This window comes from Phasianus colchicus, chromosome 8 (assembly GCF_987193195.1).
Source record: "Phasianus colchicus chromosome 8, bPhaCol1.hap1.1, whole genome shotgun sequence".
Classification (NCBI taxonomy): Eukaryota; Metazoa; Chordata; class Aves; order Galliformes; family Phasianidae; genus Phasianus; species Phasianus colchicus.
The window spans coordinates 20,859,943-21,004,121 of NC_143443.1; the positions used below are offsets into that span (position 1 = coordinate 20,859,943).

General features: G+C 37.1%; 4 protein-coding genes across 14 annotated transcripts; 2 read left to right on the forward strand and 2 right to left on the reverse strand.

Annotated features, from left to right (window-relative positions):
- The first annotated feature begins 3,106 nt into the window (after nt 1-3,106).
- On the forward strand, nt 3,107-8,297 carry RBP4 (retinol binding protein 4). 2 transcript variants are annotated; one of them, XM_090145228.1, is made up of 6 exons: nt 3,107-3,264; nt 3,433-3,559; nt 4,173-4,309; nt 4,465-4,571; nt 5,970-6,182; nt 8,141-8,285. In XM_090145228.1, exons 2-6 carry the CDS (start codon nt 3,440-3,442, stop codon nt 8,152-8,154), a joined length of 591 nt encoding a protein of 196 aa, XP_090001354.1. In that variant the 5' UTR covers nt 3,107-3,264; nt 3,433-3,439; the 3' UTR covers nt 8,155-8,285. The 2 variants fall into 2 exon arrangements, with proteins under 2 accessions (XP_090001354.1, XP_090001355.1); XM_090145229.1 differs by having other exon boundaries at nt 3,162-3,315; nt 8,141-8,297.
- A 1,051-nt stretch (nt 8,298-9,348) lies between these two features.
- Nucleotides 9,349-14,571, reverse strand: FFAR4 (free fatty acid receptor 4). Its single transcript, XM_031597272.2, has 3 exons — nt 14,010-14,571; nt 13,465-13,593; nt 9,349-9,753 (listed from the first exon to the last, which is right to left on the reverse strand). Exons 1-3 carry the CDS (start codon nt 14,538-14,540, stop codon nt 9,349-9,351), a joined length of 1,065 nt encoding a protein of 354 aa, XP_031453132.2. The 5' UTR covers nt 14,541-14,571.
- A 4,707-nt stretch (nt 14,572-19,278) lies between these two features.
- CEP55 (centrosomal protein 55) lies at nt 19,279-36,067 on the reverse strand. 3 transcript variants are annotated; one of them, XM_090145235.1, is made up of 8 exons: nt 35,530-36,067; nt 33,765-34,049; nt 31,083-31,148; nt 30,446-30,587; nt 28,195-28,508; nt 26,397-26,468; nt 25,514-25,639; nt 19,279-23,494 (listed from the first exon to the last, which is right to left on the reverse strand). In XM_090145235.1, exons 1-8 carry the CDS (start codon nt 35,710-35,712, stop codon nt 23,291-23,293), a joined length of 1,392 nt encoding a protein of 463 aa, XP_090001361.1. In that variant the 5' UTR covers nt 35,713-36,067; the 3' UTR covers nt 19,279-23,290. The 3 variants fall into 3 exon arrangements, with proteins under 3 accessions (XP_090001361.1, XP_090001360.1, XP_031453608.2); XM_090145234.1 differs by having other exon boundaries at nt 19,279-23,512; XM_031597748.2 differs by having other exon boundaries at nt 19,332-23,497; nt 35,530-36,065.
- A 366-nt stretch (nt 36,068-36,433) lies between these two features.
- On the forward strand, nt 36,434-105,305 carry MYOF (myoferlin). Of its 8 annotated transcripts, none has more exons than XM_031597739.2 (55): nt 36,434-36,492; nt 37,890-38,159; nt 43,665-43,720; nt 44,614-44,705; nt 55,685-55,793; nt 56,971-57,055; nt 59,149-59,312; nt 59,836-59,964; nt 61,039-61,101; nt 61,186-61,236; nt 62,689-62,719; nt 63,148-63,263; nt 64,527-64,653; nt 65,403-65,506; nt 66,427-66,495; nt 66,601-66,644; nt 67,484-67,566; nt 69,721-69,759; nt 70,916-71,040; nt 71,491-71,607; nt 73,552-73,729; nt 74,532-74,656; nt 75,132-75,238; nt 77,308-77,500; nt 78,501-78,656; nt 79,053-79,184; nt 80,512-80,675; nt 82,042-82,156; nt 82,286-82,391; nt 84,668-84,810; nt 84,944-85,117; nt 86,141-86,252; nt 87,773-87,850; nt 89,592-89,773; nt 89,865-90,023; nt 90,202-90,300; nt 90,607-90,768; nt 91,285-91,450; nt 92,051-92,127; nt 95,726-95,737; nt 96,952-97,050; nt 97,632-97,757; nt 98,211-98,366; nt 98,478-98,569; nt 99,227-99,397; nt 99,911-100,059; nt 100,285-100,424; nt 100,954-101,042; nt 101,125-101,220; nt 101,815-101,956; nt 102,206-102,305; nt 102,753-102,946; nt 103,616-103,725; nt 104,064-104,211; nt 104,658-105,305. In XM_031597739.2, exons 2-55 carry the CDS (start codon nt 38,072-38,074, stop codon nt 104,691-104,693), a joined length of 6,180 nt encoding a protein of 2,059 aa, XP_031453599.2. In that variant the 5' UTR covers nt 36,434-36,492; nt 37,890-38,071; the 3' UTR covers nt 104,694-105,305. The 8 variants fall into 8 exon arrangements, with proteins under 8 accessions (XP_031453599.2, XP_031453605.2, XP_090001359.1 ...); XM_090145233.1 differs by lacking the exon at nt 36,434-36,492 and adding an exon at nt 93,554-93,610 and having other exon boundaries at nt 37,290-38,159; nt 59,152-59,312; XM_031597741.2 differs by lacking the exon at nt 36,434-36,492 and having other exon boundaries at nt 37,291-38,159; nt 59,152-59,312.
- The last annotated feature ends 38,874 nt before the right edge of the window (nt 105,306-144,179 follow it).

Genomic DNA, 144,179 nt, shown 5'->3' on the forward strand with positions numbered 1-144,179 from the left:
ATGTAAAAAAAATACTTCAGCTGCAAAATCACTGTCACAAGCTAACCCCTTTGTTGGCCTCTTGGAAAATTCAAAGGTAGGAGGTTTCTTTCCTCTTCAATTAAATACAGTTCCAGTAAGTACACACCTGATTTTAAAAATCTTCCTATAATATTCAAAATATGCTGTCAGTTTCAAACATCAGAATGGGAAGTCATATATGAAGTTTATCAAGCCAGGCAGCTTACCACAAGCTTTTTTAAAGTATGCTTTACATTTGAGGTTATTCTCATATTTATGTGTTGCTGATATTTTAATTTTTAAAATTTAATTGTCTCTGCTTTCCCAAAACCTAGCAATCATTTGATGTCACTGATTTGATCTATGCACGTTGATTTCAGAATCAACTGAAATTCTTGCCCAAATTCTGTTCCTTTCTGTTTACATGAGAAGTACAAATCTGCAAGACCTGTATCCAGCTTCCATAGATGTGCATGAGGATCACTTGCTGGCATCATTTCTAAACCAAACTCATTTCCCAAGTTGATCCAAATGATTATTAACCAAGGCAAGGTTTACGCTGTTTACATAGTTGTGCTGGCATAGCTACCTCTGTTAGGACTGAGAAAAAATTCACCCTTGAATTGCCATAATGATGGTAGTCTGCAAGCAACCTTGCATCCTTCCAGCATTACACTGTTGATTGGTGTGTAATTGACTTAGCAGAGGAGCCTTATTGCCTACAACTTTTGTCTCATTGAACCAACTAAGTGCTTTAGCTGTAGCTGCAGAAAGACTTCATTAATGTAAACAGTGTCTCAACTGGGCAGAGATGGAAGTATAGCTAAGTTATAATTACAATTACGAGATGAGCTGCCAAATACTGCAGAGGTCATTGGAGGTACACAAATTAAAAAAAAAAATGCTGTGCCATGCCTAACAAATTACTATGCTTCTGATTTACTTTTGTTGAAGACCTCAGACTAATTTAAGAGAATGTGATGTTTCTCACTCACATGAACTGATCTTATTAAAAATTATTGGCAGAAGTTAATTTTTATTTTGGTGAAATTTGGGTTGGTGTCCTGTCTGTTGCAGACAGCATGCAGTAAGTATCATAAGACAAGTGACCTAGATTTTTCAGAGGCAGCCAAATTTCTTCCAATTTTAATTCTTTTGGATATGGGACAATAGAGTCCTTTGAAAACATTTACCATAGATTTTTCATGACTAATGCTGTTATTGACAAAGGTTTTTGGGTACAGATATGATCCTGAAGGAAGCTTTTTGGAAATATAAAGCTGTATACAGGTTTTTGAAGAGAACAAAATTATGAGAAATAAGAACATTTCCCAAATTGGCAGAGAATTAAGAAAGAATTTTTGCTTTGGTTTGAAAGAAAATTTAAATGTGATCAGCTTTTTTTTTTTTTTTTTTTTTTTTTACTATCAGTTGTGGGACACTGAAAAGAAGAAAATCTATATTGATTTTGATCTTGTAAATAGGATTAATACATATATTAAAGTTACAGTATGTTTTGTGAAAGCTTTGTAAAAATCTCTCTATATAAATGGCATCACCATTGCTAGATGCTGCGGTGAAGTTTTGGAAGCTGCTTTCAAGCTATAGGTTTCTGTTTCTTCTCAGTCTGTGTGGGAAGTAGCAAACTTGAAATCTCAGTTTAAAAATGGAAATATTGGCCTTTTGAAAGACTACTCTTGAAAGTTTTAAGACAATATCAATTGACTTTTCCTGGTTTCCTGTGTTAAATCTGGTCTTTAGTCCAAAAAGAAGTTTAATATTATATATAATAAAGAGTCCGTCAATATTTAGGGAATCAATGGCTTCAAAGTAGTTTTAGAGCAGCTGAAGACATTTGATATTTGAGGAAGTGAACAGAAATACATTGCTATCTGTGCAACAAGATTCCAATACAAAGCAGAAAAGAAAGAATAACAGATAAACCAAGCGGTCTGTGTCACTGTTTTCATTACACGTGAAAAAAATTGTAAAGGGAAGTTACAGTAAAAATTTTGATATTTTTTGAATATGCAAGACAAATACAAGCTTAAAGAGCATTTTTGGGAAATATCATGCTGAATAAACTGCTTTATTTCTGTATAGAAGCTACTACTGAAATATTTGTATGTTTCGTTGATGTCTCCATATTTGAAATATACTTTTGCTTAATTCTTAAAATAATGAACACAGATCCTCAACTAGTAGAATTCTGCCTTTATTCTTTCAAAACTGGAGGTGAAATAAGTAGGTAATGAGTTCTCTTGGTAACGATAATTCCTCTCCTGCTGTGGTTACATATCTAGAAAATAATTAACAGGTTTTCTCTAATGCTTCCTAAAGATGTTGAAACTATAGTACAAATATTGACTGAGAGGCAGCAAAATCTGCTTGGACTGGAGAAAAAAAATAATGGTTTATATAACTGAGTTTGTCAAAAAAAAAAACAAAATAGAAATTCTGGAAGCTCTGATTTACAGTTGTTGTCAAGGGGGCCAAATGTGGTGTGTACATCCATTCACATATTTGCAGAACACACACGTCCCATCACCTTCAAGTGATAAAAGTGTTCTGGTTTCCAGACATTTTGCAGGGCCCAAGCTCCTGTGTGGAAGAGCTGGGCATGAGGTGGCTTTGGATTGTCCGTTGGGTTACATGAGGGAACCCCTCGTGGGGATCTGAAGTGACTCTGGAATGAGCAGGATTTCAAAGATGTTAGCAGAAACTTGCAAATATGATGTTTTCCTATGTTTATCAGTGAAAGAGAGGAAAGGAATTTGGGGAGGAGGTAGAGGAAACAAGCCTGCATCTTGTGACTGGGTTGAGCATATTGGGTAAGAAGGACTTTGGACAGCAGTGTGTACAATAGCAGAGAAGGTGGAGGCAACTGGCTCTCCCACTGTGAGAAGATGGGGTGGTTCTCCTTCCCTTTGTCCTCGACATATATGTGCACACCCCTACCCCCACAGTGAGAGCTCTGCCTTTTGAGTTAGGTCAAACCAGAGCTGCTTTTGATCCTAGAGGTGCTTGGCTAAAGATAAGGGTCAAAGACCACTGGAGCCCATGGATGTTATGCAAGGGGCTATTGTGAATGGGGCCCAGACTGCAGCCTTCATCAGCCTGCCTCCCTGCTCCCCCTCCAATGCTGGCTTTATTCCTCAGGGGTTGCGAAAGCCTCAGGACTACATAAAGCATTCCCTGTCTGAACATCCTGGCCACTGCCACCAAGACAGAGCTTTCCTGAGGCTGCCGGGAGCAGTACTGTCTGTAAGGGATCTGCTGGAGTGGGCTGGGGGCAACTGGGCACCTTTCTTGCAGGTGCATCAGGAAAGCTGCACAATGCCCTGGGGACTTGTTGGGGCAGCTCTCCTCCCTTCCCCGAGTGTCTGATGGAAGCCATTTCTGATGTTGTTTCTCTCTTTGCTGTTGCTGCAGGGACAGGATGGCCTACACAAGAAGATCTCTGCTGCTGCTGGCATTGGCCTTTCTGGGCAGCAGCATGGCAGAGAGGGACTGCCGTGTGAGCAGCTTCAAAGTCAAGGAGAACTTCGACAAGAACAGGGTAAATCTTTCTCTTCAGAATCTTTCATATCTTGTCTAGCAGTCCTTCCTGGGCTACAAAATCTGGCATTGTGTGTTTGTTTTCACTCTGACTGCAATCTTTAAAAGAGTGGAAGTGTGTATTGATGCCTGTACCTTCACAGTACTGGATCCTGATACAACTGATACAGGAATACTGCAAAAACTGAAATTAGCAGACTGCTTTCAACTTTTATGATCTAAATAGAAAAGGAGTGTAGTGACTGAATGTTTTTTTCTGCAAAAAATGGGTGATGTTTTCAGAATAACTATAAAGGAAGATGTATTCATATGTAGATCTGTCAAGATCTGCCAGTAGCAATCTTCCTTCCACTGATTTTTTTCTCAATACAAGAAAACTGCAAACAGAAAAAAGTTGCCAGGAAAAACAGTCAGTTCTTTCTTCTGTTTGCCCTAGAACATACTGGTGGTCTTACGCTGTTGGTACAACTAGATTTATTTTATAGATAAACTTCAAGGCATGGTGTCAAAGATCTATGTTTCATCCCCTCTGTCATCCTACCCCAGTTTGCAGTGTCTGTTTCTAATATTTTCCATACTTCTAGGTCTAACTGCAGGTTTTCTTTTCCTTGCAGTACAGTGGCACCTGGTACGCCATGGCAAAAAAAGATCCTGAGGGGCTGTTTCTGCAGGACAATGTGGTTGCCCAGTTCACTGTAGATGAGAATGGACAGATGAGTGCCACTGCAAAGGGCAGAGTCAGACTCTTCAAGTAAGCTATTTGCAATCATCCTCTTGTTCTATTTCATTACCCTTCTGCTTTGCTTGATCTTAATCAAATCCAGCCTGCTATCCTTGTGCTAGTCACAGTCTCACCAAGTCTGCTGTCAGCTTTGAACATGATATTTTCTTTCTCCCTGGCTACAGTAACTGGGATGTCTGTGCTGATATGATTGGCTCTTTCACTGATACAGAGGATCCTGCCAAGTTCAAGATGAAGTACTGGGGTGTTGCCTCTTTTCTGCAGAAAGGAAGTGAGTAATTAACTCTAGAAGATGTGGAGCTAATTGGGAGCCTGATTATGCTGTATGTTGATGCTGGCGAAAAGTGCAGTGTTGGATTTCTTGAACCCTTAAACCGTGCAATAACTATAATATAGCGAAGTCTTAATGTGAACAAGGTGATCACTATTTTTTGATGAGACATCTGGCTGGTTCTCTTTAAGCGAGAGAAGACCAGGCCTTTGTATATCTTCATATTTATTTTGATTGTTACCCAACTATATAATCTAAAGTGACTATTCAGAAGAAATAAAAGGTAAATGTAGTATTTTTGTACTATTTTATGCCTTATTTTATTTCAGAATTCATTTACTGGATGCTCCTGCTCTCTATGAAAAGCCTAATGTCAGACTTGGTCTAGTAGGGAAGAGGATTTTATGACTATTCTTTTGCATAATCTAATATCTGCAAATGCAGAGATTTATCTCTTTTTACAAATATCATACAGTAAATATATATTCATATTTTCCTGTCATCTTTCGCACTCTATGCAAAATTAGTTTCTTGATGAAGTAGACATTCAGTTACTTGTAGCTCAAGACATTTCTATGGATTGTTTCCAAGAGCAGCAGATGGAATTTGGAAGTGATTGAAGCTCCATTCTCTCCAAAAACTCAGTTAAAAAGAATGCTTTTGTTGCCAATTGCTCTTGAATTGTTGCTGAATTGCCTCAAAGCATGCTGATGAATCACGTTTTCATGGATACTTCAGATTGCTGACTGACCTCGGGCACTATGTTCTTAAAAACTGTGGGCCCCACCCACAGGAGAAATGGGGAAAAGAACTGCATTCAAATGGCAATTGTATTAATCTTTCACCTTAAATATATAATTTAAGTTGTATTCCTGGGAGGGAATATTTATGACTATTTTGGAGCACAACTAGCATAATAAAGAGCACTTTTTTCTTTTTATTTTAATTAACTATTTTGATCATACCTTTTTTTGGGAAGGGGGGGGGAGGATGTTAAAATAACTGTAATATTCATGGTAGTTTATATATGGTTCTGTTTTTGTGTTTGGTGCCTCATTTTATAATAATTTTCAGGCATAGATTTACAGGATGTTTACTACCTTTTTATCATGCTGCTCTTGTTCTGTGTTAGAGGAAAAGCAGTAGTTCCAACCCTTCCTTCTTCTCTTCATCATAGCCCCTAACACATATGCTTATTTTTAAGACAAACAAACTTTCCCTCAGAACATAGAATCAAATACTGGACATAGATATAAACTAACAGCTAATTTGCTACCATTCATACCAATATTCATTGTAATTTCTTTTGTTATTGTATTAAAGTTATGGAATTATGACAGCGATCTATATTTTATTTGTGTCTCTGTAACTCCCTTGCTTTGCTATGATTTCTTCCAGATGATGATCACTGGGTAGTGGACACAGATTACGATACATATGCTCTTCATTATTCCTGCCGTGAGCTAAATGAAGATGGCACTTGTGCTGATAGCTATTCCTTTGTGTTTTCCCGGGACCCCAAGGGATTGCCTCCAGAGGCACAGAAAATTGTTAGACAAAGGCAGATAGACCTCTGCTTGGACAGAAAATACAGAGTTATCGTTCATAATGGTAAGAATATATATATTTTTAATAATTTTATTTCAGAACTTAGTATGGGGAGTCTCTTTAAATAGCAAATGCATTAAGTTTTATACTTAGTGGCTTTAACATTGTCATTTGAAAACTGGAGCTATAAGTGCATTTCAATTTTTACTTCCCTTATCTGAAGAAGAGCCAAGGTGTATAGCTTTTTATGTGGCATGTCATATCAGCTGAAGCAATAATTAAAGGAAGCTGTAAAACAATTAAATCAGTGTGGTATGATTAAACATAGTAACTTCTTAGTTACTGTAAAGACAAATTTTATCTCTTTAATCAGAATTCTTACCTTCCTTGAAAGTAGTTGATGAAGGAAATAGAGTATTTAAGGCAAAGAAAATAGCATTGTTCCTCCATTCCTACCTTTGCATTCTGGAAGGCAGGGTATCTGCAGAAGATTTACTGGTGAATCAGCTGGATTCCCAACATAGTGCCATGGACAAAAGGATTCTTGAATGCATAAGTCATGGATGTCAAATATGGGTTTACAGACTCATATGAGGCATATGTGCTTGGCATAGGTCTGCTTGATATGTCATGTTTAATGATATTGATAACTAGGAAGGGTATGAGAATGAATTAGAAATTTCAAAGAGCAAAGAAAGTGATTGAAAGTTTGTTAAATGTGTCCAGCAGTGAGTGATTGAAAGAGCTTCATCTTTTTCTCATCAGAAAGAGTTTAAAGACTGACCTGAGCAGTCTGTGCTTACCCACACAAGCAATATGAACTGAATAGTAAAGGACTTGCAAGCACAGGAATAATAAAATAAAATGGATGGAACTTTAAACTGGATACATTCAGAGCAGAAATAAATAGCCATTTGTTTAACTCCAAAGTTCATTAACCTTTGGAACTGTTTACCAAGAGCCATTGTATGGTCATCATCACTGAAATCTGAAAATCAAGATAAAAGGCTTGTCTAAATAATGTGCTGGAATAAACTGAGATTGACTGAAGGAACTTTTGTGTATTAGAAAGAAAGACAGAACAGGTGAACACAGTCAGCTCTTGTCTCTATTACCTGCTCATCTGATCTGAAACAGAGAGAAATATATTGCCATGTAGTAAAGTGTCCTGATAACAAGGTGCATGAAAGTTCTACTGAGCTTGGTGGTGTTCAGTATCCTCATTAGTGATCCAGAAAAATCATAATATCATAGAACAGTTTGGGTTGGAAGGGACCAATAAAATTATGTAGTTCCAATCTCTCTGCTATAGGCAGGGACAAGGACACCTCCCACCAGAAAAGTGCCTGACAACAATAAAAATGAAATTTTTGTCTTAATGAGAATTTGGAAGCAACATAAAAGTATTTAAGACTGTCAAATTTAAGAGAAATCAAAGAGGCAGATTAAACAATATTTTGTACCTACTTGATAATGAAGCTTCACAGGAAAAATATAACCACTCAGATGCTCTTGAATTCTAACCTGTATGTTCAGGAAAGACATCTGTATGATGCATCAGACAACATAATTGAAGTGCTGCTGCATTTGCTGCAGCAGTCAGAAAGCTAATGGTGTGTTTTATTGCATAAAGTGTAGGATACTTTCTTATTTTTTCTCTGCCTTTCAAATGACACATGTCAAGAGTTAAAATTTCTGAAGATTAAAAATAATAATAATAATAATAATAATAAGGAGATTCCTAGGGGTGTTAAGGAGGTTTTTGTATGAAATCAAAGATAAAGTGTAGCTATTCAGCTGCTATGCTGTGACTTTGAGAGATGTGTGTTATAGAGGCACCTTGCATATCTGCCAAACTCAAAAAAGTACTACTCCACTGTAACGTCAGTATGTTAGGCTAGTCCGAGTACTGGTCTGGTTCAGGATTGTTTGGTGGAAATTTGTGTATTTCAGTTTTGCCTAACGTGGATGAGAAACACTTCATTTTATTTTATTTATTTATTTTTTTGTGTGTGTTTCAGGATTTTGCTCTTAAGGACATCCATAAGTATGGAAGGAAACCATGTAATAGCACCATGGATGTAGAGTTAATACATTGATCAGGTGCTCTTTTAAAAAGATTTTTGATGGCTTCATTTAGATTTAAAATATATTTATCTGAACTGCATAGCTCATTTTGTTAATAAACCAATAAAACGTTTTAATAAACTTGGATTACAGGGGATGCAAATTGTCTGTATGCACATCTGTACATATGTAGGCATTGGTTTTAATAACAAATTGTTGCTATAATGCACTATTTTAAATTGCTGACAACAATTAAGAATTTATTCTTTTTTGTTATTGGGTTCAATTTCTGACTAACAGTGTTTTAATTAAAAATCAAAATATTTGTATTTGCTTCTAAAACTTTTACTTTCTTTTCAAGTACAATGTCATTTTTTTTCCCCAGGAAATACTGAAAATCTTTTCCAGTGGCATTTTAGAAACGAGAAAAGAATTCCAATAACAGTATATATCACTGCTTACTTTTATGACTACAGAAGTCATAAAAAATGCATCTTTTTAAAATAACTATTTTTCACATGACATGTAAACATTTATTTATTCTTTATTTATAAATTAGTAGGCATTATATCCATATATTTAATTTAAGGTAGAACCACAACAATAATTCACATGTTGATAATAAAGCTTTATAATCTCATTTGCTAAAACCCTTGTGTACGTAGACAGTTATCTAACTGTAAAATCAGGTGTTTTTTTTTTTTTTCTGGTAGTCTACAAGAGCAGAAAACTTCTGAAGATGTACATTTTCACTGTAAAGTTGATCTCAGTAAAAATAAAGAGTAAAGACAGAACAGATCTGCTCTTGATATAGATTCACTATGACTTTATTAAAATTAATAACACTTTTGCCAACTGGAAATGTACTCCCATCAAATTTAATTCTACTAAGTACTTACTTTTACTATTTTACATTCACCAAGTTCACTGCCATATTTCATTTTCTTCCAGTACAAGCGGAGAGTTCAATCCATTGGATTAAATTGTGCAGATCTTACTGAGGCAAAGCAGTGAAGTCAAGAGGATGTTACTTTCTGGAATGCTTTTTTTTTTTTTCTTTTTGCCTCCTCTAGCATATAATACTATAGCATGATAACCTGGTCAAACTGGGATAGTATAGATACTGACATCCAAAATGAGTCACTGTTCAGACCTTAAATAATTATCTGGTAATGACAGATAAATGAGGTTTTTCACGTTTACTTCTTGCAGAGGTTTCCGAACCAGCCCTGGTCCTTACAGGGTTCCCTGTACAACAGAGGAGAATTTCCTGACATTTACGTCTGAAATGGGCAACATTATATAAAACTGGGTTGACAGCAGAGTTGGCAAATGTGAATAGCACTATCCAGAAGAAAACTGATGGCAGAATACTTAAATCTTGTTTGTAGTTCTGGACTAAAATTAAAAAAATAGTTATGATAATTGGGCTCCACATGATGAAGAAGGAGATCATCAACACAATGAGGGCTCGAAATAGTTTGTAGTCTTGCTGGGAAACACGAATCTGATGGTTTTCTGAGTAGGCCAATCCAGCATTTAAACTTCTTCTTGATGCTTTTGTAATCTGCAGTAAAAGAGAAGAAAGTAACTTTCACTGAAACCTATAGAAAAATTCTTAATACATTTTTACAGGTGCCAAAATAGATCTTGGTACATGATATTTCTATGTTTAAAAGTGACTACAAAAAAGACATTGCAGAATTCCATGTTTACTTTTTGTTAATGGTTCCATTTCAACATTTTTATTTTACTAGCAAGGTTTTCTTCCTCTCAGCTGTGAATTCACATCAGTATTATTGAAGCTGGGAGTTCTCTGCTTGGCTCTTCACAAGCCATAAAATTTCAGCATAAAATAGAGCCTTAATTACTCATGAAATCCCATTAACTTCAATTTATGACTTCATTTGCTCTATCTAAATAAACCCATTGATCTTTCCATAAATGCAAACTGGAACATAGTTAGCAATCCTGTTGATGCACAACGAAAAGAATCTAATTGTATGATTGCTATGCTGGTATTATAAGGTAGGTATTAGAAGGAGCATGAATCACAAATCATAGTATATATTAAATTTGAATGGGATTTTAAGTTTTGTCAAAACTCTTAGTTTTTCAGTCATTAATCAGAATTGTATTCTATGAATTACTCTGAATTCCTGCAACTGCTTTCATCACTATGAAAGTCTCTCTGTGTCTTGTAAACTTACTAGCTGATGTAATAGACCAGAGTATGGCTAGTTTGGGGAATATACTATTCATGGGTGCATCTCATCTGTCATTAGGTAGAATGTTGAATCTTGAGGGCTTGCAGAAAACTTTAAATCCAGGACTCCGATCTCAGTGTTTTCACTGATGTTTGCACAGCAGATTTAAAGTCTGGTAGATTTGTGTATCTGTTGCAAACTAAATAAAATTGAAATATTTAGAAAAATATGCTAAATAACTGAGGTGCCCTTTTACACTCTGCATGGGTAAAGAAGGGGTGTTTTCAAAAAGTTGGATTAATTTGGTGTTTAAGTAGGAATTCAAAAGCATGAGAACCTTCTTTCTGCTTGTATGTGTGATATATCCCTTTACCAGTAACTTAAATGCTAACACTTAATAGTTCCCTTGTTTAGTTAAAGATGATAATAGTTACAGACTTTGAGTAAATTGGTAGTCTTTCCACAGTTTTCTGGCATTCTCACAGAGACTGATGGCCTAGAATAAGTATTCTTTAAGAATCTAGACTTCTGGCAAAGTTATCAACAGAAAGTAGGTGTATAGATCAAAACCTGTGATAGAAAAATGGGCTTCTCAGTAGTTGTTAAGCCTGAGAAGGAGACAGTCTCATGAGCTGTTCCTGTAGGCAGAGGATTCTGATGTTTTAAATATGTAAAACTATTGCAGCTTGATCATATCCTGCAGTATCTACTTGAAATCCAGAAATCAGGCTAACTCTGAAGGATTCAATACAAGAGTTATTCCCTGAGCAAACATTGTCTGCCTTAGTAAGGACATGCTTTGTGTAAAATACAAAGAACCGATACTCACTTTGACTATAAGAGTGCAGACTTTTAAACATTTATCCAGAAAGTGGAAAGAAACAAGTAGAATGTCCTCCTTGGCTTCCAGTTTTCAAAACAACTAAAGCATGTCTTCAACCAGCAGGCCTTGTATCTGTCCTATGAAAGTACCCCTGTTTCCTAATGGAGCTGCACAGGCTAGAACTAAGAATGCAAGAATCACTAGGACTGCATTTTAATGAAATGTTCAGTTGAAATGGGCTGATAGTGATAAGTTTTGGATCCCTTTCTGGTGTGCCTAGCATAATGAATCTTGATAACTACAGTGGGCACCTGGACCATGCTCTGAAGACCAGAAACTTAAAGGTCACGTATATATAAATAATATCCTCCCAACATTCATTTCTTTACTGGTTCTTGCCTCTTCTCCAAATCCACATGGGTTGAGTCTTGCCTGAGAGAGGAAACACTGCAAAAACATTTCAGTTAACAAATTGTGCCTTCTAATTTGTGGAAGTATTGCAAAAAATTAATACTCGGATTCCGATTAAATTTAGGTACCTTTGGAGAGTACATTTCTCATCAAATTAGAGGTCTTATCTTTGTAGTGAATCATCATCATTGGTGCTGTCTTATCTGAATACAATAACGCTTTGAAGCGCTTCCAGTAACTTAGCATCGTACTGTATGCAGTTATTATAGAGTGTTCTCACAAAGTTAGAGTGAATCTGTTCTTGGGAATAATTCAGGGATTAAGATATTCTCCAGCTGAGTTCTGGTTGCTTCCTGAAAAGCTGTGTGAGAGAGAAGATCCAATTATAACATATGGAAACCTGCTATAGGCCTCATTCCTTTTTCAGTTCAGGAGGAACGGTAACACAGTTTAGCATCTGTGTTATCGAGTTGGAAAAGAAATGCGAGCATAGCAGCATGGGACTGATTTGTAATCCAGTATCCTGAATACATTTTTGGGCTTCTAGGTCCCTATATACCACTGTGTTTTCTAAATCTACCAGCTGTAAGCTGAAGTCTGTAAGAACAAGCAGAACACCATTCCTGTTCTGGTCTCTGACCCGGGACTGTGGCATTTCTTGGTATGCAGTTTTTTTTGCAATTCTTTCAGCAGGCTCAAAATCCCCACTGAGTTACTGTATGCTCTTCACCTACAGCTAGTATGGGGGTGCACAAGGCAAGTACTTTCCTTCATTAGAATATGTTTACCTGATGCATTTACCTCAAGATTGTTACGAGGTTAGGCATAGGGAAACAAAGAGATTATGATTTTGACTATGAGCCCGATCAATAGCAGTACATGCAGAGCCTGGAGCGTAGGTCATAGGTTCATGGTAACATCTACATCTAGCTCTGCCTCATTTACTCACAGCCCCTAGTGCTCACCACTTCACCAATTAATTCCTTGCTCAATAATCTGTGTATTTTACAGTTTCTTTCAAATGCTTAAAATGTTCCTTATAAATAATACGAGTTTAGTTGCATATAGAGGAATCAATAATGTTGTTACTAAAAAAAAAAAAACAGGCATTCCAGCACTTAGTTTCAAGTTTTCTAATTCCTTTCCCACTTAGCATTTTGAAGAAGAAGGGGTATGAATAAAGGTTTTTTAAGGAATTTAGGTATGTAGAATATACACTGTGATGCCTGGTGTCTTGGCCTTACATTTCAACACCTAGTCAGAAAGAGCATGGAGGCAGAGTACTTAGTTTACAGTCTTTGTCTGCAAGGTCAGAAGCTGTGGAGAAGGAAGAGTACTCTAATAAAACCTGTCAGCTACAAACATACGCAGAAAGCAGAAAATCGGTAGATCTAAAATGGGAAGAATTTTTGTTTCTCGTCCTGCCTTTCTTTGCTTTCCTACAACTCTCTTGTGAGTCCCTATGGTTTAAGCTTAAGGAATGCAAGATCCAGTTTTATATAATTTCTGATATAAAGTCTTTAAGCATTTAAAAGTTTGACAGTCTTTAAATATGAATAACACGTAAATGGATACAAGTATTAAATACTATATACGAGTGAAGGACAAACTTTATATTGACGTTATATTGGTCTTCTGGTAATATGATGTTCAAGTATGTCCCTAGTTGAAAAGTACAGACTGTTACTTACAGGTTGAAATACTTTATTTTTATCACGTGCTCTTCTATCTGAGCAACTAATGCACATATTCTTTAGGTGTATTTATATACAGTGATAATACATTGATGCCTAATGAATTACTGTTTATTTGTTCTATAGCAAAATTTAAAAAATACCTGTAAGATTTTGGAATAACTGATGACAATGATTAATCCTGGTATTAAAAAGACAACAACAGCATAGGTCACATCCCAGACTATTTCTCCCGCATGGCTGGGCCAATCCAAGGTACAAATATGAATCTCCTGTTTACAAAGGAAAAAGAAGAAAATGAACATTCCACAGTTATTTTTCCTATTATGTTCTATTTATCTCTCTGTGTGCCCAAGGAAAAATTGCCTGCAGCCTAAAGTGAATTTGTGAAAACTTCCCATTCAAGCAAAGCCGTCAATTAATGTATTACTTTATATTTTTAAAAGCCCACAAATGTACAAATAGATAAGTTAGACGAATTGTCCACAATCTAACTACAACTGTAAATTCCATATCATATGCTAACAGCAACTTTAAGATAGAAACATACAGACTTAATAACGTATTTGAGTGTCATATTGGATATACTTTTGCACGCATTTCAAAATACCAGAATGAAAAACCTATGCATGGCCACTTTGTACAGAGGCAAGCACATGCTGGATGACCATTCAGCTTTCACCCTTACCTCACCAGTGACACTGGGCACCTGCACCACAGTGAAGAAGCAGCAGAGCGGCAAGGTGACAATAGCGGCGAAGCCCCAGATGCAGAGGACAGCAGCCAGCAGCTTGCGGCGGCGGAAGGCAGTGTGGTGCAGCCGAGCGATGCTGATGACCCTCTCCAGGCTGACGGCCGAGAGAGAGACAATGACAACAGTGCCACTGAGGGTCATCACATAGAAGAGCATGTGGCAGATGATGTCGCCCAGCACCCAGGTCTCGGTCCAGCGCACGATGCCAATGAACGGGATGGCGGTGATAAAGAGCAGGTCAGCACAGAAGAGATTGAGGACGAGGTAGTTGGCAGCACACAGCCGCTGCTGCCGCCACACCAGCAGGCAGATGCCCCAGATGTTGCCCACTAAGGCCAGCAGGAAGACGGAGCCCAGCGCAGCCAACTCGCCGACACGCAGGGCCGTCACGTTGCCACCCCTGAAGTCTGAGAAGAATGGGAAGTAAGTCTTGTTCTCCCCTGGTGTGCACTCAGCCCCGACCATGAGGGTGGCTGGTGAGCATCAGAGCGCTGCTGCAGGCAGCGGCATCATCCCTAGGGGAAGGGCTGCACTGCCAACCACCACGGTGGCACCTGGGGTGCTCTGACACAGGGCGGGGGGCTGGCTGCCATCCCCCTCCTCTTCTTCCTTCTGTCTGTGCCACTGAGGGCTCGGCTGTGCCAGCCGTACAGTTTATGGCCCTCATACTGCAGTGCAACAAGGAAGTGGGAGGGTAAACACAGCACAGCTCACACAAAGGTGAGGCCGCGTGCGTGGGGAGGCAGCGACAGGCTGGGTGTGAGTAGGGCCTCCTGACACCTCCCCAGGGAGGGCGTGGTGCTGAGCGGTGGCACCTCCATGCCAAGGGGACCTGGGCCTGGCCACTTCCCTCCTGACAGCCCTGCTTTCAGACAGGACCTTTAGGTGCCAAGTGAGCTGGGGAAGCCTTGCAGGCTGCTCCAAGATGCTCCCTTCTGCTGAAAGCACATGCACAAAAACACAGGGTGAAACAGGAGCCCCAGGAGGGGCTTTCAAGGAGGAATGGCTGTGCAAGCTTGTCTTGGGAGGCAGGAAAACAAGCTCTGTCCTAAGGTAAAAGAAGAGGGATTTACTGATTTCCTAGTGTCTTGGCAGGGACCTTTGAAATCTGGTCTTGTGCGCTGCTTGTATTAACTGTAGTCCCATGTGGAGGGGAGATGTCACAATACTGGTTTTTGGAATTCTTACACTAGGTTGAGCTAGAGTCCTACCTGTTGTCCATGTTATGAGTTCTGGCAGAAGAAAACTTGTTAATCTAGACATAAGTAGAAAATACCATCTTTTCTCAGAATGTTAACTTTTGAGAGCAGATGCTCAAATGCTAGAGGTGGCGTTCCTGCTTACACTCTGGGCTGGGAGTGAAGCATATAAATAGTCAAAATCAAGCAGATAATGCCTCGTAAAAGAAGATAAAATGTTTTCAGGAACTGTGTAAACAGTTGTATAACTTCAGACAGCTCTAGATGAGTGTTTTATTCAGTGCCAATGCAAGTGCTTAGTGTTTCTGTTACAGACTTTGGCATATGGAGCTACACCTTTTGATTTTCCTATCAACTGTTATTCTAAGTGAAAGTTGTTCCAAGCTGATGTATCAGCACAGCTTCGTAAGGAGACATTGCTTTTGCAGTGTTCTGGATGTGATCTCTGCAATGAACCTGTTACTTAATGGTATTAATGGGGATTCCAGAACCCTGGCCACAATTTATACTGGTTCTGCTATGGGCTGATCCTGTAAAATACATAGTGAATCTTTAAAAACAGCAAATATCTTCCTCAACCTCACAGGCCTGGGACTTTATACAAGCTGACAAGCTAGTTCCAAAGTTGTGGGCGAATGGCAATAGCGGTGATGTGGCCAGTTCTGAATAGGGACTGGGATGTGAGAAAGAGCCATTCTTTAGAAGCTTGTGCCTGTGCAAAAACTTGGAAGACATTAAAGGAATATGTAGTGAGCAGCTGACAAACAGTAGCACAGATTAATGAAAATCATGAGTAAAATCTTCAGCCCCTTTGGTATCATTGAAAAATTAAATCAGAACCTGATCCTATCAATTCAGGGTAAAATGAACACATTTGAAACAGAATGGGGGAAAGAAAATAGGGAGCAAAACATCCAAAGCAGCATTATTGAAGACGTTAAGATGTGCTCCATCAGAAAGGAAAAGAATGCCATAAGTGAACCAAAGGTTTGAAAATGGATGATGCTGAGAATTATCAGGACATATCCTTTATCTTTAGAAAGGGTTACCTTTAGCTTTGGTCCTTAGATGTGAACAAGAGCTCTCTTTGGAATAAACCAGTTGTTACTCAGGAGTACCAAAGCAAAATGCTACTTTCAGAATGCCATCAGTGAATGAGTTTCACACTGCTGTCTGCACAAAACACTGTACAAGATACAAGGGGACTGCAGAGGTGTATAAAAAAACCCAAGCATATTACAGCGGGGTGTTATCAAATGAATTGGAGTTTCTTGTACAAAAAAAAAAAAAAAAAAAAAAAAAAGACTGACTATTCATGGGTCTAATGGATCCATTCACCTAAAATAATACTTTTCCCTCCATGAATTACAGAACTATATTTGCCATTGGATAGCTACAATCATAGCAACCATCACAATGTGAAATCTGAGGAAGGGAGGAATCGTAACCTCAATATAGCTACTCTTGCATTACTGTAATAGGTGGGTGCTGTGTGCAGTATATAGTCCATGTATGCTTATGAACAGGAAGTGATTAGCAAAATGCTTGGAAACCTGTTACAATGTATCATTTTTTCAACCTACTTTACAGTCAGAAGAAATGAAACACAGAGACAACCCCAATCTCACAGTTCTAGACTTCATGAAAGTAGGGATCTCTGAGGAGCTAGTTAGCTAGCCTCAGGAGTTAAATGTCTTGTTTCTTTTTTTTAATTTATTTTTCTGGTCCTGATTAAGAGCTCTAGTCTCGCCTTCTCTGTGGCAAGTGCTATGTTACCTGATATCATAAGCCAAGCTCGGTTTTTCAGATTGTTCCCCTGACAACCATGAACTGTCATAACAGATGGGGGTAGTTCAGCTTATTTATTTCTTGTGCATAAGAAATACTCCCATTGAGAGGGACTTTCTGAGCTAGGTGATGCTGAAGATGGTCTTTTTTTTTTTTTCCATTTGGACGTGACCGTGGAAAGCTTTTCGCCTTAATAATGTCTTAATAATCTCTTGCATGTAAATTGTTGTTTAGGTTTTTGGGCAGTATTTCCATGCACCCATGTCACGATAAGTAAATAACATTCACTTTTGTAACAGGTGTGTTGTATATTTACTGTTTGCTGAGTGATATAAGTTCGTTGCATTAGAAATATTGACTCTGTCTTCACAATAGAAGTTTCAAGCTGGCAGGTGACTCAAGCTATGTCTCTATAATAGAGTTTCAGTGTTAAGTTTCAACACAGATTAGCTTTCTATTTTCATTTTTTTCTTTCAAGTACTGTACTTGTAGCTGTTCTGCTTCTAGACTTGAGTCGTTCTTTTTCTGTGCTTGGAAGAAGCTATGCCACTCTAATATTTGCTTTAAATACAAACCTGCTTTTAGCTATTTTGCTTTTTAGGGAGTTTTCTAACTGCTCACCCACAGTATGTTTTCACATCCGTGAGCTGAAGCATTTACACCAATGTCCAAGTGACTATTTTAAATTTGTAGTGCAAATATGAATGCCTGTGTTTGTATTCATGTAGTGGAAAGCTCACCCTCTCCAGAGTTCATGGGCAATAGCAGATGCTTTACAGATCTGTGTGATTATGTCAAGTACTGAATCTTAGTTTCTTCTGGGAAGCCTTATTTTTCTGTGGTCAGTGTCCATCAGAAAAAGGGTGGGAACTGGATCAGGTTTTTTGTCAACAGGACCACCAGAAATTTTTGTCAAGTTTTCTTATGACATGTAGTAAAGGAGGTGTTTCTCCATAAGCTAAGTGCATATGTAAGTACAGAATCCACATAAGGGTGAGTTCTTCACACAGTCGTCATCTCTGTTATGCTACACTCTAAGCAGAGCTTCACAAGGGTGACTCAGCTCCAGCTAGACTCTTCTGACTAAATGTAGTTTCCTGTAAGTTTAAGATAGTGTATTACATTTACAGATCTTGAACCTGGATTTCAGGAGTTTATCACTGAATATGGGGATCGGGATGATTCATTCTGATGTTGAAGGGCACAGAAGAATGCCCTTACTAAGGGACTGAGACCTGAGCTAGATGTAAATAGAGTATTGTAGTCTGATAGTGAAGCGCCACTGAACTTAGCAGCACTGCTCTTCTCCTGCCAGCCCTCTGATATTAATTTTCAGCTGTGCATAAAGTTACTTACATTCCTGCTGATGAGCTTTAATGCAGATCCACCAAAGAATAGACTATATTGTTCCTTTGAAGGACTTATAAACAAAAATTGTCATCAACCTGCCTTCTTCATGAGATGTATTCAGACTTTCTCTGAATACATCTGTACACTGGGTTGCACACAATGCAGAGATCATAAATGTCATCATTTTCTCTCATATCCCACAGACAGTAGTTAGAGAATGCTCTTATTTACAGACCAGCTTGCTTTCTTTCCATTATATCTTAGAAGTGACTTGTTGAGATCAGCAGAGGTTCTTCAGGTCAGAATCAGGATAAAAGCTTTAATTTGAAATTCAGGCATTTCTAAAATAATAGGCTACAGAGTAACTCCCTGCAACCAAAAAGTACTGTCCTTCTTGAAGAGGTTTGTGCTCAGCAAGCATAGATGATGAGAGAAACAGAAAAGCCATTCTTGCAACACCAGTGAGAGAAAGTACAGATAACACCTTTAAGTTATGATGTAAAACCCTCTGACTTCCCAAGTGTAATGCTAAATCATATTAATTATTTCCCCCACTGCTCATGTTTTTTGTTATCTGTGACTGGTTAGGGTCTGGTTACATTATAATTTAAAATGAGATAATTAAAGAGAAGCAACATACAGCTTCTCATAACTCATAAGCCATGTCCAGACACATGGACACCTAAATTAGGCTATATAGTTTTCCATCTAATTGAATGAGATAAAACTGACCAGATCATACTTGTTACATTAATAAAAGTTGAGCTTTTGCTAATGCATTGTGCTTGCTCACTACTTTGGAGAAGATCAGAGAAATTAGACCTGGCTGCACTTCTGTCAGGAAGCAAGCTGTATCAACTTGATGAAGTCCCAGACTTCTTTGTTTGAAGGATGTTTTGAGGCAATTTGTCTCACTCTCTCATTTTGAGACTTCTCACTCAGCTTGAAACACTTAGGCTGCCAATTGGCTAGAAGGGCAACAGAAATGAACTCAGGTCCTTGGAATGGATTAGACAATTTTATGTCACCATCCCTGTGGAGATTTTACAGCCTCAGTGAGCAGTGTTTCACTGCTCATCTATCCCAGCCACCAGAACAATTTTCCTTACGCCAGTTTCTTGAAGTACAGTACTTGAAAGTAGATGTTGTATTCCAGCTAAAACACTCATCATCACATAGAAATGCAAAAAAATGTGTAAAACATGAGTCTGTTTATTCATTATGTAGAACTGCTGTACAATATTGCAAGTAGGATAATGAATCACACTCAGTCTCTGAAACCTTCCTGAGAATTTGATAATCTGCCATACTACTGATTTTTAATGATTTTGCTTTTAGGTAGTTGATTATTCATACCTGTTATAGTTTCTATATTCATTCTGTTTCAGCTCATTAGTCTTGACAAACTGAAAATTAATGATGTCCTCTGAAGAGCTCTTAGTTCCTACCTTGGATTATCTCAGACTTCATGTATTTATACAGTGTTGGAGCATCACGTGCTTTCATCTTTGAAAATCCAAAGTAGCTTTGGAATCAGATAGATTAACCTGGAATTGCCTAATACATTCCTTACTTAACCATTTCATATTTTCCACAGGAGTTCAAGGGAAACTTAGGAGAGAAATCCAGAGAGCTACTAGCATCTGGGAACTGTGTCTGGCTCTTAAAGCCTGAGATTTTCAGGTCTCAGAGATGAGATACATCACCATCCACTTGAGGCTGCTTGTCAGAGATACTGTACATTCTGATCATGTAAGTCAGAGCAGAGATCCACCTTTAGCTGCATTTACATTCTAGTAGCTATGAATCATTAATACTTATTATAGCTTTTCAACTACTTGTGCTTCCTGTAGTATAGGCTAGAGGAAATAATTATATTTCCCTGCATTAAGAAACTAGCATTTGAGACTAAAGTCCATACTAGCACTTTTTTTTTTCCCCTGTCCACAGCACTCACTCAGTAAGGAAACTGCAAGTACATGATATGACTCCAAGTGTCAGCTCTTGACAGTCTTTTTTTTTTCCAGGAATTGAAGTTAGAGAAAATCAACCTAAATTCCTATGGCTTTTCTTCTTCCTTGTTAGGTATCATGCTTTTCTTTTATTTCGAGTCTTAAAAACCCACCTACCTTCCACACTCCTCAAACATCATAGCATGTGGATGATCTCAGGGAAGTCTTCTACTGTCCTTGTCTGGTAGATTCACAACTGCTCAACCTTGTGTTTTGTCTTGAAAATAACCCAAATGGACCTTCCCTGTGACAATGGTTCTTTTTAGTACCTGGTGACTTTCAACAAGATCATTCCTTACTGCAGGGAACAGATCTACTGGGCTACCAAATTGTCATGTTTTTCAAATTATAAGAAAGACGACTTAAAACTGCTGCAAGTAGCATTGTATGCGCTGTAGTTTGTATTATAAGATAGTGCATCTTTCTTGTATGATATAATTTATCATCTTTACAATGAAACCAACTGCTACTGTAATCTTAACTGTTCAAGCACATACAAGATGTGGAAACTAATAGGTCAACTGGCTGTTTAAAATGGAACTGCCACATTTTCATTACTTGTAATCTCTCACCTACATCTGCTTTGTTACAGAGCTAGCACAGGGGTGGCAATATTCCCCATGATCTTGTCTTGAGGACACCATACCATTCACGGTAACATTAGCTGCCAAACAGGGGCATCCAGTTCTCTAAATATTTGTGTGGTTCAGCATTATTCTTTTACAGCATAACAGGCACTATGCCCTCCTGCCATAATATATTTGCATGGTTAAAGTGGTACATCTGTAAAACAGCTGTTGGCACAGCAAATAAATGCACAAAAGATTACCAAAATCAGGAGTAAGAAATAAAGTTGCACAAGCAAATAAGAGATGAAGAGCTGACTGAATGGTTCATTGGGTACAACCTTACATTAAGTTGACGAGTAAGAGCTATCTTTAAAGTTGCTGTTACTTCATTATAAGTTGTCCTTATGTAAAAAAAGACAGACATTTGTTAGGCTCAGCATAGCTTCCAATCACACTTACCGCATCAAAAGCGCTTAATTCACTTTCTATTTACAAAGAGCCATATGTGAAAGCCAGGATTATTAATATGCTGTATTAATCCATAAGCTTTCCTAGGCTGACATCTTCCTATAATGCAGACTTCACAGAATTTTTTTCAATGTTGAAATACAGTTGTGTTAAAATTCAGTTACTTGAAATAGACATAAGAATAGACTGCTGAAACTGACAATACAAAAAGTGCTTGAGATACCAGATTTTTTTTTCTTTTTTAAATTTTTGCCTTAATTTTTAAGCTTACAGTTAAGTCCTAGCAGTAAGACAAGCACTAGGTACAAATCCACCTTTCGTAGACAAAGAAAAGAAAGCAGCAGATCTTTTACAGGACCCATTTACATTCAGGAAAAAAAACTTCAGTCTTAGAATCTTTCTTCACTTCCAGTGACCAGTGAATTTCATTTTGCTACTTTTCAAACATCAATGCTATCAAAATGCATCATTACATTCTCTTATGTTGCACTAACATAAGTGCAACATAAGTAGGTTATTATATATAGGTCTAAGCATGTTAAAATCCAGAGCAGGCGTTGGAATAAACAAAACACTTTAAAAGGTCAGGTTATCAACTTTATCTGAATCCCCTCCATTTTAATACTAAATAACTGAGCAGCTAATGAGCTGCAGTCTTTCAGTCCTCCTTGGTAGCACCAGCTTTAATGAGAAAGCATTTTAGGCTAATTTAAGAAAGTGTCAGAATTATTGCAAAGAAAACCTGCACTAGGCAAACTTATTTCATCTATAATACATAAAAGATCAGAATTTATTGCAGAAACCATGCTGAATATACAGCTGGGAATAGAGTACTAGCTGATTAATATGTTGTTAAAAGACACCTAACCTAAACTTCTAAAAAAGTAGTTCAATAAGTGATTAAGGTCATTAAGGTTGGAATGAAAAGTATGGTTACCCTGAATTTAAAAGATGTGAAATGAATTTCCAACATGACAAAAGCCTTAGGATTCTGAAGCACAGTTTGCTTGCCAAATTGTCAGAGACAAAGATTAGCCTGACAATCAGTAAAATTGAGAAGTGGTGATATAGTTGTTGTCTTTAAGTATTAGCTTTTAACAACAGTATGATGCAATATTACAATAGTAACTGGAAACAACTTTGAAAATACCCCTATATTTAAAATAATGTTTAACCATAAGAGTAGGGAGAACCTACATGGGTCAGTGTCACAAAGTGACACTGGCTAGCAATTCAAAATGGTGCACCAGGGATAGATTTACCTTACAGTCTGTATGCAGGTAATTCGCTGGTCTCAAACCATAGAACTGTAAGAGAAGTTCATTTATCTTAATTTTTGCCCTCACTTTAATCTTTCTTACAGTAACAATGACTTGGACTTTGCTACAGGCAAAATGAGGAAATGATACAGGTAAAATGAGGAAAATGCTCACAAACCTAGGTTTACAGTAGATTTTGAGAGAATTGTCCTGTAATCACAAAATAAGCACTCCATTTTCTGTCAGTTTCAGAACTGGATATGTCAAGTATTAGTCTGACACAGTAGGTGCATTTTTACTGCTCTCATTTTTAATAGTGCAAAAAAAATCAGTAGTTTACTATATGGAAATATCTGTAGAATTAGGACTATTTTCATTTGCAAGCAAAAATGCAATGACCATTTCCACAAGAGTCAAGTGGAATATTTGATGCCAAATAAATTACTGTTTTCATTGAACAGAAATATAAAGTCCTTCATATAGCCTTAAAAGAAAAGTTTTACAAAAATATTTTGCCTTTTTAAACAGTATACTGGCAGTGCATAAGGAGGAAATAAGTCCATCCAGAGCTTAAGCTGTACAGAAATCAATATGCGCTAGTAATTCTCTGTGCTGGCTTGTTGGATACTGCACTTTACATCTGGGACACTCAAGGAAACTTTCATCAAGGAGATTTGAATGTTTCCGGGAAGGACTACTATCATATGCTGCAATCTTCTCTTCAAATGCAGCTTGCAAGTCTTCTTGTGGTTCCATACGTCCAGACTCTTGGAGCTTCTGGAAAAGGAGAAGCTTTAGTGAAGAATTGAGGCATGCTTGAGTGATGTTCTGGTCACATAGATGTAGGAAAAGATATTTGATGGCACACAAACCACATGCTACATACAGCACTAAGGACAGAATTTTAAAGATGGCTAAATGCAGTTATTCTACTTGCATTAATAAGGGGCAGTATAGGCCTGTTGAATAATTTCCATATGATATTTGAATTAGATTGCAGGTAGCTTTTCTGCAGGCTACTTAACATAGACTTTCCACAACAACTCATTAATATACAGATAAGGTAGAGCACATCAATTACATTATAGCAATATTTAATGTACATTCTTTGTTTGAAGTAGCTTCTCTCCTTCATGAACCACTGAATGAGAACTTGAGTCCTGTCACTTTAAACACTGTGCAGCAGCAATCACAGATTATTTCATAAGGTATAACAAAAAAACATGGTGGAAGCTATGACAGCAAGCTTCAGACTCACACATCATTGCAAATCTGCAGCTAACTACTTGGCCATCTTACAACTGTCATACACATTCTAATTAAAAAGCCAAATTTCTGCACCCTAAATACTGAACAATGGAACATGACTTGCAGAAATGTTAGTAGCATTGTGTATTTTTGAGGGGGAAGAAGTCTGACAGAAGGGAAGAATGAGGAAATAAAGAAAACTTCAGTCTGTGTTCTTACAGCAGGACCACAAGCCTCATGAGAGTCAAACACTGAAGACTATTTTAGAAATTCCTTTGAAAGTTCTAAAAACACCATATAAGTATCAGGGAATTCAACATGATTTACAATTACACCTACACATAGGGAATTTCTTTTTGCAAGGAATCCTTATCCAACTATCTTTCTAACCATTCATAAAGTCCCCCCCCTTAATCAAATGCACCAATCCCCACTACACAAGATGCTGCCTCTGCCTAATTTCCTTCCTAAACTCTGCCTTAATTTTTCCTTCTCCACCTGACACTCTGAACAACAGTCTCTATGCATGAAGGTTTCCCTTAATGGACAATAACACCCAACAGTTATCCACTCAATTTCTCAGCACAGGGAAACTGAACACTGCAGCCCTGCAGAAGTTTCAGCTGCTCCTGCAGCTGGATTTTCTAATGGCCTCTGCTGGCAGTAGCAGCAACTATGAGACAGTGAGAAGAATTCCTCTGTTCTGCTACTTGTTAGTGCCTTCAGGGTTTATCTTTTCTGTAAGAAGCAAGGCAGCATCAAACCTGATCTAATGAAGGATGCAGGCATCTAATTTTTCTTCTGAACCTCATTTAAATAAATCCAGAACTGTAGACTCAACAATTCTATTCAGCTATCACAATTTTGCAAGACCCTTAACATAGAGTTCCAAGAACACCAACAGTCAAAATACATTTCTGCTGAAGACTGAGACAGTCCTGAATACAACAGAGCAAACAGAGTAGTGGATTGCTTGATGTTTAATCTTTCCTTTTGAATTTCTGTTGAAGCCAATGATTGAATCTAGGTGGCTTTCTTTGGGATTACATAAGTAGCAAACAGACCATGGTCCTCACACAATACTAACATCCCTTTTTATCTTAGGAGTTAAACAGATCTTTTTGAAAATGGATGAATATTAGTAATCCATCCATTCTGTGCAACAGAGATGTAGGACAGGGTCTGGAGAGAGGGATTCAGCTGTAAGGGTTGTGCCTTGTTGACTAGCAGCAAGTTTAAGTACAAGCATACTACACTTCTGGTTCTGTACAACAGACAAAACTAGAAATACAGTGTGACAAAACAATTATGTTCTCTATCAAGGAACCTGACTGTTCTGCATCTCTTCTGCAGTATCACTTCCCTGTAACAGAATTTGTATTTAACTAGCTAATATAGGGTTCTGCATCACTGGACTTGCTAACGGATGTGAGCAACTGCAGTGAATACCTGCTGACATGAACAGAAGGCTCACTACACTCCTGAGTGAGAAGTTGTTCATTTATGCAAAATTCCTGAGTTAACCTGCAAGTTATCAGTACGTACCAGAGGTTCAAGACGAGTTATTTGCTCCCTTGCCTTGAACAATTCCTTGAAGATCTTGTTTAACTGATGCTTCAAGTTCTGGCGGTCAAGCTTTTCATTCTCCAAGTCTGCAGTGCATATTTGGATCTTGCAACCCCACAAAGGGAAAAGATGTAAAAGTAGAATTATCAAGAAAGTAGTGAAAGGAAGTTTTCCCTCTGTGTATTTAAAACAAGCTTAACTTATAAATCATATCCTAAAATACATTAAAATCATTTATTGCTTTCATTTCAATAGAATTTATACGCTCAATTAATAATTAGAGAGTTAAAAGTTACTTCAGTTAGAGGATATTTCAGCTTTCCCACGCTCCTGAACTGAAGATTTTCTGGAAAAGCATATAGTGAAGTTTCACCCAGAAACACCAGTTTCTACTCCATGATCTTTGTTGCAGCAATTTGAAAGGAAACTATAGGCAACACTAATCCAGAGCTTAGCAAACATACAACATTTTTCTTCCAAGGATTTAAGTTAGATCTCTAAAAACTTCCTTGAGAAAAAACAGAGAGCAGATGACAATGCAGTTATTTGTATGTTACAAGTTTCAATGAGCTGACTGGTTTTAAGATGTTTCCCAGACCTAATTTGAGGCTGTACAGTATTCATTTGATTGTGATTGTGCAGAAAGTAGCATTAGTTGCAGCCTCTTACATATTTCCTCTGGAAAACAAGAATTTTTAGAAGCATAGAGGGATCACCCAGAGTTGTCTATTACTATCTATTATTACTTTAATATACTACTTACTCTTAAATTTGAAGTATATTATGCACAAAGACTTTCTAGAACAATTTAAGTATCAAATTCTTGAAAAATGAAGTCACATCTGAACACATAATTGCATACCTGTTGTTCCAACAAAGCTATCCTAGCATGTTCCTCCTGCTGCTTGAGCAATGATTTACGAAGAAGCTGTACCTACAAGGCAGAAAAACAAGCAATTTCCATGTACAGTAAGTTTAAGAAAAAGTTCAAGGTGGAATGGAACTAAACTTCTGTGTTCCAATGCCAGCAGAAAACATATGCTTATTTTACAGCAGCCACACAGGATTCAAATACCTCTCCTTCCCTGGGGAAAACCCCAGGAAAGTGTTACTACAGTCCAGAGTAAGGAAGAATGTAGATTGGTATTTTACTGAGTAAAAAAAAAATAAAAACCAGTTGAGCTTTCCCAGGTGATTGGCTGAACAGAAAAATACATGTATAAAAAAAGCTTATGTTCAACTAACATGACACTATTGTTTTTAATAAGCAGTTTAGCTTACTTTAAATAGAACTGAAAAGTTAGAAAATACTCAACTATAAGGCATTAACTAAATGCATTTATAAGATATCCTCCATTAACAGGACATATCAAACTTTTAAAGTGAGTGCTTTTGTTCTGCTGAAAAAATATAAAATAAGTTTATTATTAACCAGTGATAACCACTAGCTTGTATCTAAAGAGCTAGTCTGATGTTCTAGTTTTAGCCTAAATCAATGCCTACTGAATTATATCTTACTTCAGATTTCAGCTCTATTGACCACCAAGTACAAAGTGTATCTTATTTGTATGACCTGAGTACAGTCCATAAAGAACTACCTACCACATTCTCTTCATCTAAGAGATGGCCATGATCTCACATCGAGAAGAAGAAAGTTTTGTTAGCACCATAATGCTGACAGGAATACTGTGTTTTAATTTACCACTGTAGTTGTCCACATAGGGAGTCCTTGTGACAACTCCAAACAAAATGTAAGCACTAAATTATTTTTAACATTAAAATACAGCATAAGTGTGTTTTCTCAACTCTGCTCAGCCAGATAGGTAGTGAAAAGTAATTAGGCTCAAGAAAAATGAAGAATCACATAATGACTTAAATAATGTTGTTCATAAGTTACTCTTTGGGAAACAGGCAAGCCCTGCAAACAGTTATAAAATGACAGAAAAGCAGCAGGTGAGGCAACAGTGAAAGCCATGCATAAGGAACTGCTTGCCTCACAGGCAACTTTCTGGGCCCTGTAATGAGTTGCAGAACTCTTGTCATTGGTTTCTACCATAGTTGTTTCAAAGACAGTGATAGTTGACGTTCCATTGCATCCCTTATCTACACGTTGCTTTTCAGTAGTGAGATGCACTTGATAATGTTTTATCTGTGGCATAATACAGAAAACAAAGGATGGGAAAAAAAGGTAAAAAAAACTGGTGTAGGCTGCAACAGTCAGTTGGAGACACTATCCAGGGAGATGTGTCTGTTTATCCAGTAAGTGTTAGACTGCAGCTGATAGTAAATACCAGTGATATTCCACTTTGGACCATACAATAGAATAACATGCATTAAACTTGACTTTTTACCTCTTCCATTCTCATTCACCAATACTCTTGAGGATGAAGCCAGATTAAAATCTATGATGCATTCTCCTGTTCCATTTTTTGCCCCGCAATAGTACTAAAATAAGCAAACTCATGTTTAAATGAGTGAGCTTCACAAAACCAGATTGCTAAACCAGTACGAAAGGATTCAGTTTTAACAACAAGGAGTATGTGAGTATAGGTGAACATAAGTAGCTGTTATCAGACCAAGTGACAGTCTGTTCTGATGAAGCATGGCTTTCCAGCTCTCTTGATTCTTTACTAATGATCTTCAGTTTTTAATCTGCTTACCTGAGATAATAGATCTTCAGACTTTTTCTTTTCTTCTCTTAGCTGTACTTTAATACTTTCATTTTCTTGTTTTAGTATCTGTATTTTCTCTCCTTTAATTCTGTTTTCATTTTCTTGATCTTCCATTTCAGCAATGTGTTGCGACTGCAGTAAGGCATTTAAGCTCATTATTTCTTGTCGTCTTTGTTCATACTTCTTTTTGAACTCATTAAGTTCACATTTCAACTGGGTTACAGTGCATCTTTCAGCTTCAAGATCACTCTTTGCATTTTCTAAGAGCTGATCGTAATGTTTTTGCTTTTCTTGTAGATGACCTTAATGAGACAGATAAGGAGAGAGCATCATAGAGAAACACTTCAGAAGCAGAGCACCAAAACTCTTGATAGCATTTTGAAGAATACTGATGTAAATTGACATTTTAGCCTGTTACACAGGCTAGATCACCAAACTGAGTTAAAACAGCTTTATAAACTTCTAAAGCACAAAACCTTCTCCAAGGATAGTTACTGGAGAACAGCAACTTGGCTTCCATGTAGTGCTACAGCCACTTCTTTCAATAACTGTTATAGCAATGTTACAGCATTTGTCCTGACTACACGAGCTGCATGGTCCCTTTAATAGTTCTTATGCAGCCTCAAGCATTATACTGAAACATTAGAATGGAGATCAAAAGACATTAGAATCTTGTGTTTAGATTTAGGCTCCTTAGTCAAGGTTCCATCATTACTCTCTCCCTAGAGACACCCTGGGGGTCTTATAAGTTCTGCTCTATCACCACACAGAAATGGAAAATCTGTTGTCTTAAATTGTACATAATCTTCTACAGTGCATTTAAAGGAAACTGAAGTAGGTCTTTTGATCAAGAACGCCTGTTTCTTGGCTAATGACCTTTACTTAAATCACTGTTCAAGTAGTTTATGCTTGTTGACCCAAGAAAAACTTATTAACTAGAAAAAAGTACTCCATAGAAATTCAGAATATAAAGTATGCCCAGAAGCAGAATAAGGAATGCTGTCATTCACAGTCCCTTGTCATTTCTGGTACTCAAGTTCTTGTCTTGTGTACTTCTCCTGTTGAAGAACATGAGGGAAGCCTTCAAAGTGTAACTTACTAAGGAAAGTTTCTTCCTTCAATGTTCAACACTCCCCACCCTAAGTCTAAGCCTTAAATTTATTAGCAACACTCCTTTGCAGGGCAGTGAGCTCTTCAGAGAGATGTCAACATTGTCCTTGGAAAAAACAGTCTCAATCTGTATAGCTAGTTTTTTTAAGCTTTGATTTCTACTGCTGTCTATTTGCTTGAAGAGGAACACTCACCCCCTTACTCTGTTTCTTGGCTGCTTTGATGACAAAGCTTTGACTATAGTAACTCTGATTACTTCATCTGGTGAGCTACTACAGGCTGCCCTCCCTCCAATACACTATTCATAGACTCTTAAAGAAAGATTAAAAAATAACATTTCAGTTTTCTGTAAGATTACCACCAGCAACATAGAAACAAAGCCACTGCACATTAATTATGAAGTGGTAATTACCCATAGAACTATCCTCACCTGGAGGTAATAACATGCCTATTTCATAAGTTTACCTTGCAGATCAGCTGCAGTATGAAACTGATAATTTGACATGAAAAGGAAGCCAACCCATTCTGGCTCTTCTGTTCAAGATTTTAACTTTATCCTACAAGATGGTCAAGCATGACTCAAGGCGATCTGAATACATGCTACAGAGAAGGTGCTTACTGAGGAACTCCACAACATGGAAGTAAGCTAGAGGTAGCCAGATCCACTATTGCAAAACATTTTGGACAAGTGTCAAAACCTATCACAGATGCCAAATGATCTGTTCAGATGAATAAAGAACATGTCAGGCTTGAGTCATTTTTATAATATTTATTTTGAAAGGAACAGACTGATACACACCTAGCCAGTAAATTCTCAATGCTTCCTTTATGGAGCCTAAGAGTGTACTTTGAAGGATGGGAGATATGCATATATTTGCCTCGACACTTTTTGCAAACAGAAAGGTGGCCAATAAACTGTCAGAGCTTTTAAAAATGTTTAGCGAAGTAGATAGGAACAAGAGGAATTGATCAAGTAATGCAACTAAAGAAAACAGGAAACAAAGAAATTCAAAAGTTTTACAAATAAAGCAAAATATTATGAAGAAAGTCATGATTACTGCTATTATCATAGCAAATGTATTTTACAGATATTATGGTTTGGGCATTCATGGAAAAAAAAAATCAATACCTTCTGCATTAGATTCTTTGGGTTGTTGTTGACTAACAATTTCTGACCTCTGTTCAAGTTCCAGGATCCTTCCCAGCAGTCCCCTGACATATGCTTCACGTTGCTGGTCATACAGTAACCACTGCTGGTTTTTCTCAAGAGCCTTTGTGGAAAAAAAAATAAAAAAGCCTCTAGTTTCTTCACCAGATTTGAAAGTATTATTTGCCTTGTTTATTAATGAATGAGAAAAACTACATTTTACATTTTAAGAAAAGCAACTTTTCAGTTTCCCTGCAAACCGCATTAATCTTTCCTACATAATTAATAAAACCCTTCTTGGTGTTACTGAGCATAAGTTAAAAAAAAGCAGCAATATTAAATTCTGATTGGCTTGTTTACTGGAAAAGGGAAATCACTGAAAAATTTGATGAGTCATGCCTGAGATAATGAAATTAACCTTTCATTTTGTCAAATACAGTGGACTAAGCTAACACTACAAACTTGTAGTCAGATGTCAGATAGCTTCTTAGCTTTATCTGATAGCATCCTCTATCATACCCTCCAAGATCCCATTCTACCCAAAAACATATATGGTGATAGTCTACATTCTTATACATGACACATGATTTTACATGGACTGTTGTACAGGAGAACTTACATCTTTTAGCTGTTTTTCAACTTCACTAAGATTAGTTGAAGATCCAGGGCTGTTTATTACAGTTTCCTACAGACAAGGAGCAATCAGTTAGCATTCTTTAAAATAGAAGAGTATATCTAGTTCTGTATAATTATTAATCTCAGGGTTAGCGTAAGAGTAGTTTAAAATTTAAGATGCATTTATCTGACACTTGAATTAAAAAAAGAAATCTATGTTCTATTTTTAGAAGGAATTACATGGGAAAACATTACATAGATTTTTAAAAATCTCCTGCAAAATATAGAACATCTCAATTTAGTTCACTGAATAACAGTTCCATTAAAACATTTCATAAAAACAACACTTTTGGTTGAACTCATCTTGACAGACCTGAAGGGTAACAGAAAAGCTTCTGAAGAATTCAAGCATCTACAGTTTTTATTTAAAAGAGAAAATGTAAGTTTTTTTTATTTTCATATCATCATGATACCAGTTTGACAATAAAACAGAGCTGTAGGAGTTGTTGGGGGAAGCCAGAGAACTTAAACTTCTTTGAGATAACCATAGGATTATAAACACTTGGAAAAGGATGCCTGTTCAGAACCATAAGGACATACGAGTTTTCCAAGGCCTGATCCACAATAGAGCACTTGAAGTGTGAGTTTCACAGTTCTTTAGTCCCACTTAGAACTGAAAATCTGTTAAACATTTAAACTTCATTCATAATGTTTTTTATTCACTGTACAACAGAAAGCTTTTCAAAGTAGTGTAGATAAGAGAACTTGTAAGGACGTAAATGGAGATTAGAAAAACATACTTGGAGTTAAAGTATTCCTGTTTTTGCAGAATGTGATTTAGAACAAGTTTCATGGCTGAAAAACACAAGAGACTTTAAAGTTGGACACAGTTATTAAAGCTCAGTTCTTTCTAATAGGATTTAGATTCACCACAGCTGTTCAGATTCTTATTTCTGTAAATATAAAAGTTGTGCATCAGTGAAAACTGCACCACTTCAAGTTGTCATACAGCTGTTCATTCCACTTCAGAGTACACCTGCTGCTTGTGCATCACCTAGCAGTTTTAAGAAACACCGCTCAATTTGTTCTCAAGTTACCCAAAACATTCAGCAAGAAAGTCTAAAAGCATTGTTGTCCTCCACTAATATATCAGTAAAAATTTAGAAGTGCTGATTTTAAACAAGAAAATCTGGCAATCAGAATTTATAACAGTCCAGAATGCCTTCCCTCAGGCTTCTTTTATTACCAGTTGCAAGCAAGTTATTCTAAAATAAGAGTGTAATTTCCAGTATTACAAAAAAACCTGCTGAACACTTACCTCACTGCTGAGGTAAGTAGTAATTACTCTTTAATCCTCCTATTCTGTACCTGAGATTGAAAGATACACTTCCTGCTTAAAACTCCTTAACTAAGAACTGAAGACTCAGTACAGAAAGGAAGTGGTGGTCATCAGCCTTCAAAAATCAAGGATTCTGCAAGCTACAGGATACTTTTTTTTTTAAGTGACCTATTATCTTAGTATACCACTAAACCTTTCTGCAGAGTCAGAATATTATGTATATTAGAATATTATGTGTTCTGTCACTGAACTGTAACTTTGTGCTGCCTGTAGCATACTATGCTAGATGCAATAAGTCCACACAAAGCAACTTATTGTTCAGAGTTGCAGTTCTGCTATTGCTGTGCTACAAATTCCTGTAGTGATTACTAGACAAATAAATCCATTGACAGGGACAGCATAAAAACCATGCTGAATGAATGCAAGTTTAAAATTTTCTCTAACACTTTTCAGTGCTTTGAAATTAGACATAACACTAGATGTAATACATTCGTATCCCACTGAATAGTGTAGTATTATAATTGAATATGAACAGATTAAATAAACCACCAACTTAACATATTTGATAAAAGCTGAATTTCTAGAAATTGCTCAGCTTCATTATATAGCTTGGAGAACTAGCACCATCTACAGGTTGCAAACTTGAAAGAGACTTGAAAGGAGCTGCTTTCAAGTACTGAATCCCATGTGCCCCCTACTGAGACAACACTGAATTTTCCATAGAGCATTATAATAGGTGAAAAAGCAACCGAAGCTAACAGAATGCATTTATAAAAGTAACAAAATGCCTGACACCACAGCTATTAACGAGCTTAAATGAAAAAATTACTCTATCTTCTGTTACACTGAAGTATTTATAATGCATTATGCCATGTTAACCAAGGAATAAAGGAAGATTTGAAAAATTAGAGAGGAGAAAGGTATTCTCTCCATTTACCCTTGGTTAAGTAGGTGAGGAGTTTAGCATTCCTTTCAGGCCCCACGTCTATTGCTGCTGCCTTCCCACTCTGCTTACTCACTGAGCATACAAATCCATGAAGGCTATACTGTCTGCTAAAGCAATAGCAGGTATGGTACGGGCTGACCATCAGTCACACCTGCCTGCACAAGAGCAGGAAAAGAGGTCCTGGCAGCAAAGAATTCTTCCCCACCATGCTACCAGAAGTTGTACTTCCTGACTGTTTTAGTGTTCAGTCTGGATGCCACCTGCTGTGTTGTGTGCTGAAATCTTATTATTATGAAGACTTGTGAGATTAAAAATTGCATTTTATAACAGACAAAGGTGCTCAGTGGATGAAAATTCCAAGTCTAACCTGTAGACAATTACTGTATTTCTTTAGCACTTACCTGGGATGCCTGAGAACTACCAGTTCTGTTTTCAATCTCAGAACATTTTGCAGTAATAGTGGATAAATTACATTTTAATTGGTTCATTTCTTCAGACAGAGAACTAAGTAATTGTTCTCTCCTTTCTGCTTCCTTCGTTTTTTCTTCTAGTTGACTATGTAATAAGGAGACTTCACTGTTCTTGTTTTTGGACTTAAGTCTGTCTCTTAGGTTTTGGATTTCTTTGTCCTTCTCTCCAAGAAGATGGTTGTATTTTTCTTTTTCTTTTTCAAGACAAAGAATTTTCTGAATGAAACAAAGAATTGGCACAAATAAGTAAAAATCTGTATATAAAGCAATAACGCTAGCAAATGCACAGCAGTTTAAGATACTCACTTTGAAGTGTTCTCTTCACCTTTAGTTACCTGAGAACATTACTGTTTTAGTAAAACAGACAATGCTACAGCAATCACCTGAAATATTTCAAATGACTGTAAGAACAGTCTACAGCAGATGAAACAAGAAAATAATGCAGAGAGCTACATTTCACACACTTGGTAAGCAGCTTTGCTTATGAATACAAATCACTATGGTATATGAGCCTTAGAGCATAAGCATTGTAAGTACTCTAGAACATTTTCAGTTCTGAAAGAGAAGTTAATACTTCTTTTAGCATCAGTAAGACATTTAGCAGTTTTTGAGGAGCAGTTGAACTTTTTGTTTAAGTTAAGTAGCAATTACTCAAGCTACAGAAGAGTCTAACAGAGCTTTCAGGAGAAAAATCCTGTTTTTTTCGTAAGTATCTAGCATTTTAGTTTAAATGCTATTAAAGGACGTTTTGCTTTTCCCCCCCCCACAGTGACTTTTAGGTAGGCTTCCAGCACAGTGAATTCTTGAATAACATTGGAATTTTGAGATACATCAGAGCTAAACTTCACAGAATCACAGAAATTGTTACAACAGCAAGTAACTCCCCACAAGAAATATCAAAACTGAAATCCTACAAGTGGCTATCAAGTCATTTGCAAGTGGCAGAGAAACTTGAAGCATTCACATTTTATAAGACCCCAGTTAGGGAGTGGTTTATGACCACAGTGACCACACCCAACACTCACTGAAGCTAGAACATTGATGCCTAATGGTATATACCTAAGCACACCTGTAACTGTCCACGTAATTGTCCTGTAAACTAATAGCCAGCTATTAAGTAACTAACATTCAGCAAACAGCATACTCCACCACACACAAGAAATACACAATAGGAATTCACCATGGCAATAAGCCATGACTGGTACTTAGACTAGCATCAGAACTGCCACTACAGCACAGACACAGCAAAACCATTATGAAGCCCAGACATACTGTGCCTGGTCTGTTAAGTATATCCCTTGAGAGAGCCCACTTAGTTCCCCGGTGTTTTTGGAAAGCCTAACAGCATCACACATCGAACATAACTTCTTTTTCTGCAGCCACAGGTTTACCTTTAACAGACTACAAGGCCCGGAAGTTACAATATTTTAGTTTTTGCCCTGAAATGGGCATAAAATAACAACACGAGGAATTAGTTAGTTTTATTTACCCATGGATGAGAAGGTGCTTGGCAGCCTCGCTCATGCAAAGGACCCGATGCATTCGGGTCAGCTGGACATACCAGGACAGGACCGAACAGACTCAGCACTGCTCCGGCCTCGAGCCTTCGTATTTAACAGCCTTACCAAGCAACTTCACCTGCTCATTTATCACGGGAAATAATTGAGGACAGAAGCGTCACAGCGCATCCCCTCACCTCCAGCAGCCGGCTCCGCTCGGGATCCTCTGCGCGGCCCTTCCCTTTGGTGATTTCCTCCAGGGATTTCCTCAGGGCTGCGTTCTCCTGCTTGTACTTCTCGAGATCGCTCTCTGGCCTGGAGCTACCGGACTTTAAGCCCCATTTGCCAATAATGACGCCCTTGGTCGTCTTGGAATTCATTTTCCAGCGCCCACGCAGACAAACGCGCAGAAACGCCTTTTTCCCTAGCAGGACAGGGCCTCTCCCGCAACTCTAAGGGAGCTCAGACGACATAGGCTCTCAGCTCCCCCAGCACCCCACACCCGGCAGCGCGCACCGTTCCCCTGCGGCAGAACTAGGCGGCCCGCAAACCCGGGCGGCACAGGGCAGCAGCCGCCCCGCTCAGTCCCTACTTCGCTTCCGGGAGTTTGAATGCCGCGGCTGCACCATCGTCACTTCCGCCCTCACCGCCTGCAAGTGAAGCGAGAGCTACGGCGTCCCCCGAGGGTTAAAATAGAGCGGGGGTTGACCAGCGCTTCTCCGGTGGCGGGGCGAGGGGGCGGGGCTGAGGCGCACGTGCTGCCCTGGGCCAGGTGGCCGTTAACGGCTGGTGATGCGCTGCTGGGGGCTTGAGAGGAGGCTCCCCATTGGCTGCCGCGGCGGTGGCAGAGCTGCCTGGCCAATACGGCGGGGCCTTCCTTCTGCTCACCTCGTTGTGTTGCCCCAGCCCTCGCGCTCACACCTGGCCACAGCGAGGCGAGGCTTCATTTGGCTGTACCAGCACACCTGGAGCTGAGCCGAATGGGGCACGCTGCTGGTTGTTTCTCTTGTATACGGTCATAATTAATTTTTGCTTAACGGGATTTTTTAGTTTGCAATTAGAAGGTGGTTTTACAACGTGGGCTGGTGACAGGTGTGCATTCCACGTGTTGTTTGTTAAGCGTGGCTGTCCTGCTCCGTGTGAGGCATTCAGACAGGAAGGTAAGTGGCAGCCAGGGGAGCTAAAAGGTTTAGAGTAGTGCTTATCTGAGTCGTTTGAGTCCAGTCAAGGCTATAGCTGTTCTGTTCTCATCACCTCCCCTGAACGTTCTGTGTTGGATTGCTTCTTTTCCCTTGGATTCCTCTGCGCTACCTAAAATCTAGCCATCTTCTCTCTGTAAGCGCCTGAAAAGAAGCTGTGGTGGAGGCAGGGTGGGTCGGTATCTTCTTCCACGTGGCAGAATAGGAGAGAAGGTAATGGCTTCAAATTGCACCAAGGATGGTTCAGGTTGGATGTTAAGAAACATTTCTCCTCAGAAATAGTGGTGATGCACTGGAACGTGCTGCTTAGGGAGGTGGTGGGGTCACTGTCCATGGAGGTGTCCAAGAAACGTGTAGGTGTGGCACTGATGGACGTGGTCAGTGGGTGCGTGGGGTTGGGGGACTGATGGTTGGACTTGGTGATCTTAGAGGTTTCCGACCTTAGTGACGCTGTGATTCTATTCTGTGATTCATCTGAAAAAGGAAGCAAGTTTCATATCAGCTTCAAAACAATAAGTTATGGGTAGTTCCTGTGGGTCCCCACATAAAAAGTCGGTTGACTTTCATGGAGAACTCATTCTGTGCTGTTTTGTTGGCTGCCCTCATCTCCACTTAAAACACAGATTTTGCAGAAGTAGCGTGAACCACTTTTTTACACCTGGCTCATAGCTGAGGAAAACCGTGGTAAAGCTGAGGATTGGGTAACTTGGAGCAAAGAGTTCTTGTTCTTGCCATGCAATTTTCAGTAAGATTTTTTTTTAGTGGAGTTTACTGCACGTGTTTGTGTTTAAAATATAGGCCTCCAATACACAGGGTTTCATTGTCTTGGTTGTTTACTGCACATATTTGCTTAATTTGTCCAGTTTTACTTATGACTTCTGGTCACGTCTTTTCGAGACACCTACTAAATACATTGCATGAAATGCAGTGAAGGCAGTAGTTTGGCACAGCCTTGGCAAAGTTCAGGAATCGTCTGCACAACGCACGCTGTGATTTTGGGTGGCCGTGTGTGGAGGCAGCAGGTGCGCTGCGTGCTGCCGGTGGGTCCCTTCCAAGCGCAGCTGTTGTGTGACCGGCGCGCGGAGGTCCCGCAGCTGGCAGCAGGGGGCGCGCGTGCGGGGCCGTGCGGCGGGACTGCGAAGTTCTAAAATGGAACGGAAAAAAGGCTACCATGAAAGCTACCAGTGCCTTGGTGTATCGAGAGACAGATGCGGTGCATCCTGAAGTTGCCTTGAATATGTTGCTCGTGCTTGCCTCGGTTACTGATGCGCACCGACAAATCTGCCTTTTCTGTCGCTGGATCTCACCGGTTAGAGCTCCTTTTGTGCAAAAACGCGGCGCTTGGTGTCAATTTACAGGCATTGAATTTGTCATAGCCTTCGGGAGCGGTTCGTCATAGACCCACCCCGAGCTCCGGCCGCGCCGTGCCATTCCCTGCCGCCTCTTCCTGCTCGCGCTGCCGCCCCGAGCTGCGCCTGGGAGCCCGCGGCTTCCTTACGTGGCTCTGCGGGCAGGCGGCGTTCAGTGACGGCTCGGAGCGATGCTTCGGGTGATCGTAGAGTCCGCGTCCAATATCCCCAAAACCAAGTTTGGGAAGCCAGATCCGATCGTTTCCGTTGTTTTTAAAGGTAAGGAAAGCTGTCATACGCAAACCTCCCTACTGAACGTTTAAGGATAGTGTCCTGTATAAGCGTTAGAAAATCTGTAAAAACACGTTTGCATTGTTACCTCTGATGTACTGTTAGGAAAAACTTTGGAGAGCCTGAAGTTACCTGCGTGGGGTTGGATTTAGGTGGAGTGCGCTGCTTTTTCCTGCACTTCTGTCATGGGATGCAGGTTAGGGGCTGTCGCAGAAGATGAGCCCTTTGCTTTAAAACCCAGCCAAATTGCAGAGATTGATTTTTAATCTTGATATCTAAAAGTACCAGCTGATCAATTGCTCCTTTGTCTTGAGTATTTTGCACAGCTGTTGCCCACTAACAATGCCACTGTTGCAGCACTGTATCTTTAGTTGTTGACTCGTTTGTTGCCATATTACCAGTATGTAAAAGAGCAGTACAATTACTGAAGATGCTAGGGTAATTTTTTTTAACAAGATGATTTGCACTTAAAATGTTTCAATTTTGAGACTATTTAATTTAAAGATGAAGGATGGATAATACAGTTTGCATGTTTAATGGCTAGATGCATCTGGGATGGAGAGAAAACTGGTATAATTAGCATTTACATATAATATATAAAAACTGTATGTTTTAGCTATTGCCATCACTTGTAATATGTAAAGTTTACTGTGTTTATTATATGTTTTGCCATGTGTTTTACCTATTGCTATCATTTCCTCTCTTGTCTAGACTAAAGGAACTTGATTGCAAATATTGATTTATCTTAAAGGTGTAGAAATTCGCAAACTATTTTGGATCTTTAGATGAAACTGTGGCAAAGTTATCTGGTTTTCTAACTGCCCTGAAATGAGAATGGTATTTCTTAAAGCGTGAAGTCATTCATCATTGAAAGGGCTTACTGCCTTCAGAAACCAAGTATGAAATCATGACATTTTGCTGGAGGCTGAAAGAGGAAGAGAGAGTGGGTACTCAGTATCTTCCAAAATAAAAAGTTTGCAGATATTTTGGAAGAAAAAGACATTATATCATTCCATTTCCTTTTTTTGCTCCTTGTTCTCAAGTTTGTCTTGGATTTTCTGTGTGTTAGGGCAAGTGGCTGAGCCTGTCAAAGGGGCTATTCATATTTTCAGCTGCTTTTTCTTCTCTTTGCTTTCTTGTCTCAATTTTGCCTTTCTGTGTTACTTCTGTATCTTCTGCCTTCTCTTCTTTTGTACCTCAAGTCTGTTTAAACCCTGCCAGTGATCTGCTGTTCTCACTATGTTGTCCAATACAATTCAGTTGTACTTAGTAAATATAATCTTCAGAATTCACTTATTTATTTATTTTTGCATTGATGTTAGTACCCTAACACAAGAATTTTATAACAAACATTAAAGGAATGAGTTTACATTTATACTTTATGTTCTGTAGTTGACATTATTGATATTCACAAACATGGTCAGTTATTGTCTTCAATTTAACCTCACAATTTTGGCATTTAATTTATCCTTATGCCTGCCACTTCTGCATTACTTAGCAGAGGTCAGCATTCTGGCTTTCTGAGCAGAGTTGTGTAAGGTGAGCAGTGTCAGGCTTGTGCTGTTGAGGAGCTCTGCTTTAGTTTGCATTTTGAAGTAGCTGGTGTTGCTGAATGTGAAGGAGTAGGGATCACATCTGAAATACCTCAAACCTCTGGCTCTTCATTGAGGTGTTTTATGCACAGCCAGTTCCCCCATGCCAGTTTCAAGTTCATGTCATTAAAATGTTGTTTTTTTCCTAAGCTTTTTTAGACTTAAGTTTTCCATAGCCTTTGCTGGTGTCAAGGTTCAGTGATTTTAAGACGACTTCTCAGTATCTCTCAGGGTTAGATCTTTACTGTGAAGAAAGGGCCATGGCCCTATAGCTACTACTATGGAAGTAACTGAGAACGCTTTGTGTTAACCTGCATACATTACTATAGTTTTATCTGTTATTCAATAGACTTCATCAGTACTTGTGTATCTAAGCTAGTTATAGACTATCTAGTGCCAGCACAATTAATAAAGTGATGCCAAGTACATATAAAGAGGAAATAAGCATCTGTTTCCATTGGATGTTTTATTTACAACAGAGGCTTTTTGTGCAAGTATTTGACTTTTTTTTGCACATTTCTATTCAGTCCAGTGGATTGGAACATTTCTTTTATTTACCTTACGATCAGCTCATTGTTCAAAGAGAGCTACGCCCTGAGAGTAAACCGGTACGGCCATCTGGAACTGGCTGCTGTTGCTGCGGAATTCTGAGTTTGTTGTCACTTTATGCAAGATAAATGATTTGTCAAATTAATGAGAAGTGTTGTCGTTTGCTGAAGTGGCAGGAAGTGATAACGATTATGTCAGTATTATTTTTTTTTTCTTGTTAAATATATCAAATTGGAAAAAAATGTGTAAGATTTGTCTTTGGAAGCAAAAACTGATGTAATTGTTTGTATGTGTAGACAGGTCTAGGACATTTAGTGCATTGTTCCCTCCTTTTGACTGTCATTCAACTTTATTTATCAAAAACCACCATGAAACAGTATTCCCTTTAACTGGGCCTGTCTGAATATGTCATCTTCCACTTGTGGTTAATATAAGAGCTTTCCAGCAGACTGCAGCCCTATTAGTTTGTATTTCAGTGTGTGAAAGAAAGGTGTATTAGAATGTAATGATTCACAAAATACATACTTTCTGTTTTGCAGTGATTAAACAACTTTCATTTTGTGGCATTTGAAGGTCTGTCTGCTTGACTGGCTCTGTTTCTACTACTGTGCAATCTTAATTCTTCATTAACAACAGTTCTGTGGGTTTAGGATTGTGTGTTAGGATTGTGTTAGCAGATAATGTTTGCTTCTGCTATTCCCCACGTGCTGAAATTGGTAAAAACACCAGTTGTTATAGGAGAGTAAGCACAAGATTTAAGCATTGGTTGTTTTGAAGCATTGTAATTGTCTTTCTAATGATGGAACAGTTGTTTAAACAGTTCATCTTTGAATGAATCTTTTGAATGCTGTCATCTCATTGACTATCACAAAGTTCTTTTTGCACTGAAATATTTTCAGTGAAGGATGAACAACTACAGCAGTAGTATAATGCCTCTCTCCAGATAAAGCAAAGAAAGATTTCTTATGTGGTATCAAGAATGGCATAGTTACTTTGTAAGGAAACAACCATATGGAGTGTCACATTCATATCCATTATTATTTCTTACTCTTATTTCTTGATAGGACCAGACTAAAAATGATGACAGGCCCCATCTTAGAATGTGATGCAAACTGTGAGCTGCATTACAGTCTTGGCTGCTCTAAGTGGGTTTGTTACCAGTAGAAAAAGACAGACTGAGAACTTAAAACTGGGCTGTCCATCCTATCCTGCTTGGCAATAACGTTTACCAAGGTAACTCTGGCGGGAAGAAGGTGTTTTTCTTACAGTTTAAAGAGAGAGGGGGGGAAAAAAAAAGCAAAACAAAAGCAGTACGTTATAAGAATGGTAATAAATAGAAAGTTTGCAAAAAAGAAGAAAGTGGAGAAGATATGTGACTGAGAAATACAAATGCTACACTCAGACTGACTAAAATTACAGCAGAACACCAGTATATGCACTGCTTCCCAGTGTTTTTCATCCAACTTTCATATAAGTGCACAACACAAGACGTTTTTTCTTAGAACAGTCTAGGATATGCATACAACTAGTGGAGAATTGTAAACCTCACTTTCTTGTTTTTATGAATAGTGATAGTCCAGTGACTAGTGATATAGTGATAGTCAGTGATAGTCCAGAGTGGGAATACTTTATTCCCTGTCAATAATTGTCTTGCCTGATGTTTGAGCCAAGGCATTCCTCACATTACAGAGTTGCATTTGAGCTTAGACAGAGATCATAGGACTTTTATTTGTTAGTTCTCTCAGGAACTGTGATTCAGCGTCTCCTTTGCAAACAGTTGCAACTGTTCCTTTTTCCACTGGCACTGAGAACATCTTTTCCCTGACTCCTGGCTCCAATTTGTAGGAGGGTTTCAAGTATCAATTCCAAGCCACAGACATTTTAGGATATCCAGTTTTCAAAATGCTTTGTCTTCTATCAGATAACTTTTTTATATTAAGTGGATTTCCCTTATTAGCATGGTATTTAGTTCCTTGTTCTGCAAAATGTGAGTCTGAAGTCATAGTAGGTTATGAATGCTCTTTCCTTTGTGGTATGATGTGAGTCAATATCCTGTATAAATTGTGGATGATTCCTGTTGCATAAATACAAGTCAGTTCTCGCAATTTACATTATGGGATGACTTTTTTTTTTCAGTACAGTACACTCATCCAACAGAAGCAGTCACTACAGGCTCCTGCTTGAATAGTGTGTATATGAATCTGCCCATGTGGCATGTCTTTGCTCTTGCTTCCCAGACCTTTACAGAGTTTTCCTGGGAAAGTACAGACATAACTTGCAAGTAGTAAGTGTTACCACCTTTACTGTACTCCTTTAACTCAAAAAGTCTGTCTGAAATGTAGGCTTCTTGAGATGGCTGAGCATCTGACAGATCAGCAGCTAGGATACTGACTGTGCTGAGATGCACCCATTTGTTAACGCTATTGTATGGCATTTCTCTTTAGAGGTCTCCTTGATTGCTGGTATTCTTCTATACTCCCAAGTGCTATGTCAAGACATCTTTTCCATCAGAGCTGTATGCCTGCTAAAACTTAAACTATTACTTGCTTTGAACCTTCTGTAACAACAGAATTGATTTCCCTTTCTTAGGGGTGAAGGGGCCTGCAGAGGGCCTCTGCAGCAGTTAGTTGTAGTATTCCTCGCCAGAGAAGGAACTTGAATTGAAACACCACAATCTAAGAAACTGACGATTCCTCTGTCATTTGTAGGTTAAGCAAGTGCAAATTTTACTATGAAGTATTTGTTAATAAAGTCATACATGTTATGTCTGAAAACACTTGATCTCTGAAAAGCTCTTTTTTTTTTTCTGGAAGGACTGTTTCCTCTTAAATGCAGGTTTACTTCTGCTAATACTTGCTCATTTAAAGCAGAAAATGCTGACAGTTTAATACCTTAAGATTTTTTTTTCAAGTGATGCTATTTCAGAATTAGACTGTTGTGTAATACAGATTTGGTATATGTGCAACCTGTTGCCTTTACTAGTAAAGTTCCCTCCCTTTGAGGTCGCCACATAGTTAGATGTCTCCAGGCTTTTTAGTCTGTGTTATTCCATCAGTACTGAACTTGTAGACAAAGGTCACAAAAGACTGAAGTACCTAAGCAATAATTTTGCTTTATGGGAATTGGTCTAGCCATGCTTAAACAAAACAAAAAACTTAAGCAACCTCTAAAATTGTCCAGGAAAGTTTTTGGTTTTTTTTAACTGAAAAATCTGCAGATCTTGGAAGGGGGCAAAAAGAATTGGAAAGTTTGGTTTAATGCTCAAGTTTTGTTTTGAGAAATGAAAGGAAAAATTTTGGTACCGGTAATACTTTAGTGAAATCAAATGATCATTCTTTATTTGTCTTTGCAGATGAAAAAAAGAAAACAAAGAAAATTGACAGTGAACTCAATCCTGTTTGGAATGAGGTAATTTTTATTTGAATTAATTCTTGATCTTTTATGATACAAAACGCTTATAAAATTTGAAAGTCAATTTCTACAGTTGTGAATATTAGAGGCTGGAGCTAATGAATGTATGTTCTTAAAAGGTGTTAGTAAACACAGGTGAATGGGTTCATCCTGTGCCACATACTATAATGCAGTAAATAATGATTTCAGGTAAATGTAAATGAGTATCTGGTGAATTTGTGGTGTGTGGTTGGTATTCTTTTCCTTTTTACTTAGGACCAAATGATATTCAGCCCTTCAGTACCTTATACGAGTGTGTAATTGGATACTTCATGATATATTAAGGAAAAAAAACACAGAATGAATTGTAAACTGAAGTTCTGTGTGGTTTATGCTATGGCTGCTATTTTGCATCTTTGGTAATACTTTTCTTGGGGAAAATATTTTCCTTTTTTTTTTTTTTTTTTTTTTTTTTTTTACAATCAGAAGTTAAAGCTAAAGATTATTCTTTGAATTTATAACATGTAAGAAAGGGAAGCTTCAAATATCAGTGTAACTTCCACAGCAACTGACTTCCTCCAGTTTTGGAGGGGAATTATACCTGATCTTATGAATAATAATAAACTACTTAGTATGGCAAAGTGGAACTGCAAAAGATAGTATCTAAAAATTAAACAATTGAGTTCTTTCTCTGTATTGTTAACAGAAAGCAGCAACTCAGTGTTCTATGAGCATGTTCCAAGATTTCAAATTTTGCTTTTGCAAATGCCAATTCATACTTGTATATCTCTAACTAAATGCAGAATTTATTTCTGACTAATTTTATTGTGTATACTGCTCTGCTGTTAATTACCTTTTATGTAACTTGTAATTTGATTTAGTTTTGTTACTACTTTTTTTTTTCCCCTCAGATTCTTGAATTTGACTTGAAAGGAATCCCTCTGGATAATTCATCTTCCCTGACGGCTGTTGTGAAGGATTTTGAAACAATTGGACAAAACAAGTATGTACTCTTTTGCAGCATTAAACACAACTTTTAACATAGAAGTTTAGGAAAAAATTAAAACTGATAGTTGCTGCAGAGAAATGATGTGTACAATTCAATGTTTTCTGATGTAATAACTACTTTTAGTCTGCAAGGCAGCATGTTTCCCATCCCTCACCATTGGATTGTTACTGTGAAGAAAGTGCCAGCTTAATTTTAGAAATTCTGAAGCTAAGTCCAAGGTGTTTAAGGTAGAATTTTGTTAAAATTCAGACCCCTGTGGTTATTACTGCCATTTGAAAAGCACAGATACCATGATTCAGTCAGTACTTCCTTGTAGTTATGGTTCTTGTGTAACTAGACTTCTGTCACTTCGGATATCTGGAGTAGGTCATTATCTTGCAGAAGTGTGCAGTGCAGTACCCAAAACTACTATACTTAATAAATTTCCAAAAATTAGCCCTGAAGAAATTGTAATGTGTTAAAAGCTCTTATCTTTAAAATCTCCCTAAGACACTGTATTTTACATCACTTACCAAAGTATTGTCTAAGAAAGGAAGCACAAGTTGTTCAATTTTCTATGTTGTTTGAAGGGATTCATCTCCTGGGAGAGTAACTTAATCATCAGGATAAATATGTCGAATAAAATTGTCTTGGGAATGAAATCCAGGTTCCTTTTCCTTTGAGTATCCTAGTAAATGGAATCTATGAACAGTCAGGTTCCTTATTCTTCTTGACTCAATCAATGTTAAGCTCTCTGTGCAGTTAATAAAAGACTTGAAAACGAGAATAACTTCCCCAAAGTCAACTTGTTAATCTCTTTTTAGTGTGAGGGTATATTCCCTTACACTGAGCGGAGCACCTAAATCTCAGCTCAGCCTGTTGGCTGAATGTTATAAACCTAAGGCTGGTGACATATATTGAAGATTGGCAACACTGTTGCTACCTTCTCTTCTGATTTTATCATAAAAAGATTTTAAAAGCAGTGAGGATTTTTGTTTTGTTGATGGCTTTGTTGTGTTTTGTGTTTTTTATTTTTAAGAAAATATTTAGTTTGATATTAAGAGAGTCTTCTGGGAAAAGTAAATCAAATAACGTTAGTGGAGGGAGTTGCATATCTGGCTTTCCATTTCTTAGGGGAACTGGGGTAATAGAAATGGAAAATCAGAAAGGCACTGAGAATTATCTTTTCCGTTGTTCATTTATCTGAAAGGGAAGCAGAGATTCCTGCTATAAGTAAAGGATTTAGTGCGTAGGTCTTCTGCACACAGATATACCCATTTTCATTATGTTGATCATGTGCAGGAATTTAAGGCTTTTTCCTTCCTGCTCTATTTCTCTTCTGGTTTGTACTGTTAGTGTATGCTGGGAGGCCTGTGAATTCTGCTCTAAAAATCTGAACTTTCCTAGTATAATATGTAGAGAGTCTATATAGTTAACATCAGCTTAAGTATTTTTCAAGCATCTAAAAATCAAATATCATGGGATCTGAGGCTGCAGATTTTTTTTTCCATTGTGAGAGTCTGAATGAGAGTTCCATTCATGCAGTTTTGTTAGGTTTTTGAGGAAGTACTCACTGCTCAGACAAAAATTCTTCATGCAGTACTAAGAAGCTTAGTTTAAGTTTTGACTAAATCAGGCTTCATTATCAACTTTAGAGAACTAAAGATAAAAAATGGGAGCAATATCTACCCATGTCTGGAAGGATATAACGTAAAATGTGAATGGATTTCCTTCAAATAAACAAACAGAAATTTGTCCAGGCTTTCTAGACATGCTGTGATTACAGCAGAAAAGTCTTGTCAGTGATGAACAGGAACTTGCATGCCACCTCCATCAGCAGAGATGACTCACTGCTGAAATGTATCACCCACTACCTCACCGTGCTTACATTCTCTGTTTGGTCTCCATAAACATTCAGGAAGCATTGATGAATGTCAGTGGTGCCATTTTTTCTGCATGCAGAAATTCAGTTCCACCCCTTTAGCTTGTACACACATCCATGTCAGACACCATTTTGTCAGACTTCCTCTCAGCTGCTATCTGTCGTGTGGCAACAACATGTAATGAAATACTGGTGGGAAGGTTGAACCTCTACTGCCATGCCACCAACATCTGCCTCTGTTCTGGGAAAACAGATTAATATAGGAGGCATTACTTTTGGAGCTGCCCTATTAAAATATATAATATAGTTAATGTATAAGAGTAACAAAACGTTTTAATTTTCAATGTTTTTTATTAAAACAAACATAATAAAAGAGCAACAAAACCAGAAAACTAGTGGGGTGTGTGGCCTTGTTTTTGTGAATGTAATGCATCAGTGTTGTTTAGTGGAAGTGGTTGCCATTCTTACTGAGCTCTCAAGGTGTTTGTCAGTGATTTATGATGAAATTTTTCCGAGTTTTCATTCTTGAAAACAGTTGTTTGCAAATGTTTGTACTGCCAAAAAGTGATGGCACGAATAAGGTGTGACTGTGAAGCAAGGGATGTTTCTCTGTGTGATGGATTATAAAAGCCGAGTAGAGAGAGACAATCGTTTTTTTTTTTTTACTTGAATATCTGATTGCAATGCTGATTACAGTGAATACAATTCATTTGAAAATTTGCAGGTCATATATTTATGTTGACTGAAAATGGAGTCACAAATATAGCAAAGAAAGTGATCTTTTTTTGGCAATTCTGATACCTATATAAGATACCTATACAATGATCTAATGAGACAAAGTATCAAAATGCATATATTATTTGCAATAACTTGAGTTACCACTGTGTGATGTTCAGTTGGCACTGAGTGATGGGGATGCCTGACTGGGCCAGGCTGGGCCACTCAGTGGGGCAGAGCCACTGCCATGATGGTGCATGGCAGGGAGCATTGCCATATGTGGCCAGTGGCTTGGATGTGCCTGTTTTAGGCAATCCACAGCAGGGATAGAAGGTATTATTTTGTGTCCAAACATGATTGTACTAAAAGCTCTGGCAAAGCCTAAGAGTTCTTTCTTAACACTCCTATCAAGATAAAACTTTTAGTCTTTTTAAGCTCCCATCGTCGTTAGGATCTTCAGCTAATCTGCTTTTTGCTGAAAAGGTAAATAGGTATATTTCGCCAAGTATCCACTCTTGAAGTCAGAGAGGAATTTTTAAAATGTGAGCAGGAAAAACAAAACAGCATGACCCTTATCCAAAATGAGATGTCGGTTCTCTACTACTTTGTATGAAGTTCCAAGATTTTTGAAAGGATCTGTTCCTTTCCTGGTCAGCCCTTTCCTTTCCATGAATGCCAAGTAGGGCTAATGCTGTTTTGAAAGGCAGTGATGATGAATTTGCGTATTTTATGGCACTATTTGCACCTATTGATAGCAATCTACTTCCACTGCAGATTTTCTTTATGCCCTTCTACCTCCTCCCAACAATTAAACTGCATTTCATATTTTTATAGTGCTTCATCAGGTCTCCCTTTAAAACTTGCTATGTGAGCAGATGCCTTCAGGTCCCTGAGATTTCTTTAGGTCAGTAAAGCAGTAAAGCATGCCTCTGACTTTAGGAAAATCCCAGAAACCACTTAATGGAGGAAAGCTTGCCAGGAATCCGAATGTTGTAATGGAATTTGTAGATTGTTACCAAAAAAGGGAAGGTACTTAACTCAAGCCCTTAAAATACTTCATTCTGTACAGGGGTTCAAACTGTAGCAAGCATGTTTTTCAAACCCTTTTTATAACTATCATCTGGGCTTGTGACTTGGGCTTGTAGAGCCTAACCACAGTTAATACAAATGCTATGCTTATGTAGTGTGTCCACTCACTTATTCTGTGTACAAATTAAAAAAAAAAAAAAAAGTAAAATTCTTTGGGAAAGTGATTTTCATGCCCAGAGCTGTGCAAGAATACATATAGTCCATGCTGAAGATGTAGCGGTGCCTGCAAAGTTGTTGTCTTTGAAAATAAATCCTGAAAACCCCCCACATATTTGCAGTATGTGATGTATTTGGCAAGGAAACAGGATAAGCAGAGTTAGAAGTAGGAATAGATGAGTAGGCATCCTGACTCCAATGTGATAATAGGAAATGTCATCTCAAAATTTCTTTTAAATACAGAAAACACTGTAACAGCAGAAGAGGCTCTATGTTAATGAATATCTAGTGACAGGAGCATATACAAGAGCGAGAGAAAGTGAGTTTCCCACATAATACTTGCACGCATGCGTATTTCTGTAGAGTTACTGATCCTATTTAGTATCATTGAGTTGGGGAAGGTTTTAGATCTGCCATGTTATTGTTTTGACATTGCTTACGCTCTTCAGAATAGTCTGATAGTTGTTTTTATCAAGGTAGTCTCAATCACAGTTTGAGTCTCTAAGAACTAATGAGACTAAAACTTATTTGAATTAAGAATACTTCAAAATTTTTCATTTTTTTAATACAAAAATCTTGTCTTTAAAGACAAGACCTAGTCAGCCAAACACAGCAGAATATTTATTGAATCAGTGCATAAATATAATACAAATTAAGTTTATTTCCAGGTTATTATCCTTGTTCATTTGTAATCATAGAATAGTTTGACTTGGAAGGGACCTTTAGGGGTCATCTAGTCCAGCTCCCTTGCAATGAACAAGGGCAACTGCAGCTAGGTAAAGAATGTAGGTTTTTTAGTTCCTAGAATAATTCAAATTTTGGTTCCCAAATGAAACCTTTTTCATGACATCTAGCTCAACTTCCACTGACTTCCAAGAAATGAGCACTTTACATTTATAATTAGGGAACTATTGAAGTCCGCAGACGGTTTGTGAAAGTCTTGTACTGCAAGGAAGTCAATTACACAATTCTGTTTTCTTTGTATATATCTGTGAAGATTTTTGTTGAAAACCCCTCCAGTTAATTTTTCTATAGATTTGTTGCTCTGTGAGGTGGATAGCCAAAGCAAGCACAAAATTGTTTTGCATGTATCTCAGGGCAGTGCAACACACAGCTGCAGCAGTGCACCGTTCTGAAAAGATGCTCAGTAGAACAGTGTGCAAATGACACTGCCTTGCGTTGTCTGCATTCTAGTTCAGGAACTGGAAAGGTCGAGTTCAATGTCTGCCTATGGTCCTTATTAACATTACTGTCATTTATAATGAAAGTAAACAAAGCAACAAATAAACATAAGTCAGGGCAAGAAAGTGAGTGCTGTAGTGTACTGCATTAATTTTTAGATGTAATATTGATGTTGCTAACTGAACTCAAACTTTTCAGACATAAAGGCTCATTATTTCGGAAAAACAGTGTTTGTCATGGACTTTTGACATTCTTTGTGACCTTTGGAATTATGTCTTGTGCTTGATGTAATGGGATTTGACTCTAAGTCAAATAAATTGTTCATTACTGGAATCTTTTCTGTAGAGGTTCATTAGTTTTTTTTGTTACTTTCCCTTGAATTCTAGATTGAGCTGGAATTTAGCTTTTGATTGTAACAAGTTAGTGTAGAGGACTGTGTTTGCTGAGAGAGCAATGAGAAGAAACTATACCACGTGTTCAGCCTTATTTTCTTTGTTCTAGAGGAACATTCTTACAGTGGTGCAGGATGAGGAGCACTGTGGATGACTCATTGCTTTGGCATGTTTCTGTAAAAACAAGCTTGAAAGAACACTTGAATGTTTTCCCTTTCTCTTTTCCTGGAGATAGAATTTACTGTTCTATTTACAAGATCACTAAACGTTTGCAGATAGATTAAATGAGTACTGTTCATGGTAAAAAGACACAGTCGTTCAAAAAGATAAATGAAGCAAACCACGCTTACATGTATGTGGACAGATCATCATAAGAATAAACCAGAAAGCACTCATGATCTCTGTTGAGCTAGATTTTCCAATGTAATGTTGTCTGAAAAAAGAACACATCTGCTTTCTATTATGTCTAGAAATATTCGTTGAAAGATTTCAAACTCTCCAAACAAATCCTTTTGCAGTTAAAAAAAAAAAAAAAAAAAAACGTTTTAAAAAAAATTGCATCAGTCATCCCTGAGAAGTTTAAAAGAAATACCATTAAGTTACAATCTTGTTTGAATGAAGTGATTTTAATTTGATTTGACGGGAAGAGCTGGGATTACATGTTTCTCTGAGTTCTTTGTGTAGTTAGCAACATAGCAACACAGAGGAGAAACAGATTGGGCACACCCTTACGGTGCAGCAAATAATTTAATCATGTTTAAGTATTTTCCATAGGTAAACAATTACTGGATTGTTTGAATCTTCCTGCAGTTGGATCCTGTAGTGTAAATTCTTTTCTACATCAAGGAGGCTGTGCATGAGTTGGCTTTTCTTTGCATACATTTCATGCAAGATCTAGGCTGGTTAAGATTCTGTTTGGGAGTTTTCTGCTTTGCACAAAATAATATCCGTGTATTGTTTCTTAAATTTTGTTCGTGAAACAACTATTATCTAATAACTAAAGAAGATAAAAGTAGTTGGTTTACTCTTAATAAACATTTTCAAACACAAGATAACTAACAGGGGATGGGTGTTGGGTCTTGTAACACAAAAGCTATAATGCAATGTATATACTAAAAGAGTGAGTGTAGAAATTATAACTCTTATGTTCGAGTTTGCTGATGAGAACAATCTGTATAAGCTCTGCCAAAGTAAACCCACAAAAATAAGGCAGAAGAATTCAAAGACTTGAATGTCAGCTGATTTAAGGTCACTTGGAACTCAGTAGAAGTAGTATTTAAGCAGATGGAGTACTTGATATGCCAAAGAATTCGGTACAGGTTGTGACCTTCAAAAAGAGAGAGAGTAATAAAATGATTGGTACTGTAAGTTAGCATTTCCTGATCCAGGAATGGGTGTGAAGTTTCACTTCTCTTGGGTATTTATTTGGGCAGCTAACAGGAAGTGCTAACCACAGCAGTAACAGATTAATTAGTGTTAGCACAAATACAACACTATTTCTAATAGTTGGGCATCAGTAGCTTAGTGATTTCATGCTGATAAACTTAAGTATTTTCATTGATTATGGATAGGAAAGTATCACAGGCCGAGTATGGTAAATTATACTTCAAGTGGTTAAAAATCTGCTTCTGAATGTGGAAGCTACATTTCTCTTTTGAGGTCTTTGTCTGTGATATACCAGAACTGCTTGTGGCAGGCCAGGTTCTTTTGTTTTTCTTCTGCAAAGCCAGAAAAGTTTGAGACGTGCCTGACAGGGCAGATTACATGTACCAGTCTTGGGGATGACTGGATAGGTACGTGTGCAGAGTTAAGAAGCAACACTTAGTTGCTAAAAGACTCCCTGTCATCTTTAAAGTCATGACTGCAGAGGGAAATTGCAGGCAATCCTGCCTCGAGGTAAAGAAGTCTAGAGAGCCCAGAGGAACAGATCAACTTCATATAGATTCATAATAGTGGTGCAGAGAACTGGGCATCTGTTAGAAGTGAGCGCAATAGTAGACCTTGCAGAGAAAGGATTAAACAGCAACAAATTGCTCAGGAACATGGTAGCACGACTTAGTTGATTGAGTCTCATATGACTTAGACCAAACATTAGAGACTAGAGAGAAACAGCTTGAGAAAGGCTTTCTCCAAGACTTGTAGTCATAAAGGTGAGACTTAGTGATGACCCTGAAGCAGTTTTTGTTACTTTCGAAAACAAAACTTCAGCCATTGAGTAGCTACATGATCAAAACGAGACTGGACTGGCAACCTGTGGTAGCTGACTCTTAGCTGGGGTTTAAACAGCTTTAGAGCAGTTCTGTCATTCTTATAGGGGAGCAGTGAAACAACTGACATCCCATGAAAAGGAGCACTTGGAAGAAGGCAAATGACTGACTTCCTAAAGTTTCTCTGAAGTTTAGAATGAGTCTAAGATACTAGAATAGTATCAGCTATTTATTAGATTTCTCAGTCTTGCTGGAATGGAAAAGATAGGAGACTGTTGTCCAACCTGTTAGAGGAGGGTGAAATAAAGGACTTCAGAGGCAACTAGAAGCAGACAGGTGGTCTGTCTAACTGACTCAGTCTGCCTGAGGTGATCAGTATATTAGAAAATATTACAACGTATTTAAAAGCGTTCATATATTGTTCATATACTTGCTTTCAATGATATTTACATCTTAGAAGCCTATGAGATAAAAAGGCATTAAGCTACACAGGGGTTTCCTGGCTTAACCACTTTGAGCTTTGCAGTCACATGGAATGAACTTCTTTGACTTATCTTTGACAGCTGAATAGTATAACTGCCTGCAGGCTGTTTGCCCTTAGTGTGGTAAAACTTGGTCAAATGCAGAGGAAGATGTCTCTCTGGTGTATAATGTCAGACTTATGTGATTTCTATGGAGCACCAATTTGGGGAATGCTAAGACATGGGGGGGGGGGGGGGGGGGAGGGGAGCCTTTATATGTTTGAGAAAGGCCATCTACTGTTGTTTCTTGTTCTCAGTATATATTACTGCCTGGTAAGATTTGCTGGATGAAATCATTGCTGAAGGCAACGTCAAATAATACTGCACTTGGAGGTATAAATAAGAGCACTGTAGTAATGCATATCTGACATTTGCAATCTGAGTTTTTCTTGTGAACTGAATGCAGTTATGTAATAACAGGGAAAATGATTCTTATGCTCCCTGAAGTTGAGAAATACATGGAATCAGAGTGTCAGCTTGTATAATCAACAAATATACAGAGTGATGTGATTAGGCTGGTATCTACAGATTGTATAGCTAGAAAGATTATCACAGTGGAGAGGGATAATCACAAAAAAATGAAAATGCTCACCCATGTCCTGGGCTCGCAGGAAAACTCCAAAGGGGGCAATCTCCAGGAAGAGATCCTTCTTCAGTGGCAGTCAGCCCTTAAATGAAGTCTAAGAGAGGTGCAGCCAGGCTCCACCCCTTCTGGTCACACAGCTGAATTGCCTTCACCTGTGCTCCCATGGCTGACTCTGTGCTTGTCTCAGGTGATCAATCAGAGGTTCAGGCCATAATTCAACTGTACCCATACACAGCTAGTGTTCACCTCTGTACAACAGTTTGTAAAAAGTGAAAATGTACCTAGGATTGATTAAATGCCCAGTGAAAATAACTTGTATTTCTATGGCTTTCAAAGAATGCTGGATCAAGGCTACACTACTGAATTGAGGTGTCTGTTTAATAAAGGGAAGAAAAGCAGGTGTCAGAAATGGAATCAGAGTTTCAATTGTGATAATTTTAAAGGCTAGAACTGCTTCACCTGTGCTGCATGACCTGCGATTTAGCTGAGAAGACAGTGTTTGAAACCTTTTAGTGAAGGAGAGGAGGCTGGAATGGAGAGTTTCTGAGAGCTGAAGTAGAGTATCCCCCATTAAAAGTAACTGAAGTGTTCAGTGAAGTGGTGGATAAAACAAAATGGCAATAGTATGAATGCAAACAGAGCAGGATGTTGGTGTTTTTTTTTTTGTTTTTTTTTTTTAAGGTGAGACAGAAAAGGAGAAAGAGATTAAGACAAGGGAGGGAAAGGTAGATTGGGAAACAAAATGTCTAGAGGGTTACAAGTTCAATGAGAAATGTCAGCAGGGAACTGGAGACAAGTTCTGCATCTCGCATGCACAGTTGTATAAATGGGAAGATGGAGGGGCTGATCTGCATAGACCCAACATAATCCTGAAAAATTATCAGAATTATTAATCCTGATTTTAATCACAAGATTAATTTATCTCAATATACTTATCAGGAACAAAAATGGAGATAGGAGTGAAAAGTTAGAAGAATGAGTCAAAACAATCAAAAAGATAATTGGGATTGGAGGTGTGAAGTGAACTGGGAAAGCAGAGTTGCTTTACAAGGTGATTCAAATGGGTTATTCTAGCAGGAAGTGCAGGGTTTTGTGCACAGCTAAACAAAAGCTGTAGTATGTAATACCTGAAATCAGTATTTGCAGGAAAGTAGTGTTTTATACCTATCCTAATTACTTAGTAACTTATATTCTTGTGACATAGCACCTGAGAATGGCTACGATAACGCTCTTGCTTCATGTCACAAATGCCTTTGAATCTTTACCCTATGCATGGAAAAACACCATAATCTAAAAAGCAACATAATCTACTCAAAGGGACAGCACTTAGATCTTTTTTTTCCCATGTCAGCAGCAAAATTGGTATCTTGTTTGAATAAGTTCTCTTACAGTATTTACAGGATGAAATTATCCTAGGGGTTTCTCACTGGCAAAAATCACACTTATTCCAGTAAGCCACTTTATAGGTGTTAACTGTTACTACATATTTTGGTAACTAAATGCAGTGCCAGACATTGTGAGACTGATTCCACACAGATAGGAACTTAGCCTAAAATAAATTTCTCAGTTTAAAAATGAATGCAATTTTCACTTTTTAATGAAGATGAGGGTTAGAAAGGCAGTTTCAAGAAGGCAGAAGCAGCTCAAGAGAGTCTGACTTGTAATTCTTGGGCATCTTCTTTTGGTAGGTATCTCTAGAGGCATATATAAACATTTAGAGAATGGAGAAGCAAACATGATAAACCTATTTGAAAACGTAGAGTATAGTAAAAAGATTATTTGTGAACAATGTAGAAAGAACATTGATTGCATTTGTTCCGTTTCATTGTTTTTATTAGAGAGGTGTGTGTCTTTTTGTCTGTTTTTGGGGGTTACAGTTGTAACATCTGTATGCAGTACTTTTTCATCTGAGAGTCTGCAAAATTACATAGGAAAAGATTAGATTGCCAGCGAGAACTGTGAGTGAAACAATTAACATGACTGATGATGGTTATACAGAATATAATAATCAAAAATGTATATATTATTTTAATTTGCTTGTTTAAGAGTATCTCTTTTGTGAAGAAAATGAGTACCTATATGCTCAGTGAAAAAGAAAATATGAATTAGCACTACTCAGTCATTAGATGACACCTGCAATGATCTTTCAGGTTTTCAAGTTACAGCTGAAATTGTTTGGTTGACAGACACAAGCTATGGATGAAAAAGAACTTGTGCTTAACAAATACTTGTATTCTAATAATGATATTTACTTCATTTCAGGTTAATTGGCAGTGCATCTGTAGCACTTAAGGATCTTGTTGGTAACCAAAGCAGATCATGCCCTTTCAAACTCATACCTCTGCTAAATGAAAGGGGACAAGAAACTGGAGTGAGTGGCTTACATTTTCTGCTTTTATTGTAGTCTTGATCAAAAATACTCCAGCAGCAAGAAGCAAATATATTTCCAAGTTATTTTTACTGTATAGATTAAGTGCTTTGCAGTTCTGTAGTGAAAGCTTTAGACAAATATAATTTAGAGCAAGATGTAATTATTCCTGCATAATCAGCCTGATTGATATCAGAGAGATTCCTTTAGGTTAGTTAAATTATTTTCTGTGCATGTGTTAGGTATTTGTATATGTGTTATAGATACAATGAGCCACAGGGTGTATTTAATACTATAGGCTGATTTTCACACAAGTATATTTTTTTCCTAAGTAACAAGTTGACTTCACTTTTTGCTGTATTCTTCCTAATGTCCACCTGTGTCATAGCAGTGATTCTAGGAAGCACATAATCATGTGAATGTTTACTTCCAGCTCAGTTCTGAAAATTACACAAGAACTTGCTTAACTTAGTTTAGCATGAGTATAAATTTAACAGAGTGATTAACCAGTGTCTGATAAGTTTCTGGAACGAAACTTACTGTTTGTGCAGACTGGCTGCTAAGGCACTTCATATTACATTCCAGCTCACGTAATAAGAGGCCTTAAAGGGTAATTTCAGTATTTCATCAGCTACAGTTTAATATCATGGTTAGTTGGTCATGGAGCCTGTTTCTTTTTTTCCTGACTCCTCATGTTACTGTGGCAACTAGGAATAACAGTGTTTTATTCAACCGTCTAAAACCACAATCAAGCACAAAAATGCAATTCTGCAATTAGAATGGAAAATGAGATGTGTTCTTACTTCCAGGATGGAAGTATGAACTGGCAATTTAAAGAGCCAGATAGGAAATGCTACTTGTTTTTCAGACTTACGTTGCTGGTCAAATAGTGTTATTTCTCTCTTTGCTTTTTAACTTTTAAATGTAGGATGTCACCTAATCTTCATCAGGAACATGAAACTAAATAAATTAATATTTGTTGAATGTGCTGGAACTGATTTTTCTAAATATTAAAAATATATATCATTTTGTAAAATAAGAAATTTTAGAGCAATAGTCTGAAATTTTATTATAAACTTATCTGTGAACATATATAGTTGTTCTAATACTGTACATGAATAATAACTCACTGCTTTAAATGAGTTGTTGTGAACATAGAAAACCATGTATTTTTCTGTAGGCAACAATAGATTTGGTAGTAGGATATGAGCCACCAGCTGGACCTGCAAATCCAAATGACCCAGGAGGGACCAATACACAAGAAGGTATTTCAATCTTTTTGCAGAAAATTATTGTTTGCTGTCTTATGTGTCATTTTAACCAGACTTTTGCTGAGAATGTTTTTGAGATCCTCCATTCCTCCATTTTTTTCAACTCATCAGAGAACTGTGAAGGAACAACTGTTTTCAGTTCACAGGTAAATAATTACACTAATAGTCAGACTGTGCATGTGCACAAATAATTAAATGTAATAAATGTTATATGCTTGAGAAGAAATATATCAGTTTGAGTATTATCTACTGATATTAAGTAACATAAGATAGGAAAAAAAATGAAGAGTCTCCTGGGGTGAAATTTTGATTCCACTGAGAGATGTGCTTGGGGAGTAGAAGGATAGGTAATGCAGACACAAAAGCTGTGTGTTAAATTACTAAAATTCAGAATAATTACGTGGAAATGTGGATTTGAAGGCTAAAAATGTTAATCGACTTGTATGAGACTATTTTGATAGTTTTTAAAATACAGAATACAGATAAATACAGTTTTTTAGATAGTATCCAGCAACTGAAAATTATTTCAGTGCTAGTTAGCAAACACCTCTTTGTACATTACTGTAAATCCCTATTTCCTATTAAATGAAATGAGTTGTGATTGCTGCAGTTCTGAATCAGAAGTTAAAAATGAAGTGTTAAATCAGGGTGTTTAATCAAGTTGCATGTTTCAACTAGGGCAGATGAATTCTTAAAGTTGTTAGGGAGATGGAGACTTTCAGTCACAAAATATATGTCAATCATGATGTTAGGCATCTCTTACAAGGATCACTGAGGAATTCATTATGCAAAGCGATCAATGTCCTGTGTTAGTAAACTAACTCATGAATTTAACAAGCGTTATGTTAATGCTAACTACCATACACAGCATGCTCTTCCTGTAAGTTTTACCATATTCATCGTCCTTCATTTAATAAAGGAAGCTAAAAACACAAGAAAATGACACTTCTGTGGTCTAGATATTTATAGATCCTGTTTCATAATACTGGAATTTCACTGTATGATTCAGTACTGTAGTGTCATGGGGCCGTAGAACCGTGTTCCACAAAGATACTGTGATTTCAGAACCCTCTTTAAAGAGGATTTTTAACAAACTTCCCCTTATTCTACAGATACATGCTGTAGAGGTGGATTCAACGTTTTATTTTAAATGGCAGTATTTCCCTTCACAAACTCATAAATGGTTTCATATTTTCAAGATGCTAACCAGTGCTATGCAGCAGTCTAGTCTTCCTGCTAGGAGAAATAGCTTCAACTGGTGGATGGCAAGCTGAACATGAGCCAGCATTCTGCATTTGTGGCCCAGAAAGCCAATTGTATCCTATGCTGCATCAAAAGAAGTATGGTGAGCAGGGTGGGGGAGGTGATTCTGCCCCTCTGCTCCACACTGGTGAGACCTCACAAGGAATAATGCACATACATGTGGAGTCATCAGTACAGGAGAGACGTGGACCTGCTGAGGTGCATCCAAAGGAGAGCCACAAAAATGATTCAAGGGATGGAAAACCTCCTCTACAAGGACAGGCTGAAAGAATTGGTGCTGTTCAGCCTGGAGAAGAGAAGGCTCTGGGGAGACCTGAGAGTGGCCTTTCAGTATCTAAAGGGAGACTAATGACAGACTCTTTAGTGGGGTCTGTTGTGATAAGGCAAAGGGAAATAGTTTCAAAGTAATAGATTTAGATTGGATGTAAGGAAGAAGTTTTTTTTTTTACGCTAAGGGTGGTGAGACACTGGTGCAGGTTGCCTAGGGACCTCCCTAGGTGATAGATGCCTCGTCCCTGGAGACATTCAAGGTCAGGCTGGACAGGGCTCTGGGCAACCTGATCTAGCTGTAAATGTCCCTGTTCATTGCAGGGAAGTTGGACTAGATGACTTTTAAGGGTCCCTTTCAACTCAAACAATTATATTATTCTAATTGTCTTAGATAATCTGAACCCCAGATAAGGACAGATCTACAGTTAGTTTGGCTAGGATGTAAATAAGATAATACAATTTCAATACTATTCATGTGCGTCAGATTCTTATTACTGAAACTTCAACAACAGTACATCAAGGTGTTTATCATCTGCACTGTTTTTTAACTGTAGCAGATGGAGAAGATGATGGAGATTATGAAGATGTTGTGGATAGTGCTGTTGCTGGCATCACACCAACAGTTCCAAGTGGCACAAGGGAATCGCAGTTAGCTAGGCGCATCACCAAAGGAAAGAAAACGCGGAGAATCCTTTCTAACAAACCACAAGATTTTCAGGTAACAGATTTAATAAATACTGCATGTTGCCTTTTTCTGACATCACTCCTTTCACATTATATTGAGTATTTTTAATGTCAGATCATTCAAAGCTAATGCGCTGTGAAGAAAATTAACCTCTACATGTAAAAACCTTTAAAAGCCTAAATTTGAATTCCAAAGAATTTTTCATATTGCTACGGAGATGTCCAGCTTTGAAGAGCTGACTGAAATATGTGAATCTTGTTTGCTATATAGTTGGAAGATACCAAGGTAAAGTATCGGCTTTAAAAATAAGTAGTGAAAGCAAGTAAAAAAATATATATATATTGAAAAACTTATCTCCAGTTTGTCCTGTAAAATTCAACTGAAGTTATATTTGCTGTCATAATTAAATTTGCTGGAGTCTGTCCATATCTACTAGCTACTTGAGGTTTGGTTAACTTTTTTTGATGGTGTATTGAGAAATTGCTGTACAATAGAAACCTTAGGGAATGAGCTAATACAAATGTTTGATTATTTATGTCTTTTTTTATTTATTCAGATTCGTGTTAGAGTCATAGAAGGTCGTCAGTTACCTGGAAATAACATAAAACCAGTCGTCAAAGTTCATGTTTGTGGTCAGACACACCGAACAAGAATCAAAAGAGGAAACAACCCTTATTTTGATGAAGTGGGTATTATAAGAGTCATGTGGAACCTATTCCTTGATGCCATTGCCATGTGATATAATAAGGGCTTTGAATAGTTGTGTGCAGACTATAAAATCACTGAAAAAAATAGAAATTACTGTAGACCTCTATGGTGTCTGCAGTTGAGCTTTCAGTGCAATGCTTTAGTTTAGTAAGACTGCCGCACAGAATCTGGAAATGCCACTGCCTCACTATATATAATCTGTAATGCACAGCTAGATTTCTCTCCAGATAGAGACTTGTACCTGAAGCATATGGAAATTACGAAATCTATTCATAATAGAATTCATAGCAGTTTAAAGGTCACAAAAGTGATTGTGTATCTGGAACAGTAAGTGTACAGATGTTTCACTCATACTGGCCAAAAAAAAAAAAAAAAGAAAAAAAGAGAGTGAGAAAATAACTTGCACCTTAATTTAATCAATTTGTCGTTAGTATGTAGAGGAGGGACCATATTTATGTATCCTTATTTCTTGTTGAATAGAGTATTAACTGAAGTATGACTGGACTCAAACATCAAACCTGGTAAAGTGCATACTGTAAATAGAGCAAGTAAGCTATACATTTATCTTCACACTGTCCAACTCTCAGATTTTTTACTGTAGCATTGAAATTCAAAGATGATAATGATTTTAATGATTTGCACCATAAACACTACACAAGACCTTCTTGACAACTATTGCAGAGGTGACTGAATCAGGATTAAATGTCCTGGAGAACAAAACTTTTACAATTGCAGAATATGTTCCCCTGAGGAGAACATGAAATGCAGAGCAAAGGCAGTGCTCAAAGTTTCCAGAACTATACCTACTGTGTTCCATATACAGTGGAAGTCTTGACTGTCTTCTGTTTTGTACTAAGTTTATTTACCATGTTCAGTTTTTAACTTTGCAGTAAATAATTATATAGTGTTTTCAATACAGAGGCAGACTGAAAATATGATAACAGGTCAGGCTTCATAAGCCTCCTAAGATCATGTTTTCAGATTTTCTTTTCAAAGGATTATATGTTTGCCATTTTGAGACAAGTTTTTTTGTTTGTTTTTACCTTAACAGATATTCTTCTACAACGTCCACATGACTCCTTTAGAGTTGCTTGATGAAACAATTAGCATTCGGGTAAGAAAAGCAGTGCGTATGGGATTCTCTGGCCGTTTCAGTGTCATAATTAGGAGCATTCCTGATTCCTGTCTGTCTTTATAGGTATATGATTCTTACTCCCTTCGAGCAGACTGTCTAATGGGTGAATTTAAGGTGGGTATGAAACACCTTCAGTATCTTGACCAAATTTAAAAAAACAAGAGAAATTATTGAAGTCTATGTTAAGCGTTTAAATTTATAGTGCTTTAGCATGGGGCCAGAGAATTACCTAGTGATGCCTTGATTGTTATGCTAGAGACTATTTGCTAACCACTAGCAATTGCTTTTCTTATTTGAGTAGATTATAGTTAAAAGAAAACTGTATCTGCTTTATATACCAAGTTCTCTCACTTGTAATCCAAGTGAAAAAAACCTATTTTCCAAAAGGTAGTAGTTCTACTCAAAAAGTAACAGGCTGATCATTTGGCTTGACAGCATAAAGGTGCAGGTTCTGAAATGGTGCAGAAAGGTGTTCATTTGATGAGAAGCTTAAGTAAAAGAGATCACAGAAAAGTCTCTTAAAGTAACTTCTCATGATAATAGTGTGATTGGTTTTATTGGTGTGTGTTACAGTTAATATTGGGAGGTAAATATCTGCCCTTTTGAAGGTATTCCTAAAGCAGTACAAAGTGTTCACATGCTAATTATAATGTTTGCTCAAATTCTCTATTATAACATTTCCAATATCAGTGTTGCTTATTTTTACTGAAAAAATTCAGTACATCTCTTGACCAGATATGTGTGGAAGAACGCTCTTTATATGAAGCATGCCACAAATCTGGGAGCATTTGCTCCTTGCTGCTTAGTTGCTTTATAATTTCTAGTGATTCTGACAGTGATGTGTTGCTCTGATTGTTCATTCGCTAAGAAAAATAAGCAGATGGCAGCTTGTACTTCGGATGCTTTCTGTTGCTGCACAAATTTCAGGAGGAATCCCTGCAGGAGAAATTCTCTCTAGAAAATTACTGTTTTCAGACCTGTGAGGAATACTGGCCCCAGTTGCCATGAGCAGACATACTTAACTTTCCTGAACATGTTTGAAATCTGATACAATTAATACAGTAGTGGTGTATGTGCAGTCTTGTCCAGGTCTCGCCTAGTGGGAGAAATATTGTTTATCTCTTATAAAAGAAAAATGAAATGATTCATTAGAAAAATGAGTTTAATTTCTGCAACTGAAGGATGAGATTTTCAGCAGGTGATAGGCTTTTCAAAATTGTTTTGTTCCTTTATGAATGTAAAATTAAGGGAAAATATGGAAATTCAAGAAAGCAGTAAGCTAGCTCCATCTTCTGTCTCAGATAAATGGAAAAACCAGAGATCCAAGGAAAACTCCCTCTGTTAGACTGTATACATCTTTTATGGTGTTTTTTTCTTGGATGCTGTATCTATTCAAAATTCCTTATTTGTCAATGTAAGGCATTTTCTCTTTTTCTTCCCAAGAATATACTATGTAAACTTTTATCCTGTTTGTCACAAACTTGTGGAAAAACTTCAGAGGAGTTTTCCCAGCCATTTTGCTTCTATCTGTTTCTTCAGATGTGACGTTTTTGTTCTTTATTGCAGATTGACATTGGATATATCTATGATGAACCTGGTAAGTAACAGTTACTTCATAACTTCTTTCCTAGTTTGAAACTTGGAATTGAAATATTTTCATTACAATTTCTTAAGTAAATTGAGACTTCTGCTTAAAGTATTAAAAAAAAAGAAAAAGAAAAAGAAAAGCCAGTATGTAATTCCTTTCAGTGCTTTCAAGATGAAGAACAAGTACCTAGAATTTGTATATTAGTTTTGGTATCAAAGACATTTTTTAAAAGTGCTTAAAGCACTGCAAAACTATTTGTTCGTTGTGTCACTGTACTAGTATGCCATTTAATTTTTTAGCAGTACTAGATGTCTTAGGCCTCAATATCTACATTCAGATGAGACAGGATAATTTTTTAAAATAGTTAGCTTTGACATTATGAATTTTGCCTTTATGAAATGGTTATTATTAGGTGGGTTTTGCCTGTTTAATTTTAGGACATGCAGTCATGAGAAAATGGCTTTTGCTGAGTGATCCTGAGGATACAAGTTCAGGAGCTAAAGGCTATATGAAAGTCAGCATGTTTGTCCTGGGAACTGGAGATGAGCCACCAGTAAGTCTGACTGACATGCTTTTTTGCTTTTCTTCTACTCTCTCCACCTCATTCATGGATATGTATTCATGTTCCTCCTCACACTTCATGGATTCTGTATAAGTCCTTCTGTGAGCAGTATGTAAAAGTAAGCAAGTACTTAGGAATTGTTTCAAGGGCATCCAGTACTAAGCGACTGTTATCCTCTCCAATTAAGCAACCTTTGGACAAACTCTGTCTATGCTGAATCAACCATTTGTAGGTATTTCTTCATGCCCTGGAAGAAGCAGAAATGTGCTATCTTGGTATTGCATGTGAGCTAATATGTAATTCTACTTAACGCTAGTAATCAGGCTGAGCAGGATATTGGTATCAGTTGAAAGACTAACTCAGGAATGTCTCAGCTATTGCATAATGTAGATGAGCCTGCAGAGAAACCTGAGTACCAGAAAGCTCCAAATACTTAACTGGTGAAAATCAGGCCCATCAATAGTTTCAGGTTAGTTAATTTGATGTATAGGAAAGAATATGATTGTTTACTACTACTAAAAAATCAGTCCTTAACAGTCTGCTGTCTCGTCAAGGTAAAAATAGACCCGCTTCCCTGTGTCACTTTTTTTTTTTTTTTTTTACCCAGAATGTTTTCTGTAGTTTCAATTCTGCTATTACCCATGCCTGAGATTTTTACATTCTGCTCCTCATTCTGCTAATTAAAGGTAATATGGTCCCCAGAATCATGGAGTATCTCCTTCTTGTTCCATGTTATAGAACCATGGAATAATTTGGGTTAGAAAGGACCTTTAAAGTTTGTGCTGTCTTAATGATTCTTGATATAACAGTGATATTTGTAGTTTTTTTATGGTGAAGTTTTGATCTCTTTATTTTTAAAACAGTAAATTCTGGTAAATTATATCAGAATTGTATATGTTAGCTGGTTGTAACATGATACTTTACCACAATATTAATCTCAAGATGAGTATGAGAATTGCATGAAGTTGGCATTTTGTGTGAGTATACCAATGATCATCAGATGATAATGGTTTTAAAAGTGTGATTGTGATAGGTTGAACAGAGATGAAAATTAAATGAAATAGTTTAAGTGAATTTTTTTTTTATTATTGATAATACAACAAAATTTTATTCTTTATAATGGAATTGACAACAGTCAATTGTTCTTCCTGAAGTGGACTGCAGGCACCAGTTTAAATAACTGTCTTAAACCTGTATGTTAAACTCCATCTTTCTTAGATACTATCTGCTGTGTACCAATATATCTTCTAACAGGTTGAAAAAAGGGAAAGAGATAATGAAAGCGATGATGTGGAGAGCAATCTGTTACTTCCAGCTGGAACTGCACTTCGATGGGTTACTTTCCTTCTCAAAATCTACAGAGCTGAGGACATTCCACAAAGTATGTAGATTCTAATTACGTGCCTACTGATGTATTTGTACATTAGAAAAATTAACACAATAGAAGTACTTATGCTAGCTGCTCAGACACACCTAACTATGTTAGCTGCACATGAACATAAAACATTGCTGCTTGAGCCAATAATTCTGTGATGGCTTAAGTAGCCTATTTCAGCCCTTTGGTAGTAATCAGTATATCTTATTAATTCTTATAATGGATAATTTAATGTTATCCACTAGATTACTGATGTTCATCTGTTGATGAGTGGGCTTCAAGAGGTGGTTCATTAGCCTTCATCCAATCACGGAAGTTAGATGCACGTAATTAACATTCAAGCACAGTTGGTCTGCAGCTATACTGAATGTTCTATGATTGGTTTTGAGTATGCAGTGCATCTGCCAATTTTATCCCTCTATAGCATGATTTTTTCCCTCTATGTGTGATAGATGGCCATGTATACAGGTACTTGAGTTTCACATTTCAAATATACAAATATGACTGTCAATTCAGGAGCACACAAGCACTCTTTATGATGTTTCAGGAATTTATATTCTTGAAATTATACCAGAGCCTAAGTTCTCTCCTTTCACCAGTAAATGTCTGCTCTTTATAACTTTGTTCATCAGATTAGACTTCACTCTACCTTCATCTATTAATTGGTTGATTTTAGTGTGAATGTTATGGCAAGTTTAAAATTGGAGAAAAACAAATGTACAGACTTCAATTTCTCTTTTGAATATTCTATCCAGTGGATGATGCTTTTGCACAGACTGTCAAGGAAATATTTGGAGGAGAAGCAGACAAAAAAAATCTGGTAGATCCGTTTGTGGAAGTTTCTTTTGCTGGAAAAAAGGTAATTAAATAAGTATCTGAGTCATTGCATTTTAATCACAGTTGTGTGAGAGAATTTATATGCCAATATATGTTTTAAGCTTGCCAAAATTATGGAAATGTAAAAGCATTGGTGCTAAAGTTCACCTAATAAAATGAGGACAGTCTACAAGGTATAGCAGAATGGGTGTAAAGCTGATGACTAATAAAAAGAATGTATGACTAAAGGCTAAGAACTGATGCATGCCAGATTGCTTATCTGCTGGTTCCTGATTGCTTTTTTGTAACTGGTTGTGCAGATTTTTCTGGACAGGTTAACAGCATTTGTACATTTGATGACTAATATGTTCCTCAGAATACCAAATTTGAGCTGAAGCCCAATTGCACAGCCTACAATCATAGCTATCAAGTCTTAAAGAGGAAAAATGTCAGTCCTTTATTATGCTATATAATCAAGTTACCACCCTCAGTAAGCCAGATCTCAGAGGAGGTTTTCAGTGGACGTAACCAACAAATAATACAGGCTCCCCCAAAAAGTATATTCTTCATCAAAATCTGCATAAAGTAAGCTGAAATTAGGTCCTTCGTCTTGTTTCTTTGCAGTTGTAAGGGATCATTATTAGTTTGCAAGCACCTTCATTATAGCTAGTGGAAACAACAAGTTTTTTTTTTCCCCTTAGGATAATTCCAGGCTCAGGTTTAAACACTATTTCAGAATTTTCTCTCCAATAGTTGTTAAGGTTGTCTATGCAGGTCAGTTTAGCATGTTTATGAATTGAAAACAACTGGTTTGTTGCAGTGTAAGAGCCTCAGTATTCATCATTAATCACTACCCCTTATCTCTCTAAGTCTAATATGATTGATCCAAAATCATAGCTAGAATATCCTTTTTTTTGGTCCATTTTATCTTTGTCCTTTCTTAATTTTATGTTTTTTTTTCAGGTTTGCACAAACATAATTGAGAAAAATGCTAATCCGGAATGGAACCAAATTATTTATCTTCAAGTCAAGGTCAGGTTTTTTTTCTTGTTTACTTAGAAAACAGACATTCTTTTGGTACCCAAAGTATTGAGGTTACAATTAATGGGTTATTTTATTATCATTGCTTTCTTTCAGTTTCCCTCAATGTGTGAGAAAATAAAGCTTGCAGTTGTTGACTGGTGAGTTATGACTTAAAGCACTGGACAACATAAATTATATTATGTGAAGTCTGGTTCTTTAGCTGTCAGATATTGTTAGTCTCAATCTATAAGAGTATTTAAAAAGATGCATAGGTATCCTTAATAATACGGTTTCTTTAGAAGAAGCCTGATTAGCATAGTGTTAGTCTTGTGCAGTGAGCAATGAACACTATTGTTACTTAGGTGATAGTGAAGAATAGTATTTGTAATACTTGTGTTTGTCTTTTTTCTTTCCTAGTTTTGTGCCCACTAACTAGTACATTTGTATTTTTAAAAATGTTTGAATTCCATTGAATTTTCAGATAAAACTTGAATGACTGATTCTGTAAATATTTGTCTTGCACATATCAATACTGTCTTCCCTATTAATCCATGGATTGTTGAATATTAGTGTTTAGGTTTAGGTGGTTCAAATCTTTGTATGCTAGAGTTGCTGTTCTATCTGTATGCCTGTTTATTCTTACTAAGCATAGTTCTGGAGAGAAAACAAAATCTCACAGGGTTTGCAAATTTCTGACTACTACAAATTTCTGACTGTATCCTGAGATACATAAATGATTATTTTCAGCAGAGCTTCTAAGTTGGTAAAATTCTACTATTTTTAAGAAGTTTTTCAGTTTTTTATGACTTCCTCATGATAAAAACATTTTTGTAACTAGTCATTACTTTCTGCTAATAATAATAATAAAAAAAAAAACATTACAGATGATACAAATGTGAGCACACTGTCTTGGAGTGCATTTTAGCCAACTGTACTTGCTTCCTTGTAGGATGGCCAATATAAAGTTTAATTAAAACCTTTCCTTTTTCTTTTTTAGGGATCGTCTTACCAAAAATGATGTAGTAGGAACAACATATTTAAGTCTCTCAAAAATTGCTTCTTCTGGAGGGGAAGTTGAAGGTAAATAATTCAGCAGTATGTAACATCACATCAAAATAGCAGTAACTCAAAATTCAGTGTTGTGTTTTAATAAATAATATTTAATAAATGTAATGGTAAATATGTGCATACAGTTAATGAGTCAATTAAATTTGTAATTTCTTTCCCAAATTCAGAAAACCACGTAATCTCACAGTGTACCATTAGTGAGATAAGCAAATTTGCTACAATATTTAAGAACAATTCAGAGTCAGTATTTCATAATCACTACTTCATTGGGTACTAGCAGACAAGATTTATTTTGCCACCTTTTAAGTCAATCTCTTCTCTTGTTGGGAAAAGAATGTAAAAACTGGAATATTCCTGAGTAGTTATCCTGCAGGAATGATCTAGAACAGCCATAGTGCTTTCAGATGCTGAGAGGAGTTTTGATCAGTCACTGCTTTAATCAGCAGCTTTATAGAAATTGGCATTGTAACTCATTGCTTAAGAGCTCCACGTGATTGTTTAGCAACCCTTATATTATATAATATATATACCCTAGTTTCACTAGGTACTATGATTGTGCATCATTAACTTGCATGCCAGTCAGTTTACATTACTGGATTTGTAACTTCATAAAAATTGAAAGGTAAAACTGACTAACTGCAAGAAATCAAATTTTGTTAGGCAGGATATGAAGCTTGTAATATACTGTGGAACCTCCTGTGTTCCAGCTTGCACCCACTGCCCCTTGTCCTACCACTGGAATCACAGAATGTCAGGAATTGGAAAGGACCTTAAAAGACCATCTAGTCCAATCCCCCTGCAAGAGCAAGAAACACCTAGATTAGGTCACATAGGAATGCGTCCAGGAGGATTTTGAGTGTCTCCAGTGGAGATCCCATTACCTCTCTGGACAGCCTGTTCCAGTGTTCACTTACCATACTGTGAAGTTTTTTCTCATATTTATGTGGAATCTCCTGTGTTCCAGCTTATTGTCTCCATTAGACAATATATTTGTAATAAAATTCTACATAATGGTATGATAAGTAGTTCTGTGCAGAGATTTTGGAGAATACTAAGTAATGCAGTTTCTGTTATCTTTCTGTTCCAATATAATACTGTGAATGTTTTACAAATAATATCTTTGTTATCTATATCTATAATCTCATCTTTTCCTAAGAGGTTTTCATACAACTAAGCCATCTCCATGACAAATGATTCTGTGTTACTTTGCCTGAAAAAATGTTTTGTCTTTTTCATGAACATAGTGTGGTATATTGGGTGTCCATACGTAATTTTAAAGCTCATGGTTAAACACGCTTGACATTTATTCATATGTTGTTCATTAACTTGTAGGATACTGAATCAAAACCATTTCCACAATAAGAATCTAAATTACTGATTTTTATTTCTTTTTTTCTTGTTCACAAAACCTGTGAGATGTGTACTTACTGTCAGAAAGCAGTCGTTTGTCCCTGAGCAAGTAACTATATCAGGAATTTATAAACAAAATGCGTGGCTCCAACCCTGTGTGATTTGAGCAGATATTGAAATATGAGATGGAATTGTATTGCTAGTCACATAACATCAAGCTTAGGGCCTGGTCCCTTTAAAAGTACTGCTTTTGAAAGTACAGCTTTACTTTCGTATGTCCCACATGCAACCAGAGCCAAAAGCAAAGGTTAGGAAGGCAATGAGAAACCCAAGACAGAAGGGCTGGGCTGTTGGGGAAATTTCAGCTCTGAAACAATCACTTGTACCAACACAAGTATGTAACTTGAACTGCTGCTGAGTCAGAGCTCACTTATGAGCCAGGAGTGCGTCATTTTGGTGCTGGGTAACATGTTACTTGGATTCTCTCTCTACTGAAGTACTGACATTGGAATAAACCATTTCTGTGTAAAATCTCAGATTATATTCCCAGGAGCTCAGTGCTGGGATTGAAGCCTGTTCTGGTTTGTAAATGACTGAGAAGCTCCTTTTCCTTTGGAATTTGTATAAGTAACACCTTTGTATTATAAGTGAAATTCTAGCCCATGTGAACTTTTGTTGTTTTTTTTTTTTCCTCAGGCCTTCAACTATATTTTTAAAGCAGCTTGCTTTTTTTTTTTTTTTTTTTTTTTTTTTTTTTTAAATGCTAGTGTCTCCTGTCTTGTAATGTCTTCAACATCTTCTCTTTTTATAATATAGAATTTTCATCTTCAGGAACTGGGTCTTCATCATATGAAGGTTTATATCTTGGTCTGTTACTGATTTTACTCCATTGCCCAAACTGCCTAAGAAAACCCATCATCTTAAATGTATATACGTATTTTAAAAGTTCTCTCAAAGACTTCACCATTGTAATTATAGATTATCATACATAGCTTACTGTATAAAACAGTTTTGGCACTGGAACTGGTTGTTTCTGTTTGGCCGATGCTTCAAGCTGTGTTTTAGAGTTCAGCATGCACTCGCTTCGACTATGAAGTGCTCTAACAGTGGATTGTAATTTTTAACTTACTCATGAGGTCAAAACTATGTTTGCAGCTGCTTAGCCCTCCAGTAGTAAATAACTGCAAAAAACAGCGCATGCTTTGCTTGTAGTTAGCCATGTATATACAGTTTGAAAAATGAAATCTGATTCTGTGACAACTTGAAGAGATGGCTCTTTCTCACCATTTTGAAAGATTTCATATAAATATTTATGTAATGAAAAATAAATATAGTTGGAGTGCAGTTGAAAGGTAACAGACACATTCCTGCACCCAAATACTTTTTACTATTTTTCTTAAACTGATAATAAGTTAAAGGCCAAAATAGCTTTTTGGAATTGCTTTTTGTAGTACGTGATCATCAGCCCTCTAAGTGTTAGTCTTTGCTTTACTGTGATGTACAATCACAGAGAAGTTACACCACAATTAAAATAGTGAGATTAATTCTGCTAAATTCTAGATTTCTGTGGTATGGTGTGCATCTTTATTGTGGCTGTTCAGCTAGAGCAGTGATGACCTCTGCATTTAAATGAACACAAATGTTGTATTTCATTTCTTTGTGGAAGAGATGTTTTTCTATTAACATGTGAGTGTATTCACATTAATGAAAATCTAGTATTTGGAGTGGGGCAGAAGTTCTGTTTATTCTGTGATTTTTTTACTGCATGAAGTAGTATACAGTAAACACGTACAATGAAAAAGGAGGTTAGGAACAAACAGTCAACAAATAACAAATATAGTTACTTTAAATTCATATTATATACCCAGATAACAGAGTGTTCTTAATTTACTAATAACTAATACCTAACTAATATCTAACATCTGTTCTGTTGAGTTTGAAAGTAATGATGATTTTTTTCTGTCTCTGAATGATAACTAACAAAGATATAATGGTGATGTTTGCTTATTAGTCAACACTGGAGAAACAGAAGTTGGCTTTTTACCAACATTTGGGCCCTGTTACTTAAATTTCTATGGAAGTCCAAGAGAATACACAGGATTCCCAGATCCATATGATGAATTAAACTTTGGAAAGGTCAGTTTCTTTCTTTCTTTCTTTCTTTTTTTTTTTTTTCTTAATAAAAGGATTAAACTCAATTAGGTGAAATCAATTTATTAACTCACTTTAAATTTTATTTTTTTCCATATTATACTCCCTTTGGTTTTTCTTTCTGATGGTAGCTTCTTATGTTTTTTAAAAATCATATTTTTGAAGGAGCAACAGAGGGTTTTAGTGATTTTTCACTACCTGTATCTCTTCGTGCACTTGTATTTCTTACCTCTTTGTTTTTATTTTTTACTTCTGTATTTATAATTAATTCCAACTGCTTTTTTTTTTTTTTTCATTTGTTCAAATATGTATATGCATGCCTCTGCAGAAGTTTTAAGAACACTTCAGTGATGCCATAAGCATGTACAGGCAAAGAAAGATTGTTACTTCAAGAGAAAAATGTAAAACTGGATTAAATATGTCATTCTGTTCTAGGGAGAAGGAGTTGCTTATAGAGGAAGAATTCTGGTTGAACTATCTACAATGCTTGAAAGCAAACCTGTTAATAAAAAGTTAGATATGATTCCTAATGATGACATACTGGTTGTTGAGGTAAGTTCTTGTTTTATTGTCACTGCTGGTAATGGAGGTCTGCCTTGTATGCTTATTTCTGGAGTGTGATCTAACGTACTAAAATTGAAACTGTTGAGTTGAATCTTAGATTCAAGAGATGCTTATTTATAACGCAGCTACAGAAACATTAGACCCAGGTGTATGCCCATCCTGCTATTGACGCTGAGCTGGGACTCTTCATGAGGGGTCTGGAGCAGAGTCCATCAGGGTTGGGGCCTTTGGCTGGAGCAGGGGATACTACGCCCTGCCCTGCACCCCCAGCTGGGAGCTGACTCATCCATCCCATGCCCTGCAGGCTTCTGGGCTGTCCTTACCAGGCACTTGGAGATCATCCTATGTCCTGCTATCCTGGTGCCTGGAGCTCCTTCCACCCCAGGAGCCTTGCAGATTGGCCAGGGGCTTCCTGAGCAGCCTGCAGGAAAACAGAAACTGGGAGCATCACCAGGAGGCACTGTCTGCCTCCTCAAGACAAGGCTGGAAACCATTCCCAACCCAGTAAGGCTTTGCCAGGCTGAAGGCAGAGGTGGGCGTTAGTGCAGAGCTGCCCTCCTTCTCTGTCCATCTTCAGTGGACAGGTTGGTTGTGCATGGAGGAGATGTGAATGCAGAGGGCTCTTGTCAGCAGCTCTTGCTCCTGCACCCAAGGGATGTCCCTGTCTGCCCCCAAATCACTAGGCCACTTTGAAGTCTGGATTTGTGCAAGGCCTTTAACGTGGTCCTGCACCACATCCTTATCTCTGAATTGGAGAAATATGGATTTGAAGGCTGAACTATTCAGTGGATAATGAATTGGTTGGATGGTTGCAGCCCAGGGGTTGGGACCAGTAGCTCCATGCCCAGGTGGAGAATAGACGTGAGTGACATCCCCCAGGTCTACATCTTGGGACTAGTGCTCTTTAACATCTTTATTGGCAGCATAGATGATGGAATCAAGTGCACCCTCAGTTTGCTGATGACACCAAGCTAAGTGATACAATACAGTTGATACAATAGAAGGAAGGGTTGCCATCCAGAGGGCCTGGACACGCTTGAGAAATGGACCTACATGAACCTAATTGCAGTTGAGTTGAGATAATCCCAGATACAGTACAGACTGGGAGAAGAACTTGCTGAGAGCAGCTGTGAGGAGAAGGACTTGGGGGTCCTCGGAGGTGAAAAGCTGGCAGTGTGTGCTTGCAGCCCGGAGGGCCAACTGCATCCTGGGTTGCATTAAAAGAGGGGTAGCAGTGAGAGGGGAGAGGATTGTCCCCTTCTCTCTGCCTTTGTGAGGCCCCATCTGGAGTAGTATGTTCAGGCCTAGGGCCCCTGGCACAAGAAGGATGCTGAGGTGTTGGAGTGAGTCCAGAATCGTGAAGATTATCAAAGGGTTGGGGTACCTGTTTTTTAAAGAAAGGTTGAGGGAGCTGAACTTGTTTAGCGTGGAGAAGAGAAAGCATTGGAGAGCCCTTAGTGCAGCGTTCTGGTGCTTAAAGGGAGCTTATAAGCAGGAGGGTGACCAGGTTTTTACACAATCTAATAGTGATAGAACAATGGGGAGATCTAGGGTAGACATTTAGCTGAAAATTATTTACTCAGAGTGGTGAGGCACTGGAACAGGTTGACGAGAAAATCCATGGATGTGTCCCATTCCGGGAGGTGTTCAAGGCCAGGTTGGATGGGGCCCTGGGTGGCAACCCTGTCCAGGGGGAATGGAGCACAATAATCTTTAGGATCCCTTCCAACATTAGCCTTTCTATGATGTTATATCATTTTTATACTCTCAAATGCAGTAACTTATGACACACATCTGTTGTTTTGGTACATCCCAGAAATAAGCAAAAAATATTAAAATTATTGTTTTCATTGAGCAAATAGTACTATTTTTTTTAATTGTGGTTCATATCTTACAAGTATTTAAACAGAACTAAAAATGTTCTTCTTGTAGAAATACCAGCGCAGACGAAAGTTTTGCTTGGCTGCTGTGTTTCATTCTGCTACCATGCTGCAAGACACTGGTGAGCCTATCCAGTTTGAAGTTAGCATCGGTAACTATGGCAATAAGTTTGATACCACCTGTAAACCTTTGGCATCGACAACTCAGTACAGTCGTGCTGTTTTTGATGGTAAGGCTGCTGCTGGTATTGGGATAAGATCATGTGAAATTGTGCTTTGAGGGTGCAGGGTATTTATAGCTTTGGAATGACAGCCCTTACTCCACTAAAAATTACTGGAAAATGAACAGAAAATAACGCATGGTTCTTCGTGGTCTTTGAAGAGTAGACTGAAAAGCCTGCAGAGGCTTTTAAAGAAATTTTTGTAGAATTCTTTTAGATCTCTGACTATATACTAAGAAAACTAGTAGGAAAAAGAAGTCACAGTGTTTTACAGGTATCTAAAAGCCAGGGATTAAGAACAGAAAACACCATCAGAACATTCTGCTTTCAAAGGTAGCAGAAACTTTTTTTAATTGAGGTCTGACAGCCTGAAAGAAGACAAGTAACGAATTTCATAGAAAAATATGTTTTGGCTATAAATTTAGTCTATTAAATGCAAACAGTAAAAGTTATTTTCTCTGTGTATTAAAAGATGAGAGAAAATGATTCTTTGAATATTTTATTTCAGAGAAATGCATTAATTCTCACAATGTTTTACATTATTAAATAATTATTTAGAACAATGAATGTTAACGGATTATTTCTTGAAAAAAAAAAATCCACTTGATTATGATACAGTTTGAAATCAAGTTTTAGCATCCAGCAGATGCTATAGACGCTGAAAAATATAAATCCTTTGATAAGTTGGGCTAGCTTGCATGTTCTTCCTAAATGATAGTTTATAAGTGAAGTGAATAGAACAACTTGTACAGTGTACAGTATGTATCCCTGCCATGAGTTCTACATCTAATGCATAGATGTCTCACACCAGGTAATTATTATTACTATCTGCCATGGGCAAACACAAAGCCAGTGGTAACACTGACTTCTTTTTGGGAGGACATAAGTCATAGATTAGACCCTGTGAATGTAATCCTGAACATGGTTGAAAGACTGGTAAGTTACTTAAGAGCTTTCTTTTTTGCTGGTCTGTCTGTTTTCTTGGATGTATAATGAAGTGACAGTTTGAGCAAATGACGGAACATAATTTTTCTCCTTCTTTCCTGTTCAAAGTTAAAGTAGAACAGTGTGATAAATGGCACTGATAATCATAGATGTGTATTCTGGCAAGGCCTAATGCTGCTTGAATCTGCAGGGAATTCACACAGGATGGAAGGGTCCTCTCCATTTGGGAGTGTGTTGAGTTTGTAAAACTGTATTTGCCTTGAAGTTAGGTGCAATGTGAAGTAATAGATACAGTGTGAAAGAACATATAAAAAGTCGTGTTACATTGGAATCAAGTTTGAATATCTTAGTCTTTTTTTTATTTGGGCTTTAAAATAAGATCAAAATAAAGTCTTGAAAGTTATATTGACTATAATACTGCAATTTAAGTTTCTAAGTGCTATTCCTTTTCTTTTAAATTCCTCAGCAATCCAACTTAACCAACTTAAAATCAGGAATGCAGGCTAAAATTTCTGAAAACAGATTAGCTGAGATGTGGTTGAAACTGATTGATGAACTTACAGATGATATAAGGTAAAATAACCTGTTTTTATCTCTTGCCTTATCATTCTAGGTCTGCTTTTAATCTTCTTTGTTGCCTTTACTGACTCAGAGAACAAATTCTAAAGACTATAAAACTTATTGCCTGTACGAACTGACTTGAAAGCTGGAATTCAGAAGTTTCTGAAAGTAGTAAAACATCACAGATATTGCCAGTGAAGTCAGCCATCTAGGTGTATTATTCTCTGTTATCTTAGCCGATGGTAATGAAACAGTATCTCTCTGGGGGATGGAGGGAGAATCTAAGGCAGAACTGCCTGATAGATGTGAACGTTGTGAATCTCTGATGTCTTTCTACCACTTTATCTTCTTAAAGCTTTTTAAGCTGTTTAGAGCTTAAGGGCTGTAAAGATAAGATTTTTGAGTGATCCTTTAGTCAACATACCTGTAATGTGGTCAGAAAATGCAATGGGAGTCATCACTTAAGGTTTAGAAGAAAAACAAATTCTAAGTAGAGAGGAAAGAATTGTATGAGAAAGAGGAATTAACAGAAGGGGATGAGGAAGGGAAATGAAAAATGAGAGAGTAATTATTATTCATTAGGGTAAATAACAGAAAATATTCAATTATAGAAGAACTAATTCATCAAGCTCTAGAACCAAAGTAGGAGTGAACAGAGGAAAAAGCAAACATGGTGAAGCTCATTTTACATTAGCAAATAATTGTATGTTAGATAACTTACCTCAAAATATAAACCTACTATTGGACAGAAGGAAGCAGAGAAAAAACTGATGTGCTTTAGGAAAGCAAAATGTGAAGGGCAAGCTATTATCACATGGAGCCATCTGGAGATTATAGAAACTTTAAGCTTTGTATTGGTGATAATAATCTATCATCTGACACATATGCATTGCTATTCAAACATATTCTATTAAATAACAGTAGCACCTAGACATACCAACCACATTAGCTTTCTGTTGTTTATAGGATACAGTGCCCTCTGAAGTTTATTTTCAGGAAACTCACAAAAACTTTGTCAAAGGCAAATAAATAAATAATATAATAAATTAATAATAATTAATAAATTTTCTTTGCCATGATAAAGTTTTAACAAATAGGAGTTTTCAGTGCACCATTTAAACCTAGAATGTGATGACTTTCTGAAAGTTTGGATATGGTACGTTTGGACCAAGGGTAAGTACTTGTACCCTGGACAGGCAGCATTTGCATTGAGATTAGTAGAAATAACTATAGTGATAGGTGCAATAGTCAGTGGTAAGGTTTTGCAGAGTCAAAGTCCTAGAAATGCATCGCTTATTATTAAAACTAGGTCAGAGAAGGGTCAATCTTTCCCAACTTTGCAGTGTCTCTGGAATTTTCTTTAAGTATCACATTAAAAAACTTCTACTGTTCTAATGAACTTTACTGAAGGAATTTAATTGTGGATCTTTGAAAAGCTGCTTTTTTTTTTTTTTTTTTTTTTTTCCAAACCCACACCTCAGAAAAGCCATTTCTTTCCTGGGCTGCTTTATTGCAGTGCTGAAGTATTGCTTACTTCCATTAAATAGTTACTCTGCCCTCTGGTGTCACAAAAGTTCTGTGTTATAGCTTTCTTTTAGAGATTTTTCCATGTATTGTTGCCAGAGAGTTAGATAGCTCTCATAGTCATAGACACAAGCTGTATTTAGATATTGAATTTCTGAGAATTTATGGCTTCAGTGAAGGAAGGGAACCTAAACTTGTCTGAAGGTGCCAGTTTTATCTTCGAGGTATACATTCTGAGACAATAATTTTCTGATCTGCATATTTTAGGGAATAGATTTTTCTTGGTTTGGTAAGCAGCAATTACATGATAGCACATGCCTCAAACTATTCTATATTGGTGCTTCTTACATAAGCACAGCATTTCTTCAACTTACTGTAAATACTTGGTCAGCTGGAAATGCCTGCAGAAATGGATGCTGCAATACTATTCTGGTTGTTTTCAGTTACTGACAGCAGTAGCACTCAGTCTTTTGCCACTGAATGCATGTACTCATTTAGTGTATGGCTAAATAAAATTCACTTAGGTTATTAATCATGATAATAATTCTATTTTTCAGTAAACCATTTCCCCTCATAGAAGGCAAATCTAATATTACAGTCCTTGACACTCAGATAGAAAAGCTGCGCTTAAGGTCCCTCAAACAGATTGGAGAAGCAGCAACAAGAATGAGGAATGAAGCTACTGATGTGAAAGCCACTTTGACAGAAATTGAGGATTGGTTGGATAAATTAATGCAACTGAGTGAAGAGGTTAGTACCACACAATATCAATGATTCAGTAAGTTTAAAAGTAGCCGTCTCAACCAAATTGGTATAATATTCACTGCTGATCAAGCAATATCTGCTCTATTTAGAAGGGTAGTTTTAGATGCCATGAAAGTGAACATATTTCTCTGTAATTAGGATTTACTTAAATAATTTCACTGAGAATGTATGTTGGGACATAACCATGTAGAATTACAGCAGGCTCTTTACCTCTTCAAAGTGGCTGTGTTTTTTTCTTTATTTTGTTCCAGATCTGCAAGTTGCTCTGCAGGTTCAAGTACTACAAGGTGTATGTAGTACTTCTGCAGGTTATAAGCCATAGTAATTAACTTATTATGGAGATTTTTGAATTTTCAACGTCTTGAGTTTTCATCTGGATTGTGGTTTTCATGACATTGTAGAAGTGTCTATTTTCTCTTTGTCACTTCTACTTTGAAATTTTTTTAAAAACATCACTTAATTTAAAAGACTTGCAGGTAGTGTACAGAAGTATGGGCAAAGCTGCAAAAAAAAAAAAAAAAAGTGGGAGGCTGTTTTTGTCTTCTGCTAAGTCTTATGAGGATTTACTCTTAACGTGCAAGCATTGCAAGCATTTCAGTGTGTGTATTTGTCGATCCAAAGCTATAGCAACTGGGATCTGTCACAGTACTGTTAACGAATTGGGATACAATGCATTTCTAGATAAAATTGTGAAAGATATAGGAACAAAATCTTTTTAACAAAATATTGTTTTCCAGCAATCTTCATGGTATTTTTAATGATTATTTCACCACTATATACTGCATTACTTGTAAGGTGAATCAATTTCCTCTCTTTAACAAAAAATTCAAGCTTATTATTGATTCTTAACTGAAAACATAAACTAGATTTATGTTGCTGTTGCCTAAGCATTGGGTCAATTTATGTTTCTGTTATCTAAGGATTAGATTCATTTAACCTTATATTAATTACCAGCTTTCACTTTCTTTGCCCTGCAAATCCACAGCCACAAAACAGTATGCCTGATGTAATCATATGGATGATCCGAGGGGAGAAAAGACTGGCTTATGCTCGTGTTCCTGCACACCAAGTGCTGTATTCCACCACAAGCCCTGAATCATCTGGTAAATACTGTGGAAAAACACAAACAATCTTCTTAAAGGTATATTTTTTTTTCTCAAAATCCTTAAACTTTAAATCCCTAAACTTTCTTAAATATGCATGACTCTCCTGACAAGAAACACTAACGTCCATGTGAACTTTAAATTACTGTCATAATTCAGAACATATTACTGGATTAAACTTGAGAGAGAATATACAGGAGCAGGAATTATACAAATGTTTTCTGTGTTTGGTTTTTACATGCCTACGGCAGGCACCATTTAAAAGAATGTCTCCTTCCTGAACTATTTTATTACCTCTTTTTGAGGAAATGCCATGCAGGAAGAAATAAATCATGTATTATTACTCATTTAACTATGTTATTGTTTAGATAGTACTGAAAGCTAAAACACCTATATAACATAACAAAGAATAACCTTATTTATGTGTGTGTCAGTACCCACAGGACAAGACGAAAGATGTCAAAATGCCTGTGGAGTTGCGAGTTAACATTTGGCTTGGACTCAGTGCAGTTGAAAAAAAGTTCAATAGCTTTGCAGAGGGAACGTTCAGTGTTTTTGCAGAAATGGTATGTCCATCATCGCTTTCTTACATTAAACTTGGATATGAACTGTATGAATTCTATGCAATTTGAGCACTTCTTTAATTGTTTTGCGTGCTTGGCAGAAAGGGAGAGTATTATTTATTATTCTGAAAAAAGTGCTGAAACAAGTAGACCACATTAAAGGCAATTAATAATCAAGTCCATTGTACCTACCAGATGAACTTCAGCAAAACAGAATCTGAACTGGCTAATCAGATGAAAATCTGGATTATTCCAGTGATTTCAAGACGCTTGTTTTAGATTTTTATCATTGTAATGAAGATTGAGTTCTAGAACATAATGTTTTGGCATACTAATATATATATTTTAATTGATGATGCATGGATACAAGCGGTTTTGCTTAATAATGGTTCTTTTGTAGGAGCAGAAAAATTGCCAAAAATTAACTGCTACAGGAAAAACTGGCCAAAACTAGTAGATTTCACTGACAAAGGACTATACTGTAACATGTGAATGGTAAAAGCAAAAAAATTGGAAGGAAAAAATACTTCTAATAGTCCCACAGCATATAATAGAGATTATTTATGATAATGATAAGCTGTAAGCATCTTCTCTCTGCCTAATTTGTATGCCTGAAGTTGCGTGTAATCCACTGTATCAGTTGAGGAAGTCGCATTTTTACAGAGGCTACCATCATCATTGCATCTATGCCTAAAATACTAAATGTAGTGTTACATTAAGTAGCTTAAAATAGGCAGTGGATTTTTCAAAGCTATTATTTGTTTAGTGTAGAGGTTTATGAGGATATGGAATATCTGTTGCTGTTCATACATCAATCCAACAATTTTATAGCAGTTAGAACAAAAAACTAGGATAATTCCATTAGCAGAAAGGGAAATACAGTATATAAGCTGTGCTGACATCAGAATTGTTTCCTGATTAGCTTCCATAAGACTAATTATTTTCAGTTTTACATGTTACAAAATAAGAGTATAAACAGGAGATGAAAAATGGAAAAGAATGAGAGGATTGTGCATTTAAGGAATGGAAGAAACTCTTGTTCAAATGATGTAAAGGTATTTTATTTAACAAACCTTTAATTTGGTGTGAACTTGACTGTACAATAAAGTGTCAATTAGCAGCAGAATCATTGCTTACATTTATAAGACAGCACAATAGGAAAAAAATTAATGATGGTAGTGGAAGGCAACATGGGAAGGAGGTATTTAATTTCAAATAAAGTAAGTAGTAGAATGCTTCAATTATAACTATTAGATAAACCTTTTTTTTTTTCCTCCGGAAATCTTTTCCTTGTTCCTAAAGCACTGTTTTATTCTTTCTTCTCAAACAGTATGAAAATCAGGCTCTTCTTTTTGGAAAGTGGGGTACCTCAGGACTTGTTGGTCGCCACAAGTTTTCTGATGTCACAGGAAAAATCAAACTGAAGAAAGAGTATTTTCTACCTCCAAAAGGCTGGGAGTGGGAAGGAGAATGGATGGTTGATCCTGAAAGAAGGTAAGATATTTCTAATTTTATTCAAGCAGGAATAAAGGAATTAACTTCCGAGTATGGAGAAAGATATTCTCTCTCTGTTTTCTTTGCTGAGAATTGACAGAGCTTTCTAATAACTCTAAAAATACTATTGCCTTTTGTTGTTATTATTTTTTGTTTATTTCGCTGTATGTTGAGAAGGTCCGTGACTCTCATTAAACAACTGTCACAGGTTATTTGTCAGAGTGACTCAAGGCAGGGGTTATTTTCAGAGTCTTGGGCTGTACTATCATATGATTCTTCCTCCCTTGACAGCTCCAGTTCATGAGGTCTCCATCCTTCCCCAGCTCCACCAGGTTCAGTCTTGCTCTGTCAGAGGTCAATTCCTAAATTGTCCCAGCTCAGCCATTTGCGTTGTCACACTTAAAATGGGACTGGGTAAATGAGCTGTTCAAAAAACAAAAAACAGCATAAAAATAAAAAGGTGTAGGGTGTGTGTGTGTGTGTGTGTGTGTTTTATGGGGTGTTGTTTTTGTTGTTGTTTTTGTTTTGTTTTATGAAAGGTTCACTCAATTTTTAATTCTTTTGTTCTTGTGGTGAGAAATCCACAGGACTGTTCCTATAGAATCACTGCGCAGGATAATATGTGCGTATGTATAATATGTGATATTTTTGAAGTCATGCATGTTTGTAGGTATAATTGGATGGATTTATTTCCATATTACTTCAATGAATAGTTTGAGATGAAGAAAAGCAATAACACGGAGATGCTTTCTCAGATAACAGGAGAGAAATCTCCAGTTAAAATGCACATTTGTTTATGCCTCGTACCTGATTTTATTGGAAAATAGTCTTTGTGGCTCGATTTGACCAGCAGATGGCACTTAAGAACATATTTTAGTGCTTTCTGACTCAATAACAAATGGAAATTGAAGCTATTTTCTCTACTTTACTGTTCTTTTATTTATTTTGCTTTCAAGTTAGAAACTTATCAACATTAATAACATTAACAACATTCCCAAATTTTCATCCATAGCTAGTTATATAAAAGTTAGAAATGCATACAGCTATCACGTGGTCTGTTTTAATTGTATGCTGTGGTTTTTTTTCCAAGAACAGTTCTCAAAGCAGCTGAATAATAATGGCAGTTGAAACAACTCCTGCTAGTCACTCGAGTAATTTAGCATTTATTTCTACTTCTAGAGGAGGTGCTGCAATGTTAGGAAGATGTTCTAGGAAAATAAAATTCTTGTACTTGAGAGCTGTGTTGTAAATTGAAGTTTACATAGATGGACAATCCTGAACTACAGCATGTATGTTGCTTCTATGTATTCTCTGGGGCCTACTTAAGTAATTTTGGCTTAATACTGTGTTTGCTTTGGATTTGCAGTTTGTTGACTGAAGCTGATGCTGGTCATACCGAGTTTACTGATGAAGTGTATGAGAATGAGAGCCGCTATCCTGGGGGAGAATGGAAAACTGCTGAAGAGAGTTTCACAGATGTGGTGAGATGTATTAATCAGTACTTTTCACTATAAAAAGCTGAGAGTTTAAGAGAAAAAGTTCCAAGATTTGCTATACAGTGTATTTTATCTACTAATACATGGAACTGCTGTGTTTTCCCTATATAAAAGAATGGAGAAAAAGCTCCACCACCACGTGAGTTCACGTGTCCTGTTGGATGGATGTGGGAAGATGATGCTTGGAAGTCAGACTTAAATCGAGCAGTGGATGAGCATGGTAAGATTTACTGTTTGTATACTATCTAATAAATATATCTGTAAAAGTCTACCAGAGAACAAATCACGTGTCTATCAAGAAGCTGTATGTTGGTCTTGAGTGCAGTTGCAGCAGGGATTTTGGAGCCAAAAGCTTTAAAAAATTAAGAAAATAAAAAGTGTCATGTGAACAATAATCTGCTAACATGAGAGGTTCCACATTATAAAGCTGGGTTGTATGAACAGTGTGTTTAGAAATAGAACCTATCCTTGTCTGAAATACATTTCCAAGACTTTTTTTTCCTACATCCAGCATTAGTGAAGTTCAGTGATCAGGATTTGGTCTGCAAGATGTAGATCAGTACTGTCAATTGTTTTAAAGAAGATGGAAGCTTAGGTTGAGATATCAAGCGTCTATAATTCTATCTTAGAGTATATGGCAAAGCCAGGGTTGAGTCTGTCTGGTATTTTAGATGGAAGCCTTCAGCCAGGGAAAGTGTCAACAAGCAAAACTCAAAAAACTCAATATGAGATGTCAATGTGCACTTGCAGCCAAGAAGGTCAACTATATCCTGGGCTGCATCAAGAAAAGCTTCACCAGCAGATTGAGGCAGAATCTCTGCTCTTGTGAGACCCTACCTGAAGTACTGTGTTCTACCTGAAGTACAGTTCTGGAGCCCCCCATACAAGAAAGACATCGAGCTGTCAGACTGGGTCTGACAGAGAAGGGCCACAAAGATTATCAGAGGGCTGGAGCACTTCCTCTGCAAGGACAGGCTGAGAGAGTTGGGGCTCTTCAGAACGGAGAAGAGAAGGCTCTGGGGGGGGACCTTATAGCAGCTTTCCAGTACCTGATGGGGGCCTATAGGAAAGCTGGGGAAGGGACTCTTTGTAAGGGCAGTGACAGGCCAAGGGGAAATTCTTTTAAATTGAAAGAGAGTAGATTTAGACTAGCTATAAGGAAGAAATTATTTACTGTGAGGATGGTGACTGGAACAGGTTGCCCAGAGAGGATGTGGATGCCCTCACTGGTGTTCAAGGCCAGGCTGGATGGGGCTTTGAGCAACTTGGTTTAGAGGGAGGTGTCCGTTCTTATAGCAGAGGGTTGGAACTAGATGAATCTTAAAAGTCCCTTCCAACTGCTTTGTGATTCTCTGAAAGCTAAGAAGTGAATCAGGAGATCTAGGAATCAAGCAAAGGAGGAGCCTGTTTGTCCTAGTCAGAGATGACACAGGGGTGTGTAGAATTCCTATATTGTTGAAAACAAAATGATTGCTTTCATATTCGTATGAATATGTGCAGGAGATGTGCCGTGCAAAACTGATCAGAATGTAAACACTATGAAACAAATTAGTTATTAGCCAGTTCCGAAATGAAGATGATTTCAGGGTCTTTCTGTGACGAGTGTAACAGTGCTAGATAGAATGTTTTCAAGTTAAATGTACTACAAATCAGGAAAATCCTAACCAAGCAGATCCATTGTTTAGAGTTGCTACAACTCTAACATGCTTGTTATTTTTACAAAATGAAAACTACTGCCATCTTGGAACTTGTGATGAAAACAACCACATAATCCAATAAATTGGATTCTACAGCAATAGGAAAAAGCAGTCAGTCCTTCATAGCAAAGTATTTAAGGGGTATTTAATAGTATGGAAAGCAAATAGTAATAAAAGCAAAAGGAAAGCCTGTAGAAGACTGTGAAGTCCAGAAGATTTGCTGAGTGGTCGTGAATTTTAATCCATTTTAAAACAGTTAAAAATTCTCAAACAGTTACTGCTTTAAACTTAAGTTAAATAAATAGCTATTTCAACAGGAAAAAGGAGATCGTATTTACTGTAGAGTACCCATAAGTGTCTTAACTGGAACCTCTGCTGGGATTCTGCAGTAACATTTTATAGGTGTTCAATCTTGGTAAAAGACAGAGTCCTAAATACCTGACGACTGAATTCTAACATGTAGATCCAAAATACAGTAACTTCTTCCTGTGCCTCAGCACCTTGTAGTAATGAATTTCTTCCTAAGGTCTAATATAAGCCTATCTTCTTTTAGTTGAAAATTATTACCCCTTATCCTACCACTGCATTCCCTGATAGCCCCACTGCTTTAAAGTCTCTGTGCCCTCCTCTACGCTGAACAACTTCAGCTCTCTCATCTTGTCTCCATAGGACGTATAAAATAGTTTCATTTGACTAAATCTTCATTCTTTGTAGTCACAATAAAAAAATATTCATGTTGTTCTTACTTGTGTCTTGCACATGTTTCTAGAAATATACCAACTATTCAATTCTGTTTTAGGATGGGAATATGGAATTACTATTCCTCCAGACACTAAACCAAAGTCATGGGTTGCTGCAGAGAAAATGTATCATACACACCGACGAAGAAGACTGGTGCGGAAGCGTAGGAGGGATTCAGCTCAGCCAGTAACAACAGGAAGGGTGAGCAGAAGAGAGATGTAATTACAGATTGTATTTCTTGCACATTGCAACAGTACCTACCAAAGCAGTTGCAGATTTTTTTTCATGACATTTATATAATGGATTGTGGATAACAGAGATTTACATCTCCTAGGGAATGTCATCGTATGAAGATCAAGAAGGATGGGAATATGCTTCCTTGATTGGTTGGAAGTTTCACTGGAAACAACGCAGTTCTGACACTTTCCGTCGAAGACGATGGAGACGAAAAATGGCTCCCTCAGAGACACATGGTGCTGCAGCTATCTTTAGACTTGAAGGTGCTTTGGTAAGGGACACAGGATCAAAAAAAGTCCTTAGGAGGTGTATCTATTAATTCTTAGTCTCTGATTCATTAAATTGTGATGTGTAAGTGAGGAACTAATACAGTTTATACTGTTAAGTCTGAAGGGGACCATTGAAGTAAGTACTTAAGTTCTTAAATAACATACTTGTTGATTCTTCAAATTATTATTGTATTATGAGATCTAGATCAAAAGGCAAAATTACTAGATAAGCCTTCTGTAAGTAAAGTAAAAAGATGACTTACAAAAGATTTTCATGCACATAATTTAGATGTGTCAATAAGAAGCAAAAGAAACTGAAATAGCTACCCTTAGTGAATATTTGCAACTATAAATAACCAAGCACAAGAAAAAAAAATACTAAGTATCTGAAAGGTCAGAATATTGTAAGTCACAGTTTATCAAAATTTAATTATTTGTCAAGTTTTCAGGTTAACACAGCTTCATAGATAAGCTCTGTTTATCAAGATACAAATTTGAGCCCGAGCAAAGCACAGTCTTGTAAGGAAGCTACTTTGTTTTTTTTTTTAAGCTGATTATTCAGAGTATAGCATTAATGTTTCCTTTTTTTTTCCTCTGTTTTCCTTTTTTTTTTTTTTCCCACCAAATATCAGTCCATGATTCACCACTTAGTTTGGTGTCACAGAGTTGAAAACTTTCTTTCTCATTGGACTGTACTTCCTGCACTATTGCTAAAATAAATCCTTAGAGTATTTCTGTGCAGAACTCTGCTGCACTAAGAGCTGAGGTAGCTAATGTATCTCCAGCAGTAAGACATTCTGGCGATGAGATGAAATGACTGGATTGATTTCTGCACTTCAGTGGCAAGATGACATGAGCTTTTCATGACTAAACATCTTTTACTGTACATTTATTTAGAAAATTAAGTTATACTTTGTCCTGGAAATGAGGCTGAAACCTGTACATTCCTGTATGTGGTATACTTTTATCAGATTGTTTCTGCATTTGTAAGCATGCAGTGATGTTTTTTCTTCACAAAATTTTAGGGAGCAGACACTAGTACCGACGATGGAGAAGGGAAGGGTTCAGACAAAACCAAGGAGTCAGCCACAAAGGTGTTTGGTGCCAATACACCACTTGTTTCCTGCTACTTTGACAGTAGGTTCCTAGCAGTTCCTTTCTTACGAATTGTCTGTTTCTCTTTGGTATCAAACAGAATTGTAATTCTTTGTATTTTACATCTGGACTTACAAACCTCCTGTGATAGTTATCCATCTGATTCTTGATTAAGCCTATTTATTCTACTAAATAAAAAATACAGTTAATCATTTCAATATTATAGTCTACAGTTCATATTAGTTTATATTTTAATATTAAAAAAAGGAATGAAGTAATTTAATATGGATAAAATAATCTCATTTTGTTTGATATCAGACATTTGTAAAATGGACAAAATTCCCAAGCTATTTATTATAAAAGCAGAATTCTAGGCTTTATTGAATGACATCTTTAGCATTAAGGTCCATTCATGAGAATGTAGGAAGCTAAACCAGCAGAGATTATGTATGTACAGTTAATTTTCTGCTGGTTTGGTTCACTTAACCAGCTCACTGCTAGGTCAGACAAATGCCTGACCCATATAAGCAGTAAGACCATGCAGGTGAGTTAGCAGAATGAACAGAACTGTAACTTTGCCAGCTTGGACTGAATTAAAAATGCCTTGGAGTTACAACAGTGGGATTCACAAAGGTGGAAACACTGAGGTGGGAGCCACCAATGTTAAAAGGAATAGAGCCCAATTCAGTGCCACTCCTAAGAATCAGCATCCTTTTTGGAGATCTGTGACTGGAAAATTTACCTTTATTTGGAACCTACAGAACTTTTCAGGTATGGAAAAATCCTACTCCCTACTGGGAATAAGTGCCCAAATCTTTCAGAAGCTGAGGAAGTAATCTTGCTGTTTCTTTCAAGTAATGACCACAATAGGAGGAAAATAGCTCCTTTTCCTGCCAGAGTTCAGAGGTTTCAACTCATTGTGGTTATGAGTGGCTCTTTTTTCTTTTTTCTTTTTTTCTTTTTTTTTTAAACAAGGTCTGGAAGTGATAGAGCTGACATCTTCAAAGAAAATGTGTAGTAACTTAGCCATATGTTGCCCTGGGTCAGGGTCTCCATCACATCCTACTTTTCAGCTACTCCATCATGTGTGCGCAGATTCATTTTGTGGTTCTTTTTTAAAATATTTTAGCCACAGAAATGAGGATGCAATTGGAATTATTATGTAGAGGTAGTTGAAAGGTCTCTCCTAGGTCTTTGCAAGATCTATAGTGAATAATTTAAGTTTAATAATACCCAGTTATTGATTCTGTTTGAAAGAGATTATCACACTGTTTTGAAAAAGAATTATTGAATAAAAGGATTTTTAGGTGATGATGATGCACTGAAAAAGCCCAAATAGAATTAGCATTCTTTTTTATTTTCATTTCTGCTTTAAGTTAAGTTGTCTTTGTGTTGGAACAAAATTTTGCAGGTTCTACTGCAAGCATGCAGAAAAGTTAATATAGTGCTTGTGCTTTTCTCAAGAAAATATTTTAAGCATCCATGTAGAATGAAAATAGCTTCATTGTAGAAAAGATGTTTGTGCAATGCATACAAATTTTTTTTTTCCCCTTTTGATACAGGGGTGTATACTTACCACCTTCGCTGTTACGTATACCAGGCAAGAAATCTCATGGCTTTAGACAAAGACAGCTTTTCAGGTATGGAAAAATCCTACTTGTGGTGTAGAAAAGTAGACTTAAAAGGAACTAGGAATTTGAATTGCCTATAGAGGATCTTAAATCTGTACGTTCTGTGTATAGTCCCAGTTACTATGCCAGGAAGGAAGTCTCAGCTTCATTATGTATGATCCAGATTTTGTTAGTACAGCCAAAAAATAAGTGCTCTGAACAAGCAGCACTTTCTGCTGTCAGTGGAATTCTCAGTGGGGAATGGGAATTGGTCTGGTCAGGTCACTTTCCTGTGACCAGTTGTTTCCCTGTGCTTTAGCTTCTCTTAACCATACATACATACTAGTCATAATAACAATACATGCAGTTCCTAAGCTGACTTACAGAAAGTTTGGGGATGAAGAAAGCTGGATGGTTGTTATGTCAGCAACTTCCTGTCAGTGTTCAATATTTTATGTTAATTAATTTCTGGGATATGAACTTGTAGAAAGCTACACTGAGTTTTACTAAGAGGCAGAGATTGTGTTTGCTTTTACAAGAATAACTTCTGCACTGTTATTTCCAGCTCTTATGATGTATTCCGGCTGTATCTAGTTAGCATCTTTGTAGTCAGACTAATTCAGTGTTCAGATTATTAAGTATTTAGTTGTTGTTAACTACAATGAAAATTCCACTGACAAGTCAGAGAGTAAATTGAAATTGGACTCTATAAGAATGACCTTACACTTTATGTAAATTCAAAGAAAGATGAAATGGGCTGCTTAGAATACATTTTTATCAAAACTGTCATTCATTGGTATTTTTTTCTCCCCTTTTTTGTTAAGTCCATTGCACCTTTTACATTAAATAAGATATACAGCTATAGATATTCTACTGCAGTTTCTTGACAGGAGGTGGTTGGGCTTTTTTTGTACAGCTGCCTATTCTGTGTTTCATCTTAAAGCAACATGTAGCATTTAAAACAATATTAAGAGACAGTAATAAGTACTTTCTGATTTATGTATGTAGAATTCAAGAGGGGTACCTCAGATGCAGTCACACATAAACCAAAACACCTATGTTTTGTTTTCCTCTGAAACTAGTTTGTAGTTATTAAGTGTTGTACAGTTCTGATCAGGTACTAAAAGCTGTTGAAGCTGACCTAAAGATAACCTTTAAAACAGCCTCAAGTCTTTAGCAATTGCAATTTGTACAGGAAATGTTAATGACCATTGTCAGATACCTTCTTTAGAGCTCTTGATTTAAAGACCTGCCAAACAGAGGGCTGCTTTAATCATACAGTTGTTTCACAAGAAGAGGTTGTTATGAATAAGATGTCTGAAATCGAAGCTTCATCTGAATAATATAGCCTGTGAAAACTTATTTGGCACAAGCCAGTTAGAATGAACTCCCTTCTATTATTTATGGACCCATATAGTTATGCATCAATGGAGATAGTGAAAAAAGCTTCTACAGATCATATTTAAGAGGAGTGTAGTATGGCCAATGTTTTATTTTAGTTTTCAAGTTTCGTTTGTGATTTTCAAGATACTGTAATCATTTTCATTTATTACTACATTATTAAAGAGTGGTATAAAGGAAGCTATTTAGAAATCAAGAGGAATTTGCTCTATTACATGTAAATGATCTGGTGTGTTGTTTTTTTTTCCCATGTAGAACAGCTTGTAGAAATAGTAATGACAGAAAAGAAGAATAATGTACTGTTTGATAAAAATTGTGCTTGTGTGCCTTATGATTTCTGAAGGTTTTTCAATCTTTCATAATATTTCAGATCCGTACGCTCATGTTTCTTTCCTCCATCAAAGCAAAACAACTGAGATCATTCATTCAACTCTAAATCCTACATGGGACCAAACTCTAATATTTAATGAAATTGAGATCTATGGGGACCCACAGACAGTAGCCCAAAATCCACCTAATGTTGTTATTGAACTGTTTGACAGTGACCAAGTGGTATGTGAAAGCTTCTTACCTTGTTTTATCATTATTTTTTCTATTATTGTTATTTGACAATAACATTAATGACATTCATTTTTTATTACAGGGTAAAGATGAATTCCTTGGAAGAAGTGTTTGTTCCCCCATGGTCAAGTTAATTCCAGAAGAAGACATCACACCAAAACTGCTCTGGTATCCTGTAACAAATCATGGCAAAGCTAGTGGAGACATTCTTTTTGCTGCAGAACTTATTTTAAGGGACAAGGCATGTATTTATTAAATGTGTGTATATGTATGTATGCATATATATATTTGTGTGCGCGTGTCATATCATATATATACTTTCATAGAAAGTCATAATGTAAATAATTATTTTAATACTTGCAAAGAATTTCATTTAAGGAAGAGGAGAGAAACCAGTATTTGTTTGTGTGTCTTAACAGAGTGGCTCCAACCTTCCAATTCTTCCATCACAAAGAGCGCCAAAGCTTTACATGGTACCTCAAGGAATCAGACCAGTAGTTCAACTCACTGCTGTTGAGGTACTGTTTATTTTTAAGCTAACTGAAAACAAATGCAGCAATCTCACCTTCCAGCTAGCAAGATTATTTATTTGCTTTGAGGAAAAAAAAAAGTGAGAAAAATCTGGGATTTTTTAAATAAGCATTTTTGGGTTTCATTTTTTGAGTCATCATTCAAAAACCTTAATGTTTTGCCAGTCATGTTGTGTTTTGTTTTTTTTTAATTGAAAAGAATTTATTTCTTCTTTCCTACTTTCTGAGTATCATGCTAAGCATATTGATCCTCTATCTTTCTGTATTTTGCTTCTATTGGATTTTATTTTACAGATTCTGGCTTGGGGGTTGCGGAACATGAAAAACTACCAACTGGCACCTGTTACATCACCGAGTCTCATAGTGGAATGTGGGGGTGAAATGGTGGAATCTGTGGTAATCAAAAACCTCAAGAAGACGCCAAATTTTCCATCTTCTGTTCTCTTCATGAAAGTTGTACGTTGCTAAAAACTATATACTACATAAGCTATCAGTAGCAAAATGAGTTGCAGCATACTTTTCAAGATCTGTTATGTAAGAATGGAAAGAAAAACATACACATCCTTTTTTGACTTAACATAAGAAAGTTACTGAGCATGAAAATTCTAGTGAAGATCATGTAATCGTGTCTGAATGTACATTGAAAAAGTAGACTGATATGCTCCAGTACAGTGTATAGATGTATGTATTTGAGAAAACATTACTTTACATATAGAAGTGTATTACTTTCCTATTGTTAGGATGGGGGCTGCATAAGATTCAAGAATATTGAAGATTTGGGGCAATTAAAAGTATTCTTAATGACTTTTATTGAATCATTCATGGTATCAGAAATTTCTGTCACTACAGTAAACTCATAAAATGTAGCAGATTAATACTAAATCAAGTAACAGCTCTAATTTAGGGGGAAATCTGTATTATTCATTTTCCTTTTGCCGGCATTATAATCAAACTCTAACATTTTGCTTTTAGCTTTTGCCAAAAGAGGAGTTATACGCTCCATCTCTTGTTATTAAAGTAATAGACCACAGACCATTTGGACGGAAGCCCATTGTGGGACAGTGTACTATTGATTTACTGGAAAGCTTTCGTTGTGACCCCTACGCTACAAAAGACGACATTGCTCCACAACTGAAAGGTAAAAAGCTGGAAAAAAAGGCAAGTTATGCTTTCCTGTGAGATGCTAGAATAACCAACCTTTGATGTTTACTGTGCATGCTGTATTGATGAACAGCCTTCTTGTTTTGCATACTTAATTGGAGATATGATCTGAAAGAAAAAAATTAAATGGTGCAATATTTTGTGGGGTATTAAAAGTGCAAAGGAGAGTCTACTGTTGGAATGGACAGGCTGCTTCCCTGAAGTTCCTTTTTAGTATTAGCTTGAATTTTAACTACCTGCATGTTACCACTGTTCTCATTAACAAAGAAACAATACAGTATTGTAGCAAAAAATGGTCTGACTGCAAAGCTGATACCTTCACCTGGATTTTTTTCCCTTTTTTTTCCTTTTAATTCTATTTTTTTTTGAGAAATATTTGTGTATACTGCACGGAAACATGATGTATATCTATTCCTAGCAAAACATGGCAATGAATTGCTTTCTCTGGAAGATCAAACTTACAGTCAATTAATTAATTTACATCTTCTGTAACTGTTTAGATTACAAACCCCATGGAAAGGTTTAGTATGGTATTTTTCCAATATAGTATTGTCTTATTAAAATCTTTGGCTTACAGTTAGTCTACTCTCTGCTGCACCTCACCGGGATACGGTAATAGAAATGGAGGACACGCAACCACTGCTAGCAGCTCAGGTAGTGTTTGAAATTTGATGCTTGACTTTCTTCTTCTTCAGAGCTGTGATTTCTGATTATCTAAGAAGCAAAACTGTCAGTAATGTAGCCGTCTGGAAAGTCAGATGGAGCAAACTTCCTTTCATACAGGAAAGCAAAGGAAATACGTTAATTATTTTATCCTCTGTTTTCATATAGTAAACATCAAACTGTATCTTCTTAGGCAAGGTAAAGTTTACCCAATAGCTTAGGAATTCATTCATTCGTTTGTTCAATGGAAAGAATATGATAGTATGATAGAACATGACCCAATCATCTACTGGTAATTTTAGAGCGGCCTTATCTCACAGCAGTTTCAAATGAAGCAAGCAGATGGTATGTGCTTTGGTGATGACAGAATCAAAACCGCTGTAGTACAGACCGACAGCTGTTCATTTTTTTTTTTTCCATAGATATGGCTTTGCCTTTCTTACTATATAGTCATCCAAAACTGATAACACTGAAACGTTTTCTATGCTAACACCTCTTTTCTTTCCTGTTCTCTTGTGCCTTCTGACTCTCCCTACGCTACTGCTCTGATCCTTTCAGGACTCCTACAGTGCAGTCTTACTTTACAGGTAAAAATAATTCAGCTTGCAGAATTTTATTCCTGGCTTGAAACTTGAGAGAAGGCAAATTCCAAACAATGTCTTTGCAAGGAAAAATTATCAGTAATTTTAGAACTTAACCTAGAAGATATTTTCACAAATTGCTGATAGAGCTTTCTTGACAAAAAATAGGCTAAGTATGCTTTAGTATGTTAATTTTGTAGGCTTTTAATCCATAACTTTGGTTTTTCAAAAATACTATTTTTTTCATTGTTACAGAGTTCCCAAAGTAAATACTACTATTTGCTATTTTAATGTCACTGACTGTATTATTCTTCCTTTATTTCTTCTTCAGCATTTTAATGAAACTTTACAACTGAGTTGTTTCATAGAACTTTTTCTTATATTATTTCCTTCCTACAAGTAAAGTGTCCTAAATATTTAATTTCTAACAGTAGAAAAATATCTGTTATTTATCTGAATTAGGCCTTGTTGTGTTCTAATATTTTCTAGATGGCACTTCTAAAGGAAGTAAAAATTAAGAAAAAAGACTTTAAAGAAAAGATCTGAACCCACTGGCAAAACTGATGTGAATAGTTTTAGCTGATTTTGTTTATGATAGGAAGTATTTTAAATGCTAGATAAGGTGAAACAATTTCTTTTGGAGTTTTGACATCACCCAAACAAAACATAGTACAAACCTGTATACAGTTATAGCATCCGTATGAGAGAAGAAATAATATTCGAAGCAATTCAGGCTCAAATAACTAAATATAACTGTAGAAGGCACAAGGGATATGCAGGCAATGTCCTAAGGACACAAAAGGCAGAAATTTCATCAATTACATTCCAATTTCCAGTGTTTAAGCAGTATGTCAACAGCACTCAGCAAAATGGCTTCTCCAACCACAGTGCATGTATGTATGTATGGAAATACTGCATGGAGATGACCAGAATGGTAGCAGAATACTAATGGGATGTGGTCTTATGGCTGAGCTTATCTTAGCAAAAGTTCCATACAGAGATCTTGGAGGAAATTATTCTTTTAAGTCAGTCTAACAAGATTAATTACAAATATTAAGGTAACTTTCTTTGGAGACTTATAAATATCCCACTATGTCTGTATTAACTACTGTTATTTAAATATTACTCTATAATTATTTATTATTTTAAATCTTTGTACTGAAAGCACCAAAATTAACAGGAATGATTCAACCACACTATTGGTGTATAAAATTTGTTCAAAAGTCTGTTTTCCAGACACTAAAATAAACGTGCAGTAAATAAAATTCTAACTCTTAACTTCTGGTAGGGATCCATTATCTCTTTTTTTCCCATAATTTTAAGATATTCAAAAGCTAATAGCTCAGTGTAGATATACTTTATGTATAACAATCCATACTGAAATCAAGGGATAGATTTAAAAACAAAAAAAAGGCAGTAACTGCTAAATGGTCTTTACCAAGTGAATATTTCACTCCAAAATCTCAAATTTATCGTATGGCATTTTACCCTGTTTTCTTGCCATTCTATGAGCACATCCTGCTTACCACTTTCAGCAATAGTGTCCAAATCCAGAGGACTCATGTTTTGATAATTTTAAAAGATTTGGATTGACTCTTTTTCCATAACCATTTCTTCACAAAGCAAAGTACATCGCTTGAAGGGACACCTGAAGGTATATATAAAAAAAAAAAAAATCAGTATTATGCTATAATTATATTTTGTGAATAGTCTCCAAATTTGGAGCAGTTGTTACATAGTTTTAAGCTACCCTTCACGTTGTAAACTAGTGTTTAAACAAAGTCAGCTTTAAATATGGCAATTTATTCAATTTTGCCTGTAAATTTTGTGAATTAATAATATGGTTTCTAAGAATAAATAACTTGAATTACCTTTAAAACAGAAATAGACAATATTTTGCAGATTTATGGGGCACATTTTTTACAGATAGACAAGACTACTAAAACATAGCTGGCCTGAAAATCCCTGAAAGATAATTATTTTCAGAATATAAATAGAGTTAAAGAATATGATATATCAGAATGATGTCCTGACCTATTGCTGCATTTGGCTTGTACTCATAAAATGCTTTGCACATTTCTTTTGCTTTGTACCAAAACGTATGAATTATGCCTTTAAATTAAGCCACAATAGACACAACATGAAAAATTGCGCTAGATAATCCTGGCTTTCAAATGGAATGCATGATGCTTGCTCTTAATGGAACATCTGATCTTGTTTGCAGTATCTCTTATTCAACAGGTGAAGCATTTTGGATTGTGCAGACTGTTATTGCACAGATAAATCTGGCACATATCCTGATTGTTACTGCATTTTACAATTCATGCTTTTTTCCAGGTTTCTGAAATTCTGTAGCCGTAAACAAATGAAAAATGGAAAGGGAAAATGCTGCTGCTGAGTTTTAGCAAATTGGTTTATAAAGAAGTCGATATCCAAAATGTGGGAAAAAAAACACTTCAATTTTATATATGCAAAATTTGTTTGGGAAAGAATCTCTTGAATAAATTCACTTGTGCAAGTGCTCTTATTTCAGATGAAATGTATTTAAATCAGATCCAGTGTACTCGCATGTGCAAGTGGAAACGCAGTGAATGTTACAACTACTGTGGAAATGAATAAATAGAAACCAGAGTTGAATGCTGCAATGATAAAGGTTTTGCTTTTTCATGTGAAGAAGAACAGGAAGCATAGGACTGTAGTGTCTCACAGCCCTTTAAACATGCAGCTTGGGATTTTTTTGTCAGTTTGCTTTTCATTTATATATTTTTTCAATCAAGTTTAACATCAAGGTCATACTGACAGCAGCAAAAAAGTTATGCATGCAGTCTGAATATTCTTTACAAGCTTTAAGGTGTTGGTATTAGTTACTTCACATGCAAAACTATACAAAAAAAAGACATGAAAACAAAGCTCTAAAAGCTTACTTAAGTCTATTAAATTCTACAAAGCATATCCTCATAATTGTTTCTATCTTTTTTTTTTTTAAATGAATTGATCCTCCTGAGCAGCTCACAGAAAAGGTAACATATACTATTCTTCAAAATCTATACATTTTTTTCTCATAAATGAGATCTCCAATTGAAAGTCAGTTTATCAGTACTGCTCTCTAAGCTTTCAGAGTACAGACGAGAACAGTAACCTCTGACAGTGTATGTTATAAAACATACCATCAACTTGTAGAATGGCAAATTCAGGGAAAATATTCAATATAGATGTAATAACCACAGGGTATTCAAAATCCCCTCAATTTAACGATTTGTACAATACTTAAGGAATCTCTTTACATCCAAATACAGAAAATATACAGTGGAAAAGTGCTACTTATGATTATGTTTTCAGGAAAAAAGTAGTTCTATTATGTTAATCCCTGGGGGAAAATATGGGGGGGGGAGAGGAGGGAGAAATCTGTTATCAGTTTTAAATAACTAAAAATAAAAACAAAACTACAGTTAATTGAATGTACATACTGTTAGCATGTAGCAGTTGCATGAGAGTTGCTGCAGTGTTGTTTAAGAGTTCATTGCTCATTTTTTTTCAGCTGCATTTGAAACCTACAGGATTCTGACACAGTGGTACAAATGATTTCCACTGCTTTTAATGGAGTGATGTATGTTTAGATTTGCAGATCTGTCTTGATGTAATTATACAGCAACAATTTGAAAAGAAATGGAAATTCCAAAAGCAAATTAGCACATTTTCCCCTCAGGATAAATGCATTAAAAATTACATAACAGGTTTGCTATAGTTTTTAGAGGAATGCAATTCCTGCAATGGACCCCAGGTATGATAGTGTTTTTCCTTAAGTCTAAGTAAGTGACTGCTCCATCTAAGTGTACATTTACTTCCTCTGATTTAAGCAGTCTAGGACATGTGCAGCACAGCCTAGATGGAAGATGGAGGAAGAGAAATAAGTACACCTCCAGAAATCAGACCTTTAAAATGGTTATCTAGATACAGCTAATTAATAATTGTTTTCTTGGACATGGCTCTCTGACTACTAATGCAGTTGCATTATAGACAAGATGTCTAACCCTGGGTAAGAGAAATTCCATTTTTCAGCCTTAGTTATATTCTAATTCTGTCTTTCATATGGAGCTTTGATATTTTTTAAATGCTAACAAGTTTTGGAGAATACGCTCTGTTAATATGCTTAACTGTTGTTTCTGCTGCACAGCATGGAATGAGAGGCTCTACCTCTCTGTAAAAAGTCTTGTCTTTTTTTTTCTTTTTAAAGGAGGAAGAAATTGTTGATTGGTGGAGCAAATTTTATGCTTCAATAGGAGAGCATGAGAAATGTGGACAGTATATTACAAAAGGATATGATATATTAAAGGTATTGCTCTAGAAAAAAGAAATGAATATTTGCCAACTTTAAAGGCCCCAAACCTGGTCAAAGCTGTATCCTTTGTTTTTTAAAACCTCCAAATTTAGCTGTACATGATTTCATGTAAAGGTCTGTTATTAATTCTTGTGGTGAACGTTTAAGAAATCTGCTGCTTCTTTACTATATAACTACACTTACTAAGAGACATATTAAGAGTTTAGTCTAACATTGAAACAGAATTTTATTCCTAAACATCCAGACTGAGAAAGTATGAACAGACAATGGGCAGTATCATTTAGCATTCCTTCATTAGAAGTTGAAACCATACCACTTTATCTAAATACACTTAATGAAGAAGGTAAAAATAAGGTGGTGAAATGCTATTTACTGTTTTTAACGAGGCTTAAATGAAGCCCAATAGCACATTCTTCAAATATTCCATTGCTTCCACTCAGAAACAAAAATAGCTCTAAATTCTTTACTTCCATAAGATATTCTAACCAACACACAATATGCTTTGCAGTGCGAACTATTGCAGCTGATGCATACAATTTCTGAACTGTGCTTTTATCCTTTCTTCTTTCTTTAAGGTGTATGACTGTGAATTGGAAAAGGTACCTGAATTTAATAACCTAACAGATTTCTGTGATACATTTAAGCTGTACAGAGGCAAAGCCGAGGACAGTGATGATCCATCAGTTGTTGGGGAATTTAAGGTAAATTTCAGATAATGGGCAAAAAACAAAGTACAAGAGACTGCATCCAGCATTTAAATTTTTATCATTTAAGTAAATCTAAATGCAAGCACTTCAGCAGTTAAATACAGAGGCATGTGTTAGGGACAACAGATGCTCTTAACTGCTCGGGCACGGTCTTTTTTTTTTTCCCCACAGAAGGAACAGCTGCACACAGCTTACATTGTATGTGATAATTGTTAATTCAAAAGAAATCTTTAATATTAATGCATTCTTCCCTGTGAAATAGAACCTTCTCAGGATGTAATTTTACTTTTGTGGTTTTACCCGAGTCAAATGACTTCTGAGTTACAACTTTGAATTTGAATTGAACTGTGATTTTCCTGTTTCTATGTAAAATCATATATATGCATAGGATAAATAGGACTGACTTTTCTACATTTATCATGACTGATTCTTTGTATTACTTTTTAGGGATCCTTTAAAATCTATGCATTACCTGATGATCCCACTACTCCAGCTCCTCCCCGCCAGTTCCGTGAGCTACCAGACAGTGGGCCTCAGGAGTGTATTGTGCGAATTTATATCGTTAGAGCTTTGCAGCTTCAACCCCAGGATAATAATGGGCTGGTGAGACTTGTTGGCTTTGGAATTTCTGTGATGTAACCCTGCTGTACTAGAGATTAAATACAGTTAAGCTTATAATAATTTCTTAACAGTATTTGTTCTTATTTTGAATAGTGCGATCCTTATATAAAAATATCCCTAAGCAAAAAAGTAATTGAAGACAGAGATAATTATGTGCCTAATACTCTCAACCCCATTTTTGGCAGGTAACAAACTTCTTTGTATTTTTAATCTTCTGTATTTTAGAATGTTTTCATGCTTTCCAATAATGTCGTACAATTAACTGTTATTATAAAGATCCAGTGTAGTATTCAGTTATAAATGGACAATTGCAACTTAAACTCCAAAAGACATTTCACTTTGAAATCAATGGGCAGCAAAGGTGTTTGGCTAGTCCATAAGTATTCTGAATTACATGGGTAAACAGCACAAACACAACGTGCATCTTAAAATTGCCCTGTCTAATGCCAAAATAAAGAAATGCAAAAAAAAAAAAAAGGAAATTTTTTAACTTTGAGAAATTTGAAAACATTTGAAACATTTATAGAAGCTCCAGCTGTGTTTGTATTTTGATTTTTAAAAAAAAGTTCTAATCATACAAAAGCTATGGATTAAACAAGCATTTTTATACTGTGGCTAACAAAGCCACAGTATCAGTATCACATTATGCAAAAAGGAATGTTGCAATATCTGTAAGACTACAAAACATAATTATTAATTAGTACAGATACCAAGCATTGTATCAGTAGTAACTGCTGCTAGAATTATCAACACCGAAAGTGTCTGTTTAATATCTTATAAAAGTCATTTCTCAAAAATACACTTTTTGAGCAATAGTGTTAACTGGACATTTTTATATTTAGAATGTATGAACTCAGCTGCTTCTTACCTCAAGAAAAAGACCTGAAAATTTCAGTCTATGACTATGACACATTGACTCGTGATGAAAAAGTAGGTGAAACCATAATTGATCTTGAGAACAGATTTCTGTCCCGTTATGGATCTCATTGTGGCATCCCACAGCAGTACTGCACGTAAGTCATACTGTCTATTGGAAAGTTGTATCTGGTAGGTCTAGTCCTCACTCTGTAACAAATAAAACAAACTGGCACTTAAAAATATATAATTTAGAGGAACAAAAACAACAGCATGACTTCTGTTGCTTGGTTGTTAAGCTCACTGTATAACCTTTAAGTAAAGCTGCAAAATCCTCAGAAGAGCCTTAACTGGAAAAAAAGTCAGTTTAGTATTCTTTTGCTGTGGTAAAACGTATGTTTTCTATACTGAGAACACACAACACGATTTTCTGACTTATTCATGGGAATTAATATGAAAGCATTGTTAAAACATTGTTTTGATATGCAAAGAAAAATGCACTCTCTCTCAAAAGGTAATTATGTCATTACCAAAATCAGTCAGCTGGTCCAGGCAGCTGCAATTCTCCCCTTTCTGGATTGGTTTAAGGCCAGTAAATACATTTTACATAATTTGCAAAGACTCTGGAGTGGTGAATAATTTTAGGATACATTTTGTTGTTCTCCTAAAAGTTCAGGTGTGAATACCTGGCGTGATCAGCTGAAACCAACCCAGTTATTGCAAAACATAGCCAGGTTTAAAGGCTATGCTCCTCCTGTCTTCTCTGAAAATGGTACAAGGATTACCTATGGGGGACGAGATTATACTTTGGAAGAAGTCGGTGAGCTTGTTCATCTATTCTATATTTCTCTCTTAAATTCACATTGGTACAAATATAAAACTCCTTCACTATTTATGGAAGATGAGGGGGAAAAAAAACATCTGACTCTAGTGTGCACAGTTTTGTGCTAAATTCTGCTTTTTTTTTTCTTTTTTTTTTTTTTTAAAGTTTCAAATGCGAATTCTGGATCATAAGCCCCTGTTCTATTTCTTTATTCTATTTCAGAAGCCAATAAAGTACTACATCAGCACCTTGGTCCAGGTGAAGAGCGGCTTGCCCTTCATATCCTCAGAACCCAGGGTTTGGTACCTGAGCATGTGGAGACGAGGACCTTATATAGCACCTTCCAGCCCAACATCCCTCAGGTACTGTAAAATGGTTTTACTTCCATTTCTTGAATGCAGAAATACTGCATTCCCATAGCAATTAGAGAAATTGAGGTTATATAAATAAGTGAGCCTGTATTTCAAATAGAGTAGAAAATCGGCAGTGGCTGCGTCACTTAAGTCTAGTGTAGAGGACCACTCCTCTACAGCAGGAAAGCCACCAGCTGCAAATAATCAGATAGAAATGACACTGCACTTACCATCTGAGAGAACAGAAAATTGTAACTACAGAATGAGAACTACTTAGGCACCCAACTGCGCTGAATTCCCTAGCAGTTCATGTCCCTACCACCTTCTGAATTTTTGGCATTGTTTATTTGAGGAAGCATAACTTGAGGCATTGTGCTTACCCCTAGCTGAAACCTGTAGAAGTTCTGACAATCTTAACATCAACAAGTCTGCTCTGTGGCTAGAAGGTGCTACTAAGCAAGTCAGTAGGCATTTCCAGGGAATTACCATGACCAACATGTACACAGCACTCCCTCATTCATCTTCTCTACTACTGCAGGGAAAGCTACAGATGTGGGTTGATGTTTTCCCCAAAAGCTTAGGACCTCCAGGCCCTCCCTTCAACATCACTCCCCGAAAAGCCAAGAAGTAAGTATCTGTATTTGCACACCATCTGTCAATCCTGACAAAGCTAACTCAATTACCTTTCTCTGAACATCTTCTCTCTTAGGTATGTCTTACGAGTGATTGTCTGGAACACCAAAGATGTCCTTCTGGATGAAAAAAGCATAACGGGGGAAGAAATGAGTGACATTTATGTGAAGGGGTAGGAGCATCCTATTACGTAACACTTACAGATGAATGATGTTCAGGATATCCTGTCCTAGAAAATGAATTTCAGAAATGATCTGGTTCAGCCAAATCGGTGTACCCTTGTACCCTCTGAAATAGTGCACAGCTCAGAAGTACCATAAGATACAGCATGACCAATTACTGTGTTATAAAAGATCCCAGAAGTGCAGCCTTTCAAAAAAATAGAACCTAGAGATGAGAAGTAACAGACAAGTAGGGAGTTAGCTTTGGTGCTACATATCCTGAAATCTTGTTACATTTCCTAGTCTTAACATAAAAAAATTCAACAGGAATCAAAAGACTATTTATCTAACAACAACTCCTTAAAAAAAAATAGTAACAAACCAATTCACCACAGAGAGAGCAATAGTCTTTGCAGATCAAAAGCTTGTTTCAGGTGTTCATATGTGCAGTAGCAGATTAAAACCAAATTGAAAGAGTGTGAAAGTCTCCATGCCTCTGTGAGCAGCTTTTCTGGATTGTTTGCAGCTACTTAGTAACATGGCTGCAGTACAAACTGCTGGTGTGGTTCCACTGCGGACACAAAGATGTCCATCTGTACTTCCAGATGGATGCCTGGTAATGAGGAAAATAAGCAGAAAACAGATGTTCACTACCGATCACTGGATGGTGAAGGAAACTTCAACTGGAGATTTGTTTTTCCTTTTGACTATCTCCCAGCGGAGCAACTCTGCATAGTTTCCAAAAAGGTAGGTATTTTTGAAGACTTCTGTGCTTAAAACCTTAAAGTACAGGTTTTAACTAGCTCTGTTGATATTGTTTGCTGTATACACAGAGGCAACTTGGCTCAGTTCCTCACAGTTTTCTCAAGTTGTTACTGCAAACATTAGATTTAAACATTAAATTAGATTCTTCCTTTTAGCCAGGAACAACATGTTGGCCACAAATGGCAGGCTCCTCTTTTTCCTTTTTTTCTTTCTTTGTTTCTGAAACATTAGGAACATTTTTGGAGTCTTGACAAGACAGAATTCAGAATCCCACCCAAACTGATCATCCAGATATGGGATAATGACAAATTCTCCCTGGATGACTATCTTGGTAAGAAAGCAAAACAATTTTAAATTCTTGTATAAGGGCTGTATGTTGAAACTCAGCTACTGTTGGCTAAATAATACATTTAACTATCACAAATTACTTGAGCATTATATTTCTGTAGTTTGTTATATTCTTTTTAAGCAGCTAGGGGAAAAAATATTAAAGATCAAGTTATCTTTCATTAAAAAAAAAAAAGAGGGTTGATACTACAGCTTGCTAAGTACATTTTATCAATACTAATGCATTCAACACCAAAAAGATAAGTGTAAACACAGCCTACTACATCAAACTTGCCTGCCTCACAACATGCTTAAACAAACAAGAACGTAACATGTATGTTGATCACTTTTTCCTAGAACATGTTTGGATATGGGAAAGATTTGTTGAACCACTTTGCTTTTTGTTGGTTGCATTATGCAGTGTCTGTGTTTTACTCTGTTTGCCTGCTAGGTTTTGTGGAACTTGATTTACATAAAACAATAATTCCAGCAAAAGTTCCAGAGAAGTGCAACATAGACATGATTCCAGAATACAAAGCAGACAGTTCTCAGAAGGCTCCCATGACTGCCTCTCTCTTTGAACAGAAATCCATGAAGGGGTGGTGGCCATGTTGTGTTGAAAAGGATGGCTCTCGCATTTTAGCGGTATGGTTATTACTTCACTTCTCTTCAAAATTACTTAAAAATGAGCTTACTTTTAATTGCAAAGGATCTTTCTGGGAAAAAATTCTAATTAACCGCTGCTATATTTGACCTCTCATAATTAAAGATATTCAAGTATATGTTTAGACCTTGGACTCAAAATGTATGAAGAATTAAACAAAATACATATTTATCATTTGCTAGAGTGTTAAGTCTTTTCAGTAAACACGCTATTTCCTTCCAGAGCTTTTGCTTTTAAAACTTGATACTGCAACTCAATAAACAAAGGGAAAAAAATCCAGAACATCTGTCAGCAACAGCAATAAAAAAACCAAGATGCTTAGTCATTAGGGAAAGATGCAGTCATTGAGTTGTTCTTGAAAGAAAAGCAGAATTGTCTTTGTTTTAGTAAACTGGAAAAAGCAATATGGAGCTTAAAATGCAACTACAAATGAATCAGCAAAAACATGCTGTTTTTGTTGATCTTTCTTCCTGATAATTTATCATTCTCAGACACTATCAGTACAGAAACTTTCAGATGGAAATGGAAAACCACCACTTCCCCAGACACACACGAAATGAGCTTGTCCATGACTACTGTGTTTAGGTACCAAACAAGTACTCTTCTTGCTCTTTCAATAAGACACTATGTTTGTCATATGTTTTCTGAAGGGTAAAGTTGAAATGACACTGGAAGTTGTCAATGAAAAAGAAGCTGAGGAGAGGCCAGCTGGTAAAGGAAGAGATGAACCCAACATGAACCCCAAACTAGATCTACCAAAGTAAGATATCTTTCTCTTACTAGCTTGAGGAACACATTTCTAGCTAGTATGATGTTCTTGACAAAATCTGCATTAACAATGAGCTATTATAGACAAACTACATCTGTCCTGTGAAGAACTGCTTCTAAAAGCCATCTGTTTCCTTCCACAAGCATAAGGATAAAATGCAAGGTTGTTTCAGGGTAATGGCACAATATTTGAGTGACACTGATTAAAAAAAAAATCTCCTTTCTTCAGCTCTAAAACTCAGACTTGACTTAACTGTGATAGTATAAATTATTTTAAGTATTTTCTGTATTTAAACTATGATTAATATTTGTTTGTTTTTCAAAATACAGCCGACCTGATACTTCCTTCCTTTGGTTTACAAACCCCTGCAAGACAATGAAATTTATTGTGTGGCGCAGGTTTAAATGGCTCTTCATAGGCCTTATCTTCCTGTTGATTATACTCTTGTTTGTAGCAGTACTCCTCTATTCATTGCCGGTAAGAATGTTTAAGTGTTACTGTTGTTCATTTGTAGGTGAGGCTAGCTTTTATGTGAGTCCTGAACAGTGTGCTCTCTTTACTTCAGATAAGAGATTCTATCGTCTCAATTCTAGCAGGGAAACAAGGATTATAAAAGTTGTAACTGTTTATAAAAGTTAACTGATTTTTAATAAGAAATAAGTATGTTAAAACTAGAGCTGAAGCAAATGACTGCTTTAGAAGTGTTAATAACCTACGCAATTATAACTTGCATCTGGATTTCATTCTACCTTACTCTGAAATATTTTATTTTCCTTAACTGAAATAAGGACATCCTGAATGCGTTCTGACACAGCTAGAATCTCAACATCTCTTTGAAAACTGCACTGAAGTATTTTATATATATATATATATATATATATATATATCATTTCACCTCGTTTCTTCCTCTTTCACTTCCACAGAACTACTTGTCAATGAAGATGGTGAAACCAATTTAAAGAAGAGGTTTTTTCCACCTCCTCTTTTTAAATAGCAATGAGGTTTTGCCTCAGGCTGCAGACCATGGATTTTGTTGGCTACTATTTTGAACTGGAAAATAGATGACAAGAATTTAACCAAGGTTATCCAAGACTCAAGGGGTCATGACTGGTATTTTAGAAATCAAACAAACAAAAGACTCACGTGTATATTTCTTGAATACAGTTATATCTACCCCGGTAAGGTTCTGACTTCCCTTGCTTTTATACCAACTAGATTTTTCATGAAAGTCACTCAGGAAACTGCCAATTCTTGCTATTTCTATTTTTCAAAAGATACATCTTTTGATAATTTCTCCCCATTGATGCACTTTGAAACTCTGCATTTTAAATTAATGAAAAATTACACCACTATTATTACATGTACCAAAGAAGTTTTACAGAGTAATTAAAGATAGGTCAGATGATTTTATAAAATGATTCAGCATCATTCTGCTTAAAATACAATGTTATCAAATCCACATTGCAATAACTATGTACATATCAGAACTGCATATATGTAGAAACAACTATATTCATATACTGTTTACTTATTGTAACTTAATAGTTAAATAAACTTATCCACAAGTAAAATGCAAGTTTCCAGATTCATCCATTGCAAAACTCCAACTGCACTAAAATCAGGTTTATAGTCTGAGATTCACCTTCATTATATGGAGGATCAAAGCAGTAGCCTCTCTATGAACATTTTCTAGTTCTTCAAACATGGGAAGTCTGCAGTAGGATCTGCACTGTGTGTGATAGTGACATACGTAACTGTATTGAGATTCCTCGTGCCTTAAAGAAAGATGGCAGTAATAATTGCAAGAATTGTAATAATTGCAAGTCTATGTAGTTAGCAGCACACAGATTTCTTTTTTTAAACAGTACTGTGAAAACTACGCACATGTCAGGCAAAATAAATGCTACTGCCTTAATTCTGTTGAACAAGCTAGAGTAAAGGCATCACGTAACTGTGATGCCCTGTTGGTTAAAGTGGAGGCACAAGTAACAGTCATCCTGTCAAAAAGATACATCCTTATTTTATGGAGAAGAAACTCTCAAGTGTCTTGATCTGTGAATGAGAGCTCAGAGCTGGAACTAATAACTACCCAGATGGATTGTCCCTAAAGTAATAATGAAATACACTTCAGAAATAATAACTGACGGTAGCATCAGCTAGTGTTTGCTCATCCACCAATAAAACCTATCTCAGTCAATGCCATAGGTATGACAGAGAAAAAAAAAAAATCACAGCAGCTTCCTTTTCATCATGGTTCAGAAAACCTTGTTGCTTGTAATGGCTGTCATAAGACAAGCATTTAACTTTAAGGAAGTATTTGGGAACAGCATTGCTCAGAACACAGTTATAAAATGGAGCAGAGATCTGAGCAAGGCTCCTCCCCTAGCATTGCAGGAGTTTGGTACTCTCTACTAGCTGCCTCTGTGCAAACAAGCCTAGGCTTGATGGTTTTGCTATAATTATGCAAATGTTACATTTTTAAGTAACTAAAAGTTGGAAAATCCATCCTGGCTCCCAGCTGACTCCGGCAACAAAGAAAGCACATGTTTACAAGCAAGTAAATGTGAGCATTATCATTTACATACAATACTAGTCACATCTGTAATCCTTGACAGAACTGCTAGGCTTGACTCCAAAATACAGCAGCTTAAAAAGGCTGTAGCAAAGATTTAGTTCTGTCTGGGTATCAACATTATGTTGTTTCTTGCCATGCCAGCCAAGACAGCTCTGTATTGCTCTGCTTGAACAGCAACTGAGGGTAACACCCTTTACATCCACAGGAAAAAAAAAAAAAAAAGTCCTTGTGATAGGAAATGGGAAATGAACTAAAACTAACCCTAGAAATTCTTCATGGGAGGAGGAATTTCTGCAAGTTTGCTTTGCCTCAAGTACTAACTTGTCAAATACAGAGACATGACTTTAACTACTCTATAAACAAGATTTTTATTTAACTGTCTTCTGTACTGCAACTAGGCATACTCCTATAGTTGATCTGTGTTTTGGCACATGAGAGTCACAGGTTGCACACTTTCCTAATGAAATTTTCCTTCAAGGCCTGGAACAGATCTGTGTCACATTTTCCACAAGCTGCACACTTCAAGTTTGCAATTTGTTAGTGCAGCTTGGGAAGTACATCCACCCAATCAAAAAAAAAAAAAAAAAAAAATCAATCCAGCCTTCAACCAGGAAGTAAAAATCAGATCACTGCAGATGCACAGTACTTTAGTTCTTCAGTAGTATGCAGAAGAACAAATAGAAATAAACTCTCTCTTTCACTTCAGCAGTTACACATCCAAAATACTGTAGTGACATGTTCAGTTCAGAGCTACTCCTGTCACAAGTCCTTAGTACACACATACATAGAGTCTTTGTTCCAAAGAAATGATTACCTGGGTCCAAAATAACTTCTTTTGGAACTTGTTTTGGAAAAATGAATTCTATTTGATGAGGCTTCCTTTGCTGCACCTGAGTGTCCTTAAGACATGAAATACAAGCTAGCTGAAAGCCTGGAAAGGCTAAAGCTGGACAGAGAGCACTTTTAACAAAAAAGGCTAAATAAAAATCAGTATATCATCACTTGGCATCAATACACCAAAATCCTAGCTCTGAAGTCACGTATATTCCAAAAGCAGCACTGCAATGATGCACTCAGCCTCCCAAGAAGTGTACAATTTCCTGTCGGATGCCCTTCAAGTGGTGGTAAATGCACTCTATAGTTTCCCAAGACCAGACTACTGGCTGTGAGAAAATTAACAGTTCCTGTAATTTACTTTACAACTCGATGCATTATATGAGGAAAAAAAAAAAATTATGATGTAGCTCAAGAAGAAATGCTTGCTCCCAAACTAGCTCAGGGTAAAATAAAGGATTAAACTCAGCAACAGCCACATGCTGTTCATGCATTTCTTCAAACAACCACAAGATGACATCCCAAGTCTCATTTGTTTGCAAAGTCCAGTGCTTGTGCTTCATCCCTACCCTAAACACAGTTCACATACGAACAATAACATTATTTAATAGTTAGGGGAAAATGCAGTCCCACCAAAGCCCATTCCTTCACAAAGAGTATTTGGTAAGCACAGCTGTCAACACCTTTGGAACATATCTGATCTACAAATACATACAGAAAGTGATTCAAAGCGACAGCTTGGTTCACACTGACTCTAGTGCTGCAGTTGTGTAAGTTTCCATTCCATGCCGAAGTGATGCCTAAGTGTCTACTGGCAACTTGAAAACAGTACCAGATAGCAAGAATGCAGCAAGAATTCAGTGCTGAATCTAACTTAGTTATCTTAGCTAGTAAATAACACAGGTGTTTTACACAACTGCTCGCTGTTAGGTATGAAGACACTGTCATACACTGTATTAGAAAGTAACTCTCTAAAAAAGGAAAACTGAAAAATTCTATAAAAATACACATGACCAAAAAAAAAAAAAAAAAAAGAAAGGCTGCTGAGTCCAAAAGTGCTCTAACCACAAAGCTACTCTTTAGAAAAGTTTCTTTTGTTACATTTACTGTGGCTGACAGATAAATTCCACTGACAAATATAGGATGAAGAATACCGCAGGGAAAATGCTTTCTTCCTTGAAGCCACGAAAGAGCTCTGAATATGCTATAATTGCTTGTGAAAGACTCCGAGGCAATTCTGTTCCTCTCCCAGCCTTAACAGTTGCCAGGACTAGCAGCAAAAAGCACCAAAGCACCAGGGCATTCAGAACACCACAGGAGGTGAACAGACCTGAACAGCAGCGGGATCATCAGCCTCCTCAAAGGGATGCACAAGTGGCAGCACAGAGGAGCAAGGCATTCACTGACTTCCTTTAGGGGAGCTACTTGTCACCAGTACGGGACAAGGATCCTCTAGCATCGTACACTTCACAGCTGAGGGCTGCAGCAACTATTCGGGATCCACAGACCAAACCTTATTTCTCCATCCTTTTCCTGCAGTAGTGCTGCTACCACAGTAGCAGTGCTGGAGGAAGTTCCCACATCTGTAAGGGCACTCACAGTAAGGTAGCAAATTTGGGTTGAACCTTTTCAGACAGAGAAATGAACTGAGAACACACAGACCTCCTCTCAGACCTTCAGAAACACTGAATTTTTGGCCACAAAGCTGAGAAGACACAGACATCCCTATAAATGAAGAGATGCAGAAGTAGCAGAGAGTAGGGAATTCATATAAACCTTAAGTGCAACTGGTGCTAGGCAGTAATGGAACTGTTAATTTGCACACAAGCACCTGAACTCCCACTGAACAGGTATGTCCTCTATGGGAGAGCTCTGTGTGAAACAGCAATTAAGAAAAAAAAAATTGCAGCCATCATCCAACAGTGAATAAACCAGTGTCACAATGTTCTATCAATCATAAGCTGGTTACGTTCAGACCTCCTATTTGATTTTGACATAGGTCTCAAAAGAGGCCCATAATAGATGAATAAAGATTCAAATGTGAACAATGAAAGCAATCAGTAAGGCTTCCTGTAGAAGAACAGATGAAGAGGTCAGCACTAGCCTGAGAAGTGACAGTAACAATATTACATCTAATGGAAGCCACAGGGAAGTAGAGATCATATAAATTAGATGCTTCTCTTCAGGGAGAATATTAAAACCACCCATATGCACACATGAAGACTTACTCTTCCCCTCAAAAACTTTAACATAAAAAAAAAAGCAAAAAACCTACTAAATATTAACAGAGACATTTTTGTTCATATTTTAGCTTACTGTTGAAACACTAGAGAATATAACTCCATAGGAACAAAGAAAAGACACAATACCTCCCTTCATTTACATATTAGGAAAACACTACAAAATAAACAAGCTCCCATATTTTACTGCATCCCACGCCCATGGCAGGAACCCCTAAGAAAGCATTCAGCTCTGCACTGTGCAGCTGGGAACAGCAATGTATACTCACAGCTGAGAAACACTTTTTGTTGCACAGTTGCCAAGCTTTCTTGACTTGTGTGTATACTCCTCCTTACTACTCAGTTATCAGATCAAATACCATGAAGAAGAAATTAAACTCTCTTAAGATCCTGAATCTGCTCCACTGGGGCTACAGCCCCACAGTACATTGGCAATGATGCTATTAGTAGCTTTAGATATTTATTCCTGTCCACTGCCCCATCCTCAGCCAACAAAATCAGACTTAGAACAAAAAGAAGCAACACTAATTTCTTACTACACCCTGTTTTGTTTTGGTTTTTTCTCCAGCGTGAAACTATTATTTGCTTCAAACCATAGTACTACAGCGTGCTGACATAAATCACAGAGAGTATATCCTACAGGGTAGAAAACAAAATATTCTGAAGTCAAGCCCTCTGTTAGCAAGCTCCGGTGCCCCAAAGCCCACTTTTGGGACAGTTGCCAGACTCTAAGGATGAGATCATATCAACCTCATAAGAAGGAGCTTCAGAATATTTTCCTCTCCCCTTCCTCCCCAAGAATAAATACCGTGAGAGGGGGAAGAAAAAAAAAAAAAAAAGAAAGAAAAAAACCACCAACAACTAAGAAGTATTTGGCCACCAGTCCACATATATACTAGAAATGGAGACAGACCTTGCAAGTATGGCAACTAAGCAGTTAAGAGAATCCCTTCAGATGCTTGACACTTATTCTAAATGTAAAAGTAGTTAGGAGCAAATCTTTACAAATCGCTATCTGGGGAGAAACGTAGCAGCAGCAAAATTCCAGACTTCCCGATACTCCTTTTCCTGATTTCAAGGGGAGAAATACTGCAGAAATATTCTGTACTTGCATCTGCTCTCTTGGATACACCAAGTTTTTATTTTAATTAACAGAGTTGACAAATATTTTCTTCAGACAACGACTGAGAACTGTTAACAGTTAATTAGCGCCTATGCTCCAGCCTTATGCCCTTACTTCCAGGGAGCAAAGACACACCGGATTCGGCATCTCCGGCAGCTCCAGCCATCAGCTCCTGCTCCACATTTCTGACACTCCGAGCTGGCACAGAAGTTACCTTCAGCTTGCTTTTTTTTCCCCCCACAGCGAAGGATTTCCCTTCCAGAGCAGGAGGCAAACAATGAAACTCCTACCGTAATCCTGCCCACATCAAGTCCACCTAGCCCAAAACGCAGGCACTCTACCACATAACCTGGGAGCCTTCCCGCAAAATCCTGAACAGTAACAGTAACTGCTACTGTTAGAAAATTAAGAGAGAAAAAAGACCGAGACAAGTATTTACACAATAAGAGAACTGAAACACCTGGTCAGAAATTCATCCCGGTGTTCTCATTCAGAGGCTTTGTTATAGGGGATCTGTTTTGGTTTCTGTCTCTGTTTCTTGCCTTAGAAAGTCCTGACAGAACGGTGATGGTCCCACTGTGCTGCGAGTTTAAACATACGCATACAAAAAATTAAAAAGCGATCGACTCTGAGAAAAGGTTTAATTGATTTACTTCAACTGCAGAAGTATACGTGCTGCGTGTGTTTTTAATTAGAAATCAGATGCCTCCACTCATCCAGCTCCGATCCATGCTGTGCCAACTTAAACCCTGCCAATGAATCTGAATAGTCAAACAAACCTCTGTCCCTCCTCAAACATCCACCATTCACATTAAATAAAGCACATAACAATAGAAGGAAAATAGACCTGAAAAGAGCTTATTTCCAAATGTAAAGGTCTAACCTGAAGTTAGCTATTTTCATGTAAATCTGAATTCTTCTTGTCCATATACATAGACCAATAATTATCTGTTCACTTAACACTCTAAGCTTCTCTTATGCGATTAACAGGGAGGAGCAAATTAAAGGAAAATGGAATGGAAATCCCCCAAAGCAATAGAAAGAGAAATGTACCTCCCCTGCTCGCAAACTAGCAGAACGGCCCGAAAGCAAACTTCTGCATTCAGGGCAACGGGAAGGAAAAATGCGTTGAAACCCCAAATTCATTTTGCACAGCAAAAGCCAGGACAGCCTGGCAAAGTCTGCGAGGCTTCTGCACTTAGCGTCAGTTTTGATTACTTATCTGCTCTTAGTCCGTTTTGGAACAGATGGGGAAACGTCTCTAATTCAGCCAGCCTTAACTTTGCAAAGATCACACGGTAGAGATGCTAACTCAGGGTCTATGTGAGAAAGTCATGTCTAAAACACCTTCCCAAAGCAATTGTTCAGCATCTGGATGTGTGCTCCATAAAATCTCAGCTATCTTCTATACATCCACTGCTGCACTCAAAAACTGAAATACCCAAATTTCACCTCTGACATACTTTGATCTGAATGTAAAGAAAATACATTATTAACTGCTGAGAAAATTTGGTGTGAAAATTTAAAAGGAAAGAAAAGAAATTGATTGCTGATCTGTGAAAATAACATACAGATCAGTTTTATCATGAATACAAGTTTCAATTTCAATTAAAACCTGCAGAAAGTTACCAGTACTGCTTCCAGTATGTAGTGCTGGAACTACACAAGCTCTTTGGATCACAGGCCAGGCTGTAACAGTAACTTGTCCCACTGTCTGCAAAAGATCAGCACACCCACACTACCTCAACTGAAAGTTAAATCTTGGTGAACTTGTTTTATTAGCCATAATCCTTCTAGAATGAAGTAACTAACTTTGACTCTGCTTAGCTGATTCAGAAATGGTCTCTCTACTGTTGGCTTCAACCAAGTAAGCTACTTCCAGTTTTGGACTTAGTAGAAATTCCTATTAATCCATATAGGCAAGGCCTGATCACGACAACCTACCAGCATAAGTGCTAGTCCTATTATTATTATTTTTAACCAGCTCATGATTACATCTAGGATAACGGCAGTAAAAATTCTGAAGAGTATGGATATAAAAAAAAAAAAAAAAATCCAAACCACACTATCACATACTACATATAATCTAGAAGGATTTAAATAGTTACTGTAATTTTTAGCAGGGAAAAAAAAAAAATTCACCAGAACCTTAGGAGAATGAGTTGAAATACTGGCCATGATACTCTGAACTTGTCGACCCCAACACTTGCTGTACCATTCCAGCCATAAGAGAAAACTGAAAGAACTTATGGATTAGCTGGCAGAAACAAAAGAATGAACTCTGATGCGGAAGCCAAGTGCTAACATGAGGACATCAGTTCCAGAGATCCTGGTGAACTGTAGTGTTTCTGAGGTTGCATTTTTCGGATGACCCATTTGTAAATTTCTTTCATCTTTGTCTCCATTAAATAAGGAAGAGAATGAATAACATGGACCAAATCAAAAGACGACACAAATTAGCAGCAAATTGAATTATGCCATAAAAGCTACTGCCTTGTAAAAATGTGGATGGATGCTTTACAGAATTTTCATAATTTATGATGCTACTAAGAAAGTATATGAGGAAAAAGGCCAATGAGTTACATTCCTAGGAGGGAAAAAAAAGCACCAGAAAATAGTGATCTGGTAAGAACAACATTTATCAGGGAACAAGGCTACTTCTGTGAGTTGCTATCTCCTTTTCCAAAACTCTGCATCACTCACTTATGACTGTAAAACAAGACAGATCACAGCATGCCAAGTTTCTCATGAAACTACCATCACTCCAGCAGGGTTACAACCAAGAAGTAACCTGTCTGTTCTCTGCATGCAGCACATTTCTCATTGCAAAGCAGGCTTGCCTGCACAGATGTCAATGCATCTTCTCAGTTACTGCTTTTGTAGTGGATAATCAGCTATTAACAATTCCCAACAGTCAGAAATCAACCCTCAAACCTGAAGTTTCACTTATGTTACTTAGTTCTTTAAGGTAAGTACATCTCTCTGGAAGATTTGTGTGACTTAAAAGATGAGTATTTTTGACAAATTCCAGAACAAAATGGTATGTCTCAAAGGAAACTTAATTCTGAGCTCGTTTGTACTCACATCTACAGAGTAACTGTCCCACTGTCAAGCATTCAAATATCTTCCATCCAAACGTTTTAACTCTTTGCTCCCAGGGCTCCACCCAGGAACACACAGTAAATCTCCACTGAGCTCAGCCTGCATACAGTAAAGAAGGTCTGAACTCTAGCCCAGAAAGCAGTGTGATATTTACTACTATTTATTATGGCACTTAAGCAAGCATTTCTCTCAGGATATAGATCACTCAGGCTGCAAATTCATAAGTTCCTACCTCCACTCAGATAACTTGGCTGCAGCCTCAGCCCTTGAGCATGTCACGCAGATTGCATGCTTTGCTGAGCTTGGAGGAACCTGGGAAACCCCTATGAACATTTGTCTACAGCGAGCAATGGTTCATCTGCTAATTTTGTTCCTTCAACACAAATGTTATCTATGATTTCTGCTATACACACAGTATCCTTCCTGCACTACTTCAGATGTTAGACAGCTAAAGCAAAAGCTAAAGCATTTTGCCATGAGGGGAAGGAAGCATCATTATTAGACTGTGTGCTCTGTTGTAAGGTAGCAGTAGGCTTGATCTAGCTGTCAGTGGAAATGGCTAAGATGCTCCTAGACAGCACTGATGAATGCTTCAATGTGTGTGTTTTAAAATAGTATATCCAGTCTAGAAAAATAGATTATCAAATGAAACAAATCCTGCTTAAAACTTCCATTATATGCATTTCAAGAGAAAGAAACTTCAATACTGTAAATATACTCCTGTTCCTGAGGTACAAACATTTTGTTCCTGGTTCTTTCAGCAACTGCAAACAAATAATTAGCCCTTCTGAACTCAGGAGCCTTGTAGCCTGTAGTTAATGCGATGTTACTAATGCATTTATAAACACCGGGCTCCAAAGCCAACACTGAGATATTCCATCACTATTTAGATCTCTCATTAACTTCACCACCCTGACCAACATGCTGTCACTGGCAGAGTGTTTGACAGTTTACATTACCTGCAGACATGCGTTCGTGTCAATTCAATTAAGAAAGATTAATTCCAGAACTGACAATGCATAAATATTTTTAAATTACACCTGGCCTTGTTGGCAGTGCTTATTCCAAAGACTGACTTCAGAAGAGAGAACATGTCCTTAGCCTCCTGGGTAGAAAGACAAACTAGGAGGAAGGTAAAAGAAAGAATTCATTATGAGTTTAGTACTCATTGAGTCCAAGTCTAGCCTTGTTTTAATCCTTTCCCTCACCACCAAAATAATTAAACAAGCTTATCTCTGTCTGTTACAGAATTAAGGGAAACAGCATAGATTCGATCCACACAGACACTGCCAGAAAATTGTCAGTGGCATCTTTATGATCATCTTTTGCTAACCTGGTTTGGGTATAAATTTGTGAGCGTTATCACTTTGGACGCACTCAGGTACTGTGATGATAAACAACATACGAGAATTTGGATTGATAACATTTGACATTTATCTTCATGAACAAAGATCTGGGTAACTCCCCACTGATCACACTTGTGATGAGTAAAGATAAATGTCACATCAGACTAAAACAGCTCATATTGTAGAGCAACACTCTTACTCTTGGCTCTGGCATGTAATAGTGATATCTCACTTCAGTGCATATGAACATGCTTTATTAGCTAAGTATTGAGCTTTGCCCACTGTTATTAACAGGTCAGGAACCAGGAGTCAGTTTTCTAAAATTCTGTTTTTCTAAAATTCAAGGTTTAATCCACCAGAACAAACCTCAATGGTTTCAGTGTAACAATTACAGAGTCATTGCCTAAAAAGAGCATTAAAAAACAACAACAACAACTCTCATCTGCTATAGCCAAAATCAGTGCCATACCCAAATAATCAAATTCTCCAAGGAAAAAGTGCAGCCCCACAGTAGTAACAGCAATATCCTGCTTTTGGGATCTGAGCCATATCTTTGTGCCAAATTATGCTGAACTATGTGGATGCATCAACTTCAATGATCCTAACCTTGGCTGATGCTAAATGAGGCTGACATATCCTCCACGCAGTAGGAGTGGGAATCTCTACTAAGACATAACTGGGAATACAAGAGGGAGCAAGCATTCAGGCAGCAATGGCAAAACCAGGGGAGACAACACATTCCCAACATTTTTAAGATGATGGCTGGTCCCGTGAACTATTTCCTCCATCCTACTGAGTGAGTTTGGTATTATGGTTAGATTTGAAAAAAGGAATTGTGGAATCCATAATCGCCTGCTAGAAACATCCCAGATTGCAATGTTCAGACAAAGCTTTTCTTATTTTCATGCACTCATTAGTAGAAAAGATTGATTAACTGGCTTGCATGATACCTTAAACTCACTGAAGGTGAGTACTTCTGTTACTTAAGCTAGCCAATATGAGGCAGCAGGAAAGAAACAAAAAAAAACCACACACACAAAAAAAACATGCTCTGCAAGACTTAGCTTTCTCTCCACATGCCTGAATCCTCCCCTGTGCAGACATGGTGTGACACAGGCTGACGCTTAGCCCACTCAGTATGGAATTACAGCCCTGAAGGACCATTAGTCATTTTATATAATGGTTATTTTTTGTAAAGATGGCGCTCTCTGAATTTGTCTGTTTTAAACTATTATTTTATTTTTAAATCGTGGATTATAATTGCAAAAGTCTTAACTGTTCATCACTACCATTATCATAAGGTATCTGAAAAATATTTCCAGATTCTCTTAACAGCTTTCAGTTCTGGTTGGAATTTTTTTTAAAGGCTGATTATTTGTAAGGCACGCTAGGAAAAACAAAATGTTTCAAAGACTAAAGATACTTCAAAGTCACACTGGGATTTAAGTCCAAAGGGATGCACCAAAAAAAAAAAAAAAAAAAAAAGCATTTAAGCCTTTCCATGCATTCAAGAACTCCCTCATTTCATTTCCCAAAACAACAAACACTGGAGAGAAAAAAACCCAACATATATGTATAAATAAATAAAACACTAGTCCATGTGGGACCACAGAAGTGGACCTTTGACTAAGTCCAAGATGCTTAGCATGTCTTTGAAAACTACTGGCGTATCACAGCTCTCTCACTCCTCAAACCAGCCTTTACCATAACATAACATACCACATCTGATCGAATCACACTATATGTCAATGCTATTTTCACCAAACTCTGTTATCCTGCCTAAAAATGGCACCCATCTGTGGGCTTGTCGCTCATGATGAACACAAATTTGATCTCGTGAAAACCAAACCTCATTAACCTAAATTCAGCAAAGTGGAGAGAACTTCTGCCAAAAAAAAAAAAAAAAAGAAAGAAAAAAAAAAAGCCGATTTATTTTGAGGTTCTTCATTTGAGCATCTATAGTCTTAATCCCATAAATGTACAAAAACAACCAAAAAAACTGGATTTCCTGAAATTTTATGAAGAAAAGTTTGAAAAGAAAAGCACTTACACCAATAAACAATGCTAAGTCATTAGAAATACGTAGATACATCAGAGAAGGAAATCCAATTAGAAGTACCCATGGAAAGGACATTTATATGTACAGTGTGAAAAGATTGCACCAAACTGCACTGAAGCCATACAGGGTAACGCTCCAGCTGCACAAATGTTACTAATCCAGGGAGGCACAGGACAAGAAAGCAGGAGACCTTTCTCTGAAAGATGTCTCAGTTCAATCACTTATTACAGAAGTTTGTATTCTTTCATTTAATCTTCTGGTTGAAAAGAACGATTACATCACATCCAGCACTAAGTGATATTTAATTTTAAATGTCTCTAACCGATTTGCAAACTAGCCAACATTGTTCTCTCCTGCCTCAGCTCTGAAGAGGTGTTTCAGATGAAATCACTTTTAAAGACACCCACTGATTAATTTTTTTTGCTTAATTTTTAGTTTTCTTTAATATAGGACTTTTTGTTACGCAAAGTTTTCCTCAAGCCAATTTCTTCTGGTGGGGACATAGTAAGCTTGCGGTACAATGGGAAACGTATTCAGGCTATTATTAGAGAGAAGTCAGAATAAATCAGTGTGAAAACCTGTACCAAAGTAACTCTTTTTTTTATATAAAAAGACATTCTCTATTTTCACTCTTTCTTCTGTTCTTGTACAGCTACTTTCAGACAGTTAACTGGCTTAGCTATACTACCTTCCTCTGGAACAGTGCCTTAGCTGGAAGAAAGCCAGCATCATTTCTTTAAGTCTCAGGAGGGTGAGGGGAACTTGGACTACAATTTCTGTCAAGGATCAACAACAAAACCAAAACTTGCAACTTTAGGTAGCTTTGGGACAGAAGTCCTCACTCACACCAAATTTGTCCTACTGCTGTGAAGTAGAATAACTGAAAAATTTCTTCTTTGATTTAAAAGCTTAAGAACTTCTTTTTAAGGACTTCTGAGACCCAAACCTTTTCCCACACAATTTCCACTTGCTCCCCACTACACAGCCTACTTTTCCATACAGAAAGTAAGTGGTTAGAGGAAAAAAAAAAAAAGGCAATGTAACTGCAGCAGCATAAAACCACATCATAGTTTTTGGATTTAAACCACTTAACTGATCTCAAATTTAGAGCTGAAATGGCTTTGCCAACCAAGCACTTTGGTTCATTTAGTAATTGTTCTCGAAGTATTAATATTGATTTCATTAACAGTTTGACAGTTTATAGAGTAGTGTGATTTTCTTGAAGTGAGGACAGCAAAGAGAAAATGAAAGACAAATCAATACAGTCATGAGATAAGCCAGGAGTAGCACTAAGAAAACACTACAGAGGTTGTAAGTTTTGGGTCTAGCTATCAGCATCTCTTGATAGACTATCTTGTTTTGAAAAATCAGACTAGAGACAAACGGTAACTAACATAACAGAAACAAAATGATTTACCATCCATCTAATCTGCAAATAATCTGTCTCATAAAATGTCTGAACTGCAAAATCAAGTGCTTACATTCTTCTCTAGCTTTTCTATAACCACAGAGGATATCAAAGTCCATTGTCTTTTATGCCAAACACCCCCAAAATGGGATGAATCACCTGTTGTGATGCAGATCACACAGTTAACATTCTTGCAAGCAAGTAAAAGATGTTCCAGGCTGCAACAACTCAGGACTAGCAAGCACAGAGTAGACCATAAGCAATAAGCACAGTGCAGGTTTCATTTTTGCTACAGGTATATCTTTCATGGCCATGATGGAGATACCCAGTGGCTCTGGCATAGTAAGATGACTGGCAGGCTAATAAGCACTTTTAACAAAAACCAACATGTCAGGAGCAATTCCCAAAAAGGTCTGGGACAACCAACCAGTTTGAAGCAGAACATTACATTTTTACAGCTGAAATAAATGTTCTACACACGTTTGAAAATTGAAGAGATCTAAGATGAAACAGAAAAACTCTTAAGAGTGGTGTAACCCTTTCTTAATCTACTGTACAAGACAAGGCACATGTGTGCAATACCTAGTAACAGAAAGCTGCAAGAAAACAGAGTAGCTATGTAAAGCAGCAGATGGGGAAAACAGCAGAAATAAATAGAAGTGTCCATCCTCCCCTTACATCTCCTTTGCTTAGTTTGTAAGTCTTCAGTGGCGCTGTTACCTTCTGAAATGTTTCTAACACGTATGAAAGCAAAAACTTTCAGATATACAAAATAAACAAATATTTCAAGAGAATCGCAGATGGTGCAGTATCAGAACAAAGAAGGCACTGGAAAGTTAATACATTTCAGGTGCCATATATTTTGGTTTTAGTCATGGAGGGGTTGTCTTGTCCTGACTCTTCTTGAAAATGAGTACAATCTACATCACTACAAGAGCAGCCTCTGCATCAGGCACCAGAAGTCCTCTCCAAGATATTTACACCCCTCTCCATTTTCCTGAATGAATCCAAGATGAAAACAGGGAAAACCAGCTTTCCTAAAACAGGGACCATGAATGACATAAAAACAGTACAGCCTGTGTAGGCTTTATCCTAGAATCAGTTTTGATACAGGCATTTATCTGTTTTCCTCTTACAAAGAATAGTAGTGGATATCTTTTTTCTGTTTACCAGTTTTTAAAGCCTCAAAAAATTATGAAGTCTCTTAAATGAAAACCAACCCTCACATTTTAAACCATTTTCTCATCTGCATGGGCTGCACCTATGCAGCATCTTCCAAGCACATATGGCCTTCATCTTTTTTTTTTTTTTTTTTTTTTAAAGTCTGCTCTAGTTTGCTTTAGAATAACCAGGTTTTGTTTCTCTCTAGATATATAGAGAAAAATAAGTTTACTACTTTGCTTGTTATGATCTTCAATTTTGCAATGCATCATTTGCTTTTTGAGTTGCAGATATTTTGCATGTTTCTAAAACATGCCTAAGCAAGAGTCACTTGTCAACAGCTGCATTAAAATATCACACTGATTAAAACAAGCAAAAAGACTGGGGTTAAAATGAAATAGACAGGAAATTAAAAATTACATCTGACACTTCATTTTTAACTCAAACCACTGCAAAGGAGAAGAAAGGTTAAAACTACAAATATTCTTATCTATAAAATTCAGAGATTGAAGAGGGAGGCAGAAAGTGATAGACTCTCTGCAGTTTGTACCCATCACACTGCCATCCTAAATAGTTTACCATCAGCCTGGTAAAGCCTGGGCAGACAAGAACAGATGCAAGACAATCCAGAATGCTCTAAGCAGCAGAAACAGCGGATCAATAGGTGACACTATTGCTATCAGGCAAGGAGAACATGTTCCTTCTTTAGTTCAGAAGCAGGCACTTAGAGCAACTGCTATGGCAGGCACAAAAATATTCCTGATCACTTAGATCTTTAATTATTTCAGGCCATCTTTAGGGTGAGCATATTGATTTCTCTGGACAGTCCTGTTCATTCTTCTAGAGCACACAGCCTCTGTTCCCTTTCTTGGAAGTGGCATGGTTCCATTTTAGGAGTGGGTGAAACAATTTCGAGTAACTTGAGAAGCTCTGTCCTAATCCATCTCTTCAATAATCTCTCAGTCTGATATATTTGATGTGCCTGTTGAAAAGTACCTTCAAAATCTGTTGCAAAGTTTCAACTGTTCTTAGAAAATACAAGAGTAGCTGACCTAAGATCTGCTCTGCCTCAAAAGATCCTGAAATTAGCTGAAGCTCTCTAAAACACCACAAAGTTGTTCTAGAGATAAAGCAGGTCACAATGAGCAATGAGCCTGTGCCCTTCCTATATCAAGAACGTCAGCACCAAGGCGGATGCTCGCTTATCAAAAGAATGTCATTGGAGTCTTAACAGTAATACTGTTAAAAAAGGAAGTCAACAATTCTATGCATTATTAATAATGAGACCCCCATGCACTTCAGGAGGAGAATAAGACATAATGAAAACTACCTATCAATGGGAGATAGTATCAGCTTTTGTGTACAGATTTTCTCAGAACAGCATTACGAATCCCCAGCAATTCCCAGCCAACAGAACAGTTTCCCCCTAGGTTTTTACTTCTGACATTTCTTAAGTTATTTCCGCAACACATTTTTAAAATCCAGAGACGTATTCCCACTGCAGAGTTTTTAAAATCCCCACACTTAAAGTTAGGCCAGATCCCAAAAGAGTGATCTGCACAGTTATACTGCAAGGAAGAATTCCAAATTACTGAACAAGTATCATTAATACTGCTATTATTTGACACATCCTGTACTTTATTGACTCAAACTTGTTACCCCAAATCTATGTAATTAAATGCATCATGGCAAACACATATTCAGAAAGAAATCCTATGGCACTCTAGTTAATACTAAAAGATCATATCTCCAAGTCTCGTTATATGGGTCATGAATAATATTGGAAAGGATTGCTGTGTCTCAAAACAAACAACAAACAAGGGAGCTACAGAAAATGGATAACAAACACAATAGACCAAAAGAGAGAAACATACATCCAAGGCACTATGTCACTGCCCTACTTCATTTATAAAAGAGAGCTGGCTAGTAATGAGCATTAATTTAGTTTACTTTTTGTAATGGTATGACATTATTCTAGATGTACATCTTCAGTCAAAATAGTAGTGTCACAGGAGCTTACTTTCATTAGTTTTACACACCCATTGTAACTACAAAACTAGCTAAAAGTAAAACCATTCATTTAGGAAAGAAATTCAAATAGGACACGATTCACCCAAAAAATAAGCGTAAAATGAACATAAACAGGCCCATTTACATCTTGACTCTCTGTAAACGTTTAAAGTGAAAAAATGTGATAATTAACGTTTCTATACTCTTATGCTTAAGGAGTCATCACAATCAGCCTTTGTTTGCTACAGAGTTGGCAGCACGGACCTGCTGCATTTGAGAAGGGAATGTTTTAGGGTCATTTAACATTATATCACTCTCCCTGATCCAAGAGCTGCTATAATTCTGCCAAAGAGTATAGAGGGTTTCCCAGTCAAGTTTCATCCTGATTTTGATTATTGTTTATCTCTAGTCCACGTCTGAATAGTTGTAGTAAAATAGAGGAAGTTTTACTCCTGAATTTGAGGTCAGCTTGTAATGAACCATGGTTTCAATCGCATGAACAGCTGCTTCTTTTATAAGCAAAAAGGGTTCACTTACAGTTCAGGGTAACACAGTAATAATTTAAGGAACAAGGAAGCTTCTATTCATTTCTTTATTTTTTATATGTTTTTGAAACATTTTGACATCTGAGTGCCTATAGTGGACTTGCTGAATAGAATGCAATATTGACACTATTCTTTGCAAAAAAAATTTGGAAAAAAATGAACGAAGTTAATTTTAAAACCAGAAATACAGTAGACCTATCAATCACCATATAAAAGACTTTTTCACTGAGAACTTCATTTTTCATAGCAAGAAAAACAATTATTGAACTTCTACAACTTTGTAACTGAAGGTAAAAGGGATACAGTAAGTCAGGTATGCTGCTTGAAAACAGGACCAAAAAATACCTGGATATGACAACAAACCTAAAGGGGAAAATATGGGGGGGGGGAAAAATCAAAACAACACCACACACACACACACACACACACACACACACACACACACACACACACACACAAAACCAATAACAACAGAACCTAACATTTCTAATGATTAACTAAGACTTCAACAGAAGAAAAAAGTTTGAGTTATTTTTATTTTGCTATTCTGGATAAGTGAGAGTCCTTTTGTATGAATTACAGGATTAACTAAATAAAATAAGACTAACTAGAAATATTATATTTCCTGACTTTTGCTCATTTGTCTAACCAAGATTTATTAATGTACTTCTAATTCAAATGTGTGTAAGAGGTGGACTAAGCACCTTTTTGGCATTTGCCATCTCGAACATATTATGGCTTCCTATTTCTTGCCAGAATTGATGTTGATGCTTTTTCGTTAATCACCGTTTGCTTTTGGCAGTGTTTAAGTCACTGGATCAGAAGCCAAGAGATCCAGGCTCTATTCCTGGCACAGCCATTAACTTGTTATATGATCCTAGGTAAACCTCTGTGGACAAAATTTGCTTATAGCAATTCTTAATCACCCAACAAGTTCCCATGGCAGCTCACTGAAGCTCACTCTTAATTTCATATTTTAGCCTTTGTTCTCTTGTATTAAGGGCTCCTCAGTAAGTCTGAGAACTTTGCTAAGCTCAGTTTCACTCTTTAGGAACACAGAGAATCCTCTTTTCACAAATTTAAGATAAGACTGCCATCTTTTCCCTTTATTTATGTTATAATAGAAGTCTTACACACTTTGGTGGATGTACCACGGGTTCTCCTTTGAGCAGGAGACAAACTCATTGGTTTTTCATCATCATAGGCTAAGCATGAACCTGCAGGTATTTACCTTTCTTTCCCAGGAATAAATGGATATCCCCATTTCCCACTGCACTTTCTTTAGAGGTGGCAGGAAAGTATTCCAATAACTGGACTACAGTGGTAACTCAGGTCTTAAGTTAAAATATAAACTGATTTCTGAACTCTTTCTTTAATGTCTTTTCCTTCAAATACTAAACTGCTTCCCCCCCCCAAAAAAAACAAACAAAAAAACCCACTTTTGATTATCTACATAATACACCTTAGGAACAAATAGGAATCAAGAACTATCATGAAAGCAAAGAGAATTTTGTAATCAATTTCCCCAGAAGATCTCTCTTGAAAATCAGAGCCACTCATTATTGTAATCCCAACTGCCCTGAAATTCTATTTATTTCTCTTCTTTTTTAGTAAATAACCACGATCAAGAATGAGTGCTGCTGGTCATAATGGTTTCACTAATGGCTTACTACAATTTAGCAGTACTGGTCTTCTTTGTTTAGTACTGTAATAAGGTGATAGCAAAGCAAATCCAAACCCAAGCATCTGAATGTTTTACTTTACCTAGCAGACAAATCTATGGCACTTTTAATTCACCTTAAGGACAACTGTCACAATGAATTCTAAAACCTGAGCCCAACTCTAGATGAGCCAATGTTTGGAGTGTGGGGCAAGTGACTTCTCTATCTCACGGGACACACTTGACTGTTCACAGGACAAGCTGATAGAGACAGACTCCCAGAAGGAAAAGAATGAGAACACGAAGTGTATGAAAGGGCACCTACCAGGTTGTGCCTTTAGTCTGCTCCTTTGGTGAACTGCTAGTTGTCTGATAAACAGGCTCTTGGCTCTTTTCTGAAGTGGCTGAGGTAGGGATGAGCTAATTCAGCACTGTATGTGATCTAATTCAGAAAATATGCAGCTACTCCACTAAAGCATACACTGTTCTCAAAAGTTATTCTACTAATGCCTATACATTTCTACCACTTTTGGAACACTATGAAATTTGTATTCTAAGACCTGTTGCTCTCTGAAAGTCCTCCTTTCCCTCTAACATTTGCTGTAATTGACCAGTGAGTTACGTTTTCATCTGGCAAGAATATCATAGTACACTAAACTCTTTCTTGTTGATTGGCCATATTTAAAGTGTCACAGAAGACTGGCAGGACACCCCTCCTGCCATACATTCAATGATGCAACACACTAGAAAGAATAAACAGCATGATGGAAGCTATTTCTGTCTCCTCTCCTACCCTAATAGTAATTATTGCAATTCAAAGATCATACACTTGGGGCACTGAATTACTGCAAGTTCCTTATTTGAAACATTCTTACACTTTCAATGAAGAAAAAAATCTTTTGGAATCTTAATGTTTCTAACACACATCCGTGCTTATGTTTGTGCCCAGTTAGATTTGTTTCTAATCTCACTTTTTCTATTATTGACGCTTCCTAAAGTAAGGATGACTTCCTGAAGCAGGAACATGATCCAGCAAAGCAATGCTGCTCTCAATGACCCTTCATTTTTGCACTATGCATTACAGTCTTTCCTTTTTGCTAAACTAAACCGAGATACTTCAGTAAGGCAGACACTCCACTCTTTAGTATGTGTGTTTTTACTTAAGATTTAGCTTTGGGATTCTTATTTTGAACACAAGAAATGGTAGTTATGCCTGTATTAATAACCTTCTGTGTCAATCCAGAGATTGTAGCACTCCTGCTACAACAGCCAGATTAAAACCTTCCAAGGAAATGCACTTTGCACTTCTGGAGCTGTAAGGTTCCAGCAAGAAGGTCGCTCGGGCCCTTCTGAAATGATAAGCCAGCTGTACTTTCATTTTCCAAAAAGAGGGCTTTCTGATGTTTTGGGCAGACATCATTAGGGTATCAAGGGATGAACTTCTGGAAAGTAACATCGATTTCTGCTGTTTTCTGGAAGAACTATGGAGCCAGTGGTTAACAGGTCTGTATGATGAGAAACAGTTCTCTGCAAAGCACAGGCTTTTGGAAGAACCATGAAAGAATTCCTAATGAAACTGCCTCATAGACACATGCATTTGAATTTAAAGATAGTCTAGCCTTTCACAATGCCTGTGTGACTTTTAATGCAACCCCTCTTTGACTGCTTTAATGTCACTGTGTTTCTGTAATACTTGCCATTACAGAATCCTTTCGTCTTCCCTCACTACATCTCATCACTGTTGGAGTCTGGGTTTTCTTATGACTTATGTATCTACTAGATTCAGAAAACACAGGCCAAAAATTGAAGTTTTACATTACAATCTCAGTGTCAAAATGAAAGAAGAGAGAAGGACAGCCTTTGCATCACTAAGCTGCTTTCCCCAGTGAACTCTGACAGATCTGCGAAAGGCTGACAGTACGCCCTGACCACAGAGACTCGCAGGCCTTTCATCCCCCTCTCCTTGCTTCAAATTGCCCATTGCACGAGCAAGGAGATGGTGAACAAACCAAATCTTTGCAGGAAAGCTACACTCATTTAAATCAGGTATTTAACATAGAACTCAGCCTAAGGAAAGCTAATATTGTGCTATTCTAGGACCACACAACTAAATAAAAATCTTAGATGTGGCTTCGTGTTTGAGCTTCAGCCAATTCAAACCTGGTTATTCACTGCTAAATTTTAGTGAGATATATACAGTAGGCTTTCAAAAAATGGTAGCAGATCAGCTCCTCTGGGCTTAGGAATTTGCAGAGGGAGATGTGTCCATAGATCTCCATACAAGTTCAGCAGTCAACAGAGAGGAACTGAATCCTTTTTCACATGTTACTGACAATCCTACTCTTGCTTTGAGCTGCTGCTCAGTTTATAGGAGAAACACTCCTAAACCACATGGAAATGGAAAAAAAGAAACAATGTATAAACTAAAAGGGTCAATATTTCCTCAGATTCAACAGTAAGATCACTGCTGAGATACCAAAGAATTGGAAGAAACATAATACTAAGAAGAATATGGATCACAAAAAAAAAAAAAAAAAAGAAAAACATTCATGGGGCACACAAGAATAAAACTCTAAGTTCTTCACTGCTAGGGTGAAAACAGAAGATGACAGAAGAGTCACTAAAACAGCAGCAGAGGCTGATCAAAGCTCATCATTGATAATGGTAATCAAATTTATCATTCAACTCAAACAGCTACTTAATTTCATTTGTTTTACAAGACTCATCTATACAACGAGTGAAAGAATATGGTAGGGTAAGCTCTTCAAGTGCTACAAATATATCTTCTGTTTTAAGAAGAGCTGATATTTTGCTGCACTAATTCATTTTCAAGAAGTGAGGCTCCTAAAACTGTATAGTTTGTTTATCTGTCATTTTCCCCTAGAATTTTTATGCCTGTTAACTAGATTAAGCAAGTTGAGAAAGCTAAGTAGTGTTCTCAAGTTCACACATAGTTTGTGAATTCAAAAGAGGAGTAAAGAGACATGCACCAGTAACACCACTGCAAGACTGTAACCTTTATTTAATAGCCACCCATCTGTGTTGCCTGCGTGTTGGCTAATTCAGACCTACAGAACAACTGGCAAATAAGTACAACTAAATCTAAGCCTACAAAGGACACACTGCTTCTTGTTGTACGGGTAGCAAAAGGGTATGAGACAGTCACAGGTGTTCTTAAATAGAGGAGCAACTGTCAGACGTGGGAACGTCTGACAAAGGAAACCATACAGCTTAAGAGAGCGTTAGGGTTTAGCTAGGAAATAGGGATACAGAACACAAATCTGTAAGAAAACAAATTACTCCTATCATTGACAGATTAATTTGTTCACTGTGGTCAAGAATATCTCAAATCACAGAAATAAGAACATGCTTCTTGTACCTGTTATTCATTAACCTCCAGCTAAAAAGGGGAGTAACAATTTACCTTACTCCCAAACAGCAATGCAAGTCCAGCAGTAAAACTTAAACTCATAAAACCAGTGCCGCAGTCAAACAGCCTGAATTTGGATAACACAGCAGCACTTGTGGATTCTCATAATGAATGGTAAACAAGAAGAAATAACTTGCTCGCATACTATTGCCATGCTCAGATACGGGGCATACAAATAATCTTTAAGTGCAAACAATGATTTATGTAACAGAGGTTTTCAGTCTATCGCTTTATTGGCCAAAAGAATTTACAAATTAGAGAAGGCTGTACTTCAGCAGCCTTAAACACACAGATGTATTTGGTATTGAATCAGTAAGGCACAGATCTTTTTTTTGAATCTGAAAGGTTCTTAAAATACTTTCCAGATATTAGAAGTTACTCGTTATTTCAAAAACTGAATGCACTAGCAAAGGCAAAAATATCACATACTTTAATAGCAAATTCTCATTTTCTTATAGACTGCAGAATATTTAATTTCCATTTCCACCTAAAAAGCAAAAGGCATAAACACAGAATCTGCAGAATTACAGAAATGTATTAAATGTTAATTTTAAAAAGTCACGCATCACCTTATTTGTACACAAGGTGAGGTAAGTTCAGGTAAGTTAAATCTTCACGTTGGTAATGACTCCTGGTATCACAGCTCATCTGACTGAGAGGAACACCTCTATAAGCAGTTATTCATCACAGTTTGCTACTTTCCTTTTTTTAGAGTTACAAAAATCAGTGTAACTGCTTTTTCACCAGTTGATACTGCTTTGTTTCACTGAGGCATTCATAATAGGTCTCTAGCTAAAACCACATCCATCACACTAACCCCAAAATAATATTACTTAATTTTTTTTTTTCTGTTAGCTACTCAATTTATTACTGGCTTTAGTTCTTCTACCTTCATTACTGTTTGCTTTTCATATTATTAGTACATTGATTTGCCATTGCTCTCAAAGTCTGTATCTGATTACAAGCTGACCAAAAAGGGAATATACTGCTGGTGGATTAGTAATACAAAGTAAAGTGGCAGAAGGCTAATACAATCAATTGGAATAAAAGACACAAGAAATCAAAACAGTTTGAAATATGTGCTTAATTAAAAGAATGATTACATTCTTACAGACCAGGCAACTTTTATAGAGGTAAAGGGTGAAAAGAATATTCCTGTCCATATATGACAAGGACTGACTAACCTAGCAGTCGTATGTGCAGATAAAGAGGGTACTTTGAAAGAACTTAGAAAGCAAGGAGATATTTCCACACAGAATAAAGGGAAAAATTATCTCTCAGTAAAAACCCCAGGGCTTTGCAATTGTACCTGCTCTGTCAGATGTGTTGGGCTTTACAAGAACACACAGACAAACACAGAGAATTTATTCATCTTGGGAGGAGGAAACCTCAGGTTCCAAAACTGTAAAGAGCATTAAATATAGTCTTGTTGGAATTCAGACTGCATCACTGCATTTTTTCTCAAAGTACAAAGCATATGTTACGATACCAAGCAGGTGATAGAATCACAGAATGGCCTGGGATGAAAAAGGACAACAATGATCATTTAGTTTCATCATGTGGTGATGCAGGTATCTGACAGAGGAGGGACAGTTTTTTAGGCCTAAGTGAACCATAGCACACTGAAAAATATTTAGACACAAAATACAATCACAAAAGAAAAACAGGAATGCTAAAATATAAGAGTGAAAGAGAAACTTTAATAATGTTCTACATGAATAGTAAGAACAAATAAAACACAGGACTTCAGTATGATGTCAAATACACATTCCTCCTGCCCACATACCAACTCATCACTTAAGATATTCTCATCACTTAGAAAGATGGAGTTGACTTAAAGAAATTGATGTTAGTATCTCAAACTTAAAGCAGAGAGTAAAATAAAATAACTACTGCAAAGAGTTTACTTCCTTCTGCTTCATAACGCTACCAGTCCCCACCCCAGTGATAGACAAGCAAATGAAACAACTTTTTGCATTAAACCACTGAAACAGCAGCTCACCAGATTCCCAAATTGAAATCCACATCAGATTTAACAGCATTTATTGCAATCTAGATTCCAGTCTCAGAGAATTAGTACCGCTAAAAACAAACCTGAAAAAGCACAACAAAACAATAATGATGTGTAATGCCAGCAACTTAAGACACAGCCAATAAAATTTCCCAAGTGTTATAGCAATTAGCTTTCTTACTGGATTAGGGATGAGTATAAACATACAATCCACTCCTGGCCCCATATAAAAATCCAGCAGCCAGATGACACCTCATTTACATGCATCTACTCAGGAGCAGTTTCCTTTACACACCTAACGCCACAGCATGTGCATGTATTTATGAGCACATACACACAATAGAATCTCCATGGAGATCCCATCAGGATTATGAAAGAAATCTAGAGGCCACACAGAAGGCCATCCATGATGAGCATTTCAAGTCTTGTTTGTTTGTTTGTTTTCCCCAGTCTATAAAAGGTGGAATCTGTAGCTAGAGACACACTAAAGTTAAACAGACATCTTGAACTACATGCTTGATAGCACAATTTTGAAATCTGCCCTTGATAGAACTATTCTCTACCAACTGCACTCAAAGATCTGCACGCTACTGTTTAGAAAAATCAAATCAGTTCTAGCTACAGCAGCAACTGCCATCAATCCATTATGTCCCTTTTCCCATTATGCATTCTAACAGTTAAAATAAAAGTATACCAGAAGCACAGGTATTCCTATACTTTGCCTTCCCATTCTGCCCAATCTTATAACACTGTTGACTATAAGCAAAAGATGACATTCTTGACTTCTGTGGATACACACACTCAGGTTATCCAGATCCAGGTTTCTGCCAACATATTTCAGAAACTATTGTGTAAATTCAAGTATTGTCCCATCTCACTGTGATCTGTTTTAGAAATACAAAATTACTAAACCAGGACTCAGCTATGACTTTCTTTAGGGTAGTCAAGTTACATAAGGAAGAATAGAGACACTTGATGTAACTAAATAGTGGTTGGCATAAATGGCAAACTTTTGTTTAAATGGGACAAATCTCATGGTCAGCATTCAGAAAAATTTAAGAGTGAGCTTAATGGGTCTCCTCCCTGAACAACTATAACTAATTGCCTCAAATTGCCCTCTGTGATAATGAAAATAAGTTAATTCTGTAATTTCAAGGATTTGAAGCAGATAAGAAGCAACACAATATTTTTATCTTTCTATCTTAATATGCATTGCAACTTGTTTAGAGGATGGCTGTTTCTTCAAGGCTGTCTCTTAAAGTTATGGCAAAACATGACAACATTCATCACTGCTACAGTCACTAGTCATGCTACTTTATTCTGCATTATTTATTGGATCACAATGATCATATCCTTCTTGTGACCTAAACCTTGAAAAATACTGCACACTGTTAAAATACTTACAGTAAAAGCATCCATCTAATCTTTCTACTCGAGCAAAACAGAATGCTCTATCAGGAATGAAAAACTGGTTTCAGTGAGGCTCACTTGACATAGGAATGAACCCACTGAGTATGGAAAGTAAAGACAAAGGGTGTTAAAATAGGAGTGAAATGTTGCAAGGAGCGTTTCCCTTAATGAATTACTGGGAGATTTGTAGCAGGCCAGCCAGGGTAAGTCTTTCAGCATGTGTATCCAGAAGTGTCATGGACTTGCTGCACTATATCGTTGCTGCCCTTTCCATGAACTGGGCAGTTTCCTTTCACCAGTTTATTTTCACTTCTATTCTGGCAGCTGTCTACAGCAGTAGACATTTATCTTAAATAATTTGCTACTTGTTGAAGAATTCATTGGGGGAGGAAGGAGAGAAATAGCCATTCTTGGTGCACCATGTTATAACTGATTCAAAAGAAAATTCAATAAAGATAAAACAAATTTCCCACAGATTTTTTTCCCATTTCAGATACCTCATACAAATAGTCACCTTCCTCCTTCCCCTCAAACAACAGAATATCAAAACTTGCTTCATTTAACTTCCCAATTACTGTAGGTAGCAAAATTTGTGGAAGTCATTTGTTTTTACTTAAATCTCCAAAGGATATTCTTTGCAGGAGAAAAAACAAAACAAAACAACAACAAAAAAAAAAAACAACCCAAAACCAAAACTCAGTGATGACCACAATAAAAGTTAAACCTACTAATTAAAGGAACTGTAATATGGGGTCAGAGTTTTTCTTTCCTTTCTAACACCACTAACTTATTGCAGCTATAAGGCAAGCCCTGATGCAAACTACCTGTTCCTGTGTTCAGCACCTAACATCAGTAGCAAGGTTTTTTGAACAAGTAGATGGGACTGTGGAAATTCAAAGAGCTAAGAGCAACATCTAATGCACAGCTTTATTTTCTGTGTCATATAAAAAATTATTTGCCCAGTTTGTAAAGTACTGTAGAGGAAAGAAGAAATGTCAATGTCAAGTGTTAATGATAATAAAGGGGCTGTAAATAAGCAGAAAGGAGAAGAGAAACAAAGAAAACACAACAAAATAAAGATAAGAGCAGTGAAACATTTTCACTCTCCTTACAGTTGTAGGAGGCTGGCAATGTATGTTGAACAGCTGATCTTACAAAGTGTTCGGTAAATTTTTATTAAATAGACGAAAAAACAATACATAAAACAGCAAAACTTTGCTTTTGCGTTGCACATAAAAAACTCAAGGGAGCAACTAGTATTCTATGCACTGCTTGTTACAAATGATTTGATGAAGGACTAGTAGCTGTTAAACTTTAATGCTTTTCCAGGCTTTATACAAATTCTGTGAAGTCAGAAGTTCATAGCAGCAGGTGAAAAACCAGGCAAGCCTCCCTCGCTCTCATTTTCTCTCATTTGAATGCAACAGTTTATGCTGCAAGTTTGCATACTGTGGTCCCACAGTAAAGTAAGCAGAACTGTAAGTTGCTACTTAGCTCAGCTTTCCAGACAGATCGAGCACTAAAACTATTCATTTCACAGTTACAGAGCTAAAAAAATCCAGTGCTTACATAACGCATTCACTATACTTACTAAGTATGTGCTGTTCCTGTTCCACTACCTCAGAAAAGTTTCAAATGCAGGAAAAACAATAGACAGCATCGGAAGATAAAATATTTTCTTTTCACCATAAAGACTGAGCAATAACAAACTGGTATTCTCTAAATTGAGATTAAGTGTTGAACCAGACATTCCCCATTTCGTAAGCACTTATGTCTAAAAAATATCCAAGAGAGATACACTTCGGAAAGTTTTACCTCCAGAGTTCAACTTTAAGTTTCAGCAGAATAAGTCCAAACAGAACCAACACCCCAACGCTCTCCCTCCCCGAATCCCCAGAGCATGCAATGCTTCCTCACCCTATGTTTATATTTCACAACAGGTGTAAGCTGGTAAACAAAATTGGTTTAAAAAAGAAAAAACAAAAGTTATGTGTACACATGATAATGGAAAGCTTGTTAGACAGGAGCTGTAGTCAGAACCTCAACTACATATTTCTGCCTCAGCCTGATATTTCAGCAGACTTAAGGATTTCAAATATGAAAGCCAGTATTTTTGAAGTTGCCCAACACTGAACCAATTGCTCTGACTACAGTTAGAAATCAACACTAGACAGATCTACTCTAGTTCTAGTCTGTTCATTGGTTGAAAAGTTCTTGAGAATATGAATTTCCATGAGCTTCAAAGAGCAGACATCTTACAAGAATTGCTAAACTTGAATTATTTCCCTTGGAAATATGGAATATGGACAGTATGTAAATGCCATCTCTTACATGCCCATTTTTTTCAAGTCTATCTTAAATTACACTGGACCTCTTTAATGATTGCTGTTAGAGATGTATTAGTTGGAGTACTAGCTGTACTCTCCTCTGTCTAGAGACTTACAAAATAAATTTAAATTTAAAATTAGAATAAAATTAAAATACAGTTGGGTAATCTGTGTATGTGGTGAAAGGGTCTTAGATCTTCTACTGAGCAGAGCACATAAAGAGTTAAACACCAGTTCAGAATCAATTCTGAGCGTCATCAAAAACATTTGACATAAGAACCGGATAACTTAAGTGATCTTAGCTGACCAAAAGCAGTGTGACAATCATATTTAGGTATTTTCAAAACCAGATGAGGTCCTGTAGTTTAAAGATCTTCCAAAAGACTACATAATAAATTATCAGGAATGCTGTTACCAGTGGCTTATAGTAATACAGATATGAAAGTCAAAGTGTTGATGAGATTTATTTTAGAATAAAAGCAAATTTAGCCCTAATCATATGAGGTAATAAAGCAGATGGAGACAGCCAGGGGTCTGCATGTTATTCAAAAGAAAACAAGATATACAATGGCAAAGTCAGGTACCTAGCAAAACCTAACTTTCAGCCAAGTTCTGCTGTTTTCCTTCACAGCTCAGCCCCATAGCCATAACAACAACATAATGGTGGCAGAGCCAACTCACCATTGGCAGCTTCACTCTATCCACGGCCGATTCCAAAAAAGCTAAGGATATACAATATTTCACATCACATTATCAACTGCCTCTAATTTTGCAGATCCTCAACTGATTAATCTGAATGCTCCCATTCCTCCTATCTGCCCCAGGGCAGTCTCCTGGACAATTTCAGTGCAATTGTACCACTGCTCCCTGAAATAAGATTAGGGAAAGAGGAATAACTTTGCCCCATCGAGACATGCAGATGACAACGCCTGGCACTATCACACTCAAGAACAAAGACTTAAGACATAGATGGGAAACCACTATTTTGCACATGTACAAGCTCAGACTGGAAACCAGGATGAAGAGCCAGAGGAAAACAAAAACAACAATAAAGCAGAAAAAGACTTCATGGGACATCAGCAAAAGGGTTTATGTCTGCAAATAACTTCTTTACTGAGTGGCAGAGGACAACCAACTATAAGTGCTGTCAGCATAAAAACTCTGCCACAAGTCTCCATGAGATGAATCCTTTGAAATTCTATCTCGTGGAATTACAATGATGTTGTGAACAAGTCATTTTTGTATTCAGTTTCCCTTTAAAAAAAAAAAAAAAGCCAACAGTAACTAAAAGTCCTTTAAAGCATAAGCAACTTAATTTCTTCTGCCTCATAACTCAAGCCTAAAGTCTTTAGATTGGAGATTCCAAATTTAGCAGACACTCTTGCACCTTAATCATACTTCATTTAAATTGAGGAGCACTCTGTCACCTTGCGGAGCTTCCCAGAAAGCAAAGTGTTTTAACTATGGTCTCTGAAGCCTAAGCATTCCAGAAGGCACCTCTGAAAAAACATGGTGTATATCACAGATAAAGAAGAGGGTTTGACCTTCAGACTTTCAACAGCAGTATGCTCAAATTAAGTGGAATAGTTACCCAACTACAATTGCATGCAGCTACAGGAGTCAGACTGCCCAAAATACGTTAAATCATGATGACAGGCCAAATACTCATAGATTTCTGCCCCTTCATGCTTACCCTGCTGTATTAGTTGGTGATAAAAAAACATTTTATCAGTACTATGAACTTAAAAAGGCACAAAAGAGACAAATTCAAAACCTAAAAAACCTGTAACATGGTTTATTTACTTACAAAAACATGTTTTCATTGTAATTTGAGTAAGGCTCAATGGCTACATTCTGGGAATTAATGATTCAAACTCTGTGTTCTTAATTCCTTTTCTTCTGTAGAGCCAAGCCTTTCAGAGATGCTGTATGGTCTAGAGATGGTCAGAGGAGAAGACAGAGCTATTAGGATACTGGGTTTTATCCAAATTCACAGCACTGATTCAGTCTGGGACGAATCACTTGACCTCCTATGCCTCAAACAGTCCAGCTGGAAAATACAGAAAGAAAAGCAGCAACCCTGAATGAGAAACAGTTATGACTAAAATCAGCTCCTGGATAAAACAAGCATCAAATAAAATGTGTTTTCCATATGGAAGTTGCTTTCCTAAAGTGGAATAAAATGTAAATGCCTGTCAATTATAATTATCTGAGAGGCAAGTGGTGAGAAAAGCAGCTCTGTGACAGACCAACAGGGAAGTCTCGGCTAGCAGTGAAGGACAGTTTTTGAGGTGTAAAGAAATGGTAGATGGAAGGTAGTCAAGCATCTGGCAGCAACAAAAGGTGAAACCATGATTTGAAGAGGTCAGAGACAACAATGTATCCGAGTCAGTAAAGGTCACTTATTCAATATTCCAGCTGTAAGATGAAAGAATGCAAGAGGAGATTTTTCAGAGCAGAGATCACAGATGCAAGAACATCTAAAAGGTAGATTGTTATTTGAAAGTGCCACTGACATGTGATGAATACATCCTCCCATGCCAAATAATTTCTCATCAACTCTTGATTTTACCTTTTCCTTCTGCCCTCTTCTCTAAGCAGTCAGACCTGATTTCCAAGGTTTTCATATTGCCTAGGAATCCAGCTTTTCACTGCATTACAATCCTAACTTTAATAACACAGCATGGCTCTAAATAATAAATCGTCTGAAAAATCCTGGTCTTCTATGATTCTTCTAAAACCCACACATCACAGACACATCAATACAAGGAGATCAAATATTCCCAAGGAAACAGTGAGCACATTGCAGGTCCTGTACTCGCACACTCTGTGACAGGTAAAAGTGCTTTTCTTCCAAAAATGATTATTGCTACTCTGCTGCCATAACAACATCCTTACAGAAATCTGAGATTGAAAAGAAAAAAAAAAAAAAACCACAGAATTTTCTATACAGAAGATGAGTCTTGAGGCTATCATATACTCCATTTATCCCGGACCACACACTAACCCACCAGCAGTAGTACAAGATTGCTCTGAGCACACCTGTGTCAGAAGCTAACCAGATCCCAACGTGAGGTAGCATAAAAATGAGATTTCCTCTGTTCTGTCTCTCCTCAGCTGTGCTTTCTGTGTGTTTTTATGACAGAAAGCCATTCCACTAAAATAGTATTTTTAAAAGAAGTATATTTCCTGTATTTACAGAACAGCTGAAGTAGCAGTGGTATTTAGGAGGCTAATCTATTCACTTTCATAGAAGACTGCACGTAAAAGAGATTATTTTTAAAGAAAAATTAATGCCTTCTAGAAGCACACAGAACACAAATAAGAAAGGAAATAAGTACAGCATCACTTGAACTTAGAACAGATCCTGATTCTCTAGAATGACCACAAACTTTCAGATTTACCAGCCACAATTTTATACTTTTAGAGAACACAAGAATTATAAAAAGGACAGATGTCTGCACAGTAATATATAGGCCGAGGAGATCATCAGTGTCACCCATGAATTGTGATCTACATGGAACAGCCATCTACAGATTGTGCAGTGAATGACTTAAATAAAGTGATTTCCTTGGACTGGACTTGGGCTTTAAAACAAACTATGGAAGTACTGCATGAACAACACTATCTTAAGTTGGAAACATAACATCAGGAAGTCCACTAATATAACTAACCAAAGAAGCAGCTCCTATGAAGATCAATAAGTTTATTCAGAACATTAAAAAAGAAACACTTGCAAAACCTGAGTTTACAGAATTTACAGCACAGGAATTTTAGCAAATGACACACAGGTGTTCTTTTGTTTCGGAAACGAATACTATCTTTCACAATACATTTGACCTATATAATAAACAATATTGAAAGTCAAAAGATACTCACTCTACATAGATTAATAAGGTGTCACTGCATAATCTTTCATTTCTGCTCAGAAGATGAAAGTGAACATTTAACACTGCTCACTATCAATCCAAGAAAAAGCTTCAGAAGACAAGCATAAAGACAGGTAAGGACAGGATTTGTATACAAAAGTTGACAGTGGAAGAAAAGCTATTAATTAAAATATTTGTTCCCAACAAACATGTATTTATATGAAGTTGTTTCAACCATATTTGTATATAAGTAAGACGTAAAAACTTAGTATGTTAGTAGAATCAAAGTTCTTTTCTGAATACAATGGATTTATCCAAAGAGAGGTTGTATGTATGATGAATTTATTTTGAAAGTAAGTATCTGCTTCTCCTCTTCCTATTCCCACCATGCTTCTCTGCAAGAAGTTCTTAGCAATGTCACATATCACTGACTACACTGGAAAAATGCAACTATTTGAAGGACCCTCTCAGTTATTTCATCCCCTTCTGAAGTTTCAAGGCCTTGTCACATAACAGAACACTCAGTTCTGAAACAGCACCTCAGCTAAACATCAGGGCTGAGCCTACTCTAAACACACCAGAAAGCAAGTACATGCAGGCAGCTTAGCATACTTGCCAGACATGACATGACTGCAAGCAGGGACAATTCTCCTCACAAAATCCTGAGAATCTCAAGCCTCTGACTCGGAGAAGGATTCAAGGGATCCTATTATCACAGATGATTTCAGAGCAGGACCTCTGCCAAAGACAGAAGTCTACCCAATTGAACATTGCTTTGAGGCTCTTAAGCTATCCTTTAGACACCTTAATAAATGGACTGCCTATATAAAGTGGCAGTGAAATGCACAGACACCTGAGGCAGAGGATCTATATTAAGTTTTTTTTTCACAGCTGCAATAAAGCCTGGAAATAAACTTTCTTTTTAGGCAAACAGAATGTATCAGTCTGCACACAAAGGATCGCTGCCACTTGTACAGATATACCTAGTGATTCAGTGATCAAGGCTGGCTATATCAGAAACCTGCAGCAGTGGATGAGCTGACAAGGCTCTAGCATTCTCAGTACAGCAAAACAGTTAAGCCTCTACAGCTTGTACTGGGGTGGGATAGCCTCCCAGGACATAGGACAGGCCAGCAGCATTCATGGCCTACCAAGGTGGAAACATACAGCAATGAGTGTCACTTTACTGCGCAAGCTCTGACAGCTGCACAGGAGCAGCCTCCTACAACAGTACAGCTTCCCCAAAGAAACGTGGTGAAAACTAGCAATAGCACAGATTCGTTTATGGGCTGTGAAGCCAGTACTGACAGTTCCTCATTTTCAACTAGCCATGAGAAAATGGAGGTAAAAATAATGTTTTTAGCAGTGGAAATATGTTCCAAAAAGAACAGGGAAACAGAGGGTAGCAGTTGAGTAACTGGCTGAAGGATACAGGAGGTAGTGCTGAAGGCCGAGGCAGTGGAGCTTTGCAGCCAGCAAACAATCCAAAGAAGTAGACTTGCTAACCACAATTTGGTGAGTTATCTGATCTGAGAAGATGGAACTATGTAAATTCATGGCTAACCTGCTGGGGGGGACTCTCGTTTACCAGGAAAATGGCAACTGTTTTGTAAGCTCAAAGCAAAAGACCTCACCTGACAGTATCCCTAACAGGATGTCAGAGAGCACACTGGAGAATACAGAAGGCAGACAAAAACAAGATCAATTTCTTGCTGCAACTATTACAACATATTATCACTCTGCTCTTTCCACTGTTTCGCTTATGTTTTTCCTTGCCATTCACAGGGAAACTGCTATGTATGTAAACACTTCCATTAAAGGCAAACACTTCCACAAGTCACTAGAAGAAACATCTCCCTGCACCTGCACACCAACACCAAAACACCACAGCAGCTGTCTCTGCCCATACAAGGTTTGACTACAAACACGTACAGTTGGAATTGCAATTTGCCACTTGCCCGTTCCTTCTTGGGAGGGCACCAATACTACTGCGTTATTTTCAGACTTCTAAGCACATCTTTTGGTGAGCTTTCTATTAACACCGTAACCAAGTGCACCACTGCCTTCTTTGCGGTCTCACTGCCAACCTCAGCTTTTCTACTGTTCAGCACTTATTTTAAGTCAAACCCCAAAAGACTAGTTGATCTAGTGACACAAATCCAACCAAAGTAATGCAACATTTATGGGGGTAGAGTGTAAGAGCAGTATTTACTTTTAAAGGACACTGTTTCAAAAAGAAGCTCAAAACTTCTACTGTATTATATAGGCTATACTGAGTTAGTGATGGTTCAACCCTCAGGAAAGAAAAAAAATGTACAATTTTTCCACCACGGTCATCCAAAAATATTTTAAATGCTTTTACACAAAGTCTAAACAGAACGTTTCTGAAATAACCCTAATGATTTTTCAATCTTGCAAGCAGAGCCAAAAGGCCAAAATACCATTGAAAACTCTTTTCACCAAATATGCCTAAATAGATAGATAGACAGTAAGAGGTTAATTTCAGAAACTGACTTTTTGTTTCAAGCTTTCTGTTCAATAATTCGAGTCCAAAGAAGCTTGAGAAGGCCAGACTGTATTTTAGGTGCCTAAACAGCCAAACCAGAACTTCAGTATTTCTTGAAACAGGAATCATACTTTCTTTATATGTTGATACACTGTCTGTACATCAAAATTCAAAAAAGATTCAGACAGTTACAATTAACATATTACATGTGTTACATTTGTTAAATAATAAATGTAACAAGTAATTAGAAAAGTCTAGTAATCCAAACATTCACAAAGGAATACAGTCCCAGGTCAGTCACTTTCTCTAACTCTAGAATGACTTCAATTCATCAAACAATTTGATGACTCCAGTTAACAACATACTAAAAGGGAAGACTGGTTGTATTTGCCACCAATAACATTTCAGTCAAAAGAATAGAAGAAATTACCATATTCTAATTTGTGGATTGGTACTAGATGAATTCGACCTTTTTCATGTAGCTTCAATAAGAAATCTTGTGTCTATCATTTTTTATTTGTACTTGCAGAGGACCAAGGTGACCTATAGAAATAAATCTCTAACAAAAAAAGTGAGTTTTTTCAGTTTTCTAACTGTAACTCCATAATACATTAAATGCATTCCTGAAACATTTAGGAGAACTGAAAATAAAAATAGGAGACCTATTAAGAAGTTTTCACCTGTTAGGACCTACCACAGTGAATAGATAGACCCTGAACATCTGTTTATGCAAGAGATATCCACAAGTAGAAAAATACTGCTCTCACTATATTTCATTGCCTATTTTAATCAAATTTAAAATACTTAATTGCATAAACATTGTTAGTTCTGCAGCCTGGTTCAGCAGAATGTTCTTCAGATAAAAAACAGCTTCCCAAATAGAAGGTGATGTTTAAAACTACTGGCCAGGTTGAGAATAGGAGAAAAATAACCTTTCCTTTCTATGTCTTCACCTGTACCAATGTCAGCGACTAGATGCAAAGAAACAGCTCTCTCAGCATTAGCTAACTACCTTCATTCAGACATTTATACAGGACTTTGTATTGCAAAACAACAGAAATTGTCTTCAGCTCAAGTTATTCAGCACTTCAGGGACACTGTATACATATTGTATCCCTATGCAGATGCACAGAGAGCTTTCATAATGCCCAGCTGGCTTAAAGTTGTCTCTGAGATTTCTCTGATGCTAGGCTGTCTCACAGTTTCTAGGCTCACTCACCAACCAAGTTATGGTAACAACAGAGCCCACAGCCCTCACCTGCAATAACTCTCCTACTGCCAACCCATCTGCACAAGTACTGGAAAAGAGAACAGAAGTCACAGCCTTACCTAGACCCGAAATTCTTAAGGCTTTTATCACCACTGTGATTTTTACTCAGCATGAAGAATTGGAGAGAGACACATATGCATGAACTAGGTTGGTTACAAACAAACCATTAGACGGGTTTGTGGTATATAATACTCCTCACTAGCCCTAATAAGAAGCTATTGCCACTGAGACGCTCTGCTCGCGTTCTGGAAAAGTCAGCTTTTCCTTTGCTAGCTTAATCCCACAACATCCTGGAAGCAGAAGGAAAGCTCACACTGCAGCAGAGCTAGCCCCATAAGATAAGCACTACCAACTCCTGGAATAGGTGCATGCCATTAAGATACTGCAGCCTTTTCTAATGTAACAGAACTGCCCAAGATAATGAATGCTTTCTTACAACAAATACTTTTTTCCACTTAACAGAATCAAGAGGCAGGAGGTAGAGTTGTGATCCTAGCAACAATCACAGCTCACATCACCAGCTCGATCACAATCTCAACTACCACTATTGGTTTAGCACCATAAATTTTGAACTACTGCAGATGTCCACCAAATGTGACATTTCCTCATTCTTCCATCTTTGTTGTTCACAAAGGACACGTTAATTTCTTCCTTATGTTTGTCTGTTCTTTGCTGAGTTACACAATAGTGATCAATTATTTTGAATAATCAAATGATTCCTTCTGCAAAGAACATGTGCCTCATACAGTGACCAAATGTAGCAAATTAACAAACAAAAAACCCACTCTATAATTAGTTGACATGTCCCTTAGATGAGGGTTTCCAAGAGTGTGGTAATTATAAGACAAACCCTCAAAACAAAGTCCCAGTTCTTACACAGCATTAAGAGAACTTCAAAAAATTTGAGCTTTTTCCTAATGTAGAAGTCACAAAATATGTGTGATAATAAAAAAGCACAGTTCAGATGTCATGGATTAATTATTTATTTAAAACAGACATAGCAATTCTCTGAATCACAATTTCTTAACAGTCGAGGATGACAGATTTAAAGCAGTAGTTTTTAATGTCAGATTTAAGTCTGAAATAAAATGCTGCTTATTCCTGATAGATTGAGTCTCCAGACCTACTAGGTACAAGGAGAGCAGGCATAAAGAATTCCTTTTCATGGAAAAGAGGCTGAATTTATTACAGGCTCCTCGGTCAGCTAAGTTTCCACATTTAAAAAGCAGCTCTGCACAAACTGTTTTTGCCGACCTGTTTTTATCTAATAAATACGTGAAAACTGCATTGACTGCTTTTTCATTCCTAGTGGTCTTCTACTTCACACACACTTGTAAAACCTGCTCAACTCAAGACCGTATCATGAGGTGACATAGATTCAAGCCTTAAACAAATATGTGAAGCCATGACCCATTTGTTTTGATATTCCACAGTGTTCCAGACGGGGAGAAAAGCCATCACTGAAACCATGAGACATACAAGACTTCACAATTTATTAAGAAGATTAGCTGGGTTTAGTTTGTGCAGTAATGATTAGACACTGAATACGTGTTGGTTTGAAAGCGTAAAAGGTCAGGGATCAAGGAATTATTTGGCTTGTGTTTAGGTTTTTTTTTCCTTCTTTTAAAGAGTTAAAAATTTCGTTAAATCAGACAGAACTTTGCAAACACAGAACTCCAAGTATGTTCCGTACCCAACAACAAATGCACCCTAAATATTGTGAGTTTTTTCACTTTCAGGTTGTATTTGTAGAACTGCCTGCTGTGAAATGACAAAGTTCATGGTTCATGTGAACTTTTGAACTCAAGTGAGTATTTGACACAGCAAAACAATCTAAATGAACCTAACACAAAGTTTTCATAGTTTAAACCTAGCTTTCAGGCCTTTGTCTGGGGCAATTGGGTAGGAAAGTTCTTTATTGATGTTGTAAAAACTACCAGTTTAATAACAGCCAGAGAGAGTAGAGAGATCAGTGGAAAGAGCACCTTAGCATTCTGAAATAGTGCTGGTTTGGTAGTTCATTGAACTTTACCTGACCCCATTACGAAGGCTTCCCCAGGACAAGTTGTAGCTGCATTTGTGACAAGACTGAAGCTTCCTATCTTATTTCAAATAGGCTCCAGGGCTGGGAGTTCACAGATAAAGTTAGTTAAAATGCATATACTCTGCACACATGAATTCACTTGGCTGCCTGCACTGCAATTTCATTTTTATGTTCATGCTGAACTCTCTTTATTATGGAGAAGCTGAAATCTTTTTTCCCCCCAAAAAGGAAGAAGGTTGTCACAGTCATTCCTGACTTATCTCACACTTATATCCTTAAGAAAAATAAAAATGGTGGGGGGGGAACAGGAAGAGAACACAGAGCATTTAAGGTTCTTAGTGATGCTCCTTACAGACCCTAAATTTCAGCCTGCTTGCACACAACTACTATGATCCCTTCTTAAGAGTTACTAAAAATTCTAGAGCAGTCTCAATTCGTGCTTTATCAACTTCAGACCCATTAGCTGACACAAAACTGGAAAATGTTTTGAGGTTTTAAAAGTTATTCTTAATTTCGCAAGGTGTCCCATACTTCAAGTTCAGTTTCATAACTCACTAGCACATACAAATGACAAAGACTTCTGACCACCTTAAGCCATAACTGCATACTACAGAGGATTCAAACAAGCCTTGCAGTATCATATCATTAGATGAGCGATAAAGCCCTGCAACTGCTCAGCCTCTTGTAAATTGCCTGTGAAAATAACAATACTGCACAAGGATCTGCAGGACTACAGTCACTCAGTACTTCCTTCCATTGAAAAGAGTGGAAAAAGCAACCCAGACTTTACTTACTGTAATTATTCACTTACTGCAGCTTACAATCGCTAACAATACTACATTTCATGTCACCTCTGCAACAAAGCTTAATAACAACATCACCCATCTTTCCATTCAGCTGAGCAATGACAGCACGACAAATTCGAGTACCAGAAAGCTCCTAAACCAGCTTAAAGACATCTGATAGTCTTTATTTTCTTTATTTTTCCAGAATTTAGCACCAAAGCCTGACGGCACGGCCGCGCCTCCGAGCCACCCACTTCATCCTCAGGCAGGTCTGACCCGCAGCCGTGCGGGCGGCCCCAGCTCCGCCGCTCGGACGCACAGGTGCGATGCAGGCACCGCTCGGCACCAACGAGCGGCTGCACCCTGCGGGGCCGCGCCCTGGGTGTTGCCGAGCTCCAGATCGCGCAATTAACGGGTTATGCAGACGCAAATAACGATAAGCAACCGGCGCCCAAAGCCAACCGCAGACCCGCTTAACTACAAACAGACCAGAGAGCGTTTCGTACCTGGGTTAGCAGTTCCACCGTCTTCTTACGTCACTTCCCAAGGAGACCAAAACTGCGCAAACTGCGTTCGCGAGGAGGAGGCAGTCGCTTTTTAGAGCCAGAGCCCGCGACGCCTGCAGCAGAGGACGCCCTCCCGTCGGCACGGCCCGAGCCCTGTGGCAGAGAGAGGCCGAGCCGCTGACGGTGCATCGCCGTCCGCCCGCACCTGTTGCGAGCACCTGCGC

Bases quoted from the DNA above. Each gene is read 5' to 3' on its own strand.
- RBP4 (XM_090145228.1), top strand. From the start codon at position 3,440: ATGGCCTACACAAGAAGATCTCTGCTGCTGCTGGCATTGGCCTTTCTG. The intron at 3,560-4,172 runs GTAAATCTTTCT...TTTTCCTTGCAG, and splicing joins AGAACTTCGACAAGAACAGG to TACAGTGGCACCTGGTACGC. The intron at 4,310-4,464 runs GTAAGCTATTTG...CCCTGGCTACAG, and splicing joins GGCAGAGTCAGACTCTTCAA to TAACTGGGATGTCTGTGCTG.
- FFAR4 (XM_031597272.2), bottom strand. From the start codon at position 14,540: ATGGTCGGGGCTGAGTGCACACCAGGGGAGAACAAGACTTACTTCCCA. The intron at 13,594-14,009 runs GTAAGGGTGAAA...CTTTGTAAACAG, and splicing joins TGCCCAGTGTCACTGGTGAG to GAGATTCATATTTGTACCTT. The intron at 9,754-13,464 runs GTATTTTTTAAA...CTTTTACTGCAG, and splicing joins GTTATTCCAAAATCTTACAG to ATTACAAAAGCATCAAGAAG.
- CEP55 (XM_090145234.1), bottom strand. From the start codon at position 35,712: ATGAATTCCAAGACGACCAAGGGCGTCATTATTGGCAAATGGGGCTTA. The intron at 25,640-26,396 runs GTATGCAATTAT...TGGGGTTGCAAG, and splicing joins TAGCTTTGTTGGAACAACAG to ATCCAAATATGCACTGCAGA. The intron at 23,513-25,513 runs GTACGTACTGAT...TCTTCACTAAAG, and splicing joins TAACTCGTCTTGAACCTCTG to CTTCTCCTTTTCCAGAAGCT.
- MYOF (XM_090145233.1), top strand. From the start codon at position 38,072: ATGCTTCGGGTGATCGTAGAGTCCGCGTCCAATATCCCCAAAACCAAG. The intron at 97,758-98,210 runs GTAAATTTCAGA...ATTACTTTTTAG, and splicing joins CAGTTGTTGGGGAATTTAAG to GGATCCTTTAAAATCTATGC. The intron at 100,425-100,953 runs GTACTGTAAAAT...CTACTACTGCAG, and splicing joins TCCAGCCCAACATCCCTCAG to GGAAAGCTACAGATGTGGGT.